Source organism: Corapipo altera, unplaced genomic scaffold, assembly GCF_003945725.1.
Source record: "Corapipo altera isolate COAL_440 unplaced genomic scaffold, ASM394572v1 0, whole genome shotgun sequence".
Taxonomy (NCBI): domain Eukaryota; kingdom Metazoa; phylum Chordata; class Aves; order Passeriformes; family Pipridae; genus Corapipo; species Corapipo altera.
In genome coordinates, this window is record NW_020884872.1 from 16819235 (window position 1) to 16960079 (window position 140845).

At 39.9% G+C, this 140845-nt stretch overlaps 3 protein-coding genes across 4 annotated transcripts; 2 read left to right on the forward strand and 1 right to left on the reverse strand.

Moving 5' to 3' along the window:
* Positions 1-3174: 3174 nt before the first annotated feature.
* CLTRN (collectrin, amino acid transport regulator) lies at positions 3175-25470 on the forward strand. Its single transcript, XM_027639041.1, has 6 exons — positions 3175-3322; positions 3679-3737; positions 9467-9552; positions 16026-16142; positions 19254-19448; positions 23491-25470. Exons 1-6 carry the CDS (start codon positions 3256-3258, stop codon positions 23645-23647), a joined length of 681 nt encoding a protein of 226 aa, XP_027494842.1. The 5' UTR covers positions 3175-3255; the 3' UTR covers positions 23648-25470.
* Positions 25471-26228: 758 nt separating this feature from the next.
* Positions 26229-59438, forward strand: ACE2 (angiotensin I converting enzyme 2). Of its 2 annotated transcripts, XM_027639027.1 has the most exons (20): positions 26229-26259; positions 34364-34694; positions 37528-37686; positions 39571-39664; positions 40277-40420; positions 41753-41865; positions 42389-42497; positions 43186-43283; positions 44733-44902; positions 45951-46177; positions 46957-47101; positions 48684-48782; positions 49442-49564; positions 49920-50092; positions 51007-51065; positions 55341-55441; positions 56450-56566; positions 57818-58012; positions 58668-58793; positions 59180-59438. In XM_027639027.1, the coding sequence occupies exons 2-19, from the start codon at positions 34506-34508 to the stop codon at positions 58786-58788; spliced, it is 2436 nt and encodes an 811-aa protein (XP_027494828.1). In that variant the 5' UTR covers positions 26229-26259; positions 34364-34505; the 3' UTR covers positions 58789-58793; positions 59180-59438. The 2 variants fall into 2 exon arrangements, with proteins under 2 accessions (XP_027494828.1, XP_027494818.1); XM_027639017.1 differs by having other exon boundaries at positions 58668-59438.
* Positions 59439-62251: 2813 nt separating this feature from the next.
* On the reverse strand, positions 62252-88505 carry BMX (BMX non-receptor tyrosine kinase). The gene is given in 17 exon segments (XM_027643824.1): positions 62252-62328; positions 63330-63482; positions 65340-65450; positions 66320-66383; positions 68105-68170; positions 68173-68326; positions 69191-69353; positions 70083-70144; positions 70569-70680; positions 70683-70702; positions 73706-73855; positions 77210-77433; positions 85420-85561; positions 86165-86265; positions 87240-87307; positions 87474-87533; positions 88499-88505. Coding segments are annotated over 17 exon segments (1734 nt in total).
* Positions 88506-140845: the final 52340 nt, after the last annotated feature.

A 140845-nucleotide genomic window follows, 5' to 3' on the forward strand; every position in this document is an offset into this window, starting at 1 on the left:
CTGCACAGTGCTCTGCACAACTGGGTCTGCAGTTCTCCAGGTACATTTCCATGAGTGACACACATTGACTCCTGCCTCATAAGAGTTGAACACAACTATTTAAGACTAAAGATTAACTTCCTCAGAGTTTAAAACTGTTAATTTGTCAAATTTGAAAACTGAGGTTAAGTGTGGCCATAGCTGTTAATTAACTTATAGGATAGCTATCAATATTTTACTTGCCTGGGATTTTCCATTTCAAAGACATTGAAAGGAGCAGAAAAAGTACTTTGCTAATCACATGGAGAAGATGGAAGGGGTCTGTTTGTTTGCTTTACCGAGTTACATGTTTCTTGAAATTTCAGTCCTCTCCTGATTTGTTTGGTAGTTAGGTATATATACTACTAAATATATATGTACAGATCATAGATGAACTTCTGGAGGCCACAAGTGCTGAAAAAAATTATAGACATACTCTTATTTTCAACCAGGCAGACAAATACATTTAGCACAACAAGGGAAATAGTTCTTTGCACTAGTTCAGTGATGTTTCTGGAATGCAAATTGTGCATGAAATTCTTCATGGCTATGACCTGTAGCTCAACAGTAGTTAGGAGAAACAAAGGTACTATAAAAGAGGAACTACTTAAAAATCTAGTACCTCACAAAGTAGAGAGTTGAAAACATACATTGCATATGTGCATGTAGGTTATTTGTTCAAGCAAACTGATGCCTGATTGATTAATCAGTGGCAAACGAATGCAAACATGCTTTAACAGTGCTCCATATCTGGCCAAAATGGGAGCAGAGAGGCTGGGCAGAAGGTTATCCATGCAGGTACATTTATTACAGAGATGCAAAATGTCTGTCTTTTTAGATTATGCAGATATACTCCATTTGTAGCCTGAAAAGTTACAGTGCTTTTTAAGACAGTACTTAAAAATACCATTTCCACTTGAAGAAAAGTTATTTTCTTACTAATACCTTACATGTCCACCTGTCTTATTTAAAAAACATGCTGGCTTTCAAAACCAAGTTACAGGTATGCAGCAATCAGTTGCTTATGTGCAGTGCTCTGCATATACAGCTGGATAAGCACAGGGCCCTTCAGCTGGATGCATTTGGCACACATCCAAGTTGCTGTGCACATATATATCAACTGCATGATGTGCACCCTGTGAGCTCTGAGCTGGGGTGTTTATCACACTGCTGCTTCCCCTGGCCTCCTCCCCTCTCTGCTGGAAAAATCATTTGTCTTGCTTCTTGCCAGCAAGATAAATTGGGGAAAATCAGCCATCCAGGCTGGAAGTCAGCAGCCCTGATCAGGGAATCCAGTCATGTCCTCTGAGTTGTTCCTGCTGGGCGTTGTGTGCCTTCGATGTACTTCGACACCGACTCCATGTGATTCTGAGGGAAAGAACTGATTTGTGGTGTTTTACAGGGGGGAAAAGAGTGTATTGACACTCAGTTCCATTTGCCTTCTAGCAGCAGGGAAAGAATACTTAGCATTTCTCCTCTCTTCCCAAGTTCTTCAGTGTTTTCCCCAAAAGTACAAAAAAGTTTTCATGCTCATTATTGAAGCAATGCAAATGAATTTACCATGAAACTGATTGCATTCACATTCTTTTAAGTTTTTTTAAGTTACAAATGTTACAGGATAGTCTTTCATACATCTGTACAGTGCTCTCCTTTTGATTTGTGTACATACAGCATGTTAATTTAAGGTGTCATTAGAAATTAATGCATCACTTTTTTGTTTTCATAGGCATAGACCGAACATCTAAGTAGATAATATATCCAATAGTTTTGTACTCAGAACTGGTTGCCTAGTGAGACTGAAGAGGTGCCTGGGAATCAGCTTGGTGTAATGACTTTTAAAGATGGGATATCAAGACCTTTAACAGTGGCTTCTAAGAATAAGATTAAATTACTGAAACAGTTAAGTTCTCTGTTACCTGAAAGTCCAGCTATTCTAACGTAGTAAATACTGGTTATTGTTTTCCATAAATTCAGTCCAACAGTAAAGTCAAATTTTCTCACTGTTTGTCATTCATGTGGAGGTCTTTGGGTTTGCAGTCTCCAGACACACTTCTAAGTGCTAAAGGACCAACTGAAAGTAATTCTGAAGCAATCTTCAATTTAGGAACTAACCATTAATCAAATGGCTAAAGGGGGAGTACAGCAGCAGAGTGGAATAAAATAATCCTGTCTGGCTGCCTAGATTGCAAAGACTGTTCAAGTACCTGCAATGCATTTCAGTTTCTGCATTGTTTCTCCTCCACATTTGTTTATTTGTCTTGGTAAACATTTGATTAATAGTGTGGAGTGCATCATTAAAATATTTCTGTGCGTGTGTTTATATGTATACACAGCATATCATGTCTACAAAACAAGAACATGTCCCTATTCAACATATTTCTCATGTCCTTTTATTGCACCTTTTCTTATTCTCGTTCCTACTGTAACAAGCCTGTGACGTATTTCTCCATACGTATAACAGTTCTTTTCATGCAAAGCTATGCCTCAGATGCGGGGTGTTTTTGAGTAGAACAAGGTATTTGCTTTGCTTGGCTCAGACCAGCTCCTGAGCCAGGATGCAGGAGTGGGACCAGGTGGGAATGGGGGGACACAGCACTGTGCCCACCACGGTGGCCCTTCAGAAGTGCTGTGAGTTCAAAGGCAAGTGAGGGGCAAATCCAGAGCCCCGTTTTTTGGGTCTGGGGGTTCTGCATTCACACGCCTTTCTTTTGGAGGAGTGAAAAGGGTGCCCAGTCTTCCTTTATCCTCAAGGACCCTCTGTGGGGCCAGACAGTTTCCCATGAAAGGCAGGTGGCAGCTTCCTTTGGGATCTGGTGGCAGGCAACTTTCCAATTCAGCTGCTGTGGGTCACAGTTCCTGGCTGCTCTGGTGTGACATCCCACAAACATCTTGTGTGTCTCTCTGACATTGCAGCTGTGGGAAAAAAAAAGGTTGGCCTGGAGCACCCTGTGACATTCTGTATTTTTCTAAAAAGAAAGAAGGAAATTTAAAAACTTATGTCTTTTTTTTTTTTTTTTTTTTTTTTTTTTGTTACAGAGAAGCGTAGTAAATAACTAGCAGAAGACAGTTGTTTCTAGTGACTGTTTTTAGCTAAGATAACGGGGGTTAATTATTAAACCTTTTACTTGGTCGCTCACTTGTGCTCCTGATGCTTTAATCCTGGGTCACAGAAAGTTTAAGAGTGCTTTACAGGGGAGACTCGACTTCTTTTTGCCTCAACCTTTCCATGCTGACGGGATGTTACGGGCTTTGCTGCTTATACTCTCTGTAGTTGCTATTGCTCATGCTGAGCTCTGCAAACCAGGTAAGATTTGGAGCTGATTCCCATCATTCCCTAAGTAAAGTAGCTATCAGGTTATGACTACAAAGCTTCTCAGATTTTTATTTTAACTGTAGTCTTCAATTTGAGCATTGAAATACTGAGCATTCACTTCTTTTAGGAGTTTGCAAATTAAGTGTGGAAGTTGATCTCACTTAAAGAGGTCATGGTAAATCTCTGTAGGGCTTTTTTTGTGCTAGTAACTTCTGTTCTCTTATACAGGTGATCTGTTAAGACACATTTAGAAGCTGCCATTCGTGAAATAATTAGGGAAGTAAATTATTTAAAATCCTATTTTTGCTGACTATCAATATATGTTTGCTTTTTTCTCTTTGTGTCAGATGCACAGAATGCTTTCAAAGTACGGATTAGCATCAAAACAGCTTTGGGAGACAATGCAGTAAGTAAAGCATCTTCACATATTCTTCCTAACTGAATAGCTGCCAAAATAGAAGTAATACATACTGTAAAATTTCTGGAGGCAACACAAGCAAATTGTTTTACAGCGTTAATTGTAATAGCTTGCTGAAATCATGATCCAGGGATCCATTTCTTGACATTTGACTAGCCCATTCCTTAAAATGTCATCCTTTAAGAGAAGTATAAAGCTCGCCTGTTCATAAAGATAATTTTCTGTCAAAGATTTTTTTTTCCTCTGGAAAAGCAGCAGGGATGTTACACTTTATGCATGAGAGGTGCTGCATAAATGTAAGTCTGTATTTTGGGAAAAGCACTTCTGCTCAAGAGTGCTACTTGTAAAGTCAAGCATGTCTGGGAAGAGAAGCAGGAAAAGATTTTTAGGTCTTTATGAAATGGGACTTTATATCAGGCTCTCAGACAAGCATTAACTGTAGAGATCATTCAAGCATGTCTCATCAATTCCCTACTAATGGAGGGCTTTGGATAGTGGCCTTTCTTCCCTGCCTGTGGTGCACAGGCTTGTCTCATGAGGACTGAACTGCTTTGGCTTAATTCAGGTCTTTGGGCTTAATGCAGAAGTACTGGTGTGAGCACTAGGAGATATATGTAAGAGATTGAGACATTAGTTAGCAGAATGGTCCTTCCTGATCTAAGGCACTGTTTAATATGTCAGATCCCAGTACTTTGCTGGTAGTTTTGAATACTTAGGGCAAATCTACAGCATGTTAACAGGCTCAGCATAAAATTACATATGAAATGTCTTGGACAGTCATCTCCACTGGAAGTGTGGTGTCTGATTATGTTATGAGCCCTGGGAAACAAAAAGCAGTAGGTTACATGTTATAAGAGATTGGTGATATGAGAAACTCCCTATGACTATAGAAGCTGTTTTAAAATTACCCTGAAGTATCAGGTAATTTAAAGTAACATTAGCAGGGACCTAAATTTCACTGATAACTTTATAAACCAGACAAATAGCAAAGATTTTTTCAAGATACCTGCTAAATTAAATGTCTGGAAATTTGTATTGAAATCAGTTCTCTTAGTTGGGAGAGTTCAATTAAACAGTAATACGAGACTGGTTTGTTTAAAAAATTATTAAAAATAGTATAATACTATGGCTGAAAATATGTCAAAAATTATTCAAGCTCCTTTTAAAGATAACTGCTAATATTTTAATCTTGGTTCAACATAGTAGCAAAGAATGAAAATTGCAGTTCCGAGTAATGCCCTTTTTTAGTGCTTTTTACTTCACTAGCTCTAGTAAAATAAGGGGAGTTTGTTTGATCATTTGTCATTTTTAAATTTTTTTTTCAAAAAGGGTATGAAACAAATCATTACCTTTAAAGGCCCTTTATATTGCAAGAAAAAAGCAATAACCAAGGAGTCTATTTTTTTTTGTGGAGAGTCATTTATTCATATAACAGAGTTTCACAAAGTCTGTGAAAGTGCTAAGAATGGGACAATCAAGAACAGCATTTTAGAACACCAACTAGTTGAAAGTCGTATGATGCCATACAAGATCACCCACAAATAATGAACAGTTTATTAAATGCACAGGTAGTAGCAGTTCCTTTTCATAACCATTGCAAACGTCTCTGCAAATGACTGAAAGTGAAAACTGAAACCACTATGAAACTGAAATTCATTGTGGAATTTGGGACACCTTACTTTTTTTTAATGTTATTTATTTATTTTAGCAAAGAAAAGTGTAATACTGTCACAGTAGGACATGCCCAGCTTCATTCATTTCCAAGTTACTTCAAGCTACACGATAACAGAAAGCCCTGATACCATGAGAATTTTGCTCCAGGACTGGCAGGATAGCTCCAATTTACATTCAGAGGCATAGGAGATCAGTTAGTGCAGCTTTTCACATGGTTTAGTGCACTCCATCCGCTTTGTGTGAGGCTGATGAAAACAGGACACAATTTTTTAATTTGTTCACAAGGTAGGCTGTGCTTTGAGGCAGGGAGTTCCATTTAGTGTATTTATTTAGGTCTTATCACAATGGAGCTGGAAAGAGCAGCTCAAATGCAGTAAGTGTTCAGTTATTATAATTTTATTTGCAAATGATGGGTGTACTTGACAGAGCATTGTTTGCTGATCGGTGAGAGGAAACATGGTGCCTCTAGGCCTAAATGGAAAGTGATTTATGAGTCCCTCTGAGGATGGTTTTAACTTTATGAGTGGCTTCTGGATTAGCCACTAGTGACTAGTTGCTTCCTACTCATGGAGTCAGCAGAGGGGTGGAGAATTAAGTCAAAAGGAACAGAGGCAACTAAGGAGTGAGAAGAAGTGATGTGCACTGAGAAGTCTGTGTACCTTGGTGTCGCCACTCATTTTAACTGTAAGTGTTGAAGAGCTGGCACCTCAGGGGCCACAGCCAGGTGAAGTAGAAGGTGCACTTCCCTCTTGGCTCATGTATTCAGGCTGTTTCTAGCGTAGGGGATGAAGAGGAGAAAGGCTGACATACACCTTGTGTCTTGCTACCAGATGGGACCTAGAAGTGTGTTCATGTGTCTGTGTGTCCGTAGCCACACTGCAGTCTGAATGGCTGTCTAGTTAAAACACAGAACCATTCAGGAGGGAAGGGATCTTAAAGGGTCCCTAGTCCTCTGTTGCTCAAAGCCAGGTCAGCACTGAAATCAGATCAGGTTGCTCAGAGCAATCTTGTAATATTATAATCTCATTCTACTCAAATTTTGTCTTCCTCAAAGCACTACTATAGCATTTCACCCCATCAACAACCTACACTCATTGTCTTTCACCCATTACCTCATCATCTTCTTCTTTCAGTAACAGGCATTTAAGACTGGCTTTCACAGTCAGCTATGTCTAACTCTGCTCCTTCTTAATGTATAAAGGATGGCAAGTGCAACTGAGCCAAGGTCTTTGCATTTGTTTCTTTGTAGAGCAATGAAGATGGTAAACATTAATAGTTCTGGTACCATCATGTAATGTTTCATTGATAACAGTTATGTTTATAGCATATGGTGGCTTCGTGATATTTAATATTTCCTGTATATCAGCAGAAAGTGTGCAGCAGTAGCTGCATTGCATAGGAACATCCTCAGTCGTCAGCTGCAGTCCAGGCCTTTGCACTTGGAGGATATAAAGCCCCTTATTAGAACGAATCAGGTGTAGTGGAAGGTGTCCCTGGCCATGGCAGGGGAATTGGAACTGGATGATCTTTGGGGTCCCTTCCAACACAAATAATTCTAGATTTCTTTGCACCTCTCTGACTGGAGAAAGCTACTGATTAGAAACTTGTTTCTGGCGATTCATGCCCACTTATCCTGAGTTCATACAGTTTGTTAGCTTAAGGTGCTCTTGCCTTACTTTTCCTCCTCATTATTTTGCCTCCTCTGTCCATGTTCCTTCTTGCAGTCATGTATAGAAGTTCTTGTTCGTATGGAGCCCACAGCCACCTCCATCTCCTTTACTTCCTGTGTAGTTTCCATTTACTTGGGGCTTCTTGCCCCTCTGCCCAGAAGGTTGTCTGCAGCATCTTCTCCTCGCTCAGGCAGATCCCCAGTTTCTTCTGAGCTTTCTCTGCCAGTCTCCTCCCCCCATTTCTTGCAGCTTTCTGTTTATTCTGTCTTTTTTTCAAGTGCTTACTCTTTCAGCTAGGGCTTGAATTCCTCACTGCAAATTATTTTCCCTGTTCTGAGATACCCTGTTTGTTACTCTGACTTGAAGAAGTCCTAGGCAAACACATTATTCATGAAAACGGAATACTAGATTGTGACAAATTGTGCATGTATGTATGCATTGCATAAACAGAAACATAAACATATCAAGTACATGTACTTGGTAGTGCTGCATTGCATTTGTGTCCATGTAAGCATGAAATGGAGTGTGCTTCATCATTATCCATTTTCAAGACAACTGATTAAATTATCTCTACAGCTGTTTGAATCCACTGGGTAACAAATGATTTTTTTTTGTCCTTTTGGACTTGTTCTCAAAGACTGCAGATGGCATGTAGGGATTCAGTCAATAGTGCCACATGCAGAAAAAAAGATCTTCCCTTTTAGTGCTGCAAATTGTGCTTCATGGTTTAAATACAGATGTCTTTAAAATGATGATAAATAGTTGTACGGCTCCCATCTGTATTAATTCCTCTATTAAATGATCTCTTTTTCTTTTAGTAATAGTTGCTCTCATTACTGTCACGTTTTCATCAGAGCAGTGGGATCAAAGTACAGGCTTTTATAATTTTTTTTCCAAAGAGTTTCTGGGTTTTTTTTCAGCTGAAATTCCCAGGCTGGCATGCATTATCACAGTATGATCACAACTCCATTCACAAGGCAAGTGGGGTGAGTCAGAACCCAGGTTCTCAGCACTGCAGCTGGATTTTAGTGCTGCTCAAGCTTTCTCTTTTCTCAGCTTTGTTGTCCCTGTCTTACCACATCTCAGAGAGCCCATTTCACAACTCATCCTTTGTCTAAGGATGATAAACATGATCAGTATGACTTTCTGCCATTTAAATGATGGCCCTGCCTAGGTTCCCAGTCCACAGTTTGACAGTGTAAAATGAGGGCTGCTGATACCTGAAAGTTGGATTCCCTTTTTTTCTGTGGAGAGATTGCAGCTCCATGCATCCAAAATCAGAATTTAAAAACCAGAATTAAGATTTGGCAATGCCGTTTACTGCTTTTTAAAGTAAATTGTTGTTTTTTGAAAATGTAATAAAGGACCATAAAAAAAGTAGGTTCATGATGTCAACAGAGTTAAATATCCACACCATTTTGTTTTGGTTTGGATGATTACAGATCAGACTTTTTAATGCTGAAAATTAAAGATTAGATTTGTGTTCTGATTGACTGAGGAAAGCTGTTTCTAACCTCCATTAATATAATTCCAAGGAACTAATAATCTTTGTAATCTGCTGAAAGGTGAAAGGGGGAGTTCAATCAGTATCCCTCAGTCATGGCTCCTGTTATAAAAATGTAATAGATGCAGTTCTTACAGGTCATTAGAATTGCATATGTGAGTGAAAGCCCAGGGGAACCCAGTGAAGCTGTCTCAAAAAACTTAAATTATGGAAGCATGATTTTTCATCAAGACAACAGAGACCAGTTTTTGGAACCTGTATTTTTCTTATTGAAGTAGTAAGGATGCTATTTTCTTTCTTTTGTCTCATACACAATGTAGCAATTTGTAGTGTAGTTGAGTTGTCTTGTTACAGGGACCGTGTGCAGCAATCTCATTGTAAATCCTGATGTCTTGATGTCCAACTCCCAGAGACTACTTTCAACACTAGGTTTTTTTTAATTTATTCTTAGGCAGAGCTAAATAGTCCTTGATTTAAGCCTTCTACTTTAACTGAGTTTATCCAGCAAAAGAGGCTAGGCCATGGGTGCAGCTGTGTGGGGAGAATTCTAGTAATATACCTAGTCTTTGGTACAAGAAACTTTACATCTCCGGTTTGGTCAGCTTTCAGAAACATTTGATTAATTCAGTTTTTGGAAACATTCTTTACAGTTTATATTATTTATATTACAGTTCATGTCGTGCCTTTTTTTTTTCTGCTAGAAAAAGTCTTTTGTGCATACTAAATAATGGGCATTTATTTTCTTAGCACAACCAGAGAATTTATTAACTTTCTTGATCGATACAGCATTTGAAGTTCAATGACTCTTTTGCCTCTCTGTACTGCCAGCACTGGTGCTGAAACTAATTATTTTCCATCTTGCTTTACAGTATGCCTGGGATGCTAATGAAGAGTACCTCTTCAAAGCAATGGTGGCTTTTGCAATGAGAAGGTATTCCAGCAAGAGCACAACTCAGTAAGCATCTATTCAGATTTGCCTTTTGCATATGAACAATGCTGCATGTAGTGACTGTTCTCTGCTGTGCTGAACTGTAGAAATCATTATAGAGATTCTAAAAGCAGACTGTTCCAGTATATTTCTTTGACACCCCGATATATGTTAAACATCACACTGTCTCTGTCTTAAGCAATGTTCAATCTTTGAACCAGTATCCCAGCTGATGTGAAATGACACAGCTGTGGATCTCAGTGGGATGGTGCCTATTCACTTAAAGAAGAACCTGTCAGTAAGATTTGACACCTTCTGGAGACCGTACGTAGAGGAGGCGAAGGGACATGTTGGAAGGTGAAGAGAGACAGTGCAGATCTTTGACTAAGCAGCTTTGGTGCACACTATCTTAGAGCTCAGCTTCAGTAGGATGCTGAAGATGAGCTGACTTAGAGACGCAGAAGGTGGACAGCTCTGCCAGTGCTGTGCTCTGCTGGGTGTTTCTATCCCCAGGATCACAGTGGTTGAGTTACCTGGCATCAAGAAGTTTCAGATGTTGCAGTTCAGATATAAATCAGCCTTTAATCGATTTTGGGATTAAATCTACCCTAAAGTATTGAATATTCTTCTCAGGCTGCTGATCCTTGCTACTCTATGAAATTAGATACCAGATTAGACAGGCCATTTAGCTAGGTGTATTTTCAGTGTGTTCTTATCTTTCTTAAATGAAAAACCTTGTAAGTGCATTTCCATTAGTGTTTTTCATCGTTTTTCAGTCTGAAACAAAAGACTTGGGGTTCTGGTAGGCTAATGAGGATAAGGTTCTCAATTTACTTAAAAATAAAACTCCTTCAGGCTGTCATTGCATCAGATGAAACATGCTGCACATTTGCAAAGATATTAGTTAACTTTAGTCACATGATGATTATTGTGGCTGCTGCACTTCTGTTAAATTGAAGGGGATTTCCCCCTCCATGTAACAGGAATGTTTGATTCCTTGCTGTTTCATTTTAATTCCTCAGAAGTGGTCTCCTTTGAGCAAGAGAGCCATTACACCAAACTTAACAAAAACAGCCAAGTGTGCTACTAAACCAATTAAAATGACACTTTAAAAAATTAGTTCAAGATACAAGCTAATTACAAATTATTCTGTCGGGCTTTTTTCTCAGGTTTTCAAATTAGCAGCATTTTCATCCAGCATCTGATCCATAAAGATTTGCTTTTGTATACTTATTTTAGTCCTGGGTCCTTTTTTTAAATTATTCCCTTCTTTCAAAGTCATGGTACTTTCATCAAGCAAAAAACCTGTGTCAGAAGCCAGTGATCTTATTCTTCTTCAAGCACCATGGTTTTCTGCAGACTCAAATAATACTAGAAAGATTGGTGCAGGAATGGGAAAAAAATCAAGCCGGTATGAAAGGAGTTAAATTTTTAATGGCAGTTATCTGTACCCACTCTGGAAAATCATAGAATACTCACTTAATTCAATTTTCTACCCAGACAGTTTTTCCTATGGACAAATATGATGAGTCAGTGTTACTCCAGTTTGGAGGTGGTCTGGCACACATAAATAATTTCCTGCTACTAAGTTGTTCGGAAAAGAAGTCAGTATAATATTTGGAAACAGCCAGCTTTGGGCATCTTTAGCTCTTTTTAGGATGGCATTGACTTCCTCATGGGGTATAACTTGTTGAGGTGCACCTTGGAGGTATAACTGATAACTCCTCTAGGACTTAGAGATGCCTTTACAGTCAGCAGTATAGACAGCATGTCAACTGAAGGGCAGTTGTGCAGCTCTGAGATCTGGTACAACTTCTAGGCAACAGACTGAGGAGTATCCTATTCACAGATCTTTCCCAAATCCCAAGGGACCTCAGAGCCCCGGTTCAGGGACAGAGAGGCCAGATGAACCTCCCAATACACCTCAAATAATCTGCCTGTTACATGGGAGCAGGAAGGCTGTGAAAGCCTCCATCCTGTTAGATGTGTTGGAAATAACACACCCCTTTCCCCACCCGTGTGGCTGACAGCTGGAAGGCAGGAGTGCAGTCCCTCTCCATCCCCTCTGCAGTGGGTGTGGAGGTGTGGGGGCACTCAGGATACAGCAGCATGCTGTGCACAGGAATGGCGCTCTGGCATAGCTGGTGAGGATAGCAGCAGAGACTTGCTGTGTGGTGAAGAGGGAGGCAGAAGCAGGAGCTTGTGGCAAATAAATTACATTACACTGCTGGCAAATAAATTGCATTTCACTGCAGGAGCTTTTGCAGGCAAATGCCAGCATATTTTCTTCAGGAGCTGTAAAAGACCAGTGACCAATTATTCTGTCATAAAAGAACAAATTGCCTGTGACTACCTTCTGGTAGCATTTAAACTTACCCAAATTTTGCATCTGGTTAATTCTTCAATTAATTTTGAAAAATTCACCATTATTTTACATAACTAAATACTGGTTCTGCCAGGATATACATTATGCACATGGCCATAATCAGGATGTGACAAACTTCCTCTTTAATATCCCCTTAATTTCTAACACACTCACAGCCCTCAAGTAACTCACAGCCACAACTATATCCCACATGAGACCAACTGCCATTAACTTCAGCAAGCTGGATCAGGCCCCAAAATAATTTGTCTGGTGGATCAGGATAACCATTGTTGCAGTCTGTCCCATAGTTTTTGATATTCAAAGGTATTTGATATTTTGTGAGGCTTCTGAAGCTGGATAAAAGCCAACTGATGATGACAAACATTTGAATGTGTTGCCACAAACAGCAGTTGATGCTGTTGTTGCCCTTGTGTAACCACTGAGTGACCCAATGCAGAATGGGCAGAATGGCATGTTACACCTCGAGTTCTCTAAAGTTAATTTCTAAACTGAAATTTAATAAATCACAGAGCAGTGTTTAATGTTTGAAAGGCTTGTCAAATTTTCAAGTTTGTGTGAAACAGAAGAAAGACACAATCCATCAAATAACTCAGTAACTATTAATACAGATCAAATAAATACTTCTTTTTCAGTGGAGAATTAAACCCCCTTTATTTCCTTTTACGTACGGGCTTTCAATTGATTCTTAATACATATAGTCATGAACTACATCAGCCAACCTTTGATCTCTCAGTGTTAAAAAATTATTGTCTGGAGTCTCTGTTTGTCTAATCTGTGACTCATTTGAAATAATATGCATCTCTTTTGGGTGTGAGACTAGTTAATCTTTAGAGCAGAAAGAATGTAATCGCATTTGCTTTCATTCAAGTAACAGAATCTACTTTTGGTACATCTTCCTCTCATTTATAGGTTAAAAAACCCAAAGTGACCAGCAAAAAATTCATCAACATTATCCATCTTCCTAAAACCATCTATTTTTGATACTAAAAATATTGTGACCGTTTATAACAACAAAATAAGCTTCTAGAGTTAAAGCTGTTACATCAAGGTGATCCTGTGGCTACTGCTCATGAAAGGGAAGAAAATAACATTCGTTTCCAGAAGTAGCTACACAGCCCTGGGTTGGAAGAGCTGTGATGCTTTTGGGAGAGCTGGAGATAGGCACTCAAGCCATGGGACTGTGGTTCTTTCATGAGCTAATGGCCACTGTAGGCACCTGGCTCCCTTTGGCTCTTTAGTAGCTCTTTTTTACCCCTAAACATTCCTTTAAATCTCCATAAGGAACAATGGTGGTGTTTTAGTGCAAGGAACTGCCAGGATTTCCTGTACTCTACTCACTGGTGTTCACTCGTGCATATTAAAGGAAATGCAGTTTTGTACTTTTGCCATGGTGCCATAAGACCAAACCAGGATCTTGTCATTTTGATGATAACAGTCTCCTGTAATCTCCATGTAAAAAGTCTATCAACTGCTAAAGAAAAAAAAGATGTCTACATATATGTTTACAAATACAGTTAATTAGTACATGAAGAAGCCATGTTTCTCAGATCTGTACAGTGTGACTGCACAGTTGCAATGCTTCTGTATGTTGTGAATCAGACCTGCAAGGAAATACTGCAGGAGAAAAAAAAAGGTGCACCTGCTGCACAGACGTTGCTTGTTGAACCAGTCTGTTTTGCTGTTTACGTAATCCCCTTTGAATTTCTTGTGAGCTGTATTATTCTTTTTGGGGCCTGGAAGGATTTACAGCGTTCAGATTCTGCTGATGAAAAAGTGGCGGCAGTGAAGCCGAGTTTTGGATGCTTGTAATGGAGCAAGGATTTTAGACACAACAAGGAGCAGAAAGGCAGCAAAATTTACGTATCCTAGTCCAATCCCTGCTGCCCAATTGATTCAGTGGTGTTTGTTCTAGAAAGAGAGAGATGCTACCCCTCTGGTGACTGACTGCCCTGTCTCATTCTGAAAGCCTTGGCACTGAGGAAAGACCCCAGGCTGAAGAGTCTCTGAAAGAGAGTGAGAAAGCCAGGGCATTGTGCCAATCCTTCTCTACCAAATTTATCTTTCTCTTTGGAGATCAAACTTTCCAAGAACATCTGTAGGGCAACACACTCCCAAATTTTCCACCTGGCCCAGTATTTGATTGCGCCACAGTAACTGCAGATTTAGGAACTATGGCATAAAGTTTTGGGTCCTACTGTTATAAATTCCCCTGATTGTAAATTTCCTCTGTAGATACAGTTTTAGATATTCTGTGAAGTCAACAAAAGTTTGCCAGCCACCAGCCAAAAGTAAGCGCTTTTCCCTTCCCCTCCTGTATATTTTGTGCTTTGCTTTTGTTTTGTGAAGAATAAATCTGCTTTTATCTTATGACTGTTGCCAGCAAAGTCACGTGAACATCTTTTCAAATTCCAGAGGATGGCTTTCCTCTTTTATCCGTAAAAGTTCTTTGTATTTGCCAAATTGATATAGTTCCAGAGAGGTAAAAGTGAATATTTCAGCTCTGCAAAATCACTGCTTTCCATTTTATTGAAAATCTCTCTGGAATGTGCACTTGCAGCTCAGAAGGCCAACCATATCCTGGGCTGCATCAAAAGAGGTGCAACCAGCAGGTTGAGGGAGGGAATTCTGCACCTCTGCTCTGCTCTGGTGACATCCCACTTTGACTACTGCATCCAGCTGTGGGGTCCTGAACACAGGAGAGACATCGACCTGTTCGAGTGAGTTCAGAGTAGGGCCAACAAGATGATTAGTGGGATGGAGCACCTCTCCTATGAGGAAAAGCTGAGAGAATTAGTTTTGTTCAGCCTGGAGAAGAGAAAGCCCTGGGGTGACCTTGTAGCACCTTCCAGTACCTGAAGGGAGCCTACAAGAAAGAGATTGAGGGACTTTTTACTAAGGTCTGTAGTGACAGTTATAAACTGCAAAGGGGTAGATTTAGATTAGATATTACAAATTTTTTACAATGAGGATGGTGAGATACAGCATCATGTAGTCCAAGAGAAATCGTGCATGCCCTGTCCCTGGAAGTGTTCACGGCCGGGCTGGATGGAGCTTTGAGCAACCTGGTTTAGTGAAGGGTTTCCCTGTGCTCACAGGGGGGCTGGAACTAGATGACCTCCAAGATCCCTTCCAGCCCAAGCCACATCCCTCCCTCACGCCCGCTCCCCGTTCCCGCGGTGGCCGGCGCTGGCCGGCAGGTGGCGCTGCCCAGCAGGGCGCGGGGGCGGGCGGGGTCAGTGGCGGCCCTCAGGCACGGCCGTGACCCTGGCGCGTCCGAGCCTTCGCTTCCGGAGCTTAAATACTCGTGGCGATGTCGTTCCAGGAGGATTTTCTGATAGTTCCACCACTTACGAGTGTTAGCGTCAGAAACCCCGTTTGTAAGAATCTGAGGAAAGGCGTTTCGCACACCGTTTACGTCATATGCCATGAGAAGCTCTGTGCCTATGCCCTTCCACTAATAACTTCACATAGAGCTGAGCAATCTTCCTTTAAAATATATAATACACATATTTTTTTGCAACATAAGATAAAAAGCATAGGCCAGTAGAATGACTAAATTTAGCTTGTTCCCTCCACTCTGGCTGGCTCTGTGAACAAAGATGTTGAAAAACCCAGCATCAATTCCACTGATCTTCCTTCCAACAAATGTACCTTGTAGAACTGCACTCACTTGACAATCATGTAGGGAATTTCCAATGCCTGGTTGCTCAGGTATTTGCTGTCAAACCCAAAATTTTTAGTTCACCAATGCATTTGCCTCATTGTATGGTCTTTGTCACAGCCCTGGTGATTAATATTCAACTATGTATTTTTCCATTTGATTACGCTAAATGTATGTCCAAGACCATACAAGTTTGTAAGAGATTCAAAAATCTATTTGAAGACTCGTTTGGTCTTAATAAGCTTAATTTTTTTTTGTCATATTGGGAAATGGGAAATGCTGTGAGTGATATTTCTTTCTTGAGCATTAACGGTTAACTCTTTTAAAAATGAGATTTCCAAGGGGGCTTAGATGAGAGCAATATTTTAAGAAAATCTAAAATGTTTCAAGAATTCCTTTCATGCATCTTTAATGTTTTTTTGTTGTGGTTTTTTTTTTTTTAAATACCTGCAGAATTTCCAATGTGCTGCTCTGCAATGTGACAGACCGGGTGTCATTTTGGTTTGTGGTCACAGATTCTTCCAAAAATGTGACAACTGTTCCTGGAAGTGTGGTAGAGGCAGCCATCAGGTACAGTCACTGCTTCTGCAACCTTTTCTTCCTTGCTTACTGAGGATGCTTTCTCTCTCTAGGCCTTGTATGAATGAGCACACTTCTTCTTTAAGGATGAATTAATCCAAGTAGTTAAAACACCAAGGGGTCCATACTCTTTCATGAATGTGAGATCAGAGGATTTTTAACAGTCCCACAGAAAGCAGAGCATGTGAGCCTTGGGATTATAACTTTGGAAAGAGTGTCTGTTAATGCTGGAGACTCAGAAGAAATTTAGTCCCTTTTCAGAGCCCTACCTGTGATTTGCCCTTTGGTGTGTGGCATATACAGTGCTCTCATCCAACTGCTACATTTCCCAGCAGGAGAGCCTTCTCCCTCAGATGATGGAATTACACACTTTCTGGGTGGAATTAATGCAATTTAACTTTCACTGCATGCTACATGCACATCTATACCTGGACTAATGACCGTAGGCTCCCTTTCAGTGCTTCTCACTAACAGTTCAACTGATTTAATTTAGAAGTTGAGCTTTCACATGAGAAGAGCTCGTGTGAACTCCTAGCAGAGCTGGCTGTGTCCCAGCCTGGCTTAAACAATCTTATGCTCACATTCTTTTCATACCAGCTGGTTCTGGAATGCCAGTCAATATCATAGCTGAGCATTGCTTGCACAAAGTACTGTGTGGTACAAATTGGTTTGATTTCTACTAAAAATCACCCTCTATAGCAAATAGAATGTGGAACTGATGAGGGAAAAAGAAAAAGTAGGTAGTCTGACTTCAGTTGTCCACCAAACTTTCACAAGGGGTTTATAGGGATGAGTCCCACAAGCAGCATAACTCATGTATGTTTCTCAAGCACAGGGTGGAAAATGGACCTCTTTGTTTTAAGGCATTCTGTACTCTGTCTTGAAAATTCATGTTATCTCTATGGAGGTGTAAGGCCTAATTCCTGATGAATGAGTATGCCTTCTTTTGGAAAGATTAACTTAAGCTTATGAGCAGATTAAACTATTTCCTACAGAGACACCAAACAATAGCTTCATAGCATTAGTGGAGAAAGCAGATTATTTATTCACTGAAGCTCTCTGTAAGAGTGCTGGAATGCAGGGTTTTTGCATTTCTGTTATTCTTTGATACATTCAGTAGCATAAGCTGATTTATTTTAGTCTTTTATGTGCCCTGTTTGGCACAGAAATTGGATGCTATTATTGTTTGTTTTTTTTAACTGTTCTCTGTCACTCGATAAACAATATGCTATTTATGAAGAGTTTTAATTCCTATCTAATTTAGAAACAAGAAATAAAATGGTCTATAAAACTAAAATACTTTTTGTTCAATTGCTTCTGATTGCAGGCTTCCACACTAAACCTTTACTCTAATTCTTCATACTATGGTAGCTCGTAACAACACTAGCCATGGACCAGAATTTTTTTGTATGATATTCTCTACAAAGTAAGAATAAAGAGGAAGGTAAACCATTTCAGAGCTCTTTATGAGAGTCAAGATCTTACATAAGTATAAACAAGATATAGTGATGCATATACAAACATGAAATGCACTTGTAGTTGCCTGCATGTGTATATAATTCTGAAACTCCAGCCATTAGATGAGGGTGAACAATGCTTATTTCATCTGTTCACAATGACCCTTTCATATCAGTAAGGATGGAAATCTTTTCTAAATGACACACAGCTTACCGTATAATGAGTCTTATAACATGCCGTGGCTTTCAGTCCTCTCCAGGAATGCTGGCTTTCCATTAAGGCTAAGAACTTCCTGTCTAAGGGACAGCCAAACATTATGATTTCCAAGAAAAGAACTTTGAAAAATCTCACCTGTATTTCCCATACATTTTTTCTTAGGAAATACTTTCTGTATGGTAAATAAATTTAATTTTATACAAAAAAGAGCTGCCTTAATTCATACAACTGCAATCAAAAAGAATTTCTCAAGAGCAATACATGTAACACATTTTCTCAAAAATCTTTAATATTTCGAAACAGCTAATGGAAGATACTGCTAAAGTATCTTAAGACTGCTTAGATTCAGATCCAAAAATACTTGCAAATGATTACAGGTAGTGAAAATGGGTGAAGATATCCCATTACAGGGTAGCAATTGTACTACTTGTGAAAAAGTGTATTTCTCAGACTTAACGTTTCTCATAATGAAAAAAATGTGCAAAATACTGGATCCTGCAGAGAAGAAGGACATGTTGACAATAGGAGTGGATTCTTTTGGACCAAGCTGTATCTTGTCCCTCATGGATCTAAGAAAATCTACAGCAGCAGGGGCAGATGTACTGGCCCATAACATGCAGGATGGTTCAGTTTGGGAGACCAAGGGGCGCTATAAGTAAACCCCCTGAGCACTGCAGGTATATCTGCTTCTCCCATTCTAATCTTGAATGCTGCATGAGCAAGACAAGGGAGACAACCTTACCAATTGCAGCCTGCTATGTCTTCAGCACATGGTCCAAAACAGAAATAAATAATAATTCTGTACTTCAGATATCATCAGTATTTCCCAGTTTTTCAGATAAATACATATGACAATCTGGTGTTCAAAATGTTGGAAGTGGGTGGGTGTTTATGGATTACTGACAAGGTCTATGTTAAAGTGAAGGTCTGTGTAATCCTACCAACATCACAGAATCATAAAATCATAGAATCACAGAATCAGTTAGGTTGGAAAAGATCTCCAAGATCATCAGGTTCAACCTTTGACTGATCACCACCTTATCAACTAGACCATGGAACTAAGTGCCATGTCCGGTCATTTTTTAAACACCTCCAGGGACGATGACTCCACCACCTCCCTGGGCAGCCCGTTCCAGTGCTTAACCACCCTTTCAGTGAAGAAATTCTTCCTGTTATTCACCCTGAACCTCCCCTGGTACAGCTTGAGGCTGTGTGCTCTTGTCCTATTGCTAGTTGCCTGGTAGAAGTGGCCAACCCCCACTAAAGGTAGACAACATCCACAGCCTTTAACTCATCATGCTGGACCAAATTCAGTCCTGCCAGACTTGCAGCACATTAATGAAAAATTCTTTTATTTTCTTCTGTGTTTTTGACTTATCCAATATCTTTATAAAGAGTTGTGATAGTCTTTTTTTTTTTTAAATGAAGGATGAACCGGAACAGAATCAACAGTGCCTTTCTACTGAGTGACAAAACACTGCAGTTCCTGAAGATAACCTCAACCTTATCACCTCCCGTTGAACCCTCGACGCCTGTCTGGCTTATTGTATTTGGTGTTGTTCTTTGTCTCATTGTGGCTGGGATTGTTTTCCTCATTGTTTCAGGGATTCAGAAACACAAGAAGTAAGCAGCTTAGCCTTTCTTCTATTTTAATGGAATATTGGCTAGTTAGGTTAGCTGAGCTGGTTTTGTGTTTCAGAGCAGCCTCAGAGAAATTGTAGCTGTGCCCCCTTCCCTTCCTAGGTAAAGACAACACAGTCCTTTTCTGAGGAAAGGGGTTAAAATTTTTAACTGTGAAGTATAGATGCCTTAGTAATGCTGGGATGTAATGAGGAAATGGGGAGTGTCAGAATATGATCCTGGAGGCCACCTAACTAGAGATGAGCTTTACAAAGACATTCGATGTGATTCTTCCAAAGGTCTGTTGTGCCACAGGGGAGCCTCCTCTCACAGTCTACCCATGTAGTTACCAGGAGGGAGAGGGCTGGCAGTGACTGAGCTCCTTCCAGGGCAGTAGTGCCAAAAGCTGGCAGGGCTAAAAAAATTTTTGCTGCTGCAGCTTGAGAAGACCCAGTAGAGAACACAATAATGATTAATGTATGGCCAAAGAGGGCCTGCTCAACGGAACAGTCAGTGGGTCTCACCTACCATTCATGACCTGATGAATCCGAAGCACCCAGCCCTTCACAGGTTCATGGGCAGATCTCCCCATGAGTTTAGGTATTTGCTGTCTGGGTAGGAGAGAAGGAATCTCTTTTCCTCTCAGTTTCTGCCCTGTGGTGGCACTGGTGAAAAAGAGAAGGCTATTCATGCTTCCTTAGTGTGAGCATGTTGGAGCAACGCAGAGTAGGTGGAGTTTTGATCCTGCCATCTCTGTTGGCTCTGAGTGGGGAATAAGGAATAGAAATTTCTCAGCTGAGTTGAGAAGTTCAACTTCTGCCATGCTTTTGGCTGCCACAGAGGTTAGGTTAACACAAAATATGGTCTTCAGCAATAGATTCATACAGGAACAGCAGAAGAACTGAAAAGGTAAATTTCTGATGACAACTAGATAATGTTAAAATCATTGACTGTAAGATAGATTGCATCCTCAAATATATCAGAACAAAGGATTAATATACGAAAAGTTGTGTGTTGCAGAGACTTTTGCTTTCTGCCTCCTTATTACCTTGAAGAACGTTAAAAGACCTCAGAAAAACAACACTTATTGTGAAGGTTAAGCGCTTCTCATAGACAACCTTCAGTAGTGTAGCCAGAATCCCTTCAGTTATGTATTGCATTCACAGGAGTTGCATGAATTTCCAAAATCTCCTTCCATTTTCAAAAAGCCCCCAAATTCAAAAAAGAATAGATGAAAGATGCTGTTGGGGAAAGAGTCTGGGCAGGGACTTGGAGTATATGGATAGTTTTAGCCCTGTCACAACCACGTTGTATGGACTGAGTTATTTCATGCCTTGAACATAGGAAACCTCTTCTGAAAAAACAGAGAATAATGAACCTGAAGCCTATACCTGCCCTCTGTGTCATATCATGGCTCTGTGTGTCCTTATAGTGCCTGACTTAAAGGGATTCTTTGAACATTTCAAATAAGTGTAATATAAATAAACTATGCTAAATAGCTATGATTTTTCTAGCTAAAATAATAATTTATGCTTCATATCATGCTGAAAGACAAAGTTTCCTCCCTGTGTTTTCAAAATAACTCAGCAGAATTTGAGCACTTCCCCTCAGTGCAGTGTAAATTACGTGGCACACCACCAGGCTTGTTGCTGCCTGCCTGATGTCACTTGGCACCCTTTCTGTCTCATGCTCTTGTCCTTTTAGTTGTTATGCTTCTTTTCACTTCTTCCTCTGTTTCCCTGCTCTACCTGTATATATAACCTTTCCTCAGAGCAGATTTGTCTGTGGCTGAACTCTAACTCTCCTTTCACATCAATAACATCTGCAAGCAGGGGCGGTGGAATGAGAGAGAGGGTGAGCACGTATTTCTTCCATCTACTGTTGCAAAGACTGCAGTGGTAAAAAAGGATGGTCTGGGCTATCTGGTTTCCTGAGAAAAAGAGCCAGACAGGGAGAAGAGAATTTCAGAAGTGCTGATCTCTTTTTCAGACACCGAAGTAAGTGACCAGGTTGTCCAAGACTTGAGCATGTCCGGTAATTCTTGGAAACCCAACCAGAGCTTACATAATGGGAACTCTGTTGCCTAGTGAGCTGTGTTGGACAGCTGGCCCCAAGGATGGCAGTGACTTCTCATAAATCTGGCATTTTGTCTTTAAAGGCCTTTAAAGAAGCAGTTAAATACCTCAGTTCAGATAAGCTCAAAAGTAGGTGCTTCAGGCTGTTTATGCTCAGGGTGGCAGGGAAGCATGATTGGCCTGTAAAGGATATTGAGTTAAACTCACGTGTCATTTCTTGAACTTAATTAGGTCTTCACTGTGCATCACTGCCAACATGTAAAATTGCATGTGCAGCTGCCTGCAGATTGAAGAGCTCCACGTGACTGTAGCCCTTGTCTCTCCAGTGGGCTGGATCAGACACACTGTCTCCCAGCCTTGTGTTTGTTCTCCTGTCATTGCAGCAATAGGACACCTCCCTCTCCAGTAATAGAATTGCCACATGCCCAGGGCAGGACCATCCTCTGCTTTCTATCCTGAACTAGCCTGAAGTCTACACCTACCCCCACAAAATCCCATCTGCAGCAGAGGCCATAAACATTTGCCTTGGGAAGAGTGAAAAAAAGAGTAAGCAAACAGTCTTTCCCTCTATTAGTCTTCCAGCATCTAACTTGCAGCTGCGGGCCTTCCTGAGCTGGATTTGGTCTTCATGTATTGAGTTACCTACAATGTTTTCTCTTCCCTTATCCTCTTGCTGAGTCTCCTCTTGGATACATAGAAATTTTTTGCTTCTCTTAATTCCTCTGGCAATGAGTTCCACACATCTTCTACTCCTCTCATTTCTTTTGAACCTGCTTTTTAGGAACTTTTATGTTCTGTCCCCACAGTTTTGTATTCAAGAACATTCCTTTTATCAGTGTAAGAGCAGATACAGCAGCCAGAGGTCAGAGGTTTCCGCTACTACACCCCAGGTTTATTTTAGCAAATCTGTAATGCCAAGAATCTTCCAAAGGGCAATAAAATTTTATTATTGTTAATATCGCTGTTATTAGCAGTTACACTGAGTCAGATTTTTATGATTGTCCTGAGTCAGATTGTTACGGTACATGCTGTGGGATAGGAAGAAGCAGTGCAGCTGACCTTTGAGTTTCTTATCCTCTGAAACCGCTGATGCCGCAGGCTGAAAAGTACATCAGGTTTTTCAACTATGAACTAGTAGTTCTCAAGGTCAAAATAAATCTGGAATTAAAGGAATGTTGTGACATACTGACTGATATTTCTCTATTACATCTTCTTATGGTTGTATTTTTATATTTTCTGGTTTAGATTTTTTTTTTTAATTTAGATAATTTTATTCAGCAACTATTTTAATATGTTTTCTGGGAGAAGTGAAGCCTGAAAAAGTGAAAGGTGTGCAACTGTTTGATCTAGAAAATAAAAGTATAAAATACTGGGTAGGAATGTGGATGTTAATGAAGTTTGAAGAAAAAAAAAATTTGCAGCATTAAGAGTGCCTAACTTCTGGAGAAGATAATCCTGGAGTGTGAGGGCACCCAAGCCTACACATTTGGAGACTATAGTTAGTCTGAAGCTGATCTGTTTCTAAAATGTATGCTTTAATTTGTACACATCATGAGGTGAGATCTATGACATATATTACAGGGTCAGATTAGATGTTTAGTCCATTCCTTCCTGATGTAAAATAAAAACAGGTTTAGGGATTTTTTTGATTTTTGTTTTGCACCAGCTTTTCCTTCTGCACACTCCAGTCACTTTACAGAATAAGAAAGTGAAATAATATTTAAAACATACTTAAAACATTTTTACTTTGGGTTTTCTCTTTCCCAGTCCTGAGGTCAAACCACTAAACCAGGGCTTCCAATCTGGGCTTCCCATCTTCCATGGTGTATTTACAACAGCAAAGATGTACACAAGGTTATGCCTTTAAGCTACAACAAACTTCTGACTAAACATGCAGTTTTCTGTCTGTGGAATCGTGATGAGTGATGCGGGTCAACAGAATAAGATGATTTTTTCTTTCTTGTTTTTAGAAAGAATAAAGAGTCAACAGAGAGAGAAAATTTAGAAGAGAAAGTTGAAGTGACAGTAACATTAGAAAATGGGCTGCCTTGTGAAGTGCTGGATTTAAAAGCAGGCCACATTAATGGTGTCTTTCCAGCAGATGATGAACGGTTCACATCCTTATGAAATGCTGCGATTGCTATCTGGTCGTTTTCTGAGAGACTCCTGTGCCTACCTTATCTCGTCTCTACTCCTGAATGTCAAACGTGAAGACAAGAAAAACATCCTTTCACTTAATTTCCCTGGAGAGAACCTTGTGCTGATAATACATACACTTGAACCTCCATTACAAAGCTTTTGTTCATGAACAACGCAAATGAGAAGGCCTCAGATAATATCCAGAAAAGATTTCCAGAAGATGTGTGACAGAACAGGGTTGAAACCTGCCATGTGTCAGGCATTTAATTTTTAATGATTATTTAAGTATGTCCGTTGCTTTTTGTCCCTGATGTAAATGTGAAACTGCATTATTCCTGAATGTCGCTGGGGAGATCATCTATCATTGTCAATTCTTGATGGGTTTTCTTTCAAGCCCTATGCAAAAGTTTCTCTGTAAAATTACTTTTGTTTGCTGATATGTAGTGTGCCTTTGGATGGAACAATGATCAGTGCATGAAAGTTTTCATTTATTGAGAAACAAAAGAGTGAGCTTTCACAGCCTCTGTAAGACCAGGTCAAAAAGCATGTGGGACATATGTAGCTTTGAGGCTAAGAAATATCTGATACTAGAAGTCTTTTTCACTTAACAAAGTCACAGAATATATGACCTGGAAATAAAAACTTCCAAAACTCTAAAATTTGTAGAAATTAAAAGTTGCGACAAAGAGCAGATTTTCCAAAGGTGCAGTCTGTGTTTAGCAGCCCAGCTCTCATTAAATCACAGAATCAAAGAATGGCCTGCATTGGAAGGGACCTTAAAGATCATCTAATTCCAACCCCCCTGCCATGGACAGGGACACCTTCCACTAGACCAGGTTGCTCAGAGCTCTGTCCAGTCTAGCCTTGAATGCTTTCAGGGGTAGGACAATCACAACTTCTCTGGAAACCTGTTCCAGTACCTCACCACCTTCACAGTAAAGATTTTTTTCCTAATATCTAATCTAAACCTACTTTCAGTTTTTCTCCCTTGTCCTGTCACTATGTGCCCTTGTAGACAGTCTTTCACAACTCTTTGAAAAAACCTTCCTTACATTTTTTTAACAATAAAACTAGAGTAGATTTCCAAGGCGTGGCCAACATGGGGTCAGATGAACCCTCATGTGACTGCAGGATAGCTTTTGTAGGGATTCAATATGTGAAACACCAGTTCCTGGGTTTGGTGCACCTGACCCAGATGACAACATGTAGGCAGTGCTAAGTCAGCAAAGACCAGTCAGACCTGTGTTTCCTATCTGGCTGGGAGTAGAGGACATCATATAGTGCCAGACTCTGCACTACATGGGTGGATTACTTTGAAGTCAGCTGTGCATACAAACAGTGCTATCTGTGCCCTGAGCCCATTCCCATTTACATTGGTGAAAACATTCTGCCTGTTTTCAGAAGAACTGGGCCTTAGAAAAGGGGAGCTGTGTATGTGGGTAACTGTACACAGAGAGTGGAAGTGTGTTGAAGGAAAATACAATATTTGCAGCTACCAAACAGCTACCCACATCACTGAAGGCAGTAGTTGATCATTAAGCATCCTGTTTTCAGTGTCATGTTTAGGGTCAATATTAGAAAACTCATTTACTTATTAGGATTATTCCACTAGACTCCTCACCAACAGGAATAGGCTTAAATAGAGTAAAAGCTGCTAAAGGACCATCCTAAAGGACATCCTGAAGGGTACTGGTTTGTTTCCCAGCATACAATCCTTCAGCATTTTGTCTGTACAGAGCACCTTTGGCTATCCACTTGACTCAGCACTGGCTCTTGGAACACTGAGCAGAAGGGGAGGAATGGGAAGGAGAAGCAGTGGAGTAAAGGGAGAAAGCTGAGCAGGGAAAGCTTGAGGCTAAGGGAGGCAGGGAAAAGGAAAGCTAAATGCAAAATAAAACTATGGAACCCACTGATCATTTGCCTCACATGGTTTCATCTGTCACAGTTATCTTTGATGTCCTGCTGGTAAGTCCCTCTGGACAAGGACTGCATCTTCTCTGGATCTGAGAGGTGTGCTGCTCCATTCTGGAAAAGGATTAATAAAGTTAGTTATGAGTGATAATATCTCAGTGCTTCAAAATTACCATTCACAACATTTAAGTATTTCTCACAGGAATTTCAAAGATGAAGCTTGCCAGTGTTGAAGGGAAGATACAGAGTACAGTGTTGCTATTGCTTCCTCAGTCATTGCTCCAAGGTCTCCCACTCAGGCAGTTTTATTGAGGTAATTCAGATCCCATCATTTCTAAACCTTCACACTTTTCACATCCTTTCTATGACAGATAGCCACATCTCAGTGCAACCACAATGGATCGTTGTAACTGCAGCACCTCTGCAAGAACCTGTGAAAGATTTCAGTGAGAACAGCTTAGTGATGCAAGAGTAACCTCGAGCTACCCAGTAAGATTTACTGTTATCCTGTATTGTACTATATGATATAGAAATAAAATTCACTTGAGATGAAAAAGGGCCAAGCTTATCTGAGCATACTTCTCAAGGCCTGAATGAAGGTCCTGTTCAGCCCATGGCACTGGCTAGCAACTTGAAAATAGATTGAAAGCCTCTGAGCAAAACATTATGCAATGTGGGCTGACTCTGAGGTAAGTATTTAATCACTGTCTTCCTCCCAGCTCACCTCATAGCTGCATAATTACTTTACAGCAGTTTGGCGTAATTTTCTGCTAATGATGATGTGGGATTCACCCAGAGCATACATCTTGCTTACTCTCTGCTGACAGAAAATGGCTTGAGAGAAGCAAATGATACATGAACGGGCAGATACTACACTTAGCAACACTTTGAAGTCAGTGTTGGTATTAGCTCTTTCACTGAAATAGATACCACGAATGAGGTTAATCAAGGGCATAGTGCTGTACGGAAGAAATAAATCTCTAGTCTGTGCAGCAGGATCATATTAGAAAAAAAGAGCACTTTTATTTGGTAAAGCCTGTCTCTGGAGCCTGCAAATGGTACGATGACAATGTATATCCCTGGAGGATGTGGCCAAGATATTTTTTATGTACTTTCACCTTTTTTTTCCTCTAAACCACCTACCATGCAACACCTGATAACAAACAGGAGAGTGAGTAATAAGCAATATAGACTATAAGGGGAATTGCTTCCTAAAAAATGAGTTGCTTCTGCTTTAAGTTACGTTTGTGCTGTGCCAATGAATTTTGAAAATGGTACATGGTGTGCTCGAGACTGAACTGTTTCGTTTACAAGAGCTGTGTTTGAGAAAAGAGAGGAGAAAGGAAAATTCAATGAAATGAAGCAATAAACCCAGAGAAGTTCTGATTTAAGAAAATCTGCAACGTTTATCACTAGCTCCACATCCCCAGCAAGCTGACATTTCAGAAGGGACGTTACTGTTCTGTTCAGTTTACTTGAGAGGGAGCACTGATGTCTAAGCTAGAATGAGCACAAATCATGCATAAGTAAGTTGTTTATGCTGTCAGTTATTAGCTACACATTTAGAGTGCTGAAGAACACTGGGAACTCTGCAGTGCCCTCTTTAAATTAGGGACGACATTAGTGGTGCCACAACCATTTGCTGTGCACAACCTTCAGAGTTGTACCAACCACAGACTGGTATTGTAAATGAAATTAGTAGTCCTTGTTTATCAATATTTATTTAGGGAATATTGCAAACTGTGGGCAGATGCTGAAGTCCTTACTCATGCTATTCTGTCACTTGCTTTAAGGAAAGCTATTCACTCTGTCCTGCAAACTAATGCTTACTCTGTGTGGAAAAAAACTACACTGAAGCTTGTTCTGTCACAGCAGCATTTGCCTCTTCTCTTCCAGGACAGTGCACAAAGTCTCGACAGAGTCTGTCTGTGGTATTTACCCCTAAGCATCTCCCTGTCAGCCTACCTTGAAGCCTGGTACTCACAACTGCACCCAGTATTCTCCTGGGGCTCTGCTGGTGCTGAAGAGCCTGGAGGGGTGACCTCATGGGCCTTGTGCAGACTGTATACACCCATTTCCCTGTCTGGGTACAACGTTTGCTTCTGTCACATTGGTCTTCATGGATAACCCTTTCCTGGCTGTGCCTTCATAAAGGGCCACCTTTGTTCTACATTTTGAGGAAAGCCAGTCTGTTGTTTCTGCTGTTGTTCACAAAAGAGAAGGGTGAAGTGGGCACAAGGAGCCTCAGGGCAGGATTCAACTCTTGTTGCTTCATCACTGTGAGAATGAAATAATTCCCAAATTAACACAAATCACAGTTTTAGCACAAGAGCTTCTGGTTTGATATTTTTTTTCAAGAACTGGGCATCAGTTTTGACAGAGCAAGGAATGTTATCACATCTTGACAGAAGGGTTTTTCATGTGTAAGCTCCCACATGTGGGAAAACAAAAGCAATTACTTTCAAGCTAAGGGCAGAAGCACAACAAAGACAAGGAATAACTCAGTGAAAAGTAGGAGTCTGTGATTCTATATACTCTTAAACTGACCAAATTTCTGAGGCTCAGATACCCTCAGAAATTTGGTCAGTTCATCAGTGTAATGACCTGTGACTCATGAAATGAGCTGTTTTAAATATGTCTAGTTTTTATGGAAAATGCAGTGACCAGCTGTCCACAATGAGTAATCTGTGCTTGACTTTCTACAAGTAGATCCTTTTGGCCTCTCATGGTTTTTTTTCCTTTTAATGTGGCATGCAAGAAGGGATGTGTGCAACAAAATGACACCACAGCTTCCTACACTAACAGACAATTGCTAATGAAAAATTTGCAGTTAGATACGCCTAATTTCATGGACTGAACTTGCTAGTTTTCAAATCACATAAAGCTAAAGTACATTGACAGTGATGAGTGGTACACACTTGCCAGCAGAAATATGTCAATATGTTCAGTTTTATGAATACATTAAGCACTGTGAATGCACTTAGCATAATAGACTTGCATTTTAACTGGATATTTTGTGGCTGGATTGATGTTTGCATCAGTTCAGAGGAATTCCACCTTTATAGCACAAATTCGACTTTGTTCTGAGTAAAGTCAGCAGGTTCAGTAGGAACTGAATTTGACCTAAGATCAAAAGGTAAAGTTTGATTTTGCTAGTCTGTCCTCTTCCTTCCTACTGTGTTTCCCTTTCCCTTAGAGGTCGCAATTTGAAGGTATCAAAGCATCTTACCAGCTACAGTAATGGCTAAATGGAAAACATTTAATTTCAGAGAAACTGCAAGAGTGAGCCGGCATTATCTCTCCATCAGCTTCTGCCTCTCTCCTATAATTTAAATTCTAATTGCTACAAATTACAGTATGTAGCTTTTATCAGTTGTGGACCAACAGGAATTTTAGACCTTGGACTAATATTCTTTATGACATTGTATCTAAACAACTTTGCAGGTGCTGATGTGCGAACACATGGTCACTGTAAATGAACTGAGACTGCTCACTCCCACCTTAGTAAAACTGAAATGAGAAATGTGGGTTGCCTGGATGAAAAGCCATGTTTCACAGGATCAATACCCTTCCCTTCACTAGTGGGGCAAGGTGGCTTTTTGTAATAGACAAGGTGTAAGGAATACAGAACACCATGCCCCTGAGTTGTTGCCTCTCCTCTGCCTTCTCAACATGGTCTTGATTTTGACTGTAGCCTTCAAAAATAACACTTCATGATATCCTAATTTAACCTGCCAGTTTGTACACCCATCACCTTCCTGAAAATCATTCAGCTTCAAAGCTTTCTCCTAAACCTTGCAAAACCACTTTGGTTTCCTAATGCTTCAGGCAGCTGACAGCATCTTTACACAGCTCCTGATGTTGTCTTCAGATGAGAGGCTTGCCCTTGCCTGCAGGGCACTTTCTCCCTTGATGATGCTGAGCACTGTGACTTGGAAAACAGCCACCAGCCTGTTCGCAACCTTTGAGTGCAAAGTTGTTGTGTGGAAGTGACAGCTTTTCTGTCTGAAAAACAGGGAGTGGATCAGCCTGCCTTGGAACAGGAGGTTATGGAGAGGTACGGATTTGTTGTCAAAGGCACTGGCCCCAGCCTCGGACCAGTGGGATACAAACCCCTCCCTGCTCCAGGACGTCACTGGGATATGGCTGTGTGGTTGAACCAGCTGCAGGAGGTGGGTGCCAGCCAAGTGGAAACCTCCCTTCCCTTCTCCCCTCTGAGGTGGATGTCCTGAGTGGGGCAGCAGGAGTAGAGTCTCTGTGCTCTGCACTTGCCGCCTTGATCTCCATTCATGCTGGGCAACAGAGAATTAATCTGACCAGCCACTCATCTGCCCTTTGTTGTTCCTGCAAAGGAAGAGCCAGCTGAGCCCAAACTGCTGATGCTCTAGCTGAGACTGTCTGCTGGTACATGCCTTTTCCATGGGAGCTCATCCCTGGTGGCTCAGATGTCGAGCAGGACAGGCTGTGCCTGTCTGTAGAGTAGAGATATCCACCCTCCTTGCTTCCACACAGCTCCACTCCCTACCTAGAGATCGGACACAAGGATCTCATGAAAGTCTCCTCTCGTAGGAGTGTTCCCAGCAGGAAAGCCCCTGATGCATGGGCTGAGGGCAGCTGGTGAGCCAGGGAGCCAGCTCCCCAGTCCCAGCACTGGCAGGAGGGCTTTCATCCGAGAAAAGGCGGATGTCACGCATGCAGAAGAGTTAATCATGTGGGAAAAAGGCTGTTCGGGGGATTAAAAGGACTATTTGCCCAGCCCCCAGTTTGAAGCACGAGAAAGAGTGAGAGGATCGGGGATTGCCCCCCAGTGATGCCCAGGTGCAGCTGGGGCAGCACGGCCCCTCTCCCAGCACTGCTGTAGGGAGATGTGTGGAGGGGCTGAAGCCGCCCCTGGGCTGTCCACTGCCTCCATAAAGCCACTTTACGGGAGTCCTCAGAGCAAGGATTTGCCAGGTATTTAACTGATGTACGCTGCTCTTTGGCAAGCGGCAGAGCAGTGGCAGAGAGCGGGGCAGCTGCAGCACTGTGCAGGCAGTGGGGTGGCTGTCCCACGGCAGCTCATCTTCCCTGGGGATGCTCCAGGCTGTGCAGCCACAGCCCTTCAGAGCCCCTCTTCACAAACTGGTCACTGAGTAATGCTTATGTCTGTCCTTTATGCGCTAGGCAGAATGACATAGTGTAGCAGAGAGCTTAAACAGTGCTGCCGTGTGGAAAAAAAATGGCCTGATAATGGTATTTTAAGTCATTTTAAGGGTGTGTGGTGCCCAATACACAACACAGAGGTTTCTTATTGAGGCATGTCCGAAATGCAATTCTCTGTTATTGCAGTCCTAGTTTCATAGCACAGCTTAGCCAACATGAGTGATGAGGCAGAAAACTGCTCGAACAGAGGCAGGGTATGCATGAACGTTGGTGGGCAGCAATCTAAGCAGATGTCAGACAACTCGGACCCTGGGGACGGGACTGGGAGTATCAGGTAGGAGCTGGGAGCCACGACTCACGCTGCAGCCCAGGGGGTGGAGGGGAGGACTGGCACACTGGAGGAGAAGGAACCTGTATTAGCACATCAGGTTACATGCAGCCTTTGTTCTGTAACGGCGGCAAGCTGAGTTGCTTTGCTCCAAGGAAAGCAGGCTGGTTGCCACCTCATTTGATAACATATTTGGTTGAGATCAGGTTTAAACTCCCAGTTGCTCTTCTTCTATCACCCAAATCCATTGGCTTCTGCCTTGCTGCCCTGGCTGGAGGTTTGAATTTCCTGAAAAGGCTCAAGATACTTTCCTTTCTCAGCTGTTTACTCTTTCCTTTTTGCTGTGGCACAAATTGTCTCCATGCTCTCACCAGCTTTCTGGACCAGCATGAAGGTCCACCCCAAGAAATACTCCCAGCTCATCCAAGAATGGATGGCCACCACCATCTTGAGCAACATAAATCACTGTCAGCTGAGCCCGGCCACCCTGCAGAAAGCCTGCCATGGTAGTAAGGCTGACACACTCACTCCAGAGGGTGGTTGGGCACCAGAACAGGCTACCCAGGGAAGTGGTCACAGCACCAAGCCTGACAGAGTTCAAGAAGCATTTGAACAATGCTCTCAGGCACATGGTGTGACTCTTGGGGTGTCCTGTGCAGGGCCAGGAGTTGGACTTGGATGATCCTTGTGGGTCCCTTCCAAGTCGGGATATTCTAGGATTCTATGATCCTATGTATCCAGTGGTCTCCCATATGTTTGCCTAATGGGAACAAATCCATCCATGAAAGTTTGATATTTGTGGAGTCCAGTGACTCCTCACTGTTGTAACACTATTTTTCAAAACAACTTTGTGCTAATCTCACATCTTGATTTTTTTCTCTTGTGTAAAGGCAATGGCAAGAAAGGTGGAATGTAATTGATTATTATTATTATGTATTATTCCTCAGATATAATATCAAGGTTTGCATTTAGATATGCAATAGAAAAGAACTTAGAAATAGGTCTAAAAATTTGCAGCACAATTCAACATGACTCTGCCTGTTACGTTTTCAGCTCACCACATCGTTTGCACACACACTCAAATGCAGGTGCAGATGCACTCCCTATATGAAATGAGGTGACACTCTTCTCTCCCCTTCAGGTATTCCACAAGTATCCCACTGTTTAGGGTCCCCTGGGTCCTGCAGACATCCCTTGGTGGTTTCAGAGCTGTGCATGGGCATGTGACAGTGGCAAACTGGACAAGGAGCAGAGGTGACTCCTGCATCATGGCAGGGAGGTGACAACTATCAGAGCTGCCCCTGAGGAAGGCACCAGAGCACTGTGAAGGGGGGATAAATAGCACCTGCATGTAAAAAGGCGTTTTGTCTTCAGCCAGCCCTGTTTCAGTACCCTAAAAAGTACTGGTTCAATGATTGTGCAGTTAACTTGACACCATAGAAGAGAAAATAAAAGAAAATAAAAGAATTGAAGAGCTATCATAATCCCTGTTCTCTACTGAAAAAGAAATCATATCAAGGTAATAATAGACATAACTCTCTGCTCTGACATACAACAGCTAAAACAACAACACAAGAAGAACCTTTCAACATTTCGCCAGGTAACAGTCTCACTGGCAAATTGAGAAATGATGAGCAAGACAAGAATCACAGAAGGCATGTAATTACTTAAGTACAGGCTTCATGGTTCTCATTCAAGAAGGTGGGTCATTTTAAGTGAGACCTCTCCTAGACCTTAGTGTTTCCCATATGATCTGGATGTAGGAGAAAACCTATGTGTTAACAGGTTTGCAGGCATTCTGAAGCTGGAGGTCCTTTGAAGGATCACAGTTCCAAACAGTCATAAAATTTTGAAAAGTGGTCTGAAATCAGTGTGATGGAACTTCAGCCCAGACAAATTCAAAATGCAGTAATTAATGCCACCCTAGAACCAGATGTACAGAGACAAAAAAGGGAATGGCTGGGCAAGTAGCACTACCAGAAAGGTTTCAACTAGAATATGAGTTGATGGTGGCTAATCTCACCAGAAAGAAGGTGCGTATCACTGAGGAATAGTGTGGAAGATGCTCCAGTGATTGCACTACTGGTCACTGATAAGGTTTCAGTTATGTTCAGATGTGGACACCATTGCTGAGGAAGCACAAAATGTGGCAAGTCTGGATGGTACCAAGAAGAGTAACAAACAATTTAGGGAACATGATCTCTAGGAGAGGGTTGAGTGAATGTTGTTAATTTTCCCTTGAAGAAAAAGATTGTTAGAGGATTGGACATGGATGACAGAGATCACTTGTCCACAGGACATGGATCCCAGAAGATACTGAAGCAAGGTGCTTCCTCAAGGTCCGTGTTTTCTGGCTGTGCTTGCTGGGGATGTCTGTGGCTGGTGGCCCTGCTGAGGCTGTCCTGTGTTCAGCCCATCGTAGGTGTGAGGGCTGGAGCTCCTTTCCCAGGGTTTGGCAATGAAGGGGCTGATTGCTGTTGCTCCCACGTAGGCAGACTCATAGTGGTTTTGGAGAAGCTCTGCTCTGGTTGGAAAACAACCCCACGGATGTGGCTACAGAGTTGCATCTCAAAATCTCCTGCACAAGATGCAAAACAGAACTAACCAAGTGATCCTGAGCAGAAATAGGCTAATTTAAAAAGTACTAAGGTGCTGTCTGATCAATAAGCTCAACCCAACCTGCATTTCCAGAGCTAATTCATGCATTGATTTTCCCACTGATTTTCAGTAACCACAAGGTTCTTGGCTAGATTAGCAAAGGTATTTAGATCTTAAGATGGAGTCATTTTAGTAGTCTTAGTCACCTTAGTACTTAAATCCAGTTGATTTATAGTTCAGATTAGGTCTCTATGCAAGACGTGATCCCGTGAAGTGAGCACATTTAAATTTCTGGGTTTATATGCCTTGACTGCTTTGAAAATGAGGTCTGTTCTCCAAATCACCTGGGCTTTGAAAAGCCTTTTAAAACCTGGGCCTAAACATGCAACTAGTTACCCTATCTCAGGCTAACTGGGGTTTCTTCCTGCATGGGGATTAAGGTTCTTGGCTTAGTGTTTCAGTGAAGTTTCTAAATATTTTTACAGCTCATCACCAACCTGTTAAAGGATTCAAAGATTCTGAGCTACCAAAGACAACGGGTAGGCTATAGATAAAGTGATCAGCTGTATCATTGACAGCACAGTTGGGAAACATTAACCAAAAGTAAAAGCCTTTTATAAGAAGGCCATAAAATAGGCAGGAGTAATTACGTTTTTCCAAAGTTAATAATTGACTTTTGTTTATTTGACTTTTTATAAAAAACTTTTTCCTTTCTCTCCTGTAAGGAATAAAACCTATAAAAGGTCCAGCAAATTGGATTCAGCCTTTCTTCTTCACGCTGGCCATGCTTGAAGGCTGATGAGACAAAGGCTGACAGAGAAGCTTACCGGAGGAAACCTACTTCATTGAGAGGTTCTCAGCCTGGACATGAATATGTTGGTCCACTTCTGGCTTCTCTGTGGTCTGATCACTGCTGTGACCCCTCAGAATGTCAACCAGCAAGCCCAGAATTTTCTAGAACAGTTTAACAGGATGGCAGAAAATATCAGCTACGAGAGCTCCATTGCCTCATGGAACTACAACACCAACATCACTGAGGAGAATGCCAAGAAAATGGTAAGTGCTCCATCCCGTGGGTTTTACTGTTGTCTTAGGAATCTGACAGCTACTTTCTGGTTTATTCTGGTGTTCCACCAAGCTTGGCTGAAATTATAGTGTTACTTGATATCTGTGGTTTAGTTTGAGGAGGTAGAGTGGCTTGCTTTAACATAGCAATGCCCCACTGGATGTACCTGGGCCACTATCAGCCTCTACAGCCTTGGGTTGGTACCTGGACTGCCTTTGCACTGCACAGGGATGGTCGGAGCCTGGGCTTGTCCCTAGCCATCACTTGGAGTCACCCCAGTGAGTGGAGGGAAAAGGCAAGGATGCATGTTCGTTCCCAAAATCTGTGTTGAATGGAGAGAGATGTGACTGAATTTACACTGGGCTTTTTAGTGGCACAGCCAACGCTCTCTCTTCTCTAGTCCTGAAATTGGTTTGCTTCTCAGTGAATATGCAAACATTTTCTGAATGTAGGTATTCTATTAAATGTTTGCTGATGGGTTTATATAGTGGTCCACACCAGTTATCCAGTGGGGGACTTTTCCCCCTGCCTCCATCACTCTTCTCATAGTCAGGGCTGTTGCTATGCTGCCTGGAGGTATTAAACTGGGAAAAATGAATCGAGATCATCGACTACAAATTGCCAGCAGTGGAGTTTGTAGTACAGTGGTCTAGTATATTGTTTTGAAAGTCAATTTCTATCTGCAGGAAGGACCATGGCATTTATACCTATACTGTCTTGCAAAACAGTTCTTGCTTTTCAACACCAGCCTCTGGTTTTCCCAGACAACAGGAGCTCTAGGCAAGAACAGGGCTTTTTGAGAGCAGGCATCTATGGCCTGGCTGGTTACTGATATTGCCATGCCTCAGCCCAGCATGTTGTGAGCTCAGAGCCTCTCAAAAAGCACAAAAACACCTTGAATTTTGTAGCTGTGTGTATTTTAAAGTTAACTCAAGCTTTAGAGAAAAGAATTTAGGGCATAAAAATGAAGCTGAACACTGTACATCTATTTTTGCGTAATGGCTTGTCTTCCACTTTGTGGTCATATAGCTTAATTGAAACATGGTTTAATTATCATATTTCTTAATTAAAGCAAGGAGATTGGTTGCTGGAAGAAATTCAAATAACTAATCATTGTCAATCTGGAATGCTTTCCAAGGCACCAGGTGCTTAAACTGTAACGTTTCCATACACATAAAATGAAAGCCTCATATAGTATTTCCAGCATTAATGAGATGATGATAAAATACATGAGAAGATACCAGCAATAAGAACCAATTAGTCCATTGCTCAGAGAGAATGTTTTCTCTTGTTTGATTTCTTCAGCAGCACTGGTGAGAAACCCACTGATTCCTCTTCTACTTTTCTGCTGGAAGAGAGTTAATGAATACTGTCTCTTCTGGCTCCTTTCCATCCATTTTCCTTGTAGATCGTGTCACAAACCCTATAACTATTCCTCTGAGTTACCAACCAGTTCCTCTAATTGTGGAAATATCAGACAACAAGTTAACTTCTTTCCTCTGGCTTTTGTAGCCAAAGAGCCCCCCCTTCTGCCCCGCCACTCCTAAGGCACCTCTTGGTCCCTGTTTAGGAGAAGGAGCTCAGGAACACATTTTCATAGTGATGCTCTTCCTCTGGGTGCTTATCAAGCTCTTGCCCACTTAGCTTTGCATGCTCCCATGAAAGGGAGAGTTTGGAAAACCTCCCAGTGGTGGGTGCTGTCCTGCAGAGGGGCTGCATGGGCAGGGGAGACCCAGGGACAGGACTGCCAAGGGCTTACATCTGCCACTGCTTCTCTCTGCTGGAGCCTAGAGCAGGTACAGTGGGTACTGCACACACGGCACGCCTGGGGTTGGACAGCCCGGGCACAGCCCTGGCAAAAGCCTTGGCCTTGCTGTATGTTTGTACAGGGGTGAAAGGTGACTGAAAGAGCTCTTCAGCCACAGTATGACATTTGTGTTTCCTAATTCCTCAGCAGGGAGGGACGGGTGTTACAGGTGCCCTCTCCACAACCTGGAAGCATCGGTAATAAGCACAATCAATTAAACTGTCTGAAGGACCCAGGTCAATCAGTACTGTTCTTGTTGCCATTTGGAATGGGTGCTGATGTGCTAAACTGTGTACAAATACACTAGAAAAAGGTGAATAAGACATTCCCAAATCCAAATAATGCTCTTATGGTGCTACTTTGTGCACTGAAATGTGGGAGTTTCACATGTATCTGCATAATTGCAGCAGTGGTAAAAGCAGTCTCATAAAATATTGAGGTTTTGCATGCCCAATTTAGGCAATTGCCTAGAGCCTCCTATGCCCAAGTATAAAATAAAAGAAAAATTTATTTACCAATATTTCAGAAGAAAGTGATATTTGGATAATGAAAAGACTCAGTATCAATATCTTCTGCTGTTGCTGTTGGCTGCTTCTCTGCCACTGCTACTGCAGCAAAAATGGGAAGCGACATCTGTGTTACCGACCTGTTTGTGACCTTTCTTGTTTCCTCACAGGTGGGCAAAGAAAAGCACTAAAGGAAGAATAGGTGGTGATTTAGAGTAGCAGGGAACACAGAAAAGTGATGCTGGATCAATTATAACAAGCAAGGTGTGAGGAGACAGTCATGCTTTTTGTTATTTCCAAAGAAAAATGGTTATCTGGATGCGTGAGTAAAACAAGGTCAAAAAGCTCTCCAGCCATTTCGCTGTGCAGTGCAAGTGCTCAATCTGCAATCCAGAAGTATTCTCTACAAATGAAGTTCTCTACAGAAGTAATATTTTTGCCCACTGAGTACATTGGGCTGCTGCACTCTTTGGGAGGGAATAATTCAGTGTTTGTTTGAACCCCTTGCAGAACGAGGCAAGTGCCAAGTGGTCTGCATTTTACGACGAGGCCTCTAGGAACGCCAGCAGCTTCCCAGTAGACAGCATTGAGGATAACCTCATCAAGCTCCAGATCCAGATTCTCCAGGACAGAGGATCATCTGTGCTGTCACCAGAAAAATATAACAGAGTAAGTTGCTGAATGTACCTCATTTTTGTTGGGTGAGTTGAGCTGCCTCCCACAACACCCTCAAGTGAGAGCATGGTGCTGTTGCCACTCTGCTTGTCTTGCGATGATGCTGTGTGTGATAGGGAAGTGTACCTGTTCTAGATGTTTGTAGGAATACAGGACTAGGAAGCTGATTGCCATTCAAGTCAGCAGTTTTGCCATGGAATGAATTTCAAGCACACGCACACACGCGCGTGCCTCAGAGTTGTCCTTGCACAAATGACAGGATTAGTCATAAGAGATAAAAAGGACCTATGGTAAGTGCTTGGTGAAGTCCAGACCTAGGGCAGTGAGCAGAAAGAGATGGGTGAAAGGACATCCATTAAGTCAAAAAAGTCCATGTGGTGCATTATCAAACTGTGAAAAAGAGAGGATGTTTTGTTGCAGTGGGCACCTTGGGATGCCTGAAACTGGGGAGGGTTGGTGACCTCCTTCCACAGAAAGCCACTGAAGGCCAACAAGATTTAGCAAGATTCATAATGAGATTTGACATTTGCACTGGCAAGTTCATGTAAGAGGTAGGTGTATGGATAATGACTATATGTGAAATTGGAGTGAGCAGCTGTGCAGACTCAAAAGGGATTTATAGCCAATCATAACCAAACACTTGAGAGTCAAATTAGTTTCATTTTGCTGGAGATCGAGTTGAAAGATAGCATTGAGTCATGGGAACCTACAGTCCAGGATCCTACAATCCTAATTATTGAAGGATCCCGAGATTTTTCTGCTAAGTGCTAGCAGTGCTAACCACCATAGAAGAAAAACAGCAGATTGGCTGGATCTCTTGTATCTCCAAATGAGATGTGTTTCTCGAAAGACACATTACGTTGGCGGGAATGCTTACAGTTCATACAAACTTATATTTATTTTGGAGCACAACAGTGCACTAGTGGTAATGCTGTCTCAGTTGAGGAGGTATTTTCTTCAGTACCCTCCCTGTTCAGATATTTAGAGTTTCCTAGATAATGGCCTTTGAGGCTGAAGTTGTTGATTCTCTCTTGAAAAGTGACTTTTTGTAGAATCTGATGGGATTCCATAGAAATATTTAGGTATTCTTCACGGATACAAAAATTTCCCTGGGCACCATTTTAATGCTGACAGAGATAAGATAATCACTAACTACCCCTCCCACTGACAGCTGTTTATAGTTCTGATTTAGAGCTCTAAATGAGAAATTGCATAGTTCTAAAGGAAAAGCTAAACATGGTACATATATTTCTTGAGGCATGAAAACATGAAAACATTAAAATAAACCCAAAAAACCAAAGCTACGTAGCATAGGTTCTGAGATGATTTCAGATGAGTTTTGGCCTTCAGCTGAGCCAAGACATGAGCCATAACTTCTCTGTGATGATGTATAAGCAGATTTATGCAATCAGTGTGATGTGATGTGATGTTAAAACCACAAGCAACAGTCAGCCTGGCAGCATCTGCAGAAGGGGCCCTTTTTGGTGACATTCAAAGCCATGATCTCCCTAGGAAGTTTATGTGGGTTCATGCTTATGGAAGCACATTGCTAAACTTTTATTGTTTTATTGCTGCTGTGTATTGATAGCTTTCCTGTGGCAGTCAGTGCTCATTAAATCCAGCGATCTGTTTGACTGGATATTCAGAACCTGTAGGTTACATCGTATATTTGGGAGATTATCTGTCTTCTCCAGCTAGGTCTGGTTCACTAATGCATTTAGGCAAATTCTTTCATTAAAATCTACTGAGCTTAAACATATGCTTCAATGCTAAGCTGGTGGGTGAAGTGTTGAATCAAGCTCTTAAGGAATTAGCATAATTGGCTGTTATTTTGAACAGAGTGGGTTTCTAACAGACTGTCTTGCATCTAACTTGCAGCTGGGCACTGTGCTAAGTACAATGAGTACCATCTACAGCACTGGGACCGTCTGTAAAATCAATGATCCATCTGAGTGTTTGGTGCTGGAACCAGGTATGGTACTAACCACTGCCCCTACTGTGTCCTTTACCCTGAGGGTGCACAAAGAGAAAGACCAAGGGTGGCTCCTGACTGCAAGAGGACAGGCAGTAATTGCAATAGATATATCCTGCTATCTAAAGCTTAGTCATAATTTAATTGCACCTTGCAGTACAGGGAACTCCAGTGGGCCTGCTGCCCATGAGACATACTGTCTCCTCCTCGTAGTAGACAAAATTTGGAGAGGGCTGCTCAGTTTGTTTGGCAGCCTGCCTGTCACCTGGGGTTTGCGTACATCACAGAAAATTTAATTTCTTTCCCCTGCTGTCAAAGTCTTGTTGGAATCAATGCTGTGTTGAGGCCAGTCCCAAGAACTCTACCAACTCAAGGGAGGGCAACGCAGAGAGAGCATTTAAGACACTCATGATCTGCTCCATGCTTCTTAAAAAGAAGGGAAAAACCTTAAATGAGAGAAGGATACAATAAAATAATGGGATATTTCAGTATATCAAACACAAAGTGCTTTCTTCTCAGTTCATGAAATTTCTTTCACTTGAGTTCATTTGCCTGCTGTGAAAGAAAAATTCTGCTTTTTTAAGGCCCAGTACTTATTTTTCATTCTGACAGGTCTGGATGCTATTATGGCTGACAACACTGATTATCATGAGAGACTGTGGGCCTGGGAAGGCTGGAGAGCTGATGTCGGCAGGATGATGAGACCATTATATGAAGAGTATGTTGAGCTTGAAAATGAGGTTGCAAAGCTTAATAGTAAGTAATTTTTTTTTTTTAAATAATTTCTCTTTTCCATAAACTAGCAAACATACTGTAGTCTCACACAATTTGCCCAGGAATTCAAAACTCATACATAATTTGCACATAATTTGCTCTTGGTATGCACATCCCAAAGTAGGACGCAATGCTGACAGATGCCATTGACCAGATCAGAGGTTTCTTACCAGCCTGGAACACCAGGCACCTTTTTGTTGGTACCCTTCTTTGTGACACTTTTTCCAAAGGCCATAATGTATCAGTGCCCTTCATTACATACTGTCTTACCCAGAACTGCACTGCTTGTAACTTATGGCTAAGCACACTTAATTTGAACAACTTCTGAGTGCTGTTGAGTTTTGGGAACACCTCCTCTTTCCTATGGGCCTTGACCTTCTTTCTGGAGCCACAATCATTGGTAGCATTTATAAGTGTTATTCCCGAGCTGGAATGATCAGATTTGGTAGGCCTGGGCCAGCATATGCAGCTGGGTGTTTAAAAAGGATTTTGGACTAAGTGTGCTTCCAGTCTGAGATCTACACACAAATCATAGGAAACTGTCTTTTCAAGGAACAATGGCAGGTGGCCTCTAATTTTCTTTTGGGGTCTTCTAAGATAGCTTCTGAAGTGGCTACATCATCTGTCTTTTGGACAAACTGCAGCTGTATCACCTGCTTTCCTACACTCCTTGTGTTGCAAAACTTGTCAAGCTGGAGCTAGAGACAAGGGATAAGAAAATATAGTCCAAATAGTTAGACAGGGAAAAACCTCAAATATTAAGGAACAGTCATTATTACTTTCATCCACACCACTAAAGAAGAAACTTCAGCAATGAGCCACTTCTACTCCAGGCTTGATGGAGCTCTGTGGACTGGAAGATTTAGTGGAACTGGGAGCTCAATTTCAGTTGTGGTGTCTCCATCTGTCCTGGTGAATTAGTTGCTGGAAGAGGGGGCCCATATTTAATGTTCACCAGCCTATACCTTTGGTGAGAATGAACCCCTTGATATCCAGCCTGAGCAGAGGCTGCTGTCCCTCAGGAGCTTCAGTCAGGAGTGATGATTTCCTTTGACCTCCATCTCCAGATGGAATGACCCTAATTAGCAGGTAACCATGACTGCAATTTCTGAATTTCCTGGAAACCTCCCATACCTGCATGTTCATGGGACAGAGCCTCAGGGAGCTCTCTACTTCCTGCTAGACCCAAACTATCTTGCACTTTACCTTTTTGCTTTGGGGGAAGGCTGCAGGTCGCCATGGGATCAGAAGGGAGCTGCAGACCTAAGCAATGCCACATGTGGTGTCCTGATGTGATGCATCCATGCTTTACAGATTATTCTGACTATGGAGATTACTGGAGAGCAAATTATGAAGCAAAGTTTCCACAAGATTATGAATACAGCCGTGACCAGCTGATAGAAGATGTGGAGAAAACATTTGAGCAGGTAGAGGCAGAAGAAGCTTTCACCTGAGTAGTGTTTTGAAATGATGGGCTCAGATGTTGATGTTATGAAAAAAGATGAGACCACCTCTAAACTGGCTGGATGCAGTCTACCTGGGTTTAACAGATGCTGGGAGACATACATGAGATTTTTATCTCTGCAGCCATTCTAGGACCAGCTTGGTCCCCTTGGGCTGCATTGTCCCCAAAGGCTGAGAGAGGGAGCTCTGTAAGTCTGTGTCTCTCATCCAGGTAGGGCCCATGGCAGGAGGTATGTTTCCTGTGGGGTAGATGGCATCCTTGATACTCTGCATTTAAAGTTAGCTCCCTTCCTCATACCTGAACGTAACTTCTGGGGCTAGGATCTGGACTCAGTGCTTGAGCCCTGAGGCAGGGGGCAAAGCTCAGCTGCAGGTTTGGGGTGCACTTATCTGCCAGAGGCATCTTCAAGGCTTTCTGTTTAGGAGTGATGAGTGGCATAGAGCAAAGTGAAAATAATTAGTTTCCTTCTCCTTCTCTGCCCCCAGATAAAACCTCTGTACCAGCAGCTGCATGCGTACGTGAGACACCACCTGGAGCGAGTGTACGGCCCCAAGCTCATCAGCTCCACAGGATGCCTCCCTGCTCACTTGCTGGGTATGTCAACATGTCCATGTCACGCAAGCCTGACTTTATACACAGGACAGTCACCTTCAAGGCATGAGGGAAGAGAGTAATTTGATTGTTTAATCACGATAGTAGCAAAAAGGTTACAGATAAGAGGAGAGGAGAAATGGAGAAATTCCTGGCAGAGATGACACGAGTGCTTAGCAGCAGAGGCAGGAAGAGAAGGCAAGTTGTCTTCATCCTCACCAGAGCTGGCAACACACAGCTCAGAACTCTAGCATTGGGCTGGGGCATTTCCCTCCCCTTTGCAGCACTGGTCATCCTTAGAAATGAGAGTTTCGGAGAGAGTTGTTTTTCCTTTCAAATCTTAAATTCCCGCATTTCATGACTTTGCTTTCAAAGCATGCAGCATCAAGCTGCTGTAATTGTTGTGTACTTGAACATAGCATGGAAATCACACAGACTAACAACGTGGATGTTCAGTTCTGAAACTATTGCACAAGAATATCTGACATTGGGTAATAAAAGCATCTTTGATGTGAGTTTGACCTATGCATGACTTACCAGAACTGCTCCCCTCCACATCTGGATCAGACCAGTTTAGATATATAGAAATCCCTATTTATGACACTGCACAATTTATAGAGCTGTCTGGCACTTTTGGACAATACATAATAAATAATTGAAAGTATTTCTATGTTTCTCTCTTTTTATGAAGGTGATATGTGGGGTAGGTTTTGGACAAATTTGTATGCCTTGACTGTTCCCTATCCAGCCAAACCAAACATTGATGTAACTGATGCAATGGTTCAAAAGGTAAGACATGCCTTTATGCAATATGCATTGTGTAACAAATCTAGACAGTATAAAAATTATGCACCACTTGTCAGCTGCTCTCTAGAAAACCGTGGCTTCCCTCAGGCAGACACACTGCCAACAAAATATTGCTTTCTGCATCCTTTTTTTGCTTTTCACTGTACCTTTCCCCTTAGCTGTTCTCTTTTTTCCTTTACCCAAGGCTCCAAGTCTATTTTCCTCTGAGACATCTATCCATTAAGAGATATATTTTGAACATATAAATATTTCAGAACTCCTGGAGTTGGCTGGTATCAAATATGACCTTTGCCAGTCATTACCATAATAAAATAGTTTGTACATCACAGTTTGTTTCATTTTTGTCAGTCTTGTTTATTTGCATACATCTAGGAAACTGCAATGCTGCATGTTATCTTTTGCTAACTGCATAGCACCATAAGGTCTGTGTTTGAGATCTGTAGTGCTAAAAGCTGCAACGGCACCTTTACCAGACCAAGAATAGGGGTGAAGATAACTCTCTGCAGTCTTGCCTAAGCTTCACTTCTTTTACAAAATAAACAATGATAGGTGGAATTTGATTTTTGAAATGTTCTTATTCACCTGGAATCTAACCTTGTGTCATAGGGAGCACTCCACGCAGATGTTATGCTGATAAGAGAAAAGAAACAGCTGAAGGTGATTCGTTAGCAGTTTGCACAAGTCTGCATCATTCTCATCTCTATTTTATACTGCTGATCCCCCGTCAAAAATCTGTATCTGTTGAAGTATCACCACAAGGAGGGAAGCATTCCTTGCAGAGCCTTGGGGCAAAGGCTGAGCTCATCCTTGTTGGTTGATGTCCCCAGTTAAGAATTCTCATCCATCTGAGCTGTTTGCCACCTAGATCTCTGTGAAAGCTAAAGTCCAGTAAATGCAGAGCTTCTGATATGTAGGATAATAAAACTGCTGAACGGCAAAAATATCTTGGGCATTACCACACAGTCACAATCTGATAAGCAACTCCCGCAGACACATTTGCCAGGTTTTATAGTTCTGGCTGAAATCTGTCATGCTCGTCTTCTGGGAATGTAGCTCCACTCCCTCAAATGAGTTGTCCCAAGTTGACTGAAGTGGCTGAAGGGTCAGATCCCAGATCTGGCATGCTACTGGCAGGAACGTCTTTCTTATCTTACCTTATCTTTTATTGAGACCTTCTCTGGTCAGGGTCATGTGCTATCAGCTGAACCTCTGAGTGCAGAAACCTATTTTGTTTGCAGGGAAAACACTTAATTCCAGTTCCAAGCATAATTTCCAGAAGTGCCAAAGGCAGACACTACTATCGTACTCTCAGTAAACCAGGTGCTGATCTGAAGTTCCTGGGAGATAAAGTCAGCTGCCCTGCATTAAGGAGGCCATTGGGAACAGGCTCCATGCAGAAGCAGTGGGTATTGGTGGCATTGTCTCTTTCAGGGATGGAATGCAAATAAAATATTCCAAGCTGCTGAGGCCTTCTTCACCTCCGTTGGCCTTTATAACATGACTGAGGGCTTCTGGACAAACTCTATGCTCACAGAGCCGACTGATGGCAGGAAGGTTGTCTGCCACCCAACAGCATGGGATCTGGGGCTAAACGATTACAGGTACTGAAATTGCTATGACCCCCTTTTATACCATCTCCTAGAATAAACATATTTTCACTAAAGGTGCAACATCCTGGTTTAAGTTATAATTTTTCCTACTTTATTTTTTTCTGGTTGATAAGAGGGGAAAGGAAGACAAGATCCTGTAGGACTCTTAACTTTTCTGTGTAACTTTGTCCATGAAGGTCCAAGAACTACTCTCAAATTTTAGCTGAGAAGTTACTATTATTTATATGATCTAGAGAAATAATGGCTATATTCTAGGGCTTAAGGAATAAGCAGAAAAGCAGGTGCTTGTGGATACCAGTGAGATTTGTGGACAACTGCATATTCTGCAGCAATGGCACCGGGTCCCTGGATAACAAGAGAAAATCTCCTGAGGGCCCACTGTCTTTAGCAGAGAGATCCAGTTTCATGAAAATCCATAAATCTCTTCCATGTTTGGGAAAGGAGAAGGACAACGAGTCCCCCCACAATGAAGTTTTTTGGCAGGAATTCTGTCCTCTCTTGCAGTCCCCACAGTTACCCAGGGAAAGAGCCTGGTCCCCAGCAAAACCTTAGTGAAAGCCATCAGCCTCACACAAAGCCTTAGCACTCTGGGGAAGGTGAAAAGAAACCCTATTTGGAAGAAATTCTTTTATTAAAAGGTACCTACAAGAGGACAAAGTAGCAGGATTCACCAACACACAGGGTTTTTCACACAACTATCTTCCTAAGATTGGTGGTGCTTACTCATTCCCACACACACAGTGAGTTTATTGCTAGGTTTCAGGAAGCAGCTGCTTTCTCACAAAACAGCGATTTTCTCTTACTCTCTGCACAATTTCAAGGTGACTGAAGGTGTTTTGCCGAGTTCCCCTCAAAGTCTCACTCTTGCAGGAGGAACTGCACTGCATAGCAGGATGTAGCAGCCCAGGTTTTGTGAGGGGCAAGGGGCATTAGCAAGCTCTGGAGGGGCTTTACCCTGTGGCTGTGGCAGACAGGGCTCAGGCAACCACTGCCTAGGCCACTGTCTCTCTAACCACAAGCACTTTGTTCTGGTGTGCAGGATCAAGATGTGTGCCAAAGTGACCATGGACGACTTCCTGACCGCACACCACGAGATGGGCCACATTGAGTACGACATGGCGTACTCTGCGCAGCCCTACCTGCTGAGAAGCGGCGCTAACGAGGGCTTCCATGAAGCTGTAGGGGAAATTATGTCACTTTCTGCAGCCACTCCTGAGCACTTGAAATCTCTTGATCTCCTAGAGCCAACCTTCCAAGAGGATGAAGGTAAATAAATGCATAAATATTATGTATTTAAGTGAAAGCACTTGCAGGCCTTATTATACCTGCGAACTCAGCAATCAGCTGAGAAGCTTCTGAAAATCTTACTACACTAATTTGCCAAAAATACTATTTTTTCCTCAAATCACATTGTAGAGCAAGGATCACGGCTTTACAATGATGCTACATAATTCAGAAACAAATAGCTAGCACTTCATTATCTTCGGTACTGAATTCGTCCTTAAATCTTCATAGTTCATTAGGATGAGTCTCCAAAACACTTTTCAATTTTTGTTGCATGAATCTGTACATATCTCTATCAAGGTATGTATTTAACAGTTCGAATGAAACTGCAACCTTGAGATTTACATCTCCCATTTGAGTGAATATTGAGTGATAACATATGTCAGCCCTTGTTATAACGCAGTTTGTCTGGCTTCCCTGCCTTAGAATGATGATGTACACTTTTGACATTTTTAGATGTCTTCAACTCAAAATTCCCCAGAGCCTGAGAAGGCTCTCAGTGAAGGATAATGAAATGCAAATGCCAAAGGCCAAGGTTATTTAGGAGGTTGGGCGAAAGAAAGAGGGATAAAACTGCATACAATACCTAAGGATTTTACCTTATGTTTTTTTCAGTTGTATTCTTCCTTCCATGTTTTCTTTAGTGAAAATCTGTGATTCAAACAAGATGTAAGCATTAGCTGTAAAAGGAAGCAACTTTAGCCATCAAATCAGATACTAATTGTTACCATAACCATTACCTTAACTGCTTCTCTCTTCAGAAACTGAAATCAACTTTCTGCTCAAGCAAGCACTAACAATTGTTGGAACAATGCCTTTTACTTACATGCTTGAGAAGTGGAGGTGGATGGTGTTTAGGGGTGACATTACAAAGGAGGAATGGACAAAACGGTGGTGGGAGATGAAGTAAGTTTGTGAAACCAAGGGGATTTTTTTTCAAATGAACCTGCAAAACCAACCCTTCATAGTTACTCAACATATTGAGGAGTTTGTGCCCCCATAGGGCAGGATCTGTTTTTCTGGGTGTTTCTACAAATCTCTGTAGAGTGCCAGCTAGAAACACCCAGTGTGGTTCACACAATATCTCACAAGCCACATATCCCCATTATGACTGTGTACAGCCCCAAGCCGTTTACCTTGCCTCTCAAAATGCTTTCCTTACCATTTTTAATGTCAGTTTTCTGGTAAAGACAACACACGGGATGTTCCAGATCAACACTGCTGTCCCCCTGATTCACGCCCCAAGACATTTTTGTAGCTTAAGTACTTAAGTACAGCCCTTCCCTAAGTCTCATTGGTCATGTGTTCTGGTGTGCTCCCCACATCTTCAAGGACAAGTGGAAAGTGAAGTTCATCACACTTGCCAGCCTGAGAAGCATGCAGATCTCAATCTACCAACTATCTGTGCACACTTCTTTGCTTTGTGTTTCCTCCCCACTGTCTAGTAGTTTTGGAGACAAATTGTCTGAAAGGTTCCAGACTGATTCTTTCCTTTCTTATATATTAAGATCCCAGCTTTATCTGTCAAGAAAATACAGTTCCCTTGGCAAATAACATCCAAAAGTGCATTATCAGATTACACCCACCAGTCAATCTATTTTCACCACCTTGGAGCTCAAGATTTAAAAGTAGTTTGATTCAGACTACATTTTGGAATTTCCCAGGTTGGTTACAATATGGGGACAGAAAAAGATGAAGAAACCAAACAAGCCCCACACTGAAAATGGAGCTTGCCCTCTAACATGAACATGAACACTAAGCCTCTGTCAGCAAACAGAATCTATAATAAAACTTGATATATGCAAGCTTCCTGACCTACTGTAAAAATCAATCAGCTTCAATGTATTCAAAAGTAGCAGAGATGTCAGATAAACAGAGAATGACAAATTGTTCAGGGAAGCTTATCACATCTGTTGCAGTGGCACTGCAAAGCGCTGCTGGAACAAGAACTTGAAATATGAGCTTACGGAACATATTTCCGTGAAAGCTTATTACCATTTTCAGTACTTAGAGCATGGGTTTGTTTCTGTAGTGCTGCTCAGGAAACACACTCTCAGGAGAGGAAAATAAAGAGAAACCTCCTCTACAGCCCAGTGGCACAGGAGGCCATCCACCTTTTGGGTCGCTCGGTCTCTGCATGCACTTACCCAGAGCAAAAACACAGGTCTCAACTTGGGATGGCCCAGGGCATGAGGTGTGTGTGTGAAGCTCATCTTGTAGATTCTTTTATACCACTAATTTCTCCCTGCACACCCTGCTATTATACAAATAATTTCCTTGCACTCTTAGTTTCAAAGAAGCTTCCTCTCTGTGGTCTCCAGCTGTGGAGCAAAACTTACTTGGCGTTATGGGAAGCTATATGGAATTCTTCTGTTTGGAAATGAGAGAGGTGCCCATATGTATCAGACAAAACAGAAGAAAAGCTGAGTTAGATTATTTTTCTTTATTGTCTCTTAACAAAAACCCTGTGTTTTTCCTTCATCCCCAGGAGACAAATAGTTGGTGTTGTGGAACCAGTCCCTCATGATGAAACCTATTGCGACCCTGCAGCACTGTTCCATGTGGCCAATGATTACTCCTTCATAAGGTAGTGCAATGTTTAATTCATTACTTAAATTTTGGCTACAGAACAAGCCCCAGCTACCTGAAACATCTACTGAAAAGTCTTGAGACCGAATCTTATTTTGTTTAAAGTCCAAACTGAAGGTCACTGATTTCAATGGAAGTGTTTCTGTGGACATCAAGGGCTGCTCCACAATAATCTCTGAGCAGTGAGGAGGCTGCTGAGCTTCTTGCAGTGCAGAGAAGCTTCATGCTGCCATCAAACCAGCAGAAGCATTTCTGTATGAGGTATTTACCTCTTGGGGAGTCACAGTGCTTTGTGTCACTTGGGCCACGCACATGCAGCCCTGAAGCAACTAACCCTGAACATCCCTCTGTGTCCCATTCATTACATTTTAGAAGGTTCAGCCAGAGTGGAGAGCTGGGCTTAAAAACCTTACTCTGTCCTGTTTTTTGTGGCAACAAACAGATCTGAGACTCTTCTGCTGCATTTGATCATGGCATTTTGTTAGATTTGAGCAAGCTTAGCCTGTAATATCCGCTGGCCTCTCTCCCTGCAGTGCAGCCCCCCATGCAGTAGTGATGGATGACACAGCAGAGCATTTCAAAGGCCAAGGGCCTGTGGGCTTCCTTGCCAGACAACTAACAAAACCTGTGCCTCCCTTTTCCTTGCCCTTCCTTTAGGTATTACACCCGGACCATCTACCAGTTCCAGTTTCAGGAGGCACTTTGCAAGGCAGCTAACCATACTGGCCCTCTTCACAAATGTGATATAACCAACTCCACTGCAGCTGGTGAGAAGCTGAGGTAATGAAGCAAATTTCTCACACGTGTAAATCAGAGTAAAACAAAGCCTAAGTCATCCTCAAAAGCTTCTGGAGTTAATGAGGTTGCATCAAGAATGAACCTTGCTTGGAAATTTAGCGTGTATCTGCTCAGTTCATTTGGACAAGTTGACTAGATTTATGTACACTGATGTTCTAAACATTGAAGGTTTAATTATCTGTTAATGGAAATAAAATATTTTTATTAATAGGAATAATAGGAGAAAAGAGGGAATTCAGAAGCAAATAAGAAAACGTTTATAGTGATCACAGAGTATTTTGCTATTCTAGATGGAATGTGGCAATAACATATATTACCTCTCATTTCACATACACAGACAATTGCTGTCATTAGGCAGATCCAAGCCCTGGACTGAAGCACTGGAAAGTGTAACAGGAGAGAAATACATGAATGCAACACCTTTGCTCCACTACTTTGAACCTTTATATGAATGGCTGAAAAAAAACAATTCTGGAAGATTCATTGGTTGGAAAACAGACTGGGCTCCATGTACGTATGGCTTGTGAGTAATTTAAGGACTCCTGTTAGTCCTCACAACTCTTGATTAGCAAAGTCCCTCTGTCTTGTAGCTGTTAAAGGCTCTTCTCCATACGGAAGAGGGTTATGGGAAATACAAACCAAGCAGTAAGTTTTACTCACAGGAAAATGTACTGGCTTCCTCATGGCCAGAGCTGGAGAAGTCAGCACGAGGTTTGTCAGAGCCCCACCTAGTTTTCAGAAATTGATGTGGTTTGGGGTTTTTTTTTGTCATAGAGGCAGCTCTCAGACTGTGGGATGGCTGTACAAAAGGAAGAAAGATCAGGGGCTTGGACTTGTGTGGCACTTGCCTGAAAGCAGCGGGCCTGTTCGGTAGGGCTGGCAACCACTGGTCCTGGGAGCCAGCAGACCCTGTACTGGGGGCATAGGGACTAACCAGTGCAAAAAAATTAGTACTGTGTTTTTTTACTGTCATGTGTTAGTCAAAGAGGGGAGCTCAAGGGGAGGAAAAGGAGAAAAATGCATTTTTCAGCCTTTTGTAGAGACAATAATTGTTGAACCACCCAGGTTATATATGTGTAATCACTATCTGTACTTGAGAGTACCATAATTCTTACAGTGCTGTGCTAGTCTCTAATGCTGGGATTCACCTAACCAGACATCAACATCTGCATCTAAGCTGTTCCTCCCCAGTGGTGGGAAATAGGAATTTTTCTTCTGTCTACTGCAAAGCCAGGCTTGGGGACTGAACAGCTCACATGCATGTCTGCAGTAGTGGTAACTGAAAGGAAACAAGATCAATCCCACCAAGCTCTCTAGGAGAAGCAGGGGAGCCCATAAGGAAACTTTAGCCACCCCAGTGTTTCCCAGGGACAGACTTTCTGTTAATGTAGCTCTAACAAGGCCCTTGTTTCTTTTTAAACCAGATTCCAGTGATGCCATCAAAGTGCGCATCAGCCTGAAGTCAGCGCTGGGGGACCAGGCGGTGAGTGTGTTTGGGCTGTGGCACCCTTCCCATTGCTCAGGCAACAGCGATGGTGTACTAATGGCTCTTGGAAAATAAGGCAGGATATAGCTGATCTTTGTGTCTGAAGAGTGGCATCATCTCAGGTGAAAGCTTATCACATACAAGATGTCATGTGTGAGTTTGTGGTAAAGACTCCCCCTAGAATCAGTGAAGAGACTTTCTCCAGAAAGTGATCCCACCCATTTTAAGAGAGACATCTCAGCTAGATGAGTTACTCCATGGAGATACCAATCACAGTTATTCACCTGCTACAGGACAGGCCTGGAGGGCTAACAAAGGGAAACCTGTAAGCCTGAAAAGGGCTGTGTTTTTCCCAGCTATGTTGATTTGTCTAATAAGGGCTCTACCTAATTTCTTCTAATATTAATTATGGTGGCTATAGTGTCTGACTTCAAAAGTTATTACAGCCGCTACTTCACATTTAATGTGGGGCTAAAGCAGAGGGGTTGATTCCAACACTCTATTCTTAAATGCTCTTGACTTCAAACTAAAACACTGCTGTCAGCATTTCTTTGTAGATTTTTCCTTGCCTGTTTGCTATAATCTTTCTGGGCCCTGATATATTCGACTGCCTCCCTGCCCTCCAACCCTTATGCAGAGACAGCTTTGTTATTGAGAGGGGGAGAGTGCAGTGCAGCTGCTTCTGTTTCAGATGAGAAGAAGGGCTTTCATTCCCAAGAGCTTGTCTGCTTTCCCCAATTATACCAGCTGGTCCAATAAAATGTATTACAGCAACCAAAAAAACTCATCAAAGCCAAAGATGGCTTTTACAATTTTAACAGAGCATTGGCTTAGCCCATCTGCTTAACCCAGGCTGAAAATTTGCTCCTTATTCTATCTGTTCCTCTATATGCTAATCTCAGGGAGGCAGTGTAGAAGGCTTAAGTGGAGACACTTCATTCCTCTTAAGAGCCATTTTCACTTTGCAGAACATTAGTAATTTTCCAAGAATGAGTATGTCATCCAGCAGGTCATTTAGACCTGTGTGTTGGAACCTATTGCACTAGCTAGGACACAATAACATGGTCTCATTTTTCATATGAATTGGCGCTCTTGCTTCTATCACTCTCTCATATGTAAGCCCTACTGGAGTTTTATTGCTTCCTAGACTGCTGAGTTGAGTTAGATACAATTCAAAACTGATATCAACAGCATGAAAAGGTTCCATATTAAAAGACATTTATTAGTCATTATGGTTAATGTTTAGCTTAATACCATTTTTATGCCTGCCTTTTGCCATCACAGTCTTTTGTTGTGCAATTGAGCAGCTGTAAAACAATCTCATACAGATTACTTAATTTGAATTCTTGTATGGATAGTAGGTTCTTAAGCTCTGAAAAGCAAGCCATACATTTTCCTCTCAGAACCTGTCTGCATCACCAACTTGCAAAAAACCTTTTCCATTCCGTTTCTTTCTGCCTCCCCATGATTTTCCCTTATGCTGGGCCCCTGGGGACATGACTGAATGCTGGTATGTCAGCAGCAGGTAGTGGTACATGCATGAACTGGCACAGAGAAAAGGCAGGGGGAATCTCGGTTAGGAATCTCAGCCCAGCTACACAGAGCAGTATGTTTTGGTTGCTTTACGTGGCTCACAGTGCACAGAATCTGTGAACCCAGTGCAATCGTTTGTCTAAGATGAATTTCGAGTTGCTTTGCACTGTTAGGGCAGTAGAAAGCATTCTGAGTATGCCAGTAAACCTATTTGTATTTCTGCTCTGGAGAGAGCAGAAAGGGAACGATTCCCCCCTTGAGCAGAGGCAGAGCCGTGCTGGGGCCGCCACGGGGGCAGCTGCAGCTCATGCAGACGGTTCTGTGCCTCTCAGCTACAGATCTCAACCCTGGCTGCTACCAGCAGGGGAGTTTCAATAGCCCAAAGTTCTGGCAAATTAAGCATCCAGACTCATGGATGGGCTTAATGCCAGCTGTACCAGAGCGTGCGCTGCCGCAATTACCCTGCTAATTGTTTCCAGGCCGATGAGATTAGAGCTGCATCACTGGATCACCAGTGTAGCTGATGAGGCTGAAACACCTACGCCTTTGCTTCAGCTGGGGCTTTATGGAAGTGTCCTCCTAAAGGAACCTGCTACAGGATCCCCACTGAATCTCTTGGGTTATGTATTATTTAAAATAAAAGTTTCCAGGAGGATCAGTCCACCAACCATCAGTCCTGAAAACAGGACTCCTCTTCAAGCATTAATTCAAAATTCCCCACTGGATCAATGCCATACATGTGATTACATTGTAAAAGGCTGGCACACAAGACAGCATTAGGGAATGGAAAGCTGTCAGCCTGCAGGCATTTAGATGTATTTTACAATGAAAAATCCTTTTTAAATCAGAGGCCGGAGTTACACGGTCTTTCAAGTCACACATGGGATATTGGAGGGAACACAGTAGGAAAGAGCAGAGGCACTTGGCAGAGTTTCTTTCTCTCTGAAAGCAAAGCAGCTTCTGTAACAAACAGCGTAAGGTGTGTTTCTGAGATGCCTAGGGAAGGAGTGTGGGTAGTTTTTACTCAAACACAGATCAGAAGCCAGCCAGGTACTTCCCATCCACACAGCCCATAATGTCTGGGCATAAATAGAAATTTGAGAAACCCCCACAATAGCATCATAGGCTGTTATGGTGAACAGTGCCAGCTGCCGGAGACAGCAGAGGTAACAAGAAGTGCTTCAGTGCAGGGCTGTGAAAGCAGGAGAAAGCCAGGGGCATTTGCCTGGCAAAGGTGACTCACAGCCTCAGCCCTTGCTGGTGGGAACAGCCAGGGCTGGCACAGCCCCTACCCTCCAAATGCCACGGGGACTGCTCTGATTGCAGTGGCTTTGGGTCACCTGCACATTTCTTTCTTGGGGCGTGATCCTGCATGGACTGACAACACCAGGCTCTTTCTGCTCTTTCCTCCCCTGTATTTGCAGAATCACAGAATAGTTTCGGTTGTGAAGAACCTTTAAAGATCATCTAGTCCAGACCCGCTGCCATAAGCAGGGATATCTTCCACTAGATCAGGTTGCTCAGAGCCTCACCCAGACTGACCTTGAATGTTTCCAGGGACTGAGCATCCACCACCTCTCTGGGCAACCTGTCCCACTGCTTCACCACCCTCACAGTAAAGAATTTCATCCAGTAACTAAATCAATTCTCTTTTAGTCTAAAAATCTTACTCCTTGTCCTATTGCAACAGACCCTGCTAAAACATTTATCTCTGCTATTTTTTATGTTTATACATATTTCTCTCTCTTCATTTTATATCAGTATCAAGAGGAGGACAGGATTGAAAAATGTAGCTGATTTTTATAAAGCCTGTTACAACAGAGCTGCCTTCTACTACACCTTCCTGAATGATACTTAAGAAAGTCGGGAGCTGTGTAAAACTATCACTGACAGCATTTATAGGCATTCCTGCCCAGGTACCATAAACACAATCAAATCTAGGCCTTAGGGGGATAAAAAAAATTGCCACAAGTTCAGTTGGGAATTTCCCCTTTGTGTACATTCACTGTTGCACAGCAGACCAGGCTGAATTATCAGCTCCTATGGTGGTTTTTGCCCCCTGTACAGCTCTTAGTTCCTGCTTCAGAGAAGCGGTTTTTGACTTCCACTGCAAATAACTTTGGACTCATAAGGTAGGCCAGGAGAAGCCTGCACACAGGCAGTACATTTTTTATATCACCTATCTATTCTGCAGGGAAAAACAAGAAATTGGTGCCTACTGCAGAAATACAGATGCAATGAATTTTTTTACCAGAACAAACCCCAAACAAAAATCCCAGCTCATCAAGCAAATAAATGAGCCACCTTCGCATGACACCTCCACCCCAAAGATTCTCCTCCTTAAAAGAACAGAATAAAAGAATCTAAATTATGAAATCGTTAGACTTCAAAGAGAATTCACAATATTTGGTAGGAATAGTGTTGCTCCTGATGCCTTGTAAGGCAGGGAGATGTGCTGGCACTGCAGCATCTTCAGCAGCCCCATGTAAACTTACCAGAAATTGCAGAGGGACACCATGATGTCTGGCAGCAGGGATGCCTGCTTGGTTATTCTCCTGCAGAGAGCCAAGATTAGCAGAGCTAAAGTGTTTGGGTAGGTTTCTGATGTGCTATAATGGTACAAATAAATAATACTGAAGTGCATGCCAAGCCTTACAATTGCTATTTCTTTTTAGAATGATTTCTTAGTGTCAGATAACTTGCTGTCTCTGATGAATTTCTCTTGTTCTGTTTCTGCAGTATGAATGGGATGACAGCGAGCTCTTCCTGTTCAAGTCATCCATCGCCTATGCCATGAGAAAATACTATGCAGAGATGATGAAAGAGGAAGTTAACTTCCAGTGAGTGGCTTGCTTAATTATGCCAGCTATGTCTACATTGCTTCTGGTTCACTAAACAGCATGGACTGGTGGAATTAATTGTGCCTTCTGTCAAATGTAAGGTGATAGCAAACAATGTCAAACACCAGCTGGTTACAAAAGGCAAGATGCCAGCTTGGGTACATGGTGTCTTTTTGCTGAAGAGTCTGAAGTTTAGGAGTAATGTGCTAAAGTTAGATAAGAAGGCTTTGACTCCCATGGCGTATCAGCAGTGCAGGTGAGCCTTGAGAATTTGAGCCCAACACCTGCATGGGAATATCAGGGAAGGTACATTGATTGGAAATAAAAATCTCTAGCATTGTATGTGTTTGATACTGGATATCCAAGAGGTTTTGGGCCAAGAAAAAATAAACTTGTTGATTAAAAAATACTAGAATTTGGTGCAGAGTTACTAATCTTATCTAGATTCAGTTACAAACACGAAATCTTTCACATGAAATTGATTTTGGTATGAAAACCAGTCCTTTTTATTAAGTATCTTCAAAAATTTCCAGAAACTATCTACTTAAACTATTAGATATTATTCTATAGAACATCAGTCATGTAATATCTAGATACTACTTTAGAGAACATCAGTCATGTTATATCTAGAATCTACTCCCAGAAGAAAATAAGGAAGAACACTTTTTTTTTTTTTCCACTTGGTACTTCATGTATCACCTCATTCGTGAGACCAACCCCAAACGCTTTCTGTTCTGCAGGTGATTATGTGCTGAGGGAAATTACACCAAGGATTGTCTTAGGTATGGAGTAGATGTTCTCCATCTAAAGTTACAAATTAGCACGTAGAAAAAGAAATTCTGTCAGGAAAATTGATTTCATTTCCCAGTTGATTTCACTAGAAAGTATTCCCTCAGCATAAACTAAGCCCCTGGTACTGCCAATCAAACACAACTGTTCACTTGCCTGAATTTAAAGCTAATGTATCTTAACAATGAAAGTAACCTTTCTCTTCTGTTTCTCCTTCAGGATTACAGACATTCATGTTGGGGAACAAACACAAAGGATCTCTTTCTATCTGACTGTCAGCATGCCAGGTAATATCAGTGATATTGTGCCCAAAGCTGACGTGGAAAATGCCATCAGGTGAGATTTTCCTCTCTGGGAAAAAAAAAGCAACAAAACAACCAGATGAGAGGGTGGAAGGGGAAGCACTGAGAAGGAGACAGAAGGGATGACAAGAAAGTCAATTATGTAGTTAAAATAGAAATAGTGGGATGAGAGAAACTAGGATGAGAACTGTTATGATAGAAAGAAAACAGTCCATCTATCCGATGTGTCTTGGACAACAGCCAATGTAAAATGCTTCAGGGGGCATGTAAAATTGCCATAACACATCTCATTGCATCACACCTTGCCGGAAAATATCATTGCTCAAACTTTAACAGGAACTATGTTATATTCTGAAATACAGAATACAGTAGTGGTGTGTGCATGCACACGTGTTTTCTTCCTCTCAATAATGAAAATTCAGTGAGGGAATTATTGTTAGCAAGGACTCCAGAATAATGGTGTACTAGAAGGACAGCCAGATGTATTTGATTACACAGAAGAGGTCAGAGCAGGAGCTAGTTCCCACTTACAGGTCAATGAACAGCTCTTTTATAGCACAGTGTGACACCACTGTAAGTCATTGCTATAAAAATGATAAGTAAAACTGCAACTCTGCAGATGAACATGAATAATGTACAGTGGGAAATGAAGAGGGCACAAATCTAAAAGCAGCAGCAACATGAAATGGAGTTGAGAAAGCAGTGAGATAAGTTGGTGAGCCAAGGAAGAAGAATATGCCTGTGAAAGTCACTGTCCAGTTAGCACTCAATAGCAGATGTGGAAGTTCGGGGAAAAACAGGGCACAGAAGATACACCAAGGAAAGGGTGTTTAGGGCAGTGAAAAACACAAGAATCAAAACTGCAGAAGAGTGTAGGGGGGAAACAGGTAAAAAAATGTCAAAGCTGTGGTTTTATGTCACACATCTAAGACACTTTTGGATAGTGAAAAAACTTAGGGTAAAGAGAATAAAGAGCAAAATGCAAATAGAGAGGGAGACCACAAGGCTGTTTGCCTCATTTTGATAAATGTTAAGACTGAGTTTGAGTCCATACAGTGTCTGATCATGTCAGTGAAGCTGCAATAGGTTAAAGGTTTAAGTTACTGTAGTTGTCACTCACCACCCCATGCCAGAAGCAATATAGATTTAGCAGTACCTCCTGTGCAGCCTTTTCAGCTGAGCAGTTCAGAGGATGCTTGGCACACTAGAGATTTAGAAAACAACTGAAAACTTTCTTTTCTTCCAATAAGTGTGTGAAACTCTTTGAATTTGCATTTGATGGCAGGATGTCTCGGGGACGAATCAACCAGGCTTTCAGGTTGGATGATAACACGCTGGAGTTTGTGGGCATACTTCCAACCCTGGCTGCACCTTATGAACCACCAGTCACCATCTGGTTAATTGTATTTGGGGTGGTCATTGGTCTGATTGTCATTGGAGTTATTGCCTTGATCATCACTGGCCAAAGAGATCGCAAAAAGTGAGTAATATATTTTGATACTATGATTATGACGATTGGGAGATGTCCCGATAATTGAATTGTCGGGATTCTTACAAATTGGGCTGCCAAGTCTAACTGAAACAAGCTAAAGAATGAAAGCTTATTATCCCTCTCCCATCAACAGGGATAGCTAAAGGTTCATCTCCCTGCCTTTCACTGCACGACAGCTTTGGCAGCTCAGTGCAATTTCCCCATCATGAGCAGTTTAACCAAGGCAGCTGGATGCTGTGGCCACAGGGAGCTGCAGGGTGGCCAGGCTTCTGCCAACCCTGCTGCAAGGTGGATGGGATGTCCTGCTGGGAACACAGTGCCTTCTCTAACAGCAGAGTTGTCCGCATTCATCAGCACCTCCAGTTTTCTATAATCTTATTGCAGGCTGTCCAGTAATGCCATTTTCCTTAAATATTGTTGCATTAACAGGAATAAAGCTTGATTGGTTTTCTATGTCTCTCCATTAATAGGGTTTCCAAGAACACAGTAGTTTTGCTAGTTCCTCTTTAAAGCCAACACAATTCCTTTTATATAAATATTCCCAGTTAAACACAGTATTATTGACATTGGGGGTTGATTGTGGGTATTCAGAAGGACTTGAACAGAACAGAGACCTCTACTATAAAATGAATTTTCCTTACAGGAGAGCAAGAGAAAGTAGAGTTGAAGCAGGATCAAACCCTGAAGCAGTGAACCCTTATGCTGAAGAGGGAAAAAGCAACTTGGGCTTTGAGCCATCTGAAGAGACACAAACATCATTTTGAAAGATGTGGGTACACTAAGGGTTTCTGGTTTTTTTCATTTCACTTTTAACAATAGTGCCTAGCAAAGGACCAAAACACTGTGGCATGTCTTCAAACATAATTTCTTCTGGTTGACCATTAATCTACTGATTCATGGCCAGTAGCAACTAAATCTGCTGTTTATGTGGTAACTAGAAAACATGCAAAAGTTGAAGATATATATGTCTTATGGCTTTTCTATGAATTATGTACATAACATTACACACTCTTCGTGCTGCTTTTCATAAGTGTGCCAACTTCTCTTTGTTTCCTCTGTAATGAGATATGAAAGCTTGGAAGTATATAGTGTATACAGATCAATACACACATAAAAAACCTCATATACTCCTGAGGAACATCTTGATCTTTCCAGATGGAGACCTCAAAAGTGGATCTGATAGACAGTGAAGAAAAGAAAACCACCTGACCACTAGAAGAACTTTAGTGATGAAGAACTCAATTTGATATGAAGTAACTGCAATTTTTTGCATCTTCAAGAAATCCGTATCAATGTAAAATGGATACTGGATGAAGACTAACAAGTACTGGAACTTTATTAGGAATTTGTAACATAAATTATTTTTCTAACTCTTTCCTTGATAAGTATTGCAGAGACGAAATAGCCCATGCTCCGTCAGAAAAAAAAAGTTAAAATATCGCTGCGTTATGTTGTCATTAAAAATGGAATAAAATTCCTTAATACTATATGATCAAAGTTTGGTTTTTTTTTTCTATATCTTAGTCATTGCCTGCACTGCTACAAATACTGCATTACAAATGCTGCATACAACAAATACAACTGTGCTATTACATACAAGGGGCAGTAGATTCAGGTTTGGGATGTTGTGATTGCACATGAAAAATAAAACCTGTTCACAAGGAGGACAGTGCAGCACTAGAACAGGTTGCCTCTTCTATACTCTAGGAGAGGCTGTGGGATCTCCACATTTAGAAATGTTTAGAGATCAGGTAGAAAAATGTATGGCTGATGGAGCAGTGAGGATAATCCCAACGCAAGGAAGAAATTTGGCTAGATGACCTCCAGAGGACACTTTCACTCAGATTTTTCATGATTGTAAGTCTAAGTCTAAGGTCCCATGCCATAGCTGCCACCTTGCCTGTATGTTTTTTCTGGACACACCAGGGTCACTGAAAGTCACAAAGATGTGATACTCAGTCCTGGATTGTGACAAAGAGCCAGTAGCAAACATGAACCTGCACGAAAAATGTCCAGCAAATGCAGGGACTCTTAAAATCATGGGCCTCCAAAATGATCAGAATCTGCAGAAAGCAGTCAAACATATATCTAAAAACATACAGCTGGACTATACAGGACCACAAAACACTATCATAATGCTCTGCATTCATTTCCTGTTTGAGACAAGACCCTTAAATGAAGCAGTTCAAAATGGTAGGCAGATGATACTGATTAACTGCAAACTAGACAGGAATGCAAAGGAATGAAAATACTTTTTCTTTTAAGTTGCCTACCTATACCACATATTCTATTGCCTTGATAACCCCAAACCTTAGTGCTTTAGCTGAACTTTTGGGATAACTAATTCAAGTCTATGTGGTCTTCCTTCCTACTTACTGTGCAGTAACACAAAAAGGGAATGGCAAAGCCTGAAATAATCAAATAATGCAATTAGTCATGCCAGCCATCTTCAGATCGGTTGTTAAGATTAACTTTTCCATTATGACAAAGCCTTCATTTCAATCCAATTAATTTTAAAAGTTGTATTATGAATCAAAAAACACCATTCAGAATTGTCAACATATAAAGCCACTAAAAAAATACAGCGGGATGTTGGAAGAACATAAATAAAAAGACAACATTTATATGAAAAAGGTCAGCTACATGCATTAGCCCCACCCACAGCTCACACCCTCTGTGCTAGGGGGTCCCTCTGTCTCCTACTTTCTCTGTGTCTGCACTCCTTCCTGACCCTTTCTCTGGGTCAGCACTCCCTGACCCAGCCCAGTCCTCAGGCAGCATCATACCATGCCCTATCTCTCCCTCCTGCATAGCCTCCTGTGGCCCCCAGGCCTGCATAGATTCCCACAGTCATTTGCGTGACCCCAAATGCTGCTTTGCCTCAAACACACACACAGCTCCCCACGTAGACAAGGATGTGCTCTCTGAGCCATCTTCCAGTGCTGGGACCAGGCAGTGCCAGCAAGCACAGTTAGCTCTAGCTGGCCAGAGACCTTCATTTCTTTCTCCCCTTTCCCCCTATGTCTGCCCCCTGGATTTCTTACTCCTTAGGTTCAGGTGAGCTTGAACCAGAGCTGCAGAGGGGTCTCTGCTAGGGCTGGTCCAGCTCCACCAGGCAAAGGGCAAGCAGGCACCACTTGGACTCTTAGAGACACCGCATGCTGAACTAGCTCAAATATAAGGAGAGAGAAAAGGATTATTTTTTTCAGAGCTTACTTTATTTTAAACCTTATTTTATACATATTAGATCAGCGTTTTACAACTCTTTGTGTCTAAATGCCTCTGCCATAATTATGTAGCTTCAGATGTATCTGGTATCTCTAGATTTGCTGAAGTTAGCACTAATTTTTGTAGTGCTATGCACATTTGAAAGTTAGGTGTTCTTATTTAAATGCTAACATGAGGAGCCGAATTTCAGATCCTCAGTAGTAAAATATTTGGCTAAGCAATTATATTAATAGCATTTTCAGTTATCTTCAAATTTTTGCTCTTCAGGTTTTATAGCGATCAGCAAATTTACCATTTACTATTGCAATGACTATTTTTCTCTTTTACCTGTAGCAGAAAGCAATAACACACTAGTAGATGACACATACGTTGCTAAATTGCAAATATCCTTGATACGTAGCTCAGAATGAATTACAAATCAAATGTACACCCTGAGGGCCAAAACTAAAGTCAATAATACTGTGAGAAAACAGATATAATATTTCACCAGTGGTAATTTCTAAGTAATTGAAAGTGAGACTATATCTATTTATGTCGTTGTCACTTGCAGCAGTTCTAAGTTTGACTTCAGGTGTCAACTTCAAGTGATTATGAAGAAAAAACACATTCAGATGAGTTATGATAATCAGAAAACCTAACAAGCATGTATTTCCCTGTTTACATTAACAGTTAAGGCCAAATAATGACAGCTTGGAAGCACTGAAGGAGTGCACATAATTGGTATGTATATATCTCAGTGCCTGAGAAGTCTTTTGAAAAAATGCTGACAAAATCAATTATATTCTTCCACAGTATCCTTCCAAATTCTGCCACCCACAGAGTGTCATGAAAGCTTTCTCCATATGCTTCTTGGTCAACTCCCTGATTAAATGAGAAGAACACTAATATATAGCATAATAGGCTTGGCTAATGTCAGGCAGATTTCAGATGTAGCTCTCGTACAGAAGGCAGCTGATATGGAACCAGTATGCACAGTCATCTGTTTCTGAATCTTCTTTTTCAACCTCTGTTGCCTTCTCTCAATGCCTCAAAAAATGGTAAGAGCTGATAAAAGGTAGGGCACTTTTCTGGTAGTTAAATGAAGTGAAGATGATGGATATAGTTGTTTCATTTTAAAATAATTCAAGTACTGTAATTTGCATTGGTTTCTCTTGATTTTAGCATGCAAAAATTTGTAGACAGTGATGCTGCTATGAATTTCTGCATGCTAAAATAAAATTAAAGTTACTTTTTATATATATCTTATGTTGTGATAATTTAATCTGCTTTACTTGCTCTAACATGCCCTCAAATATAAGTCACTTTTCTCATTTTCCTGACAATTATATTAAAAAACCCAATAAAACATCATGGTCATTTCATGGTATCATCAATAATGTGTAAAACAGTTCTTTGTTGCTGGTGAGAAACAAGACATGGTCTACAGACAGGTGATTAAAATTTACATGAAGAGGAACAATAAATCAGGATCATTTTTGGCACAAAAGATGCAGATCTCTCAAAATAAAATGAGCATGATCAGCATTTGACTCACAGCTTCTAGACTCATGGGTGGGGTAACACATTTCTTCTCCTTCTAAGGGCAGTTATTTTACACCTTACCTATCTAAAAAGGTGGAGGTCTCTTCTACATCTGCTGTTTAAGATCTCTGTATAGGAAGGCAAATATCTTTTATTCTGTGGTGGCTAAGAGAGAAAGGACAAATGACCATGGAGATGTACCAGTAATGGTCCTGTAATCATGGAAGAAATTTGGACAGTTAGTTTAGCTCAGTCACAATTTTTAATCCATTAAAATTAGATTAGAAGAATCTCATCCTGTTTATTTTGTTGATGTTGAAGGGTATTATGATTAAATACACGCTTCTGAAATGAAGGAAGTCAATCTTCCTTTATGACCTGTTTCCTGTATTGACAATTTCCTGAGCTAGATACGATATAGAATGTTTTACATACAAGCAGTGGCTTTTATAAATGATATTTTTCCCTGTGAAAATCAGTTCAGCTGTCAGCAGGGACTCCTAGTGGTTCCTATTATTTTGCTTTCTCCAGTTTGTATGAGCATATATACATACCTCATTCCAGCAGTTGTCCATTATCTAGTAGATGGTGTTTGAAACCTGTTGTGATCTATAAAATCTGTATCCATGAGAAACTTTCTCAATCACTGGCATACTATATTAAAGCTCATAGGGCTGCTTTCCCAAAGTGAACACCTCCCACATTAAGACATGAAACAAAAGTCAAGAAATGCAAGGTAAGTCCCTTTTCACAGAACAAGATACACAGGCAAGATACAACTGATCAGACTCAGAGAATATTGTCCAAAGAAAAATATGATTCTATACACAAATGTAAAACAACTCCTACTGCAGAGGAAGATGAAGTTAGGTTATAAAGTTAGCTATAAAATATATTTAATGTGGACAATGATGGACTGAATTTTTTTACAGAATATGTGCAAACATCTTCTTATATATGTCTGTGTGCGCACAGAGAGGGAAGGAAAAACAAAATGACAACTATAGGTATCCATGTTTTTATAAAATAATAAGAAAAAGTTTACTGTGTTTTCTGAGTGGAACATATACTCCTTTGGTATCAGAAAGATTTCCAAATACTTTAAAGTCTCAGCTGCACATACCTTTAAAAACTGGTTATACTGAAGCAATAGAAACACTGGATAATACCATAATCATCAATTCATAATTAAAGCTTTTCAAGAAACAATTTTGGTTGTAACTGAACATATGTGAGACTCATGCCTACCCTAAAGTAAAAAAAAATTGGTGAAATATTTATTTCAAAATTATATATAATGCTAGCTGTATTTTTTTTTTCTTAGAAATTTTTGGGATCTTTGACTTCCCTCCAGCTTGAAGGCTGGAGCATTGTAGTGTCACAGTGAGATCAGAATAAAATGGAACCTGAATCCCAGCTTTCCTTGATGAGAACATTAAAAAACCCCAAGATTCTTTCTTCTTTGACATCTGCTTTTGGGATATGGATACATCAGTTCACTTTTTAAAGACTGATTAATTAATAACAACCAAACATGAACTGACAGATCCCACTCTCCCCTTGCTTCCACTGCATCAATGGATAGTGTTAAAATGAGAAAAAAATCTTCTATGGAAAAAATAACATTTCTCATTGAAGTTAATGCCAATATTGAAGTTAATGACAGTAAAGCCTGGGGCCAGAATTTAATCGATAAGAGCGAAAAGAAAACATTATCACCAGAAAATCCAACTTCTGATATAATTGTATATATTATAAACAACTTGTAAAGGGCATGAAGGAACTCTTTCTCTGCCAGAGTCATTAATACTGGGAGACTAGCTGAGGTTAAAGATAAGAAGCAGCCCAGCATTTGGAAACACTTTTATCTGCTTTATTCACCATTGTTCAATGTCAAGAACAGTGGGTTGCCAATCTTTCATCAACTTGACAGCTGCCAAAATTTTCCTGCTGGAGGAGCAGACCCAGATAAGTGGAATTCAAGCCTGTTCACAAAAGGTTCCCTTTCCTTTGACACCTTTTGCAGACTTTAAGAAACACTGAACAGACCCCAGGGATTTGTAAATCATAGCTTGAAACCACTGAAGTAGAAGTTCAAATGTTCAAAATTCCTGGTTAGAAAGTGATCTGCAAACAAATATACTTTTTGCTGAGATACAGAGTCCTAGCTCACACAGACTGTCTTCCACAGATGGCTTATGCACAGAGTCCACTCTGACCTCTGGGACAAACAGAAAAGCCCTTTTGACTTGGGCAGCACTGATTTATGGTCTAAAGACACCAAAGATTACCCTTGATCTCCATTGCCAAAATTTACTTTAAACACATATGTAGCAAATGGAGAGTGGGCAGAATTTTTATTTGCCTTAAAGAAAAATCTAAGGGCTAAAAAATTCCAAATAGGATAGGGCTTGTTTGCATAAAAATATTAAACAAGAACACAAGCTGTAACTGCTTTTTACAATCTTTCAGTGAGCTAAATGTCTAGCATTTCTGCTTAATAAGCTGATGAAATCCAAATGTAATGCCATATATACATACAAATTCATGTGTCAAATTCCATACATACCAAAGGCCCATACATCTGACTTGGTGTAATGAAAAACTTTGGATGCTGACCACTTCACTGGAAACTTGGTTCCTAGAGAATTTATATGCAGATCATCCAGAACATATCCACAATGCAAGAACCAAACTTGGTTGTGACTGAGTTACAGTGAAAAACTTTACTGCTTCTTTCTTGTATATCACAATGTTCCTAAGGAAAGCCTAGGTAGAATCTTAAATTTCCAAAGAATACCTCATAGAGGTATAAGCTATAATCTAGAACAGATCATTGCTACGAACTTACTAGAGAAATAACTCAGAATCATAGAAACACCTGTTGTCAGGCCATCTAGCCTGGCCTCCTGGCCTCCTGCTCAAATAGCATGAGAGCAGGTCAGCCATGACTCTGTGTTGCTAAGTCTTAAAAGCCTCCAAAGATTACCATCTTGTAGTCTCCCTGACCAGCAAATTTCATTGTTCCATCACTTTCCTGGAAAAACAACTTCTCTTACTATCCAGCTTGAAGTTCCTGAGCTGCAGCCTGTGGCCTATATCTGCTGTTATTTCACCAGGTAGCTTTTAGATACCCTCTTATCTTCCTCTTCTCCAGGCTAAGCAGCTTGCTCCCCTCAGCCTCTTCTCAGAGGACGTGCTCTGTAGGCTACCCACCCTTGCCATTGAGGCAGCTATTAATCAGTTTATCTGATTAAGCTATTTGGTCCCCAAATTAGGTGAAAACCTCATACACAAAATAAACTTTGAGATTTCTTTACAAACATGACTTGCGAAACCTCTCAGCTGCGATTTGCCTTTAAACCTTAACTTTTTGAGACAGCAGAGTGACCCCATTCTTCTTCTAAAATTACTTACAGTCATTAATGGAAAGGAGACACAAAGAACTGTATCACACTCTTCGGCTTAACTTTCCTATCAGCCAGCTGATCAATGCCAGTAAACTAATATCAGAGCTTCACTGGGCTCCCAGTTCTTTCACTTACCGAGTTATCTTAAAGTCAGATACTTTCACAGTAAGTTTGCTGTCAACCAAACAGTTCCTAGCAGCCTTTATTGGAGAAATGAGAAGAGATGAATGGAAAGAACGTAAAGAGGAGCAAATAACATCAGGTATTTGGTGTCTGCTAATAATGTCTGCCCTCTAGCATTTCAGTGAATAATGACATCTTTGATTGACACAATTAAGTTTGAAATGGTAAGGGAACAGTAAGTGGCTCTCTTGTTCCACTTTTTGACTATTGATTGAAAAACATTCTGTACCATTATCACAGCTTTACAAATAAGGACTTGGAGGGATGAGGAAACAGAGCTGAGAAATCCACATTCACCTAGAAAAACAGCAACAGAACCAGGAACTAAATTCTGTCTTTCAAATGGCTTCCTATCCTGGGCCCTTTTCAGTCGTCTCAGAATTTACCAAGGCATCAAAAAATGGAAAACATTGATTGGATTATTTGCAATGCACTAAAAACAGAGTGGAGCAATGAAAGGGGACTGTAACAGCTTGATTTATGAAAAGTTCAATAGAAGCCTAGTTGTGTAAATGGTCACTTGAGAACATTTATCTAAGGCTGTATTCTCTGCATGCATGCTCATTAACTTCTGTGATACTGTTTGCATCTACAGTTTTCAATCTGAAATCAAGCTCCAGTTTTATTTCTGTTTTCCCATGGTTTCCCATATTTTCAGGAAACTGACTTTATATTTAAAACTTGAATTCTGCTACTTAAGTTATCTGATATTCCTGATTTCTGAATTGAGCTGTGAAAATTGATGAGGTATGGATTTAACAACTGTGTTTACAAGTAACGACAATTCTTTGAAAGCATCAACAAGACAGCTAAAATGCAACTAAACTTCCATTTCCCCATTGGAAAATGAAACAAGTCTGTAACATAAATAGTCAAAAATCTTCCAACATATTTTTATCTGGAATTAGAAGGCAAAATATTGCTACTGACTCTGAAGCACAATGCACCAGGAATTTGGTTAGGTTCACTGTTAATAGGCCAATAAAATAACAGTTTATTTCCCCAAAGAATGGCAGCATTCTTAAAAGGTAAGTTTTGCATAAACTTTAGGTACAAGTCCATGAAAGGACTGATCCCCTAATCAAAAGCAACTTGAAATACTTGCTTGAAAACTGGCAGATAAACGTATTTTAAAGAGCTGGGCAGTTGCAGACTTTCAAATTCTGTTCCTGCTTGTAATGCACCAAATTCCAGTTTATCCTAGTAGTGTTCACACTCATTTTATTCTAGCAGAAATAATTCCCAACTGGATAAATCCCTAACTCATCAGAAACAATGTAAGTGACCCAAATCTTTAACATTGCATTTCTTTCTCCTGAAGGACTACAGCATCATTGGACAGAACCCTTTATTTCAGTGGGCAAATTTTCCAGTTGGATGTCTGTGCTGTGTACACATTAATCCTTGAGCCCAGAGCCCATAAATGCAGGCAGCACAGTATGCAGTGCTCTAGAACCTGTCAGCTCTGCCCTGAAGCAGAGCACATTAGAGTGTATAATAGCCTGAGTTGGAAGGGACCCACATGGGCAGTGCTGTTTACATGTGACTTTAGTGCTGCTTCTCCAGAGCTGCCTTGTATTGAGCCACCTTTGTGTCTCTGTTCAGCACACCACAATGCTTTTTGGGGTGAGTGCCAACAGAGCCAGTGCATCTGTGGTTGATACAGAGGCGTAGAACTGACTAATGTCAGGTCATGCCCCTGCCTTCCCTGTTCTGCTTCTCCTGTGGGATAGATTACAAATTGTCCATGTATGAACTGACAGATCTCCAGAAATGCCATAGCATCACAAACATCATAAACATACTTTCAAAAAAGCTAAAGGGTAGGAAGGGTTCCTTTCCATGACTCCTTAGGTGGCTGATCGAATAGTCATTAGCCATGTATTCAGTCACTAAATAGGCAGAATATAATTTTGAGAGTACATTGTACAGTCTAAAGTGTTTGGGATTATTAATTTTCCTGAAATAAAGAAAAAATCAATTAATAAATAGATATTATTGTACATTTCTCTAAGCTTTGTTCTTCAAATATCAATACAATGTATTGAAAGAAATTATTGAAACTGGATACAGTCCCAGCTCAGCCTTCAAATACTCCATTTCAAGAAGGACTGAGTGTCCTTCTTCTTATTATTTTGAAACTTGGTATTGATGACAACCAAAAGACGACTCAGTATTGATGAAAAGACAGTGTTGTAGCCAAAACCCAAAATAGGATTTAGCAGCACAAAAGTGTGGCCTTACAAAATTTTCACATTCAGAATCCAGATCCTATCAACTAGTTAATTGTCAGGAATGTAGCGCCTCCTTTCAGGATACAAGATATCCAAAATATTCTTGAATTCATATGCTTCGACTATCATCTTGTGGGACTTCACTGGAAATTCTAACATCTTTAACTCTTTGGAGTCAGAGACTTAAACTTCAAGTCCCATGTTTTTGTTTTTGGTGTTTCCCGGTTATTTGTCGGTCTCTCATTCCTACCTGTGGGATCTCATTCCTGCCTGTGGGATTGCAGGAACAGCTTTCTAACTGTTTATGTATAAATGCTAATGAAGCATAGTTTTAAGTGGCATATGTGAAAGCTCTGAAATTACGGAAGAGATGTTAATTGAAAACTTTGTAGATGACCCTATTGATCCTTGAAAGTTCCTTTGATAATACTTCAAATATCCTTTGTGACTCCTTTTAGCCTGTTTCTAATGTACTCACCATTACTTAATGCTATTTATAAGAAGAACTCTTTCCTGTGTGTGTTATACATTACTGATTAATGTTTGGAGAGATCATTATTTCCAAATGATTAAGCAATGCCATAGCTTACATCATGGCCTGAGCTTCTATGAGTTCATCTTCTGCTTCCTCTTTAATCCTCCTTATAGCCACTTCATATTTTTCCTTCCACTTTCCCTGAAGCACCACTCCAAACTGAGCACTCTCTAGCTCTCTCAACAGGACAATTTTTTCTCATTTCAACTCCCAAATTCCTAGTGGGAAAAAAAAATTCCTTTAGTGAAAAAACAACAAACAATGGACAAATGCAGGTGCAATATCCCTCCCAGGCAATGCTGTTTTCTCTGGAAATTTGCAGCACTGGAGTAACATACCTGTCTCTCAGCTTTGTGTTTGAGTTATGGAAATTTCCTATGAGTGTTGTTTGCTACTGCTTAAATTTAAGCCTTACGTCTATAGATTTGAACAAGATTTATGCATGAAATCACAATGCATTTTCATACAGGATATCAGAGAACAAATATTACTGTGCCAGATGATGTGGCAAAGGGAAAGAATGGCCATGGCTCAGATGGGCTGGGGAAGGAACCTTTCAAGGACTTGCACAGTTGATATAAGACATGGCATAAGATGCCTTAAAAAGGGCACAACATAAAAGTTGCTACAAAATGCCTTTGTGTTCACTTTGCCCTGAATGTGGACAAAATGCACTTGTAGGAAGGGATACACTATTTCATAGAACCATAAAATCTCAATGCTACACTCTATAAGAGAAAACTACAGAAGGAACTATTGACTGAAAGACCAATTTTACCAAATTCTCCTGTTGCCTCTTGCATGGACAAGCAGAAATGGCCACCAAAGATTCTGTAACCTCCTGACTGTAACCTGCAAGACTGAAAGCAGTGAGGGTCATTGTTCTCTGGTTATTCTTTTCTTGGTGGCCAAGACACCAGTTTCTAAAAGGAAAATTATCTTTATACAATTTCCTGATGAAGCTGTCGTTGGGACCTTATTTACTTTTGTAGATACTGCATGCTGGAACCTTGTCACATATTTATAAAGAAAAACTGTTAAAGGTCACAGTATTACATGGGTTTTCTGAAATAAAAGAAAATAAAGGGAAACAAATACCTCCCTCTCCCTACCATATTACAACCATCCAGGTAATGACAGATAGTCAATATTCAATATTCAGCAGCTGCTGCATCATGACACCAGATTGAAAATTTTCTGTGCTTAAGGGCTGTTTCAGCAGACGCATTGCAAGATGGGGTAGTTCAATACCAAAAAACCATTGTACAGCGAAGTTAAGCAACTACATTGATTGTGAATATGTTAGATCAAGTTACACCCAAACTCTCCCAAAAGATGGCTCAGTATTTGGAACGTTCAGTATTGGAAGAGATTCACCATAATGCTGAGAAGGCCAGATGCCTAAGCCAAAACCAATCAAGTAGAAAGAGTACATAGGATAACTGGTGAAGTTGTGCTGATGGTAGTGTATAAGTTCGGGAATTGATTCAAAGCAATAATTTTCAGCAAGGTAATACTTGTGCTCATGGGTTTTATACACATGTAATATTTGACTGTTCCTTCTTTACTTATTAAAAACATCACAACATGCAGTGTATGTCAAGACCTTGCAAAGTGCCTTCCAGTCCAAGTGTTAATAGATTAGTTGTCATGAGCTGCAACACTTCAACTGGCCAAATAACAAAATATGTAGTAGATGTCTCCAGGAAAATTGTTACATTTGCCTCAGCCTACTTTCCTCTCCTTAGCACCCCCTGGCTATGCAGTACAGGCTCAACCCATTGGAGACTTCTGTGATACACTTTAATGTAGTCTGATGGTTAGGACTTGTCCCCCAACAGTTACATCTCAAACAAAAGACTTTCATATTCTGCCCCTGCAATAGTTCTTACATCCAATTTGGAACATCTTCCCTTCCCCTACTCCTTCCCATTCCCACTCCTATTCCCTTTTCCCTTCTCTTCCTTCTCTCTCACACTTGAATCTCTGCTGTTCCCCTGGATTATGTGCCTGTTACATGGCATTGTTCAGATGAGAAGATTCTGGACCTCCGTTCCCCCATTCAGGGAGCCACTGTCATCTATGAATTCAAAGAACCAATACGACCTGAATGTGCCCGAGGTTCATTTTTTAACACAGTGTAGAGATTGTTGTTGACCTGTCACAGCAAGCAGCATATCCATAGCATGGTCATAGAAATGTTACACTTTCTTGGGATATTCACTCAGGAACCTTGCTGAATACAGATGTAACACACATTCCTGCTTTGTAATACTTTTGGCGAAACTTCAAATGATAAAAGCACCTTCTTTTCCCCAGTTAAATAATAAAAAAAAAAAAAAATAAAAAAAGAATGAATAATTTCCAAGAAGCAGCAAGGTTGGGATTAATTTCAGTGAACTTTAGCCTTTTACACTGTAATGTCCAGAAAGGAGACATGACTCATCTGAACTCCCTTAAGGACTTCATTAGAACAAGATGAATAATGCATGAGAAATCTTTCTTTCCAGTAAAAAGAGGGTTTAGGTAACAGGTTGTGGTATCCCACTATAAATATTTAAAATTAGGTGAGTTCTACTCCAGCCCAGACATGAAGCCAGTCATCTGCAATTCTGTTTTGGTGCGTAGATACAGATTTATAACTGGGGAGATTGAGAGTTGTTAACCCCATCTCCTTCCTCATGTCCCTTCCAGAGGCTCTGTGTGTCATAAGACCCTAACACTGACACACACATATCCTGAAAAAGAGTTCTACCCACCACACTCAGTTCCTTTACATGAAGAATTAGGCTGATGTATTTTTTATTGCCGAAGTATTTCTGCATTATTGAGCAAATAAAAAGATTTTCACTGCATTCTATTATAGTTGCACTATTTTTAGTCTTTATGTGGTACTACAGTCTTAACTTTTACTCTCCAATTTTACATCTGGTAATGATTACCATACTAGGCTGGAAGTTCTGACTCTCAGAGTTCATTAAACAGCTACACCTCTATATTGCAGGGAGTAAAAGAAGACATCTGGAGGTTCACCACTGTGAAGTTTGAAGGAAATTTCACGTCCCTTAAGTTAACTGGACTAAGTGTTATCCAGCACACTTGGGGACTGAAACACAACTGCCTTTCTCCAGAGTTCAGCCACACCTGACTTCCATTCCTGAACCTATGGTGCAGGTCCAAGGGAAAGGACACTGAGTCAAGGCTCCCAAAGGATCATTTTCCATCAAAGTTGTTAGTGGCTGGGTACTGATAACGCTGAGTGTGAGAAAGTAGCAAGCCACAGGAGGAAAATGTTTACACAGCACATCCAAGAGGAAAAAATGTGTGAGGCTGTGTCTCCTCCAGGAAAGTATATGGACAAGTATTTCTGCAGTCATCTACTTGTACCCCTGACTGTGGTGCTATCCATCCTGGCTCCTAGTCAGCTGCATCCAGTCAAGACTCAGTGAGCATAACACTGATTTTGCTCAGGGTTGTGTTCCTGTCTGGGTGAGCTGTAAAACCACCACTGAGGATTCCTCTACAGTCACCTGCAGAAAAAGCTGCACTGGAGCAAACAACACAGGACTAACAAAAGGGAAAAAATAGAGCTTTGAGGGGAAATGCACTCAGTGTGGCTTTGTTCCAAGCCTATTTTAGAGGTGAGTCGTTTGCTCCTTTATGTGGAACATGCATTTTTTGAGATCTATTTATCCATACCAAGTTAGGACCAGGATTTCTAGCACTTTATAATACTACAGCTATTTGAAGAGCATCAGCATCCTCTAGCTACACTGTATAGCAAAGACAACAGACACAGAAACATTTCTGTGGTTGTTCATATACAAACAATAAAGGATGTGTAGGACCTTCAGACAGAGCAGCTACTCAGACTGGGCACAGAGATATCAGCATACCAACTATAAAGAGAAATATTGGGTTTGTTATTCACAGGCTGGTTTCTGAATAAGATTCAGCAGACATATGAAAAATCCCAGCATTGTAAAAACCGCTTTTTAAAGTCAGAGGATAGACTTGTCCTGTATATGTAATTATAGGCCATGAGATAACAGGGAAACCACTAGTTCCCATCTGCTTTTTCTTGTCCAGTGGCTCTCGTTGCCCCAAAATAGCTGGGTCTACTCTGTAACACTGATTTTTTACAATAACTCCTTAGAGGAGGATCCCACTGCCCTAAAGTTCTGCCAGGAGCTCTATCAGAAGTAGTTTGCTCTGTCTCATGCAGACCATGACGCAGTTGTCTGCCCAAAAGCTGGGAGGTACATAATTCTCCTCTAAATTTGAACCTTCTGTTTTCATAATATTTAAGTAAACTGAGAGTTCCCTGATGGATGAAACAAGCCAAACATGCTCTGTCAGATCAGTTCAGGGAGTACCAATTAAGTCTGCTTCAAAAGAGTTCCCTTTTATGAAGCATAATTTTAGCATACAAGAGACTGATTTGACTAAATGAATTTTTTTTTCTCTGAAAGTAAATATATTTATACCTCCAGAAGTCTGTGGGAGGTGATATTACTGATGAAAATACCTATATGTATTATAATTATTATGACAGCCATATGTGGTATACCATTGCTGCAGGTACAGTGGACATGTAGGGTGGAAAGAAAATCTCTGCCCAAAGAATCTTTTGGTTCTCAAGAAGACCTGTTCTACATGCTCATGCTTAGCAATACTCTGCTCTTCTGCCAATGTCTGTTTGCTGACACTGGAGTTTTCCCTGCAAAGACAAAACAATATGATAAAACTGTGAAAACCCAGTGGCCTTTCAATACTTAAGGGGCTTATAAGACAGATGGAGACAGACTTTGTACAAGGCCTATTGTAACAGGACAAGGAGTAATGGTTTTAAACTGAGAGTTGGTAGATTTTGACTGGACACAAGGAAGATATTTTTCATGGGGAGATTCATGAGACACTGGAACAGGTTGCGCAGAGAAGTTTTGGATCCCCCGTGCCTGGAAGTATTCAGTCATGTTAGATGGGGCTTTGAGCAACCTGATCTAGTGAAAAATGTCCCTAGATGATCTTTAAGGTCCCATCCAACACAAACCATTATAAGATTTGATGATTCTACCAAAAATTCCTTCCTTGGGTTAAAAGTCATGCTACATGTATTTTTTGAGTAGTTATGCTGTGGTCTAAGATGAGTATTTCAAAAATTTGAGACATATGTAATTGTCTGGATTTTTTTATCACTTGGTAAATACTTAAACAATCTTTCTCCTCCACTGTGCAATGTGTTAGAAAGCCAGATATTCTCTGTGCATGCTGTAACAGGCAATGAAAACACATATGCCTTTAGTGACCTTATGCAGAGATTGCATCTACATTTTCAAAATGTACATGGAAACTTTCCAAAACTGCACAACCCTAGACTTTACAAATAAATGTTCTTAGCATGACAGACAACAGGAGTCCATATGGCAGAAAAAGAAACCTCTAAAATAACCTCTTGTACAGAAATAATGATGATTCTTATTTTTGGTTCCTTTCACAGGATACTATAAAAGTAGAGATTTTTTAAGGAAATCTCTGAATCTTGTCCAGTATGGTTTATTATGAGACAATATGTTATATTTCTGTGAATTTTTCATTCAAATAGCTTGGCATAGATTTAATGCTTACAATGTCATGTCATCTTACTAAAAAGGGAAATACGGATCTGATGTCTCACTTTGACAGACCTGGACTCCCTGTATCCTGTACCAGACTACTCACAGACATACAAAGGCCCAGGAGTGCTAAGAAGGGTGATTTAAGGCTGAAATAAGAGTACAAAAATTGAAATACCAGCATCACTGAAGTCAGTGACAAAACTCTTGACTTGATTTAAATGAAACCAGTATGTTTTTCACATGAATGTATGAGACAAGAAGACAAATTGTATCTGATTTTATACATTTCAGGAAACCTTATGCTTAGTACTCAGAATGTTATTGAAAAAGAAAAATAATCCAGAAAAACTGCCTAATCTTTGCTAGGCTAGTGTGGAAAACATTTAAGCAGTGGATGGCTGCGTATTGATTAACCTGGGCTTATCATCATTCAGAAACAGCTTTCTCAAGTAAGTGCTCAGTACAAATCCTTTATTCCCACAAAATAAATAGTTCACAGTTTAGCTATTGTACATGACTGCATCTTAAATTTGGTCACTTAGGAAAAGGGATTAAACAGAAAGTCACTTTTCAGAATGCCACTAACAGAAATGCTCATGGTTAAAACATTCCTGCTTTTACTTACCACGCAGAAAAACACAGAAGCAATTTGTTTGAGAAAATTACACTTCAGTGGAGTACTCTTTCTGCTAGTTATTGAAATGGTTTCTTCCTCCGTGGTTGGTTTCAGTTATGGAAGGTTGGAGCAGCTGTTCAACAATATCATTACATTCCATCTCAGTCGCTGCAATGAAGGATGCCAGAGACTAATGGATACCAGCAAAGTGTCCAAGATCAAACACAGAGTCAATAGGCAAGCTCAGCACTCTTCCTGACACAATGCCAGATGAAACTGAGAAGCTAAACTAAGTGAACACGGACAGCTGAGCTACCACTTACAGCAGCTGGCAGCATGGTATGATGGATTAAGTTATGGGGGCCAACAGACATCTGTAGTTGTAAGGTGGTGGGCTGTATGTTGTGCCTATCAGAAAAATAAATGAGAGAAATAAATTGTATATTTGAGTATGGATGGACAAAGAAAGGAATCTTTAACATAGATCTCCGTAGCAGAAGAAGAAAACTGAGAGTGCATTAAAACAGGTGAAACATGACTCCTGATATTTGTTCCTGTTACATTCAAGAAAGGAAGATCTTTGTTCTTTTTTTCAAGCAGAATTAAAAGCTTTTGTTAAGATGTATATGTAACTTGTCCTTACAGAAGCAATACTGCAAAAGTCTCAGTTTCTCAACTCAAAGGGAAAAACCCGTAAATGTCCCTCCTTTTTCTGGATTCCCTCTGCTTCTTTATTCATGATAGAGCCCTCTGCTCAGGCTCTATAAGAAGAGCTGCCTGTATTGTATGTTTTTACATAATCATAAGTGAGGGCATTCAGGTCCATATCTCAGCTGACCAATTCACTATTTTCTTCAAGTTGCTGGGGTTGTGTGCTGCTTTCTTCATCCAGAACAGTGTGTGATCTCCTTAGTTATAAATTGCAAACACTTTACGTCAAGTTAAGGTTGCCATACTTGTTGGTTTTCTTACAGTTGTAACAGTAGATAAGCAATTTCAGTCTGTTCTAAAGTAATTTGGGCATCCCTATCTCAGAAATTTTTCCCTTCCACACTTCTATCAAGTACATAAAATCAAACTCATCTAGTATTAATCATGAGACAGACAAGGAATGTTATCTCTTCCAGAGAACTCCTGTTTGTTGCACTGCCTTCACCTCCAGTACCTCCTAAAGCCATTTCTCATTTAATGACTTGGGAAGAGGTGCTTTTTTTCTGTTCCAGCTGGATATTAATGAAAAATATCTTCGGTTGCTTAAGAAGATTTCTCTGCTTGTAAAACTCAAAAAGAATAATTAAACCCTATGCAGGATGGGGCTGCCCTGTCTTTGTGCAAAAGTATTACTAAAGCTGAGGAGAGACTGAAGTGATAAGGGATTTGCACTGCAGCACTTCACACTGGTCTCCCACGGTGTCACTGCTATTGCAACTGTGATAGTGGTGGTCTAAAGAAGGTTTGTGCATATACGAGAGACAACATTTGTTAGGAGAGATTTTATCTTTTTGTCACTTAAACTAAATACTGGAAAAAAATGGATAGCTTCTGTGTACACAAGCCCTTCTTCAGGCACATACAAAAATTAAGGCCACTGAATACTATCTTAGCTATTATACTAGGCAGTGACTGCTGTAAATTTTATTCAACCTGCCAGCCAAGGATGGTAATGAAAATGGAGTTGTACAGAGACAACGAGGCTTTTAGAGTAATGTTTAAAAGTTAGCAAGGTAATTCTAACATAGATCCTGAAAGATGCCAGGACTGCCTGCAGTCTTGTCTTCAAAGATGAGATATGTGGAAGACCACGGTCATGGAACAAAAGCATTCTGCAGGGCATACTTACCCTTCCCAATCCATTATTTTCCACCAGTCAGAATATTTTTCTTGTGATACACAGTATTTATTGCTTCTGACAAGCTGGATAGCTGAATTACCTTCAGGTTTGTATTTGCCTTGGGCCACAGCCACATTCAGGACTGACTTCTCTGGTGATAGTCTCTGGGGCAGGCTTCCATGATTCCGTTTTTGAAGACAGAGGAAATAAATGATAAGGAGATGTAGAACAGGCTACAGTAAGAAATAACACATGGCATTTATGTGATCAGTTATATCTTGAACATTTATAATGATATTAGGCAAATTAATCAAATCTCAGAAGCTCAAGGCACAGACAGGCAGTTTTTCCTCATCCATTTAGAAGGACAGCCTAGACACTGTTGTCCACATTTGAGAGACAGGTGAGAACAGAGCCAAGTTCTGTGATAATGACACCAGCAGCAATTAACTCTGAGTGGAAGCTGACACTGCTGTAATAGGAAGCTGTCATTACCAGAATTACATGATAGACCTGACTTATATCAAAATCCTGACACCTCTCTGAAGCTGATACTACTTAATGAACAGTTGCAATTCCTGTGCTTTGGACACCACTTGACTAAGTTATTTTTTACTGTAACTAATGTCCTGTTGTATCAAAAGATCCCATCACAGTATTTTAAAAATAACTTTGAGGTTCTTTTTAATGGCTTTCGATCGATAGTTACCATCAAGTACAACAAACATTAGTCAACTGTTACTACTAATCACTGAAAGCAAAGTAAAAGCTATGCTAATTCTAAATTATTCCTTTTTCCTAACATAATTTTTTGATGTCTCTCAGCTAAGCATGTTGGATATATGTAATCTCACTCCTTGGTGCCTCACTTTCCCTGTGGAGAGCTGAACATGTGTAGGTATGCAACCATGGGATTCATCTCACCAAGTTTTAACCCATGTCTTCACGTGAAATATGTCATCCTACAGAAGTGTCTACCTCTCATCATGGGTTGTTGAGGATGTCTGCAAAATTACTTGGATGAGAAGCCTGGCATTAAAATTAGGTGACAACAATCAGATCATGGACAGAAGAGTATCTAAAATTAAGGCACTGGAATGTGTTTAGAAACCAGGGGAATGTCATAACTGAGAAAATCTGGACATCACAATTCTTTAATTAAGAGGAGAGAAAGATACACTTGAAACACTGACAACTAAGGATGAGGAAAAATAAGAATGACTTATAAGAAAAGGCTGCAAATGGCACCTATTTATTTACGTATTACTGAAAACCACTGTAATTCAATGTCAGTAAATAATGGCAAGTGTCCTGAAGCAGGCTATGATTCCTTTAAATCAAGTCCAAGTGACCATGTCATTGTATGTTTACTTGTTTTCTATTTATTGGCATTCCTTAATTTAAACAAGAAGAAAACACAGAAGCACCTTATTAAGTCCACTGAGCCAGAAGACATACATGATCTCTTCTGCACACACAAAACACGTCAATCTGAGCTCCATTCTTTAAAGAGGTATCAGTCACAGAAGAATCCTCTTCATTTGACGAGAAGTAGTTCTGTTATACTTTTTTGTGGTTTCTATTGGCTGTATCTGATTTTAGTGGAGAGAATCTTATAGTTTGATGGCCTGAGTTAGGCAGGATTCAAGTTTTAGACTATCCATTTGCTTTGTGGAAGAATGACAGAACTATAGTTGCCTGCAGATTTCAGAAAGATGGGGAAAAAATATAGTACAGAGATTAAACTCTTCTCTCTTCAGAGCATCCAGTGATGTTAGAGCAAACTGATATGCAGCAATCATGCTTATGAGCTGGTGTGTACCTCTGACATTCGGTCTTGGTAATTTTGGAGATTAAATTGCTCCTTCATTTCCTGTAATTTTTTTTATTTTGGTCTTTTTTTTGTTTGGTTTTTTGTTTGTTGGTTTGGTTTTTTGTTTGTTTTGTTTCATTTTGTTTGAGTTTTTGTTTGCCTTGGTTTTTTGTTTTTCTGATTTTTTTGTGTGAAGTGATCAGAGTGTCATCCTCTGATGGAGCTGTCATCTTGTTGGATGAACAGAAGAAACTGCAAAGCACTGGCCAAAATAAATGAATTACTATCATGGAAATTAATTTTGCTTTGTCCAACCTGCCAGGGAAAATAACCAGTCCAAGATGAGCACATCAGGTTTGTGTTTCACTGCTGGATGTATATTTGACTGTTGCAGTATTCTAGACAGACTTCATCTGTAATCTGGTGGAGATTATTATCCTGATTTGTGTCCATACATACAGCTTTCCATGTCCAACACTGGCTGAAAGCCCTAGAACACTTCCTAAGAGTAACTGAGTGGATCTTATTATTTCCATTATAGTGGTAGTGGTATTTTTGTGGGTTTTGTATTGATGATCGTGCCACTGTCATCTAAAGAGAGCCACAGGGGATGGTCTGAGGTTCAGCTGTGATGTCCACATGAGGAACACTTATTATCTGCAAAACTGTACCCCTATCATATGGCTGGAAGCATGTGCTAAATCACTTCAACTCCCATAAAGCTTGTCCAATACATACTAATGAGAGAATATGTGTGTGCACTCAGTGATCTTCCATCTGATCTACTGCAGTGTTGGTCTGACCTACAGGAACCATTTTCCAGTGCAAAGACAGTGGATGTCAGGCACCAGCAGAGGTGAAAGTATTTCTCAGGCAGAAAGCTCCTGCTTCCTGCTGTTATCAAAGCCAAGAGGAAGTTCCCTCTGCTTCCCATGAAGTGACCTTTTGTGCCCAATATTCCTTTTAATGGCATCACGCTTCAGGAGCCAGCTCCTCTGTGGGAGACTAGAGGTATAATGGTGAACTGATGAAAGAAATAGAGGTATCAAAGGTGCAGGACATGAGTGTGCAAAAGTAATGCCTCATGCAAAAGTAATACCTCGAGTCAGCTGGGAAGAATGAAGGGAGAAAGCCTTGCAGAGGCTGGAGAGGTGAGTGACATGAACTGAGGTGGGCAGAAAGAAGGCTGGGGGCATGGTGATACCTCTGATGATCAAAATGAGTACATGAAAGGAAAAGTAAAAATGTGCTGAGAGCTTATAGAAGCAGTTCTGTGACTAAATATGGACTATTCCTCACCGTGAGAAGTCAGTATTGGCCTTCTTAACCTGATTGTATCATATGGCTTGGGAAAATGAAGTCAAGTTGTTCTACCCAGATGTGGTAATCATTATATCTTCATTTACTGAACCTCTTTTAGAAGTACCCATCGGAAAACTGTTGTGCCCTGCTTTTTAAATTTCCCTTTCAAAATATCTTCTCTGAACTGAAGCAGATAATAAAAAGAAATCATAAAGGCTTAACTGAACCCAGAATGTTCAGCAGCAGATTTGCATGACTGGTGATCTCTCTGTATAGACAAAGCATCTCCTGATGGAACCCAGGCATAACAGACCATGATATTCAAAACAAGTTACGCTGCTGCGTGTTCACAATGCTATTGCTTTCAAATCTGAACATCAGAAAAAAAAGTCAAAGTCTTCTTTGTTCCTAGCTTCTTTCCAAGGCTTATTATTTTTTCTTAAAGCTCCATTGCATAGCTCTTGTGATTTGTATCTTCTGTCTCTTGTCAACCTATGTGTTTCTTAAAGCCCTGGCTGTTCATATTAACTGCATAAATAGAATTCTAGCTTTTCTTTCTTTTAAGTTACTTTCTGATTAACAGAGAGAAACTAGGAAATAGATCCAGATCTAAAGATAAGGAACAGAAGACAAATTAAAAAAAAGGAGGAAATATGGATTTTAAAATCTCATCATTTGAAACACAATTTGGTTTAATTTTTTAGGGGCTGTGTAACGATGTGTGCACACACAGTCAGACCATACTGCTAGTCCTTTTTTTAAGAGATAAAAATATCATAAAAACTTACATCACTTTGGTGTCTTCTCTTGTCGTTGTTGTTACCTCCTTCCCACCTACAAATGCCAATAATTAAGTTGGGCAGTAAAACTAAGGTCAGATGGTGCATTTGTCCAGGAGGAGATAGATGAGCAAATAAACATAGAAGCAGATCTTCCAGTTTACTTTTATTCTTAACCCTGACAACTCTTGACCTTCTTTATCAAGCAACTGCTGTGCTAGAGGACTCAGGCTGAATTGGGCACAAGTAGTACTTTTTGTAATCCTGATGTCCTTTTTGTCTCTTTAGGTCTGTGAAAGCCTGCCTTTCTCAGATGGACAGTAAGGCTCAGTGGGTGCTGATGGGACACGACACTCTTGGTTTTCTATCTGATATAAAGATATAAGCAAGAGCACATAAAGAGCTCAGAAACACTTTCCAATTCATTAACTTAGAGGCTGCCTCTGGAAAGCTGGGCTAAACTGACATTCCTAAATAGATATCTGCACTCTTGACCCAACCTCAGAGCAGCATGACTTGGGACTTGCCTGAGAAAAATGCAGTTCATCACCATTTCTCACCCAGGCAGAGCAGGTGCATCTGTTCATATTGTCAGTTACCATGTTTTCTCAAGCACTGTTTTCACTGGGGAGGGTGGAGGAGGGAAGATCTAGGATCTCTTGGAATGGGGACCTCCTACACATTAGATAGCTAATTTTATTGGTATTCTCTGATCCCACTGGACATGTCTTTTATTTTATAGACGCTTCTACAATGGCTGACACAAAGAGAGCTTGAAGGACTGGAGGCAGTGGTTTCACAGACCCAGTTGTACAACACAGAATCCCATCTAGAAGAGAGGAAGAGTTAAAGGAAAAAAGCAGGAATTTAAGTAATGCCTTACCTCTTGAGGCTGTCTTCCTTGCAGATTTACACAGTGGCAGCAACAGCACCATGACAGCTGACATTTCACCTCCCTGAGGTATCAACATACTTTAATCTGTATTTTCCAATCTTATTTTAATTTAAGCACCATCTCAATATCTTTACAAACCCCATCAATATTGTTTTCATTTATGCAAAAATAATCCATGGAAATTTGCATGTGCCTTTAGCTCTGTGATTTTCCCAGTTTATTTAGAATCATGGAACATTTTAGGGTGGAAAAGACCTCTGAGATCATCAAATCCAACTGCTAACCCAGCACTGCCAAGTACACCATTAAACCATGTTCCTGAGCACCACATCTACATACCTTTCAAATACCTCCAGGGATGGTGACTCCATCACTTCCCTGGGCATCCTGTTCCACAGCTTGACAAATGTTTCCATGAAGAAATTTTTCCTAACATCCATCTCCTTTTGCAACTCGAGGTAATTTCCTCTCACTGTGTTGCTTGTTACCTGGGAGAAGAGACTCACCCCCACTTGCCTACAAGCTCCTTTCAGGTAGTTGTAGAGAGTAATGAGGTCTCCCCTGAGCCTCCACTTCTCCAGGCTAAACAACCCCAGCTCCCTCAGCTGCTCCTCATCAGACTTGTGCTCCAGCCCCTTCACCAGCTCCACTGCCCTTCTCTGAACATGCTCCAGCACCTCAATGTCCTTCCTGCATTGAGAGGCCTGGAACTGGACACAGGACTCGAGGTGCAGCCTCACCCGTGCCCAGTACAGGGAGACAATCTCTTCCCTCGTCCTGCTGGCCACACTATTGCTGATACAGGCTGGGATGCCATTGGCCTTCTTGGCCACCTGGGAACACTGCTGGCTCATGTTCAGCCAGCTTCTACTTTGTTGTAGTTTTTCTCATTGGCACTTTTAGTCTATGAATCAAGAAATTATTAAGAAATACTTCTTTCAGTTACCCAGTGGTCACAAGTTCAAGGCTGTTTGGATCCATCCCGACAGAAACAGTCTCCCTGTGCTCTATGCATCTCTGTTAGCAACATCAGGAACTCATTTAGGAACAAATTTAGAGTAGATGCAGCACATCATCATGCATGTTGTTATCTGACACAAACAAAGAGTTCAATATACAAAAATTCTCTTTTTAGATCTTCTCCCAACTAAGCCATCCATGACTAGTAATGAGGTATTTTCTTTGTTCTTGCAACTGGCTGGGGGTTTCATGGCTCTTTTGCTGCCGTGACAAGTGGTTTTGAAACTTACACGAAGGTGTTCAAATTAGTGTTGCAAATCAGTTGATAATTCTGTACATTATTAAGTGTTCCATAATGATGAAACCTGTGGTAGTAGCAGATAAGCTTTTATGATTAATTTTAATTTTCAAAAGCAAATGCCTGATACAGGCAGTCTCACAATTCTAAATTAGGTTCCCAGTTCCTCACATCTACATTTTTTGATTAATTTTGGGTTCATACTTTTTAATTTTTGACTGTAAATTACTACGACCAAGCTTTAAAAAAATCAAGCCTTAAAAGGTTGAAGCCCAAACACTCATAAACTGCTGTTCCCTCTACCAAACACGGTCTTTCACTGTCAAGTATGTACACAGATATGAGAGAATTCCCTTCTGAAAAAGTTGCACCTAGAAGGGTACTATTGTACAAATTTTCCTGTCTCAGTCTTTACAGATAAAAACTAAAATCCTGGAATAATTGCAACTAAATTCTACAGAAAATATTTCAGGAAAACATGTTATAATAAATTATGCAAAAGAAATAACATTGTTTAGAGAAAATATTTAATATAAGACTGAGCTTGTAAAACTGTATTGTTTTACACTCATCCATATATTCTCTTGTGCTGAATTTCTATTGTTGCTACCCACTCGGCTTATGGAACATAATCACTAGAATGGTCTTACAACAAAAGACTAGAATTCAGCTAGAGATACTAAGAATAAAGACAAAAATAATTTCATCTAGTTTATTTTGTAGGTAAAAACATCACTAACTTTTTGATCAAATACAGCCGATATAATTTAGTGTATTATTTCCCCCAGTTATACTGTAAGCTACATTGTATAGCAGCTATGATGTTAAAAGAAGCTTAGCACATACATGGAAAGGTGTGAGTAGAAATATAAATAATATAAATATGTACTTTCTTAACCAAAGTGTCCTAAAGAAAAGCTGCAGAAACAAAGGATGGCATCAAATATTTCCGGATATTCCCATCATCTATGTACAAGAGACCTTATAGTCCACATGTAAACTCTTTCTTTCCACTACAGTTTTTCCATGTTCATCCTCCAGCTTCTGGCTTGTGTTACATCAAGCTTGTGTTACTCCTCACCAAGTCCAGGAGCCTGTCTCTGACAGCATCCACTAACAAATACTGAGGCAAAGTATATGCTCAGGGCAGCTGTACAGTATCAGAGAATCTGATCCAAAAGTGATGCAGTTATACCTAATGCCCTTTGAGAGGTATATTTCTTCTGTGAATTCATTCAGTTGCCTTTTTAAACAAATAATTAGTATCTATAACATCCTTCAGTAAGTAGTCCTACAGCTTAAGTACCCAATATGAATAGTCAGCTTGCTTTGCTATCTTCCTATCTTCCTTTGATGCCTACCTAATAATTACTAACATCTGCTTTGCTTTTTAGATCTTGTTTAGTACTGGGCTGACTCTGTGTATGTGGCTGTGTTAGGTTAGGGTTTTATTTCCCTTATGTACATAATTTTCAGTCATCTGCACTGAACTCTGAATTGCTTTTATTATTGCTTTTGTTTGTTAGCCCAAAGAGCTCTTGTTATTAAATGTTTGCTCTCACTGGTAAGTACACATATCTGATCAATTTGCTTCCTGTCTCCTTATTTAGTTAAATGATGGAGCCCTGTGAGCTTTTCTCTTTACATGTTATCCACCCATCTATTAGTCATTGTCAAGTCTCTCCTTTGACCTCTGTTCAGCTTACAACATCTTTCTTCAATTACAGTCACCAGAACTAGACACAATATTCTCCTGGTGATCACAACAGTGTCAAAACAGGTTGAGTGCTTTTACTCAATACGTCCCTCTTCCATGTCCAAGGATGCCATTAGCTCCTTTGGCCACAGCTTCACAGTGGAAATTTGTGTTCAGCTATCATGATCCTAAAGGCTCTTTTAGAGATACTGTTTTTTGAATCTCCCATCCTAAAACTATAGCATACACTTTTCCCCACTTAATTGAATTACGTGCTCCTGACATAAATACACTGATTTAACATACCTGTGGCATTCAGTGACGCAACATAGGGTGAGGGAGAAGGGAAAGGAAGATTGGAATGACACCTCAGATCAACCAGGCCGATAAATGTTACATACTTGTCATGAGGTTGCCCTTGGGAAGTCAATTCTTGCAGGGTCATGAATTAATGCGTTATTTAGCAATGCTGTTACTCTAGCAGCCTGCTGCTTGCTGTGGCAAGGTTTGTCCGTGGCACTACAGGAGGGGATCTTTGGCCACTTCTCACATCTGCATGTCCCACTGCCCATAGAATTGGGATTGATGGAGGCTCTAGGAGGAATCTGAGCAGGACAACTGAAAGAGATGAAAGGGAGCAAATTTAAAGTTGCGTTTTTCTCATGGCATTTAATTCTTGAACAAGTACAGTGCTTTGTGCAGCTGCATATTCTGATATAAAGCACAGCCTTGGATTTCCTGACTGTGGCACATTTGAATGGTAATCAGGCAGTCATGGGGCACAGTCTGCTCTTGGTGTTGTGGCCTAAAAAGAGAAGTAGAATGAGACAGTGAGAATTAAAATAAGAATTTTACATGCTTAATTATGCTTTAAAATAAGTGATAATCATACATATGTATTCCAGATAATATTAAACCAAATATCTGGTAGATTTTTGAATATAAAAGAAACAAGACTTGATCTAAATTCCATCACAGTCAATTAAAAATATTCCAGCAAAATCACAGCTTCTGTAATAGGGACTGGTTTGGTATTTGCCGTAAATATCACAGAATCACAGAATCATTTAGGTTGGAAAAGACCTTTAGGATCATTGTGACCAACCTTAAAGTATCAGTAGCACTCAGCAACATTAGGTTAGGACAAGAACACAAAGTGTAACCTTAGGATGACTGACATATTTCTCAAGAAATGTAAATGAAACAAATTTCATGGTTAACCTGAAAAGTCTTGGAGGAGGTGGTGTTGATTCCTCAAGATTCAGTGTCTCAACACATTGAATTTTCTCAATCTCAGTTGATCCCCTCTTGCTTCCTTTTCTCTAAGAGAGAAAAACACAGCAGACTGTAAACTAATGCTAACACAATATAAAGTATTCTAGTTTGATGATTTTGTACAGTTTTATATTTCAAACTCTATATTCAGGCTTGTTAAATTTTGAAAGAAAGGTAGTAAAAACCTCCTTGGTCTACTACTTGCATCTAGTATATGGAACAAATTCCTTTCTAAATCAGCTACAAAAATAACAGGGCACAGCCCTACATCTGAGAAAGCATCTGCTGCAGCTGCAGGAGTATAGGGCAGAAGGGGAGACTAAGAGGAGAAGAGGGAGGAGTTAAGAAGAGAACACCTTAAGTGCAAACCAAAAGCCTGGCTGTGACATTCATAATTTTTTATGGTAATGGAGCTTATTCTCACTGAGCTTCCCTGCAGTTTTGGAATGGGATGTAACTGACAGGATGAGTCCTAAAGTATGAAAAGGAGCAAAAAAATTAAAGTTGCCTGAAACATATATTTGCATTCCCAACAGGAAATCTTTTGAAAAGCCACCCTTTTGTGATATACAGTCACTCTTTAGGAAACAAGGATAGTTTAACCATCTGCTTCGTGCAGCTGAGGGATGAGATTCTGAACTAATTATGCCTCATACAAGTAACTTCTGACGCCAGTTATTTACATCAGTTCAGAACGAAGCCTCAACGAGGAAAACATCCCTATTCAAGACAGTGTGTAAACATATGTCAATGTTAATTACTTGCCTAAATTCTCTTTGGAAGGATGCAAACAGATGCTCAATAGCAAGCACAACTGTGAGGGTTGTTCTGAATATAAACACTCGTAAGCCTGTGGGTAAGTGTTTTCTTGAACTGAAACTAGAATTTTATATCCTATAATTCTACTCAAAACAAAGTACACATATTATTCTAATACATAATATCCAATCAAGTTTCACAGAAGAAAACTGGAGTGGCACTGTACAATCTTAAACAGTTTACTTAAAAAATTATTTCTTACCCTTTTGTCATGTTCGTAAGAAATGTTTGTCTTTGACAGAACAAACAACCCTTTCTTGTAATTTAATGACCACATCACTTCACAGAATCGCAGAATATTCTGTGTTGGAAGGCACCCACAAGAATCATCCAGTCCAGCTCTTAAGTAAATGGCCCATACAGGGTTGGATCCCACAACCTTGGCATTATTAGCATCATGTTCTAACAAACTCAGCTCATCTCAGGGTCTTGATCTGGGTTATTTTTTATTTCTGTTGTGACTTCTTTAAAAGCGGTTCTTCTAGAATTTTTTTTCCTCCATCATACTTCCCTAAAATAACATCACAATTACTTTTATTACTGCTATTAATTAATATAACAACACCAACTACAGAGACGGTAAGATTAATATATTTTCATTGTCCTCTATAAGTTTTAAAAAAATTTATAGTAATACATGTATATAAAGGATGTGTTTAATACTGTTTAAACAAGTAAGGTTGTTTAGCTTATTCACTTGGTAGAAACAATCATAGCATACAAAAATTAAGGTACAGATATACTGTAGTTCTAAACAAGGCATGTCTGTTGCTTTATCACCTGAGGATCTCTCCTTTTAAAGCCATGCACTCTTTCTGGCAAAGAGCACAGACTGCTTTATCCACAAATGTATTACATCTGCAGCATGACACAAAAGTCATTACAGCAGCTAAGAAAATAACAACAAAAAAAGAAAACCCTTCTATTTACAGACCAGGAAAACATATCTAGTGCTGACTATGTGTTCCCTGCACTGAAATTTCTCATTTCTTTCTTTCAAATGAAACAAATGCACGTTTACGAAACTGTGATATGTAGAAAGGATTAAAAATTAAAAATGTTCTTGCAGGATGTATATATACACATATATTTACATCTAAATATTTTTTCCTAGTCTTGGTAATCATAGAGTAGAAAATGCCAAGAAGGATGAAATCCATCATATCTCTACAAGTCTAATATGGCTTCAGGTTACCTTACTCAAGTGTGAAGGAAGTAGGTCATGTCCTCTGCTCTGTATTTCTGGGGCTCCACAAGGAAGCAGTGTGCTAAGTACCCCCCTTTGTTATGTTCCTGTTCACTACTGAGAGTCCAGCAGAAAGAGAAAATTTGCATGAGGCTCATCACACTCACTTGATCTATCCACTGAATCCTACCTGAACCCACAAAGTAGCAAGTATCTTGTAGAAACACCGTGAAGAAGAAAAAGGGGGATGGGAGGTGGGGGGGCTTTGCTCATACTCTGCATGGGTATCTGGCTATGCTGTCTTTGCAAATAAAATATCAGATTTGATAGAAAATATAAAAATATAAAGAACTTGTCATTCCCACAGCAGAGCAGTAAGAACTCCTGTGTTTTTTAAGAGCATATGTGGTTTTGTTTCCTTACACTATGAAACATCCAATCTTTAGCTCCAACCCACTTAAGTTCAGGGGACTCATTGGAGTACTGGAGGCCAGGAAAAAGGATAAGTGAGATGGAATTTCAGCTACTTTATTTTAAAGCATTGTTTGCAGGTCTTTTTTCTGGGGTTGCCACTGTGTGATCTTCACAAAATTTCTTAGCCTACTGCTGCTTGAATCAATCAGAGCAATTGCCTGAACTACCAGGATTGATAACATTGCTCATGTAAGATTAGATGTCTAATCCACATCAGCTCTAACACTGTGACCACTGAGAGCTCAGAGAGGACCAGCTGAAGCCACATGGAATGACTACAATCTACTCTTAGTGGGCCTTAGAAAAAAGGCCAAGTACTTCCATTTCTACTCGTGGAAACACTAATGAAATGATCTCTGGATTTGACAAAGTTGTGCTAAGAAATGAATAGCGACAAAAAAAGTATGTAATTTCATTTAAATATTAGAACCTTATGTTCTTTAAACTGTACATTGCAACACTTATTAATAAACACTATTAAAAATGCAGGGATATAAAATATATAAAATATAAGTTATGAAATAATTAGTAAGTGCCTACAAGTTTTATTAAATATATTTACAAAATAAAATTATAACTAGAGTTAAATATAAAAGTTAAATTTTTTTTTCTTGATATGGGAAAAGACACATACTCTTTGTTCTAATGTGTCTGAAAACAATATTCTGTTAAATTTAGGTACTCAGTGTCTTTGGATATGTTCTTGCATAGTAAATTACATACTTGATCACCTTGTGATCTAATAGCATGCCCTCTGCCTCTGTCTGTGGACCTGTGGCAAGCACGCAACCTAATTCTAGGATGCAACAGAAGGTTAAAAGCACAGGCTAAAAGAAACACCTAAAAGACTCAAAAAAGCCTATAAAAGTATTACATCCCTTGGTTCTCTGAAACAGAATACTGAGTATTCAGTCTTTGAGGGAGCAGTTGCTTATATTGCAGCATATATAAGCCACTTCATTACTGGAGTGCTCTGGCTGAAGTTTAAAAAAATGTTATCCAGATTTTGACTTCTCATTACAATTCAAGAGAGAAAAAAATCCAACCTCTAAAAAAAATCTTGACAGTGAAACTAAACTACTTCCTGGCCAAATCCACTGCACAATGCTCTTCTTCTTTCACCTGCGGAAAAGAAATAACAACAGCTGAAATTATACCAAATGAAATGTTCAACTCTTTTTATTTGTTTGGTTTTGGGGTTTTTTTCCATTTTTAAATGAGGTTACATCTCCAGGAATAAAATACGTCTGTGTTGCACTGCCTTTTCCCTGTGCAGGCTGCCCTTCCTCTGTGTGCAGGCTCACTTTGCTGAGTCAGTCCGTGCTTGCACTGACCACCCGGCTGTGCTGAGGGGATGGATGATCCTTCAGGGCAGAAAGTGCAGAGAGTGGCCTGTGCCGTGTACAAATTTCTGCCTACCTAGAGAATTGCAACCTCCCTTTTTACTGGATGTAGCTCAGTTCCTTCAACTGTGAAATCTAATTTCTCCCTGGAAGAAAATAAAATGCCATGTGGAATTAGCTGCAAACATTTGTTCCATATGATTTGAAGAGACATGAAAGATCTAAGGATCTTTGATTATTTTTCCACGCTTGAAACTGTGCTTGTACCGAGGATTGTTGCATTTTCTTTGCTTTCTGTAACACAGAGACAAATAAAAAAGGTTTTTTACTCCAACAGATCTTAGAAACAGGACTTGGAAACTTCCCCATGTTTCAGAAAGAGGGCTGTTGTGAGACAGTTCTATTGAGTTCATAGAATCATAGAATATCCTGAGTTGGAAGTGATACACAACAATCATCAAGTCCAACTCCTGGGAACAAGCAAATGGGGCTAGGACATGCTGGAGGCTAGAGGTACTATCTCTAGCATTCTCTAGCTGCTGCTTCTGTTTCCTTCTCTAGTTTGGATGTGGTGGTCACAATAAGCATTTTCTAATGGCAGGCTGTAATGCAGGGTACTCTGACTCCTTCCCTCCCGGTAACCTTTTTCTTCAGGAGACTGAGCAGATGGAAAACTAGGATGGAAAAGGAGAGCAGTTATGACAAGAGAAGCTTGGAGAAGAACCTGGCTAATTTATGGTGTCTGGGGAAATAGCCATGTCAAAAGCATGGTTCTTCACTCAGCTCAAAATGCTGGCAAGGTGGAGCTCCTGACTCTGAAAGACACAGAAACATGTCCTTCACCCAGATGAAGTAAACAAACTCGTTGGGAAGTTCTTGTCATTGTGGCTTGGCTCTATATCCTCAACAACATGAGGCAGCAAGGGTAGTCTGGGGAGGGTGTGTGTGTGGATGTGGAAGGACCAAGGCAAGATGGTGGGGTGTGGTGGGCTGGGGCAGAGCAGGGATAGTGACAGCCCTGGTGAAGAAGTCTGGACAGCAGAGTGCAATGTAGGGTGGGGGAGATGGGAGAGAAGACGAGCTAGTTACAGGAGCAGCTGTCTACAGCAGGCAGGGGCTGTGGGTGGGGGTAAAGGCAGGGCCTTGGGCATCTGGTGGGAAAGTAACAGAGTCCTGGGTTATGCAACTGGCTGGGCAGAAGTAGGGGTCGAAGCAGGCAGGAGAGGCACCAGGCAAAGGGCACTTGTCAGTCAGGACAAGCTGTTGCAAAACTAGAATACTCTCATTCTGCTATGTGGGCATCCTTGAGGAAAAAGATTCCACAATCTCCCTCCACCCCTGCCCCTCAGGCAGGCCTACTGGTGTCAGGACACTTCAGCAAGCTGTGTTGGCATTCCCTGTACTAAATATGGCCAAAGACCACTTAATTTCATAGAAATACACTCTATTTTTACTATACCTTTTATCATTAATGCCTTTTACAGGCATTCTTCCATGCAAGTTCAGAGATATGTTTTTCCTTCATTTCAGGTGAACTACTTCAGCTCAGTGAGCTGTTCATTCAGAGCTCTGAAGCAACATAGAATTTGGAATAATACAAATTTTCTTTCCAGTTTCAAATAAAGTAGATGTAGAGGGCAAGAGCTACTAATTGTATAACTTTCAAGTCATGGATAGACATGCAAAAACAGTCATCTCTACTTACTTACAAATTCTATTAGCCTTCCTGGTGAGCCATAAAATTTAAGTTTGAATGTTTTGATAAACTGACCTTTTTACAATCCACCACACTCGAAATACAATTTAGTTAATTAAACAAGTTGCAAAGCACTATCTTGGTGTTTATAATTTATGATTAAGGTGATTCTAACTCAGTGCATAAAAAGCTATCTGAAATTAGACAAGCAATCTATTTTAATATGACAAAATGTAAAGATAAAAAGTTCAAATGCATTTCCATCAAACCATAGTATTTAAATATCGATATTTATAATACATCCTTTTGCTATTCATTTTAACAAGTCATATTTAGGCTAAGGGATGGAACAGTTTCCTGACCCTGCTGTAATGGAAACCAGTGAAGGAGACAACTGCAGTACACATGGAAAATGTAATAATTCTAATCTTTTCTGTCTTCTAATTTTAGAACCTAATTTTAAATGGTGCTTTAAATTATCCTGCATTTCAGCCCTTGCTTTTCAGTCAAAAGGGCATTGTGTATCTTTCCTCACATTACAAGACGTGCAAAATTATACTTACTATTTTGTATGTTAAATGGCAGTCTAATTTCATTCCATACAGCAAATTTGTGTTCCCCCACTTCCCCTGAAGCTCTCTCATTCCATCAATCTTTTTTCTGTGCCATTAAAAAACTGCTGAAGGACAGAACTTTATGTATACAGGATAAAAACCCAAAACTACTTTTTTGGGGCATGTCACAATAATTAATTGTTTATAGAGGGGTTATTAGTGGAATCTAGCCTCAAACCCCTTAAAGTATGATCACTGAAGTGTGTTTAAACATGCATTTCATTTACTATGGGTTAGGATTAGCCATTTGTTTTCGATGTACCAGCTGACTTCTATGTGAAGTGGGATATTATTCCATAGGGTGACAAACTGCAATCCTACTTGTTCATGTCGGGATGCAGTTGCCCACAGATGAACCTATGCTTTGAGTAAGAGGTTGAATTCAATGACTCCTAAAAGTGTCTTTCAAAACTAGACTATTCTGTGCCTTTTTTGATTGTTGCCAACATTATGCAAAGAGTATATCTTGTAGGAATAGGTGAAAGTCTGTTTTCTTATTTGAAGCTCTCATCAGCCCTGCACATGGTGGCATAAAGCTGCAACTGAGGTCCAGACCTCTCCTACAGACGTTTTAGGAAGCAAGTCCACGTTACTGTCATTTGAGCACTACTTTACTGTTTCTGTGACCTGAGCTCCCTCTGAAAGAAGTATGGACTTAATATATCTAACTTGCATAATCTGTTACCCTGATAATGTGTCTTTAGATCACTGAGGTTTCATAGTATTTTTTAAGCAGTCACTTACCTAGACAAGTAAAGTTAACATTATAAATTATATACATTTGTAATATATATATCAGGTAATAAATAATTTCTTCATATTATTGCCAAGCAATCAAAGTATCTGTCAGGTATCAAACGACCATAAGATTAAAAACAAAGACAGATTTAAGGCTTATTTTTTTTATCACCTTCAAATCTCTGTATTTTTTACACAAACTTGAAAGCTAGTTTTAACATAATGAGAACTGATTATTTCCACATACTTACCTGCTGGCTGGCAGTGACACAGCTCTGTGGCCAAGGCCCTGGAGTTCCTGGTGGACAGCAATGAATGTGACTTGAGGGGAGGGGAGGGAAGGAGAGGGGAGGGATGGAGAGGGGAGGGGAGGTTTGGGGGAAACTAGTTCCATTCTTCATATATGAAATTAATCAGATATTAAATATTAAAAGTTATTCCCAGGGAAGGTGGAGGCAATCTTCAAAAAGATGCAGAACGACAGGGCAAGAGGCAACAGAGAAGTTGCTTCAGAAATTCTGTCAGTATATAAGGAAAAAATACTTTACTGCCTGAAGAATTGTTAATGAAGTTCTCCAGTGTCATGCTGGAATCTGCTTTGCTGGAAACAGCCAGGATACGTGCAGAGCTATTCTTTCCCGCAGGAGTTGGGACTCGGGAGGTGCCTCCCAGCCAGACTGTGTTTCTCAGGAGAGCCAGAAGGTGGCACGGCTCAACAGCAGGAACAGTCCGCAGGCGGCACGAAGGGGTGTTATGTACTGGAATAAATGCTGAAAAAACATGTTAATTTAGGGAAAAGAGGCTCAGTAAGAACCAATTCTAGTTCAGAGAGGGTTACTCAGCATAATTTATGAAAAGAGTTTATGTTTTGGACAATTTTGTATTAAGGGTGTGTTCTGTGCCCGTGTGCCCAAGCCAGGTAACACCACACTGTTCTGGTAGCCCTTCCTGGCACAGAGTTACCCTGCAGCTTAGTGGTGTTCCCCGGCTTTCCTCTTCTGACAGGAAGGCTATTTGACCAGTTAAGGAGCACCTTAACAGCACCTGTAAGTGCTTTATAGGTAGGCAGTTTCAGGATATCGTGTAATGCATATACTGAACGAATGAAAAACATGACCCTCCAACACAACAGGGACACTAAAGGCTGCTCCTCAGACAGTTGCATCACTGGTGACCAACAGAACCAGAGGAGTACTGTACTCTGACAGAAGCCATGAATATATCAAAACCAGTGTAACAAAATAGACTATTTCTGTTGATGTAAAAGAATTCCGGTTGAGTAATATTTGCTTTAGTAAACAGAAGTGGATGAAAAAAAGTGAGGGATCACAATGTACCATGTTCAGGTACATCCTGAATGTTGGAGCTGGAAGGTTTTCCCAAGATCTTGTCAGCTTGTGTGTATGCATTACCTTAATCTCAGGAGGAGCTCAAGGAAATGAGCAGACATGTAATGTAAACGGTTTTTATAAGCTGATGACTACTTGCACCTTTGGGATTACTGTCAGTTTAAAAATCTTAGCTGAGTGCTTGGAGTAAAAGCTGATTAATCTTTTTAGTGTTGGATTTACAGTATTGAAATGCCATTGCTCCAAATTACAGGACAAAGAGGCAGGTCCAAACGGAACAGTTTGAAGATTCTTAATATGATGAAGTAGAATATATTTGTATGAATGTTTAAGGGGAACAATCTGAGCTGTCAGAAGTGGTATTTGATGGATTAATGGTGGCAGTGGGGTAAATTTGATGAAATTTGTTTAAAAAAAATTCAGAAAAAAATTTCAAAGGAGTTAGTGTTTACCCTGGAAGCCCACAGGGGTCAGAATATTAATTTTGAAGAGCAGGAGGAAAAAGAGCACCTTTCCTTAAGATACTTCTTAGCCATGTTTGGGAGAGAATTTGAAACATGGTCCTGTGGAGCTTGTTTTGCTGTAGGCTGCAGAGAATTCAGGGTGGTTTCTTCTGGTCTTTGAAACTGCTTCTCTGAAATATGTACCGGATTAAGAGATGAAACCAAAACCTCTCCAAAGAATTTGTTTATTACCATTACATTGCCAGTCTTTCTCACTGGCCAGTAGTTGTCTGGGTACTGGAACTGGTGGAAAAGAATGAATGTAATGGGTCTCCCCGTTTGCTTGGAGTAGGCAACAAAGCTTTAGTTCAAACTTTTACTCACAGTGAGGCAGAGAAAGTGAGTGAGATGCACTCCTCTGCAAAGGTGCCAAGACTGTGCTATGGGAGGTCATCAGAGAGATTTTGGGGCTATTTCTATGTCCTTATGAGTTTAGCCTTATATATTATATAAAATGCCCACAATGACTAGCTGACAAGGACTGTGTCTGGGTTTTTTAATGTTACTTTTGCCAAAATCACTATTTTTAAAGTTTTGCATTAACAGAAATGGATTTTTGTTTTTGTTTAGCCACAGAACCAGAGATCTTGCATCTTGGAAATGCCATAACTGCATTCATGTGGTGCTTCTCAGCAAAGGTAATTAGCCTACAAATAGTGAGGTTCTGATATAGTTACACTGCTGCTTGTTCTGCAGCTCATTTATTGTGTGACAGTTTGAGGGTCTCTGTGCCATACTCCACTGCACAGTGTAAGGGTGCCCTCAGTCATCCTAATGTCTTCCTTATGTCTTGCTCATGCTTTCACTTTGATAAAAAATTACTGCTCCTGTTCCTCTTAATGTTTAGCGCTTACTGAGTTTAGCAGACAAGGTGGGGCTTCAAAATTCAGTCAGTTAAATAAATTGGTGGAAATTTACGGCAGCAGAGGTTGTCTGGTGGCCAGAAATGAAGGTGAAATGGAGAAGAACAGAACATTTCAGTCTAGCTTCATCATGGGAGTAGAGTCGGGTCACTTAACAGCCATGTGCTGAAGTAGGAAGCTCTTTGCCCTGGGGGTGTTGGAATTTCAAAAGGTTTGTTTGTCATCAGCTTGATAATGTCAGAGCTCTGACACCAAGATCCAGCCATAGCAAAGGGTCATGCAGAGTAACATATGGTTATTTTCAGTCTAAATTGCCTTAAATGTAAAACCAATGCCATTAAATAAGGCTCAGAGTGAGGACAGAAAAGGGAGAGGAGGGGAAATACTATATATCCTCAGGCATGTGATTCAGAGCACAGGAAACACACTCACTGTGCATACATATACTCTTTCTGTGGTATATGTGTCCATCCTTCCACCTTCCCATAAGGATGGCAATACATGTGCACAGCAGCAGCCCTTTCTAGAGGAAGAAAAAAGTGTCAATCTGTCCTTTAACTTATCCATGTTTTCTTGAACTTTAAACTGTGTGAAATGACAAAGTAATTGAAAGGCCTTGGATGTGCTCTCTGTTTACTGAAATGATCTTTGGATCTGCGCTTCGTACAGACAGGATACTGGTGTAATCTGTATAAATGAAGGATATAAATGAAGGAATGTTGATGTCTGAGTAAAAATGCTTAAAGAGCTCAGAGTTAGGCTCAGGGTTCCTCAGTGCTAAGCAGTGTATAACCACAGAGGTAGGCCAACAGAGCTCTTACTCCTAAAACCACACAAGGAACTCCATTATTGCTCCATTATTGCTCTGCAAAGTGCAGTCTTATTCCTGGAGTGCTGGTTTTGCTCCATTCCTTTATGAAACACAAGTTGAAAAGTTTAAAAGCTTAGATTTGAATTCATGGTATTCATGTTTTTCCAGACTTTCTGTGCATGTTAACGATCAAATTTTGTCATTCTTGTTGACTCTCCCTGGACTACATCAATGTCCTTTCTCTGAAAGGCTGCCAAATATTTCACAGAGGATTAAAAATGTTTTAAAAGAATAAGATTTAATTCTCCCTTCTTGTTTATTTGTAGTAATTTGTTCTCGTTGATGGTTTCATGAGTCTTCCTCACAGCCAGGCCATCCCTATGTATTTGTGTAATATAAGGGGTTCAGCTTTCACGATGTATGCAGCAAATTTAGGAAGCAATTCTGCAGTTAGATTCAAATTCTAAATTGGGTTCATTAGGTATAAACCCATATAAAGATAAGGCAAGAAAATGTGCTGAATCTCATACAAACGAAAACTACATAGTGCTGCACATTGTTGTTGATGAGGTTTGAAAGATAGTGCAACATCCCACTAGCTGGCTTATTTGAATTTGAATTGTGTTTGAGAGTTGAAAGTAAGTTGCATAATGGCTTTGTTGAACCAAAATATTTGCATTTATAAATCCATCCTCTGAAAGAATTCCTGCCATATTCTTTATTGCACATGTTCCAACCATAATGCTGAAATACATGGAATTAGTACTTAGAACAAAAATTACTTTTATGACCTATTCTGAGTCAAATCTGAGCCTTATGACTCAGACCAGTGAAACTATGAAAGATATATTGAGCAAGGGGCCAGTCACTAATGTATCAGGCCATGCATTCTTTGTATCCAAGACAACCTTAGTTATTCAGATATGTCTGCTTTATTTGAAGGGCTGCAGGAAGGTTAAATGTTAAATCTCAAGATTCTGAGATAATAATAATAATAAAAAAAATGTAGGAAGGGTTTCTTGGGTTTATTTTTAACTACCAGAAAATATAGTGGAATTGTGTGATCTCTTCCCACCATAAGAATAACTTATTGATGATTGTTCAAATCACAGTTTTTATGCAAAAAAATACTAAATGTCTGATACCTCTGCATTTGAAGTTTACACATTTCACTTGAAAGGAAAGTTTTAGGGGATGAAAACAAGATTCTATGGAGAGAGCAGCTTTTGCTATTGACTGAGCTCAACAATTCCTGATGTGTATGTCTCCTGAAAACACTTAGAGCATCGGTGGAGAGAGGGAGTAACCTTGGTTGTAGCTGCTAAGGACTTTGATAACACTTCCTAGAATCTGAAAGGTTTCATGTTTTTCAGGAAATGGTGGTTTAAAATGAGCATTTTCTTAGCAAATCAGGCTCCCAATTGAAGCCAGGGGACCTTGAGGAAGATGCCAAGTGCCACTCTTCTCCTGTAGCTGTCCCATCTCCAAAGATCCAAATTCTGAGTTAAATCTCTCTGTAGAAGTGCTGTTTCTAGAGGGAATATCTGTCTGAGACCTTGGCAACATATAAGTAAAATTTACTTATGTTCAAAATCCTGACCAAGGCATTGAATTTCAGCTGGCTAGAAATGCTGAGCTGGTTCTCAGCTTTCCATCTCTTGGAGCAATGTTGTGCCCAAACCTTTTGCAGCTTTACACAGCTGAGAAGTAGTTCTGTGCCAGAAGAACTTCAGCCAGCTGTGCAGAGGCTGATATGCCTCCATACCTGATGCTATGCAACACTAGCTAGAGCCTTGCATATGGGAGTAGCTCACTGCTGGTCATGGACACTGTTAGGAAGCCACGGATTACCTCTTTCTATTCAGCCTCCAATTACCAAATAACTGGCTTCTGGTTAGCCACGGGAAACTGAACACACGGGAAAACAAAAACAAGTCTGGCCAAAACAACTGGATGAATTTCACGAACATTCAGAAGAAAAACACCTTTTCTAATAGCCTTTTTCTGCATGAGCGTCATTTACAAAAAAGGAAGCTGAGGTAAAGGAGAAAATTATCTATCCAAGGTCACTCAAAATGCTTTCTCCTTGGCAGAGGCTGTTGGTTAGTGGCTCACCTTCTGCTGTACTGTTTTGACTCACCAGAACCACAGAAGTGTCATCATTTTTTGCCAGGTTGTTTCTGTGCATTGCGTAAGTTACACTGGCTCATGGAGAACTCTGACGAACAACATAAAAGCTGGCACAAACAAGGCAGCACAGAGAGTGCAGCTGGCAAAAGCAAGCTCTTATGGTAGCTCACCGTGTCATGAAACTGCTTCCAACATAGTGCTGGTGGCAGGGCAGGGCAAAGGAGAGCAGGTGTTCTCAAACTTCATTAATCTGTTTATTCTGTGTGGGAGTGAAAAAAGCCAATGACCCCTCTTTTAATTCTGTAATATTATGCTTTGTTGTGGGCATGTGTGTGCTAATAGAGAGAAAAGAACCCCTTTTGAGTTATTTTCACATTATATAAAGATGGACAAGTTAATTATTTTTGGGAGTAACCATGGAAAAATTGAGGGAAAGCAACCCTGTGTCCTAGTCAAGTGCACATGGGAGTGTTGCAGGTATAGAACCTTGTGCTCTTGAGTCAGTCCACAAAGACATGAATCCAACCCATTAACACATTTCTAATTTCATGCAGCTTTTTTGCTTCTAGATGTGTTGAGTCATCAGGGTTCACATTATCAAACTTGTCTCTCTTTCAACAAATGCTTTTGTTTGTTTGTTTAATGTAAGTGATTTTTTCTTTATACCAGAGCAGAAGGGCTACCAGAAAACAGTTACTATTGTGAAATTAACACTACTATGGCAAATGCAGCTCCTGCTGAGAGGGAGCAGATGTGCTCGGCCAAGGCCTGGGGAGTAGTTCTGGAGAGTCAGGAGCTTGGCTGAAGCCAGCTGAGCTCTCAGGAGGGTGCTCTGCAGTGTGTTTTCTTTGGACACAGGAAGTTCTTGCCCTTTCTCATGTCCTGGCTGCTCTTTCCCATTCAAGCAACGCTCTCAGTTGTACTAATGTAACTCTGGTCTTTGCCATAAACTTATTGCTATGTGCAAAAAAGAAGTGCATTTTCATGATGAGGGCTGGGAATTGTGATGCAGTGTTAGGAATAAGAATATGAGAAGGGAGGAGATGGTATCACATGCACCTCTTTCACCTACTCAAAACCCCATCTTGAGGTGGTGATGCCTTCCTGCTGTTACACGTCAGAGTAGACTCCTCTAATCCTGCTGGCTCCTACTCTTTCCCTCCACGTCCTAGCCTTGCTTTCTAAAAGCAAATAGAATCAAAGCAGTATTAGCATCAGACACATTGGTTGGATTCTTTTACATGAAAATAAATTTTATGGAATTAGTCTCTCTTGATTTATACCCTGAGCCTTATGTTGTTTCAGTGCAGCAGTATGTGTTTGTAGGAGGATGGTCACAGGGGCAGCGACCTTCAGTTGGAAATATTGTAGTGTGCCTTCATCCTTAGCCTTGGGACAACAGCTTTCTTTTTTTTTTTTTAATTTTTCAATTCCTCTGAGGAGGATCTGATTTCAAATTATGTTAAAAGACTTAGGGTTTCTTTTTTTTTTTCCTTTACACTGCCCCAAACAACTATGTTCCATTGGCAAAAACACTCTTAATTTTTTAGTTACCATTGAAGTGGTTTTTATTCCTCCTTCTCTACCTTTTTTAATCTGGCAGAATCTCTTAGACAGAAACTATGGATCTGGTTAGGTCTACAAATGGTAGTGTGGGCAAAGCATTCTGAGTTGCTGGGACACTTATGTGTCTCGTTTGGCTATTATGTAACAGAATTTGTGTGTAAAACTTTATTCAACTATTTAATGAATAGCAGCCTCTCTTTGGAGCTTAAACCGATTCATTGCAGTAAATGCTTTGATTAAAACCAAGCACTGTTTCAGGGTGAAGAATTGGCTCTATCTGATGATCACTATATGGCACTTGCTTTAAATGTGGAAGATGCTTTGCTAACAAGAGTAAGTGGTGACTAATTCATCTTTAAATTGTTCTAGTTGTGCATTGCATTTTAAATTGCTTGACCACAACCAGCAGTAACCCTTCTTGCAGAGTTAACAACTGTGGAGGAACAATGAGTGCTTGATGTTATCCTTGTAAAGTTCTGAGTGTCTCTGCAAAGGAGAGGTAATATTTGCCTCTCTCTGTTGCTTCTCTTCTCCACTGTTTTATCTCAACAGTATTTGATTTCAGCATGAAATCCAGAGTGACCTGCACAGAAGCATGAGAATCCTCTTTTTCTGGGCTTCTGGTAGCATTCACGCTTGGATGAGCAGCATCTGCCAGTGGCAGCTCTCTGAAACTCACCTTCAAGAGGTGATCCAAGGGTAACTCATTGCCTGTTCCCACAGTTCAGACACCTGGCAGCTCTTTCTTTTGAATTTATGCTCGTTGTCTCTAGATCGATAGTTAGGTTTAGTTAAAAATCAAGCTAGGTCTTTAAAAAAAATCTGCTCAAAATTGTTGCAACAAAGTCTAAAGCAGCTTTAACTTTTCTGAACCTTTTTGTTATATAGCAGAAGGAAAGGGTGAAACAAAATCTGTACAGAAGTGTTTGTCACAGATCTATCCATACAACTTTTCTCTTGTATATGTCCATTCAAGTGCCTGACACAACACCAATTTTGTAGTAATGTAACACTGCTGACTTCTTCTAACTGGAAAGTTTCACGCATAAAACTAAGTGCGTTAATAGTAAATAAGAATAAGTAAAAGAATAGCTCTCCTTGTGCCTTGGGAGAAATAATAAAATGCTGGGTTTAGCTGATGACTGACAATTAAATCATTCAAACATCAAAGGAAGCATATATTAACTACATGTCTTAGAAATTTAAGGGCAAATACTTTTTTTTACAGAGTGGACAAGACAAGGCATCCAAAATTCAGGTGAAAAGTAGTGGAAAATCATTGAGGAAATGCTGTTGTTAGATCACTAAATTGGCATTAAATGAAGATGCAATATTACAGATTACAATTCATAATGAAAATCATTGTTTTAACTGGGAGATGATAAACACAAATTTTTTGTTATGAAACACTGCTTCTAAGTTTTACTGTATAATTCAAGGGAAAGTAGTGGGGTGTACTGAAAACCACAGAAGGTTTAGAGGGAAACTTGTACGTAAAATAATGAATATCCTGCAAAATGGCATTTCACTTGATGAATGGTATAGCAACAACACCATAAATCTCAAAATTCTAACTTTAGAGAGCTAAAAATGTTAGCAATACCCCTGTAGCTGAGTTATACATTGAAGTAACTTTTTATATATCTAGGATAAAGGTTGGAAAAAATTCAAGTTGAAGCTCTTTGATAAAAAGGGAAGAGGGTTTTACTGTAACCTCATATATGAATTGATAAGAATATTAATGTGGGTATGGAGATGGATTAACTGTCCTTAAAATTTGACTTTCAGCAACCTTTTTATGCAAATGTTCTCATAGCTGTACAAAATAGCTGTACAGTCATAGCTGTACAAAATAGTGCTGCATACAAAGAAATCTGTGTCTCCAAAACAATACAGGTGTTTTTGTTGAGGTTGCCATAATTTTGCAGACACCTGCAAAAACTGCTTTTTAATGTTTTGAAAGTACTTTTCTCCATCTTCATAAATTAAAAAAAAATTGTTCTGGACCAAATTGACTCAAAGCATAAGTAAGCAGTGAGCATATCACTATTCTTCTCTATGATGTGTATCTGTGAATTTAGTTCAGTGATAAGAGACATCCCTAATTTACATGTAATTTCCTTATTCCTGCCCTCCATCTCCTCAATTTTATTTCCTCATTCAGAATAACTGCAGAATTCCCATCACTTTCAGTGGAGTCAGAATGGCAGGATGGATGTCATTTATTTTAGTAATTTAAAGACACTTTCAACGTATTAAACCCCCCCCCCCAAACATTAAAATAACAAAACAACCAAACAAAGAAAAACAAAAAATAAAACTTCATGTGATGGGCCTGGATGGGTGAGATGCAGTGTGAGAGAGATGGGGCAATGCAAATGTGTCGACAGACTGAGGAGATGAAGGAGATGGTGTGTGAGGGGGCATGAGAAGGCCCATGAAATAGATAGTACAGGTGAGACTAGAGGTGACAGGAGAGGTTGGCTTAAATACCCACCTGCCTAGTGGGGAGGTTTTTGGTATGATAGATGGAGCTTCCCTCATATGGAGAGTAAGGGGCTGTTAACTGCTGTGTCCTTTTTGTAGTGACTATTGAAGTGTTTACTTACATACTGAAGATAGGATGTTTCCTGAAAAAATAAACTGACACAGTAGGCAATGTCTATATTTATTTATTTATTTATTTATTTATTTATTTTAGAGCAGCATGATTTCTGGAGGCTTGACTTGTGGTTTATAGATGCTTAGGATGGGCTGCACTGAGGCTTTCACTTGGAGCAGGAGGACAGAGGCTTTTTGATAATCATTGTCTGTGTCAGTTCCTGCATGGGACATTATATCTGGTTTCATTGGCCCTGTATTCTAGATGCCCACATATACTGCTTTATATTTGACTTCTGATCTCCTCCCCTCCCATCTAATTATACTAATGGACTTTCTCAATTCTTGGCTTTATTGTCCCAGATCTGTAACTGGTTCCACCTTAGTTTTACTCAAACTACAACTTCTTTTTGTGAAGCTGAGCCAGAGAGGAGACAGCACAGCACTGTTTTGTAGCTTCAGATGTTGGGGCTCATCTGAGGTGAGCAAAAGCAGGTGGAGAAATGTGTGACCCTCTGCCCAGCTGGCAACTGAAACCAACCGAGGCCCAGAAATGCCTGGCCAGTGGAAGGTATTCTGTGCCTCAGCAGTTACAGTCCAGCTAACCAGGGAGTTCAGCAGCTGGTTCACTCAGATTTAATTTGCAGTTCTTTGAAAACCTCAGAGTGAGTATTATGTGCTTGTGGGAACAGCCAGATCTGCACACTCCTCTGCAGATGTCTTGGCAGTGCTTTCTTCAATATGTGGTTGCAGGAAAAATTGACCATGGCTTGTTGTGGTGCTTCTCCTTCTGCTTTCCTCATTGAGGACAGTCTTAGGAAAATGTGGGTTTTTTTGTATTATCATTGTACCAAAACCTGTGGTATGCAGGTTTAAGTCCTAGCTAATTTCTTCTGCTCTTTCTCCTGTCCTAGAAACAAAACAAAACAAAACAACAAAAAAAAGAGGAAAGTTTAAAGATAAAAGAATGAAGAAGGTAGAAAAGGTGGAAAGGTTTAAAAAAAGAAAAGAAATGAGGAAATGAGAGGAATAAAGAAAGGAAAAATAAAAAGTGTAATTTTTCACATTAGGTATAGAAACTAGACAAATTGACTTCCACTGTTTGCTGCAAAGAAATAGACTATTTCTTTTATACTCTACCCCTTTTATTAGAGTGTGTATTTTTATTCTTACTGTAAAGTATTTGAGTTTGTGGTTATTTTGAATATAACTAGCACTCATTGAGTTAATCTGTATCCCTTGTTCCTCAAAGTAACTTAACCATTAGAGGTTTTATGGCTTATGAAAATTTGTGTGCGACTAAACTGAAGCTAAGCTATTTACAGGTAATGGAATCTTGACAGAAAGGAGTACTTGATATTTGAGAGTCCCATCTCCCTTCTTATGTGAATTGATGAAGACATTGCAGCCTAAAAACTGCATGTCTTTGTTACCACATCTCCCTGGTATGCTGCAACCAGTTGTTGAACTCAGCCAAAGTATTGTACTCTGCCCTCACAAATGCAGCATGTTTACATTCCAAATGAATTCTCAACATGCCATGCCTTACTGAGAATCTTTAAATTTGAGCTGCTTAAATTTTCACCAGCAGTAAGTTTTCTTGATCTGCTAACGCTGATTAACATTTCAGTGGTATTTTTCCACGCACCCTTCCAACACAGAAAAACCAACAGATAATAGATATGAAGTTATTGTATACCTGATTTACCTTGAAATCAAGTGAAACCCTCAGCTATATTTGTCCCACAAAATGCAATTCTAGTTATTTTTCTCCATTCATGCTTCCTCCAACATGCTCTCTACAATTGAAGCATAGAATGTGTATGATGCCTTTAACAATGTGAGTTTTCTACCTATGTCACCACATTGTACTTTATCTTTCAGTATTTTGCTGTGGGTCTCTCCTATCTTGCAAGATGCTTTGCAGCATTGCTCTGCTTCTGTGGTCCTGTCTTCTAAAATTCAGTGACTGACTGATGACCCCAAAGCTAGACACAGCAGGTGAAGTCCCACAAGAGTGGAGTAGAGGGGGAGAATCACCTCCTTCAACCTGGTGGCCACGTTGGGATGTAGCCCAGGATGCAGTTGGCTTTCTGGGCTGTGAGTGCACACTGTTGCACCATGTCACATAAAAGTGCCTGAGGTTGTTTGTTCCCAGGTGCAGGACTTTGCACTTCCCCTTGTTGAATTTGAGGTTCCTGTTGGCCCATTTCTCTCACCTGTTCATACCCCTTTGGAGGGTGGAAGAACCATCTGGTGTCAAACACTTCATGTTTGTTTACATGTTTTTTCTTTCCTTAAGATGTATAAAGGCTGTTTATAGACAATCATAGAATCACAGAATCAACCGGATTGGAAAAGACCTCCGAGATCATCAAGTCCAACCCCTGATCCAACACCGCTGTGGTTACTAGACCATGGCACTAAGTGCCACATCCAGTCTCATCTTAAAAACCTTCAGGGACAGAGAATCCACCACCTCCCTGGGTAGCCCGTTCCAATGTCTGATTACTCTCTCTGTAAAAAATTTTTCCTAATACTCAACCTAAACCTCCTCTGGCACAGCTTCAGACCATGCCCTCTTGTCCTACAATGTAAAGATTCATACTAGCATCCAGATTAGAAGATCTTCAGTGTATTTAAAATGTATACATTAAATATATTTCAGAAGTATAAATTCCCTTTCACTGAGCCTCAGGAAAATTTTTTTCTTAATATATACTTGTACCTCATAGTAATGAAGTTATGGGCATCAGAAAGACATCAACCTTATATATTTCTTTTTAAAACTAGGAAAGAAAACCACCACATTATTTTCCAAATGTCTGGTCAAATAGGAAATTGTCTTGGAAAAATTTCAGTGGTATACTAGGGTAGTATGAAGTGGAAAAATTTAAATACTGGCAAAGAGAAAAAAACTTTTAAGTTTACCTGCTTATGTAATTTCCTGTCCTAGTAACTTTCTTGTGGCAAAGCGTGTCTTGTGTCAAAAGAATGGATGTATGATTAAAAGTGCTCGTTTTGTGTTTTACTTGCTGTTTCTGAGTGATTAAAACAAAGAATTCAATCTTTCCTATCTTTTGGGCAAGAGGTTTTGAATGTGAATGAGTCAAGATGCTTATTTTCACTCATAATTTTGGGATTAGAATGCAATGTGTTAGTAGGGATTGATTACACACAGATCTAGACAGAAAAGTCACTGTCTTCAGATACAAGGTCTAAGTAAGAAAGAATGCCTTTGTGATCTACAGAAATGTATTGTGCCAAAGAAAAATAAGGTTTTGTCTTTGCTGTGAACCAGAAGAATGTTTTCATCACAGAAAGCTGGGATGGAAAAACAAAGCTTTCAGGGCAGCTTCCCCGTGCCCTCACTCCTGTTCACCTGAGCCCACTCTCCTACTCCCAGCTTCAGCCCCAACCTTGGCCTTTGCATTCATCCCCTTCTTTTAGCCTGACAGCTCTGTAGCAAGAGTGTGTGTGTCTCTGTCAGGTTTATGTGTCTGTTTGGCAGTCTCCAACCCAAGGGGAGTTCAGCCTAGGTGCCCATTCAGGCAGTGGCTTTAGAGGAGAGAGCCTGCAGAATTAAAAAGAAGATCTGTGCAAAATAAACAGCATGTGTAAGGAAATGTGCCTATCACATTACACCTTCTAATAAACCCTTTTGCTTTCCCCCTTCCCACTGCATGAAGATGGAACTGTCTGTGATGACTTTTAAGTGCCCTAAATAATTGCCTATATCTTGCTCTTCTGCCTCCAGTTCAGAGAGGATGGATAAGAGTATTTGTCAGACAAGTTATATCTCCAGGCTATAACTTTTTTCAGTCAGAAAGCTTGTTGGTTTTGTATGTTTCCTGTAAAGCTGGAGATATTAGTTGAACATCTGGACATCAAGTAATTGGTAGGAAAAGAATATTCTCTCTCTATTTTATAGATGTTCTTCAGACCAGATAAACTATCTGTCCAGGTGCTTCTCCTTTTTCACCGCCTTTACAAAAATTTAGTTAGCAAAACCTTTTATGTAAAAAAAAAGGCCTGATGTAGCTTCTTAGAGGCTGCCATTAGACTGGAGGTAAATAATGCAGTGTTGAAAGAAAATAAACTGTATAGAGAGAAATAAACTATATATTAAAGTAATAGGGCATCATGACCATCTTATCCAGCGAGTCTGGCTGCATCTACTAGCACATCTGGGCACATCTACTCAGTGTTTTCTGACTGATGTGGGCTTCACTGTCCACAGCATGTGTGAGCTGGTTCAGGTCTGCAGCAGGCTAACTATGCTATGCAGATTGGTGCTATGGTCAGGCTCAGGTCATCTATTTTTCAGTGGGTATACATGGCTTTATCCCTAACACATCTGCTCCATAGCTGGCTTACATTTGACTCACTTTCAGCGGGAACAGAATTCACTGATAACTGTCTGGATAAATGCACCCAGAAAATCTGAGAAGCAGTACAAAGTGTACAGAGGGACCACTTCCTTACTGAGGAAGTGGGTGGTAATGGGTTCCATCTGTAATTTCAGATAGATAAATGAAGAGAAGAAAAAGCATCAGTTGTTTCAGGAATGTTTAGCTTTTTTTGGCTGTTCTAATTTGTTTCTGATAGGCTGATATGAACTAGTATACTGGGGACTGTGGATAGGAAGGGATCCAATTTTTCTGTTGCAAACTGTAGCTTGGGCAGGATATTTCTTCCTCTCTAAGTAGTCTATGAAGGATAATAAGAGTGTACACAGACAAAAAAATGCACAATTTTTTTTCACTTGACATCAAGAGTATTATGGATGATAGAAGGGAATTCTGTGGGGTAGCTTTAAAGGAAGAACTAGGAATCCCAGTAGAGGTATTCATGTTATGAATGAGGTGTTACTTGGGTCATCTTTCACAAGGTGTTGTTGTATTTTTCTATTTATTCTGTAGACCTCTTTCCATTACTAGTGGATGCTGTCCCAATACACCCCTCCATTGTTTCATACCAAGTCAACAACATGTAAGTGCCATGACTAAAACCAGAAACTCTAAATTGTAGAACATTGCTTCATAGACTTAGATCATGCCTTTCAATTAATTTGCTTAGGAAAAGTACTCATAAGACACAAATCATTTTGCAAGCAGAAGCAGATAGAAATTCCTACCTGTACAAAAGAACTGCTAGATATGAAGGTCCTTATCTTTCAGTTGGCAATATGTCCTGGTTTGCACAAGATTGCACCAATTTTTTTTCTTGTATCCCAAAGAGAATAATTACCTGATGGCAGCTTATTTAGACATATTAGTGTTAATGAAAATAGACCTATCTTTGCTGCAAATCTGATGCTACAACAAATATTAATTTGAAGTAAGGTTATGCCACCAAAACAGCAGAAGCCAGCACTGCTCTTAAGAGATGCAGGAGTACTTCTAAGGAAAAGAGCTTGAGCATTTCTCTGAACATGTAGTAAAATAAAAAGTAAGGCCTTGATACATTCTGATTTTAGCTCCTTACTATCTCTATTTAGCAATGTCTATACTCATCACAGCCTTTCCCAGTTAAGATAAAGACGCATCTCCAAGCTGCTGTGCAGCCTTGATAACACCAAGTACCACCTCATTCTTTATTGTCTAGGTAAAGTGGATGGAGTTACAAGGCTCTTAACTTTAAAAACTCAGTCGAGTATATAACGAGTCTCAGGCTTGCAAATATACAGGTCATATGAAATACTGTGACTGAATTTCTTGTAAAACTGGTGCCTTTAGAAATAAGCAAGCTGGCTAGAGAAAGTATTTGATTTCATCTGTGTTGATGGTGGATGATTAGGGAGGACTCCTTTAACCACAGAAGGGTCAGCCACAGAGAGAAATTCAGAAACAACCAGGATTTTAGGAATAGACTGTCCCCCAAGAAGTTCTTCCAATCTGTGTCTGTACTTCTGCAAAAAAAAGTTTTTGCCATTGCTGGTTTCAGTCTTAAAAAACAAACTTTTCCTTGACCTCTCCTCTCTTAAGGAGAAAGAACAACTAGCCAGACTTAAAATTATAGGTAACTAAATATCTTCTAGTACAGATGTAGCGAATACATAATGAGCACCTCATTAGTTGTGGGAATAGAGAGATGGTAGCGAAAAGGACAAATAGCAGGATCAGGGTCTTTTGCTACATCCAGAATGCTGGACAGATGAGTACTTTCTGGTCAAAACCTCTTCTGACAGAAAAGAAGAGAAATTCCAACTGCTGGTCATGTCTCTGAATGATCTATGTTTAGGGCAGTAGCTTTGGACACAAAACCCTATTGTGTTTAAAATGCAAAACAATTGATTAAGATTTGTAATTATATTGTTACTTTTTTTTTGTAAAGGGAATGTGCAGGTAAAATTTTTAGTTGCTGTTTAGTACCACAGATAACTCCCACATCACATTGAATGCCTCATTCCATTTCAACAGAAGAGAGTTAGTGAAAAGTGAAAAGTTAGGTAGGATATTGTTTATGTATAGAGGGATAACAAATTATATACAGAACCCTTAGAAGTGAGCAAATAGTGGGAACTATTTTTTTTTCCAGATAGACTATCATATTTCACTAGATCTGGGAGCACTTGGTTTTCTGATGTTAAGACACAAAAAGGTGTGATTTGGTGCAGATCTGAATTTTGCAAATTAAAGATTGATGAAAGCTACTGGGTTTTTTTGACCAAAAATGTATTTAGGCTTTGGAACTCATACCATAGGAGGTTGTTGATGCTGACGATGTAACAAGATTCATAAACCATTTGACAGAATTACAGAGTTAATAAGAAATTTCAGAGTTGTGGTGATTATTTGTTTTAAAAAAAATGGAAATATCAGAATGCTATTAAACCACATCCTTCAGAGTTTTAGACAGTCTCTGATGGAAAACAGAAAGACACTTAATCTGTCTGATGTGGGATTTCTTACGTTTCCTCTGAAGTGCTTAATGATTGTTGCTGCTTGAAAAAATGATACTGGGCAATTGAATAGATGCTGGACTGATTGCTTTAATAATTCCTTTTCCCTAAGTCTCTACACATAGTATCATTTTCACATACATTTATTTTAAAAAATCCCTGAAACAGTTCAAGGTAGAAGATTTGAGTCTTTTTTCTTTTCTGTGCATTTACATATGAATATGCAATGCCTAGCATCTCATGTTCCTCTTAGCATTCTGTTCTTTGCCAGACCACTGTCACAGTAAACTAAAAAGCAGAGCTCATCTTGTATGCAAAGATTAGAGCAGTGCAAAATCCAGATGTCTTTCTGAATTGCTTCAGCCTCTCATTTCTTCTGTCTCCACTTCTAACAAATTCCTGAGAAATAACTGATTGTATGCATTCAGCTATTTCATAGATCCCCAAATGCTATATGAAGCAGTTTCTCAGTAATGAAAATAGTGATGAGAACAATTTAATGTGGAGTGTAAAAGACTTTAATGATTGATTTTATCTCTAAGACTGAAGATTTCTGACAGAAGCCTCAGGTGCAAGCTTACTCCTCAGATGGTTCTGTGCATTTTTATGGCTTTGAAAATCCTTTAAAATACAGTCTCAAAGTCCACAAAGCTGAAAGAGGCTATACTTCTGTGGAATCTCACAACCTGTCTCTGCCTTTGTTTCAGCTGTCTGTCGGGTAGTTAACAGCATCATACAGAGATAATTTTTCAATGGAACCTGGAGAAACCATCATCTCCTTGGCTCGTCTCCCTCTCCCAGCCCTTCAGTGCCTCAGCAGTGTCCCAGGAAGCACGTCAGATGTGTGTGTGGATCTCTCTGCAAGTGGAATTCCAAACTGCATCTTGGGTACCATGCTGTAATATGAAGGGCTCCCTACTTTGCAGTTCTTATTACCTGTTTATGCCATTCAGCACCACTGCTACTGTGTCTCCTTATTATTTAAGTATCAGTTTTTCAGATTACTTCCTTTCCCCCAAATATATATTTCTCCTAGACATGGTTTCACCAACCTCTCTCTCTCTGCTTTTGATCAAAGACTTTGCAGGATTTCTCCCTTCTGACTGGGGGTTGACATTCCTTCTGGTTTAGTAACATCCAAAAATGACATTTAGGTGGTATCTGCTTACTTTTCCTGATAGTAAATGCATACCTTAAATAAAACCAGATTTACATTGATCCCTAAATCTTCCATTAGCTGTGTCCCCTGACCTGTGTACTTAGCTATTTGTCATTACCTTTCACTTACGTACATGGAGTTTTTCAGTCCACATGACTGTTTCATACTAGTTAACTCACATTACTTTTTCAAGTGAGATTTTTTAAGGGATATTGCTGTAATGGTGGTACTTGCTGCATTCTTTTCCTCCACTAATCTTGTATTTCTGACTGAAAGCAGTCATGAAGAAACACTGAATGTAGTGCTGAAAGACAGAGGGTGCAGCTGAGTCCAAGATGTGCATCCTCAGGAATTTACAGACTAATTTGCAGAAGAAATACTGTTCATAGATGAGACTTCCACTCACATGCCTACAGAAGTGTTTTGCTTCTGCTGTTTGTCTAAATACACTTTGTCTGTGTGAACTACTGCAAAAATGCCAGAATAGCAAGTAGAGTCAGGGGAGATTTATGGTTCCCCTTGCCAGATGGAGCAAGTACATGTTTACACAAAGGAAAAGAAAAGGATGTAACTGAATTTTCAAAGATCACAGACGGATGTTGAATAGGAAGATTTTGACCTTGATGGTCTATGATTTTTTTTTTTTGCAACAATAGAGAATGGAATTATTTCACCTGATTTTGAAAGTCTCAGCTATCGCTGAAGAAGATAAGGATCTTATTTTTTTTTTAATTTAGATTTCCATTTTAGCTCAATTTGAATCAATCCTGTTGACCTCAGGAAGTAGTTTAGATGCAGATGTCTGCATTTTATATGACTTCTTTTGATCAAATGAAACTGTTTCCTGATGTTATTAGAGAGGAGGAGCTGTGTTATCCGTGTGTAATGCCGGAAGAGAGAGGAGAGGCAGGCTCTCATTTTTTATACATACCATTCTACAGGTCACTTTCCACATTGCAAACAGCTGTCGTAGATGTTGCTTCAATGTGCTAAGCAAATGCCTCTTCAGGTGCTGGTGAGTGCTGCATGGCCTGGAGGGGCTATTGCTGCTGCTGTCATCTCCTTCTTCACATACAAGTGTGCGATAGGGCTGGAAACCTGTTTTCCTACACACTTTCACAGACCCTGGACACAGAACTGGAGAACTGAAGCTGCTGTTGCCACCACTATGAACATGCTCAGAAATATTTCTCACGACAGTGGACAAATGAACAGGTGAAGCTTGGGAACTTCTGTTCTTCATGGATTTGTTGGATGTCACTAAAAATAAGTTTAAAGAAGGCCTTATCATCAAGGTGAACATTGCCTTCTCCAGCTCCAGCTCTAGGGTGTAGACTACTTGATTTTCATTTAAAGCCAAACTTTTGATTCTGTTTTGTACATCCAAAACAAAATCTTACTGTTTTCTCACTGTGCCAGTATTTTGGGGGCCACAGAGACTGAAGCTTATAAACAATCCCTCAAATCAAGATAAGAGTCAACTATTTGTTACCAATTAAAGAAGCCAGATTTTCACTACAAGTGCCATGGGAGATTTTCTTTGCCAGAAGATAATTGTTGCTTTGACTCAAGTGCACATGGCCTTTTGCATTTTTCATAGTTGTTAAGGCCACTGCAATTTAGACTGTTGTCTCAGTGAAAGGATTGAATTCATTTTTATTAACTAATCAGCACCAATTAATAACTCCTTAAAATTGAACATCCCATTACCACTGACATAAGCACATTTCAGGCACTCTTGGTGCGTGATATAAGGTAGTTGTATGTAGCTCCTTCATTTTTATGCCTCTTTATCTGTTTTGCAGAGATATATGGCTCTGTGGTTCTATTATCTTTATTAAGATTAACCTTTATGGGGGAGAGAGAAAGTGAATTCATATGGCAATAACATTTCTATATCTACTACTAACATGGCAAACAGATGCCTTTCAGTTTTTCATGGGTTCTCTTATGAAGGACAGTTGAGCACAAAATTCTCATTGTTCTGCAGTTGTGATGCTTCTCCTAATCTATGGGGAAGGGACTATGGGAAAAGTTGGGTGTGGGAGCAGCCCAGTCCTCTTGATCTTTGTGATCAAGTTGGAAGCATATTTCCAGTTAGCAGTGGCTGGATGATGCTGGTACCTTTCCTGGTGAGACTTCTCTTTACTCCCCCTGAGCATTGCTAACAGAGCCAGTGGAAATCCAAAACCCTAAGTAGCAAAGAAAGCACAAGTTCTGTGAGACAGTTCCTTCGGGGGTAAAAGTAGTGAAGAAGTAACAGTGGGCAAGGCTGCAAAGAAGACATTAGCTTGGCTGCATTACCTTCACCTTTATCTTTGCTTTTAGAGTTCTTTTTATTTTCTCAGGGTACTGATAAGGTGCATTATGTCTCAATCTTTCATCAGGGGACAGTGCCTTTGCGCAGCTGCAGTATGTTGAACACTTAGGAGTTGTCTCCTGTACTGTCTATTAGATAATTTGTTTTGACTTTGAGGAAAAGCACTTTGGCTGCCTACCTCTCAGATGGTCATGGTCTGTGCAACTTCATCTACAGCACTTTATTATAATATAGAGAATAAGACCATGATTTTTCAGCAAGCACTTTTATGTGTGACCCTTCTCTGTCTTGCTCCACAATCCCCTAGATGCTGACAAGTGGGGTACAGATAAGGGCAGTAGTCTGAACTATCAGATCTAGATTTAAAGGTTAAAGAAAACCTTTAGTGGTAGGCAGCTGTGGCTACATACATAACTACATTCCCAGTAACCATTTTATTACCTATACTGGTGCGGAGCAGAGAAAAATTTGTAGATATATTTTAAAAAAAAACAACCTCAGACTTGCATCTACTTATATTGCTCAGATTTCATGTTCCTGCTCCCTTTCCAAGGCCAGATGCTTGTTCTCAAGGGTGTCTTTGAACCAATGCAAGAAAAACAGCAGCTGCCCAGCCTACAAGTAGAGCATGAATTGTGGGATGGCCTTGATCACCTTTGACAAATGGCCACTGAAGGGTGGGTATTTATACCGAGGCTCAGTAGTTTGTTTGTTGAGTGATCTTGCTATTAGTATTAAGAAATAAATGAGAGCAAACAAACATTTGGGCAGGATATGCATTTTTATGAGGTTAACTCATCCTTGGGGAAAGAAGGAAGGCTCTGATCAAAGCATAGCCTTACTGCAGAAATCTGACTGCAGGGGTAGTTTCATTTGTTGAGGATTCAGTCTCTCTCAGCTGGCAGCAGCACTGAATGATTTAAGAGATCTGCCCAACAGAGAGACAACAGACAGGAAGGGGTTACCACTGCCATGAAGTTTAATAGTTCTGGATTAAACTGGTTCATTTTCAAAACAGGAGATATACTACAGTGTTGACATTTACTCTCCTCTGGCAGGAGTGTAGTGGGTCCATGTGATAGGGATGGGTTTCTTTCCTTGCTTTTTTTCCGTCAGCTTTTTTCCCCCTCCCTAACTAAAAAGGGAGGAAACCTTCTGCTTTTCTTTTACCATTTGTCTTTCAAATATCTTCAGCCAGTAATGGGAAAAAAATATGGAAAACCTCAGAAAATAGGGTGAAAATGAGGGAGATACACCAGTTATTAGGTCTGTTGTGAGGTAGTGTCTACCCAACCAGATAATGGGCAGAAAGGTTGGGTATAGAAACTAATCTCCTGATTTGCTGTCCACAGTGTTCTCTTCAGAACTACTGTCTTACTGCACTATCATTGGATCTTGCTGTTTTGTAAAATATCCTCACATAGGCTGTCCTAAAGGGATACTCAGTTACACACCAACAGTACACACAAATAATTATTTTACATTATTGTTAATAAAACCAACTAAGAAAATATTATTTTTTTCTCATACTATCATTTCTAATGATAGAAATTACTTTATCTGAAAAATTCTGGAGTGAAGTTCTGGCCCTTCTGAAGTCAGTAGATATTTTGCTGTCAACAGATGAAGAGAGTGTTCTGTGCATACTGCCTCCCTCAGGCATGTGATGTTCAGATACAGCTTGATCGTGTTGTGTCTAACTTGTTCAAGAATGGAAACCAAGTCATGATTCCTAGTTATGAAAATTAAGTTTCTGGTGTTGCTCTGGCCTGCACACAGAGGAGTACCTGATTTGCACTGAACTCTGTAAGACATCTGTACCCTGTAATTGGCAGGGACTTGTCTGCTAAAAAAGGGATGAGGTAATCAAGTAGTGAGAAAACTGATTGCTCACCAGAACAGGCCTGGCAGGGCACAAACAGAAGAAAAGGATATAAGTCACTAGAACAAGTCATTAAAGGAAAGCTTATGTGGTACATCTGGTCATGATGTCATCGCTATATAGGGCATTCAGAAGTCTGCTCTGAGGCCGTTAGAAATTATTTTTATATTAGCACACCAACGTAGAGTGTGTGCATTACAAGAAATCCTTTCCTCTCCACCTGTCCCATTTTTCCCTAAGAATATTTTCCAGGACTTTCTCTTATGTGCTGAGGGGCAGCTCCCTGTGTGCATTAATGAGGAAACCTGGATTCCACTGTTCTCCCCCAACTGGTGAGTTCAACCCAATGCTCTGTTAATACACCATTGTGCTGTAATAGTGCACTGTGGCCACCACTACGTTTTTTTTCAGGATGTCTGTGAAGACAGACATCTTGTCAGAAGCTGAATTAAGATGTGAAGATTACACTTAGTGACTACCCAGCCTGCTTGCCAGCCCCAGATGTTCGTGTACACTTTCAATATTTTTCCTCATTAACTGATGGATTAGTTTAAGAGCTTACAGTAGTTGTATCCAGACTTACTAATTTACACATGTCCATGTTACTACAGAATCCTTCACTCCTTCTTTAAAACCACTTGTTTTCAGGCACTTCTAGAATGATTCCTTTTGGAGGAACTTCTTTCTTGTGTTTTTATGAATCTGGTATTTTTGGGGATATTCACTACCTTTAGTTTAGTTTTTTTTCTAAATGCATTGGTTTATTTTGAATTGCATGTCTCCTCTATGAAGACCTCAGCAAACATATTACAAATATAATCTACTGCAGTAAGACAATGCAGGAAAAAGGAGGATATTATTAAAAAATCCTCTTCTCTTTTCTAAGAAGACAGCTTTGACCAAGTCAAACAAGCCCTTTCCAAACTTCTAGCATGTCTGCACATCTGGTGGGAACACATTTTAGCATATTCAGGACACCAAGCTCAGGGAAAATACAATTCATAGTGTGCGCGTAAGATGACTTTGCTGACAGCTCCTCAACAGCATACCTGAATATTATAATAACTTTTAGCTCTCACAGTATTATGTAGCAGATCTCTCAAAATGGATAAGCTTGGTTGCAGCATCGACCTTATAAGCTGCAGGGGGAAAGCCTCATAGCACCAGCATCAAGTAAGCAATCAGCAATGTCTGATTTGCAGAAAAACTCACGAGTTCTTCACTAGCTTTCTCTTTTCAAGTTAATATTTAATATGCCCTTTGTGTAAAATGCCTTGCAAAAATACTATCTGAAGTTGACAAAGATATGATGAGACTGGTCTTACTATCTTTTCCAGAAAAGGATTGGCTGACTAATAAGCAGGAATATTTGTATTTGTTGTTAAAACTAGTAAAACTAATACAGCTCTAGGTATATTCACTGTTCTTTTGAAGACAGTTCTCCTTAATCCTACTATCCTTTAGTCAGCTTGCACTAGTGACATTAACAGGTTATTTTTCCACAATTAATTTACTAATAACATCACAAATTGTTCCCTTTTCAGGTTATAGATGTTTATACATCTGTTCATGTACATGTAAAAATCAGAAACAATATTTTCAAAGATGGATTAATCTAACTTTAACTTTGGAGATTTTATGATAAGTAAGTCTCAAGTTAATTGTGCATTCACCAGTTTTACTGCACGCTTCTGTCAATAGCTAAGAGTAGTTATATGTATATACAGCACATGATTCTATGACTATAGTTCTACAGGAAACTGCATATAAACCATAGTAAACCACATATAAACTGACAGAGGATATATAAACTATAGGATAGTATATTATATATAGTAAAGTGCATATAAGCTATAGCAAACTACAGTGTTTGGAGATTACTTGGAAGAAACGTGTGTGTGTGGGCACCATAAAATGAAATGGTTGCACTTTCCACACTTGAAATTTTTGTCTTGGTCCTCCTAATACTGGTCAAGTAACCTAATCTCAACAGTCACATACTTTCTGGACATCTTAGCAGGGAAACTATTAGTTGATTTGGCATGGAGACTAACCTTTCACCCCTCAGGGTGGTCCCTTCAGGACATAAGAGAAGGCACATAAGTGGATTAGTGTGTGGAGGCTTACGCTGCTGACAGTGATTTCTACGAGCATCACATTCTTACTGTTCTATCAGCAGTACAGCCCTGCATAAGTTAAACTATCCATCTATTTCACTCCTGTTTTTGTTCTGTCCTGTTGCCTATTAAAATTAAGGGTTTCTTCTGCCTTTATATCCTTAGTGAATAGTAACATCACGTGAATATAACTAATGAAGAGCAGTACCCTAATGGTGTTTTAAGCACTAATGGCCAATGACTTGACTATTTCCTGGCAGTTAATGGCCATCTGGAGGAGATCTGGTCATTAACTGCCAGGAAATTATTGACTTGGAGGTTGCTATTGCTCTTAAAAATGAAGTCAATTTTTTTCTTTCTCACTCTCCTTACCATCATGCTTGCATTCCTTAAATACTGTCTTCAATGAGGATTTTTTTTCTTGACTGCAGAAGTTTTTTAAGCTGTCCAAACTGTTTTCTGCACTTCAGAGAATCCCACAAATGGGATCCCTGCCTGAAACAGTCTATAATGTAAATTTACTATTTTGCATTTGTATCTACATAGGAATAATCTTGAACTGCTGTGAAATTATGTTTAGCTGAAGGGAGTTCTATGTGTTAAAAGAGGTTTTGATCTTCCAGATGCAACTGATAGATACCTGATAGACACCAAGACAGATCTGGGCAGAAAGAATATCTGTTGCAAGACAGAAACCAGAAAGCAACAGGAGAATGATAACAAAAAATACTCTTCTTAAGACAAAGAGTTGTCTTAAGAAAAGTAAAAATTAACATCACTAAAACTAAGAGTGGCCTTGGCCATTTTTGCCTTCACCTCATACTACTTTCCGTATTTGTTGTATGTTTGGATACAATCCAGTGCACCATTTAAAAATTTATTTTTGTTTATTATAGTAGTCTTTTAGTGAAATCTGCATTTCTGAGTCTCTCCATAAGAACTAGCTTTTCCAGGTTGTCTACAGCAAGCCTGAGTTTGTGCTGAGCCCACTGCCTATCATCACCCTTACTCCCCCATTTGTCTGTGCTGACTTTTGTCCTACAGATCATACTTAAGTTCTCTGGGACTTGAATTCTTTTGTTTTGTATTTGTACAGGTCATGGCAGAGCAGCATGAGGTTGATGCCTGAGGGACCTAGATGGTAAACTACTGCAAAACTGCTTGAGTAAAGTTAGGCCTGAGACTCAAAGGATTTAAGGAGAGAGCAGACAGGAATTAGAAAGAGAGGATGGTTATAGAATGGCACCTTGGGGTTATGGTTCATTGATGCTGAGGGAAGGAGAAGAGGAGAAAGGGAAAGACTGAACGGATGAGACGTACAACAGAAAAACAAAGGTAGGTGAAGGAAGGTGTCAGGTAAAATAAAGTTGGTGCTGCAATATATGAATCAAAACAAATCAACAGATAATTATCAACGTATAGTTTACTAACAAACAGCAATTATTCTAGGAGGTGCATTGTATAGTTTACTAACAAACAGCAATTATTCTAGGAGGTGCATTGACTAAATCTGAGTGAGTCCTATAGAAGCAGATGTTTACAGAGTGGGTATGTCCAATATATGGTATTTTAAGAAGTAAAATTTGAGAAAATTTTGACTGATCTCCATGCAAAGCACAGCTTATAGTGTTCCTGGAATTATCAATAACTGATTCTTCCAAACCAAACCATTATATGATTCTATGATTGTAATACATATTCTGCATGCAAACTATTTGGTTTCTTTATTCTGTTAGGAAACTACTACTAGAATAATAATAAAAAATATCCAAGGAGGAAGACTAATTCATTTTTTATAATATCTTAAGACATGGTGTTTCATACCTTTGTTGCAAATTATACTTGGGTCAGGAAATTAAACACAATACTCTGTAGAAAATTTAAAAATGGAGTAAGCTTGAAGAAAAACATTAAATAAAAATACCTTTAAAATATAATTGTAAAATAGTTATGGATACATTTGAAACCACATGTTGAAAAACTTATGACTGCTCTGTTATGCAGACCCCATTCTGTTTCAGTCTCTCCTTTATTTCCCTTTTTTATATTTTAGTTCAGTTTGGCAATAAAATGGACATATTAAAAAAGGTTCATAAATCATTTCTAATTTGCAAAAGGGGAATTTGGTGTGGACATACATACTCTTGCCTTTCATACTTGTGCAAGAAACTCCAGTGTCTCCCTGTTGGAGCAGCTGTGATTTCAATAGGCTGTGTAGCTTATGTGTGGCAATGCTTTTTTTTTCTTATAATTAAAAACACATTTACAAATAAAACCCAGGAAAGGAAGGAAAGAATGTTAGAGGTGATAAAATTAAACTTTTGAATGGAAACTCTTTGAAGGGCACACAATATAGGAAATTCTTCATTTCAGAAAGGGAATTTATAACTTTAGTTCAGTTCTGATTTGCATGTTTTCTGTACTCAGAGTGCATTTGGTTACAATGTGAGACTGCTTGCTAAGGGCCAGTTCTTCAAATGGTTAGGTCCTTAATTAAGGAACTCTCTAGTGGTGGTGACAGAGATTGTGTTGGTAAAATTACAGGAAGGTAAAGAACATCAAAGAGCTTCAATTTTTAACATTATTTAACATTTGCTTAGGAGGTAGACAGCTCACCATCTGCCTGGACCCAGCGTGATCTGTGGCCTCTTCTGTTCTTCAGCAGACTCTCCAGTTTTGAAGAGTGCTCCAAGACCAAGACAGACTGGAGAATTTGTCAGCATGGAAAGTCCATCTATCATCTTCATTCCAAAATAAATATTCTGAGAAGTCTGCATAAATTACAGGAGAAGGAAACAAACCTCTTTGTATGAAAGGGGACCTATAAGACCGCAGCCTAATCTGGTATTTTCACTCTTAAAAATATAAATCTGTCTTTTCTTGGTCTGTGCATAAAATTAAGTCTTAGGGTGTGTAATAAAATGTGGTAACTACAGGCCAGTCAATCCCACCTTAGTTCCTGGCAAGATCATAGAGCAGATTCTCGTGGAAGCTGTGATAAGACACATGGAAAAGGAGGTGACTGGTGACAGCCAACATGGCTAATGGCAAATCATGCCTGACAAATTTGGTGGCCTACTATGCAAAAGCTACAGAAGTGGATACAGGGAAGAGCAACTGACATGATCTACCTGGAGCATTTGGGACTGTCCCACATGACATCCTTATCTCAAAACTGGAGACATGGATTTAATGGGTGGACCACTCAGTGGATAAGGAATTGGCTGGATGGCCGCATCCAACAAGAGTTGAGGTCAATGGCTTGATGTTCAAATGAAAAGTGCTGAAAAAAGGTGTTCCTTAGGGACTGGCACTATTCAACATCTCTGCTGGAGAAATGGACAGTGGGATTGGCCATTGTATGAACTGGAACAGGTTACCCAGAGATGTGCTGGAGTCTCCGTCCTTGGAGATACTCAAAACCTGGCTGGATGTGGCCTTGAGTACTGCTGTAGCTGCCCCTGTTTAGGCAGTCTTCAGAGATCCCTTCCAACCTCAAAGACTCTGTGTTCTATTCTGTCCTGTAAAGCAGATGTTCAGTCTCATTCCTCTTCAGTTTTATTCATGGTTTCTTTGATGTTTTCCATTGTGAAACTTCCACTTAAATGTGTGTAGACTATGCTCAGATGTAAAATGCCCAGTAAAACTAAGATGGTATTTATGTGCCCAAATTTTAGAAGTCCTTATCAGAGCATCTGTTGCAGAGCTGGTTTCCACAGATGCTCCTCACAATATGTTGAGAGCTTTTTAGGATTATTAGGTGTATTTTTGTTGTTTAAGACGAATAAGCTTTGAAGTGTCTCTTTCTCTCCATCAGCTGGAAAGGCAGCCAAAGGTGACTATTTCAGATCATTCAAGCTATTGGAATGATTTGTATTGTTTCATTGAGTTTTTTTATCCAGAGCGTTTTTCCAAAGTTTCAACTATAATTTATCCTTGTCATCAGCATCTGAACTTCATGGACTGAAAAAGCCAGGTGAGTGTAATACAATATGCCATTTTGTTATTTCAGTGATGTACTAGCCCTGTATTATTTTTCAGTAATATCTTTTGAGGCTTTGACACCCAGAACCTTTCTGAAATCTCTGGGTTTTGTGGGCACCTTTTTTTTTTTTTTCTGTGGAAAAAGTAGACAGGCATTAAACAATTGTGTACATATTCTGAAATATAACAAACCCTACCTAAGAGCACTGGAATGCACTGCATACATTTATTGTATGACTGCAGTATTGGATTAAGTTTCACAGAGCATTACCACTGTTAATTTTAAACTCTATTTTCTTCACTTTCATGCAATGTGTATTAATAAAGAATGTGCTGCAGGCAAGGTCTACAAGCAGTTATCTATAATAAGTACGCTGTTATTTTGTTTTTGTGATTTCAGTAAAATTATCGCTCCAGTATTTTGATGAAATATTTGATGAAAAAGACAATTCAAAGCAACTGTGGGATGATCAATCACATAACTTAGCTCTGGAATTTCTCACTGCCTGGTTAAAGCATCTAGGTTGTCCTGTCCAGGCAGAACACACATGCTGAAAGATGATTTTTTTTTTAATATGTCCTGTAACTGCTGTGCAGCCTGGCACCCACAGAGCTCCAGCTGGTTTGCTTATGGACATAAGTAGCTGAAGTCAGTCAGCAGAGACCTGGAAAAGTCATGTCTATAACCATGACATATGTATTTGAATAGTCTCTGTGAGCACAGAGGAAGACCGTAGCCCTGCTTTACTGTTGTCCAGGCATTTCTGGTGAGTTCGAAATCTGTTTTTCATTGTTGCTGTGTATGGACAGAATACCATCTTGTGAAGCCTCCTGCAGTCTATGAGGAGTCCTATGAGGAAAATATATTGCAGAATAGCATGGGGACGAAATATCAATGCTTTGGGGGCTCCCTGAAAAGCTGCTTGAGCTTTGAACAGTTTTTAGCCTTTTTCTATAACTCTTAAGAAGAAATTTGATTCTCTCTTAAGATAGTTCAACTTGTCTCAAGGATTTGTTCTTGCTTTTCCTTTGCATATTAGATACAATAGGCCTTCAGAAAAGAACATGAGCTCAGCAGCAACCTTTCCAGGAATAATCCCTAAATTGTTAACTTTGAAAAGAAGAAAGCTCTACCAGAATTAGAAAGTGATCAAATGCAGCAGCATCAGCATTCCACTGAGGAAAAGGTGATAGAGAAATGTCTGTCAGCACTTAAACCTAGGCAGTCTTCTGCTGACCTCCCAACCCTGTTCATTACAGCCAAGTGGCCAAATAATGGGACGCTCCCTCCCAGTAACTACCTGAGCTTCCTTCATTCAGCTGCAGAGATGAAGGCAGCAGAGCCTTGGGGTTGTTATACAATACTGCAGGAAGTTCCAAAGAATTCTCATTGCTTTTCTTTTGGGGAGGGCTGATGTATACTTTGGAAAACATCAATGTCTAACTTAAACATGCTTACACTGTCTTTTTTTTTGGTGGAGGGAGGGAAATAAAAGGCTTTTCTTATGTACATCTGGAAATGTCTCTTAACTAGAAGTATTTCCAAATAAGGGTAAGCCAAGTAAACACCCACTGGAAAAATTATTTTACTTTGTTGCTTTTCCTAGTGGATATTTTAATTGGTTTATTTATTCAAGTTCTAGTCATATCACTTGCATGGATAAGATTTCATAATTGCTATTGATTCCTATAAAGAATTTTTTTTTTGTTATAAAACTGTGTCATAGAACACTTTGAGCAGTATTTGCCAGTGAATATCAGTCCAAGGATGGTGATTCTTCTTGTTTTCCAGTAATCTCTAAAGACAAGCCTACTATTTTCAGTGAAGTGTAATATTGGTTAAAATTTTAATTTTTCTAAGTTTTCCTTAATTTGCTTCGCTGTCTGAATGGTGATAGCAACAAGTCATTTCCCCATACACACTATTACTTTGTCACTTGTTTCAAATTCCCTGTTTTCTTCTGCAGAGTTCATAGGCACATAAATACTTAGAGAATACAGAGAAAAATTTGTAGTGCAGGAGCTGTCAGAAAGAAGATGCAACTTCTGCCCATGATGGGGGGAATTCCTTCATAATGGGCCTTAAATACTTCTACTAAGTGTACCTGAGGAAGTGTATTGAATATTAACCTCAAAATACTCTCCTTGGCCAGATTTCCCAGTTGTTTTGCTGTTTTTTCCTTTTTGCTACCTTGCCTTTTACAAATATTTTTTTCTCTGTTTCCAGATTATGTTTATACAGCTGCCATTATTACTTCAGCCAGAATGTTACAAAATGTAGAAATCTTCCTCAGCTACTACTCTATTTACCAAGATATTCCCGCTAACTTCCAAAGAACAAAGGAAACTGGTTTAGAATAGTGGTCCTAGACATCTTATAAACTAGACCCTAGCTCCTAAGTATGTAAACAACATTTTCCTTCCCTACTTGCTTCATCCTTAGCCACATGCTACCCGGGCTTCAAGCTGGACAAAGAAGTCAAGCGCACACCACTTTCTTACAGGTAAAAAGACTACTAGTTTTGTGGGAGGAAGAAAGTAGTAGAAGAGGAATGTACTGAACTGGGTGTGATACATAACATGATAAAGTATTTCACCTTTATAGGGTGAAAAACATGTTAATTTTGCAATGTTCTACGTTCTCAGTGTTTGGTAACATATTGAAAAAGGCATTTACTTGTTCCCAAATTCTGCATTCAGGACAGAGCAACACAGTGTTTGATGGGATCTGGGCTTCTGTTTTATGGGAATAGAATATCTCTACTGATCTAAAACACTCAAGAGCAGTCCAAAGGAACTGGGAGACGTAATCTCAACCTTGTAAGTGTGACTTTGAGGTGTTGGAGTGGAGCATGGGAGGACACTTGTAATAATCTAAAGGTGACCTATTTGAAAAGAACTTGTTTCCTTGAAAGGGCAACCATGGATTAACTCTGGAGCTGACTTGTAAGAGCTTCATTGCTTTCTGCATAACGAAAGTTCAAAGCACACCAGCAAGAGGACTGAACTTCTTTCTCTCATTTATTAATGGACTGGATGAGAGAAGAAACTTTGTCTTCTTCATAGAAAAGTATGCACTTTTATTTCTAGGAATAACATTTGGGTTCTCTAATGATTCAAAACACCTTCAAGTAAGAGTGTGGTCTTTTGATGCCTTTGGTGAATGAAAAGTACTTTATTCATGCTGATTAATCAGTTTAGCAGTTCCATTTAGTGTGAATTAAAAAAAAAAAAAGGAGTGAAGTTGTCAGTTATACAGACTGGTAAATGAGGAGGCATTCCAAATGCCACATTGTATTAATGTGAGAACAGATGAGTGAGTAGATATTTGGGAGAAAGAATTAAACACAGACAGCTCAAACAGTACCATTTTTCATGTGTGTTGTTTCACTGTTCCTTCATTATTTGGCTTCTGTAGATTTGTTAATTGTCAGACTGCAACTGGAAGATTAACTACAGATGCTAATGGTAATCAGATGTTTTCGTGTATAAATCTGCTACAGACAGACTTTGAAAGGGAAAGAGTAGGATTGAAGTGTGTATTTACTTCATTCTGAATTATCTAATAATATATGCAAACAATATCTTGTCTACATTACTTTCAGGTAGTAAGGGAAGACTTTACTATGTGAAATGTATATTTGGTCTCAGTCAGTTCACAGAAGGACATTGGTCACAAATATGCAAGTGATAATCCAAACTTACTGCAAATGGGAGGGATGGAGGCTCCATTTAGAGCCCTCTACTGAGGAAGACAGCAGTATGGGCTCCACTCTTATTGTCCTTGTGAGAGTGGGTGTTACAGGTGCCCTAGAACCAAAAGGAAAATGTCACTCAGAATCTGCATTTCATCAGCATCAGAGAATTACATGGGACTGAATGGAAACAATAAATAAAGGGCAACACACATCCATTAGAGACGAGATTTCATGGAACTAGTTGTTTTTAAATTGCCTGGATGATTCCTTTAAACTTGCACATCTAAGAGTTAAATAGCTGGTCAGTGATTTTGTCTCATAAAAAACAGATGTTTCGGCACAGTGCTAGAGCAGCGGAAGGCAGTCTGGGTTTTGAAAGCAGTACATTCTGCATGGCTTGGAGAGAACCCAAGGCCACATCCTGCAGCCCGCACCCATCTGATAAGCCCTCCTCTTGGGAGCAGTTCCCCACACAGCCTGCACCAGTCGCTGCAGTCAAGGGTTGCCCTCAGGATTTGCAGAATCTTAGAGTTTCATATTTCTTTCACATTTGTAACACATTTCTTCCTGCTAGCTTCATAAAAGGGAATTCATTACTATCTATGGCAGTGGGTGTGATTTGCATCAGAAATCAATCTCATTTGCAGTACAAAATATAGTTGTTAGCTGCTTTCACATAAAAAAGGGCAGATGAGGAATAAGATAATGCCAGTCTTTACAAGCATGTAACACCTCTAAAGAACTCGTCTTTACGGGTATAGGTTACAAATTACTTACATATTAGAAGAACAATAAAGATGAGAAGCTGGGCCTAGTGAATCACCCCAAATTACAGATTAATGCATCAGGCAGGTGTGTATGAATAGGCCTGCAGTTGAGTGGTCAGGACTGTATTCAATTGCTGTAATCAGCATGCTAGATCTTGGCTTTGAATTGCTAGAAGAATGACTGGAGATGGTCACGGCATGTGAAGTAATAGGAACCTAGTGAGCAAATATTTTAAACTGGCAAAGAGTGGGAGTAACACAGTGATCCATGAACGACCTCACAGTCATGAATGAGTTAGAAGATGGCGGATCTGATGTAGCAGACCACTTTAATCACAAATACACTTACTTATATCTTCTTGCATGATGACAGCTCCATGCACATTTGTAAATAGAGCTTGAGTTTCTAACCCAGCCCCCTGTGAATGCACGAATTCAGTAAGTGGAAGTAGCTGAGTAGTACTACAATTACCATAAAACAGGTCACTTTTAGCCTGTTGTATTTGAGGTAAGTTCAGTATAATGGGGATTTTGAATTTAATAACATTTAGATACACCTCATCTTTTAAAATAGTCACTCTGTGTTGCTTCCATCCCTGCACATTACCGTATCTACAAGAGATAAATGCTTTAAAAATGCTGAGTAAAATTTGGTGGAGAGTCTTACCTTAGCAAAACCTGAAACAGGTTTGATTTGGTTGACAATTTCTTCTGAGACTCTTTTGCATATTCTAGCTAAAACTATTGTCTGAAATGTCTTAAAAAGAATTGGCATCTCGATGTTCTTTTTATTGCAGCTTCACAGCAAGGTGATTGCTTTTTGCTACCTTTGGTCTAGTTTTTCACCAGGTGTTTTATCACTACTTTTCGTGTGTTTGTTAGTTTGATGGTGGACGTGATGTATTGAAGGGAAGGATTTTGCATTCCATTTGCCATAAGCACTCTTTGGTGAACAATGTAATGTAAAACTCAGTTCCAGGACTTGAGTGACTTTAAAGATAATTTCTTTAAATATTTAAAAGCACTGAACACGCTCTCATAAATTTTAAAAATTATGGTGACTGGACTTACTTACCTCTTTGCAGCCAAAATACAATAGTTTGCAGATAACTTAAAATGATTTAAAATTGCAGATAACAAAAACATAAATAGAAGCCAAACCAGATAGGGCTGATTTACTGTCATTGTTCAACTGGAGAGAAAAGCAAAATCATTAAGCAATACCATGCAAAACAAATAGGTCAAGTCCTTTCAGTTTTCACTATCAACAGTGCTGTTCATCTGATAGGGAAGCTGGAAGATATTTCTTTAACCTGAAGTACCTTTCTAAGAATAAATCCTCTGGGAGGAGGTGGTACTGTTCTGTAGGGTAATACCCTGACTTAACACTCTTCAGTCACTCTGGAGAATGGGATCAGCCAACTATATTGAGCCAAAACCAACAGTCTGCAGTTTGACTTCAAGTGCAGATTGTGTGGCATGTAAAGTCAATTTGTAAGGTAAGCATGAAAGAAGTTAGACCTACTGTAAATAGATGTCCACAAATGAGGGATTGGGCGAGGGATTTATAGTCTGTAGTGCCATTTAGGAATCAGGCTTTGATTTAGGAGTTAACTGCAGATGGAGATAAGTTATTTTGAAAGGTTAATTGAAAGGTTTCCTTATGTATTCCCAACCTTAAAAGTATGTGAGATGGGAAAAAGAAATCACTGAGATATATCCTTCATTTTTATCAATGATTGACTGCAGGCATAAAAAATGGATGAAGGGGGGGAAATAGGGATTTGGAAGGTATAGAATAAAAGAGATGACATTTTTGAGAATTTCAGAACTCAACTACACCTCTCTCCCTACTGTCAGAGGTGATCACCAAGAACAAATGATTCCTTACACATAACAAGAGAAAGGAATGTAGAAAATGTGGTCAAGTGTAATTTAGTAGGATTTCCATCAGCTGATTTACTGTAAATATATTCCTGATACTAGCAGCTCCCAAAATGGAAATGCAGTATTTGTTGACGTATTAAGTAGTTGATGAATGTGTTTGCATTATTAACATATGAATGATTATTACTATGTTATTAACTGAGAATTTGACACACCAAAAATCCTTTAAGTGCAAAGTTATAATTTGATAGCAATATTAACTCACCTGCATTGAAGAGCAAAGCATAGAAAAATGTGCAAAGGGCACATTTGATTAACATTTGAAAAGAAGCTACTTCTAAGGCCTTCTAACATTAAAAAAAAAAAAGAAGTTGTGGAGTATTGGAATATTCAGAATAACATCTCCAGTGAGACTACTATACATCTCAGATAGTAAACCATATCTTCTATTGAATGTAATTATTTCTCCTATCAGTAGTGCAGCATTGTTCAATATAGAACAAAAGCTGTTTCCTTACTTTCAAGGAATCCCCACTGCTGCCTGCATGGTTAAGATGTGTGACTGTGAAAAAAATGTGTTATTAATAATGGAGGGAAGCTTCCAAAAATGAAAGCAATATGTTATGCCAAAACAAAGAGATCGAATAAAATAGGGAGTAAACTGATGTAAAAGGAAATCCTTTGCTAGAGGTGAATGATAGAGGATAGCAACTAAGGCATAAAGGGGGTTATTAGAAGTTATTTTAAAAATTGACAGAATATCTAAAAGCCTAAGGGACCTGCAGAAAATTTTGGAAGACCTTATTTCATCTTGAGGACAGAAAGACATGAATATTTCAATTTTCATGAAGCAACAACCCCAGATGGGATACTTTTTGAATTCCGCAAGTGGTAAGTCATTGGCTCGTGGCATAATAATCTCAAATGTTTCTAGGAAATTGACATTTTCCAGGCAGTATATGAGAAGCAGAGGAAAAATGCATCTGGAAAATGCTCTGATTCTATTACATGGCTGAATGACAGCTGAAGGAGTTGTCTGCAACTGTGAAGACAGAATCCATCCACACCTGAGCTAGTCACCCTGGACTCACTGTAGGGTCAGTGGAGGCAAACAGGCTCACTAGAACACAGTCCTCATTTCAGAGCAAGTGCATGCACTTGGTCTGATATATGTGTATACTTATTTGCAAAAGTCTAAAGTTAGAGTAAATTAATCCAATCATAGGTATCAATCATTCCCTTAAATACTGAGTGATTTGGCTCAGTGCAAGGCATTTCAGTGGTTAAGTTAGGCTTCAGATTTTCAATGCACAAGACTGCTAGGCTCCCACAGCCAAAGCTGGAAAGACTGCACTGACATTTACCCTGATGTGATTGTTCAGAGCACATGTGAACATTTGTGCATGGTTATATATGCACAAAACCAAGAAGCAGCACATAACAGAGCTGCAGTTCTCTGGTAGGGCTGACACACACACACAAATGAATGCCTACCACTGCTTTTGAAGGAGATGCTATGTTTTCCTATGGTAGTCAGTCATTGTCCAAAATTACCTTGCTCACTCCAAGCGAGCTGTAAAGCAACATTAAGAATACTCCGAGTCCGTCACGCTGCCTTGTTTGTGTCTGTGAGGTTGGAAGTGAGGAGAAAAGATACCCTTCTGTATCTGTTCTTACTATCTGTCTCTCAGATGGCAACAGTACCTAAAGCTTACAGACTTTAACCACAGACCCATCTGTGCCCGAACAGCTCACTGAACGTTTGTGAAACCCCTCAGCCTTGTTCAGTGTGATCTTTCCTAGTTTCGCAAAACTCTGTACATTAAACTTCAGGTTTGTGTCTCACTGTATTCCAGCTCTGATACCTTTATTCACACCAAGCCTGGCAGTGTGTATCTTGGTAAATCTGTATTCAACTCTTCTTGAAGCTTCTGTTCAGCTCTGCAAAAAAGGCACTCTGGTGCACTCCAAGATGACAAGATTTGCGGCGAACGGCAAGATGACAAGATTTGCAAGTATGTGAGATGCTGCACTTAATAAAAACAACAGAAGTCTGTGGCTGAGCAGAACAACGTGCTGGTGTTTTGACAGCTTACTGCTTTCATTTCCTCTTCAGTGTCTGAGTACTGTTGACACTGCTGTGCTCTAAAGAAAAATGCCCACAGAAGAGGTTTATATTACGAGATTATTATTTACATGCTCAATGTCATTTATCAGATCTGTTTTCCCACCTGCTGGAAATGATTTAGGACCCAATGCTCTCCACTCTTTTATCTCAGTGGGGCTGCATGCCAGCACACTGTTAGGGGAGCACAGGGGCCACCCATGGAGAGCAACCTGGGGGAAAAAGCTGTGACCCTGACAGTACATGTTCCAGCAGGAACATGTTCCATGACCTAGATGTTGTATTGCAGCATCTGACTGCTTAGCCCTCCTGTAATCTCTATATAGTAAATGGGTGAATAGGATGATCAAAACACAGGAACACAGCTTTCCCATATTCATATCTGCAGTCCTAATTCTCTTGCTAAAATGTTTAGGGCAATCTTTAAGTTTGCTCAATACTTCCAACCAAAAGACAAAGCAGTAATCAGAACTTCACTATTTGTGCTACAGTTTAATTGATGTGGTCTGTATGTCTCAGGATGGTGAGAATTATTGCTTAATCCTTAGTACTAGAAGAAGGGAAGCAGACTCAATGGAGATTAAATGTGGTAGCCAATAAAAGTCATACCCTATGAAAATATTACAATTAGAAATGAAAGACAGTCTTTCCAGATAGCTTTTCTTGAGCTTTTACAAATGTTTAGACAGCCTAATCTAACGACATATTTAGAATAGCTATTTTCAGTGAGACCCTTATGAACTGTGCTGTTAGTTAGCATTCTTGGCCCAGGTTAGCAATTGAAAACATTTCTTATCTGATTTGGCTGTATTTATAAGTGAAAGACATGTAAAATGTATTTTGTCTTTTGAAACTTATTTTGATTTACAAAAAATAACTGTTCGTAATGTATCAGAAAAATGGCCTGTGAACATTTACATAATTGTCTTTGATGCTACTCTGCAACTCTTTTGTAAGCATTTTATGTATAAATAACAATGTATTTTACATATATAATCTAGGTTTATATAGCTATTTTTCTCCATTGTTATAAACAGACTTCAGTGATGTCTGGGACTATAGACAAAGCTCTGCCATTTAACCATGAAATCAGAAACTGACAGTCCATCCCTCTGAAAAGTGAGGAAGGTAAAATGATCTCATATAAAGTCAGAAGTTCAATATTTTGGCAAACTGGTACTAGTGATGTGTAACGTAGAATTTTTAGAAAGGATATGAGAAAACAAATTCTCCAGTGAGTATATATATCCTTTATTAAAAGGACACTATTGATATATCCAAATTACAGATTACTTAATAAAAAATTCTATATGTTGCTCAAAAAATGGTATTTAAGGCTTAAATGGAGACAGAGTGACAGAGAAGACCTTGTGGGACAGCCATGTGCAGACAATGAAATGTAAGTCACAAGATTATTTGAATGGCACTATCCGCTTTTTGAAGAGGACTCCTCTCCTTTGTATCATCTTTTGAATTTAAAATATGTACTAGCCATTTCTTACACATAGTCCATGCAGCAACAAAAGATTTTGGGCCATCCTTTATATAAATCCTCTATATGTTTTGAAAAAGTCTGGCTGCAGACATCTAGTTTGAAAGAAGAGGGAAAAGCGCCTTCTTTTTTGGTAGAAACACTGAGAAAGTGTGACTCTCAATGTATTCAAGAAAAAAAATTCTTGTAGGGATTTTGAACTGATTTTAAGAGAAACATAAATATTTCTGAGCAAAAAAATTTTCAGAAGTGTTTATAAAGAACATACAGATCAGTTCCCATAATTTATTTTCTTATTTAAATGTCTGTTTTATTCAAAGATCCTGATGATGCCAAACAGAAACTTGAACTTCATCACAGTGTATTGACTGACAGTGACTGCTCAGTTTGAGAACAAGGTACCTCTGCCCTAAATGATTACAGTCTGAAGAACACCTATTGACAGTATTTAAGATGAGATTTGTTGACATTGTTACCATAAGCCATAACTGTGGGTTCATCACCATTGTGACACCTCCTTGCAGCCTTCAAAGTATAAATTTACAAACATACTCTCAGAATTTTAGATCAAAAAGCTCCTAAATATTTCATGATGCTTGTGTTTTTTATTAATTGGTCAATTTTTTCTTGATTTTCGTGATACATACCAATCCTTCAACCTCTGTGTTAGTTGTGAAGTTGGAGCTATAAAGGGGACCTTTCCGTTGACATCAGCAGGATCAGTTTCACCTGGACTGATCATTCTTTTAAAATTTCTTTTGCAATTTAAAAAATTCAACTAGACCAGAAAAAAGTTCCTTTTCCTAAAAATCGGACAAAAGGACAACAATAGGCCAGTAGAAACACTTAGCATGCTAACTATTCTCCAGATGAGTTTGTCTCGTGTATTGCCTACTTTTCCAGCCATGGGGATCATCTGTGAGATTGTATTGAGGAGATAGTGTCTCTTTGGGGAAGCAGACATGCTCAGTCACTGTGATTCTTCATGAATCTACATCCTGGTAGGATCTTCTAGTCCTCTGTCTCATCTGAGTTTTTGCTGTGTTCTGCTTCCTCTAACGCTGAGTGCTCTTTATTGTAGCAATAATAATGATGGGTGGGGTGTTATGCATGCCAGAGAAATTTTCTGCCTGTGAAGTCCAGCTTGGCAGAAAGATTCCTGAGTAATTATCTATTGAAATGTATTTACTGTATTTGCTCTTGTCCCTCAGTAGCAAAAGGCCATAGAAGATTCAGAACATTCCTAATTCCATACATTTTCTAAGCTTGGGTAGTCCCTTGGACTATTCATATAGTGCTGGATAAGAGAAGAACAGGCCTTCTCCCTGAGGTCAAGATACTTTTGACCAGATTGCTTCTGTTGAGCAGGTTGTGAATCTGGGCTATGTGGCATTTGGCCAGACATCTCTTCGCTCCATGTGATGGTCCTGTGGCTTTAAGTTGTAATTATCCCTTTCTTATGAATTTTTAAACATTATTATCCTTAATTACTTAAATATTAGATCGTAATTATGTATGTACCAGGCCTTAAGGCACGGCAGGAAGACACTTTTGCATGTTTGAAGATGCAAAGCTTGCTTGAAGACTATCATAAAACTCTGTGTGAGGGTAATCAGGGAATCCCCTTGCTACAGCCTTTGAGAGAGATCTGTGGAATGATCTATTGCCAGGGCCATATTTAGGTGTTGCTTTGGAGTGAGATAACTAGAGTGGTCCAAAACAGGACCATGGAGCAAGGTAACTGTGAGAGAAGTAACTGTGGAGAAGCAGTGATCCAATACTTACAACTCTGTTACTGTCTCTTTTATATTTAACAATCTAGAGGTGTCCTTAGTTTCCGGGCAATTATGAAAAAAATTATTAAAATCTGCTTATTGGATTAAAATGTGATTTTCAGTGTCTTTTATGGAGCCTGAAAAGAATTTGTATCTCCAGCTCTTTAAAATCTTGTACCTGTCAGACAAGGACTGATCTTTTTACTGAAGAATTCTGTCAAAGTGAAACATTAGAACAGCAAGAGTTGAAGATTCAGGCACAAAGCATGTTTTGCAGGTTTTTTTCAGTGTTTTAAAACTTGTTAAAATTTTTATATTAACTACTACTGTTTTCTAACTTGTTACAGCACTGCTCCACTCCCAGAGGGCTTTTAGCAAACTAAGGTTTAATTTCCTTTGGACTCATGTATACTTGTTTTCTTTGTGGGTTGTTTGTTGTTGTTTGTTTTTTTTTAATTTTTATTTCTTGCTTTAATAAATAACTCCTATTTCGGTATCTAAATAGTGTTCACTTCTTATATTGGATTTTTTTTCTATAAAATTTCTCCAATGCATTTAAAGAATAATGTATAATTGGTATGAACTTAATAGTATCTCATTATTTTACTTGGTTGTTGTCTTTCTCCTCTTGTTTTAAACAGCACAGATTGGTTTGCTGCTCTCTTACTGCCCTCCTGAACCTAGAGGATTTTGTTATGAATACCCTGGTCAAAAGGTAGTGCTAGAGGCTTAAGTTCATGGTATATCCATCAAATACCAACAACAGAGTAATTCCCAGATGGATAAGGAGGTCTCTCCGAGCTGTTGTGATGCTATAGAATAATCTGGTTAAAACCTCATGGTTTATAAGGCCAAGCAAACTCTTCTATCCAACACCATTATGAGTGGTGGGTGATCCATCAGGCTTTCTGTGTTATCTGAACACAGTTGTAGAATCCACACTTCGGAGCAGATGTGGGGAACAGCAGGCAGCAGTCTCATCCATAAAAAAATAAGTTTGCATTGGATGTGAGACCAGCAGGCTCAGAGATGAATGAATACCAGGGCACTCTTTGAGCTGCTTCAGGATTCCTCCCATCCTTTGAGAAGCCTTGATGGCACCTGGTCTTGTGAACCCTGACATCAGCAATGGATGGGCATTAGAGATAAATAGATCATTTCACACAGGTGACTGATCAGATGATGACAGATCTGAAGTGTTGCTTTGATCTTGCATGCAGGCAGTCAGAGCTGGAGCAGCAATAACAACTTGGGGATGAAATCTCTGTAGAAGAGTCAGTTAGCCAAGCCATCTTTTATTTTGTCTTCAGAAGGAAATATAGGGTGAGGTTGACAAACTCTGTTTATGCTTATACGTTATTGATAGCAACAGGATGTAATAAAAATAGGAAATGGGGGTTTTCTTGTGAAAACACAGAAATGCTTCTGTGATTTGTGTCAAAAAATCATCCTATTAGAGCTAGAGATGAACTTTACAATATACATACTTTACAGTATACATTTACTTCTCTAAACATTTGAGAGAGATCATTAATTCTCCCCTGCCAATGTCAGGGACCCGATTTATCCCTTTATTGGCCTAGTGTTTGTGAATGTTAAAGCAGTGAAACCAAATGTAAATAATAAACATTTCATCTTCAAACTTTAATTTGCACCAGATGGATTTTATTTTTGCATTATTGAGCTGTTGTTACTCTAAAATGACCTCAAATAGGTATAAGTTCTGAAATTAACTTTCGAGGCTTTGCTGTGATTGTAAACTACTGTGTGCACACTCTTGGGTTGTTCCCTGCAAGGATAATTATACCAAACCCTATATTTGTTCTCTGATCATCTGCTATATATGGATATATTGCTCCAAAGAATGTTGCTTCAGGGTGCTACAGAAGTAAGTAAGGAAATCACCTGTTGAAAATAAATGTATAAATCCTTCTATTACCATCCTCTTGCTGTCCTACCTCCTACAATGTGGTTTCAGCTTTTCTCACACTTGTAGCAAAATTTTCTCCCTCTGAACCTTTTAGCTTCTACTTCTCTGCCTGTCTTCTCTGATCTGTTAGTTGTCTTTATTTGTGAAAATGTCTGTATGGGGAGTGGGAGTCTCAGTTTGGGAGAAGTGCTGGGTGAAGGCAGTTGTTCCAAAGACTGCTGAAAGTTCCTCCAAAAAGCTGCTTTGTTTTCAGCAAAGACAGCAAGAGACAGGGAGGGTGAAATCTTTAAGCTATCTTGTGTTTCTGGCTTGGCCTTAGAGTTCCTTGATGTCTTTGAGGGGCAAGATGTTTTCACAGTATACTCTGGCCATACACATTGTGGCAAGAATCTGGGACTCAGGCAGAGAAATTTTTTTCCAGGGGGTTGTTTCTTTGTATTTCAAGGCCTCATCTCCCTGACAGGACAACAGAACTAGGAAGATCTGAGCCCTGGAACTCGGCCAGGCACTTGATCTTGAGGTATTCTGTATTGCTTTTAAGCAAGAACTTTTTAAAATCAGATTGGATATATTAAAATGTCCAGAAAAAGGCCAAAAGCTAATTCACAATTTAGGTAAATACATTTGACTGTGAGACTAGGTATTCATATTTTCCTGTTCTGATAGATTAAGTTATGCCTACAGTTCCACCAGTTGCTGATGTTGGCAAATTCTAGCCTGGTGTCCAAAGTGCAAAGATGAAACTAATTTTGCATTTTCTACTTCTGTCATGAAGTCTGCCTACCTCAAAGAAGTGTCATGATGACTTGGGTGAAACTCTTCAGGAGCACTTGAAGGTGATGCTATGGTAATGACTGCTGCAGAAAATATTCTTGCACAAATTCAGCTTTAACTGACCAGGCTTGTAACATATATTGATTTCTTGACCTTTGCGAGTGCAACAGTCATTAGAATAAATAAGTGTTTTCTCACGTAACAGATGTTATTTTCATCATTATAAGGCTGTGTCAGATCTCCCGGATGTCTTGTAGCTGCTCTTGTATCACCTTCCACCCTACAGTCACTTGGATTATGGACTCTACTGGATGAGAAGAAAATAGATGTTTGAAGTACAAGCTGTACTATTGCTGTTCCACATGGAACTTGCTCAAGACATTACCAGACACTGCAAGGTTAAGGAGGCTGATGTTACCTGCAGTCACATCTTTCTCTTAAGAAATTCTGGGCTTGATGTGCATAATGCAACAAGTGTCTATTCAGTTACACAAGTTAGTGCAAGTTGCACATACCCTTAAGTCCCAGGATAATTTAGCAACAGTGCCATATGTGCTGGAGAAAATGGGAACGTATTATTATTTTCTTCTTTACAAGAATCCATGGGTTCATCTGTTTTGCTCTCAACACATTCAGGATTCAGCAGTCTGGATACTCACTGTGCTTTGCAGTTATACTTTCCTTTCTTATTCTTCAGTAGCAGAGGATGAAGCCACAGAATGAATGTAGCCATTGAATGTTCACGTTGAATTCATCCTCTTGGTAACTGCTTCCTTCCTTGGCTTTGTGAACTGTGTCAGACACCTGACTTGAACATGTAGTGATCCTCAGACATACCTAAACACCAGCCAGTGTTCCACAGCCAGTCTGGAGGCAAGGGCCTGGCTACTGTCAATGAGATAGGTGTGAAGGATAGCATCTGGTCAGAGCTCCCCCTTGCCCTCCTCCCCTTTCTTCCTTTTCTCCTATCTCCTATCCTTCCTCTGCACTTCTTTCTTTTCCTTTCTTCTTCATAACTGTGAGACCTCTTTTATCCTTCTGTTCAGCTTGCCTCACTTCTCTGTAGAAAGAAGTGAGAACTTATAAAAGTCACAAGTGAAATAAAGGCTTGTAAATGCTATTACATGCCTCTGTAATTAAATTTTGATTATTGTTTCAGTTGTGCCCTCATTAATAGTTTTGTAAACACAGATGGATGTGAAGACAAGCAGACACAGAGCTCCCATTATTGTAGACAAGTATGAATTACAGGAATCCGGAGGGAGGTCTTGCTCTCTGGATCAGAGGCCCTGTAGGTTAGACTTCTAAGAAGTTGGACTTACACAAATAGACAAAATGGAAGCACAGAAGCAAAAGAAATACAAATTTCTTCATACTTGGGCTAGCTAAAGCTGTTGCTCAGCACAGTAGCCATCCCTAGAGTGATTTTCCATCTTTCCACGCATTAGACATTACAAATGCGAACCAGAGAAGGGTAACAAGGCAGCTGTGCTTTTCATGAGGTTGGGGTAGAGCCTATTCAAAAATAGAGCAATTCAAAGGTGTTTTCATCTCTCAGAAGTTCAACCAGCAATGTTTGTTTGTGATTTTTATCTGCCTTTTGCTGCACTCCTCTATTAACAGCAACGTCCCTCCTCCGAGCGGGGCCGCAGCATGGGCTGGCACAGAACTGAGCCGGTGGACGGACGCTGTGGTTCGTATCAGCTAAAGCTAAGAGTAAGCCTGCCCAAGGGTGTGCTTGCAGCTTGTATAGACATTCCCTAGTGAACTTTCAGCCAGCTAGATGAAGGTATGGATAGCAGTTTAGCCACGGCAGCCTGGAGCGCAGTAGAGGCACAGCAAACAGCGGCATTTACCCGCTACTCCGGCAGATTTTGCAGACTGCTCTGAGCTCTAGGTTTGCTGCAGCAAGTAGGCAATTAAGTGATCTAATTTAAGGGTAGTTAAAGTGTAACCTGAGGAGATGAAGCAGCGTTCTGGCTGGCGTGAGGGCTGGCTCTGGAGCTGGCTGGGTGGAGCTGCCCTCATTGTTCCTCCAGCCCAGCTACGGCAGTTTTCTTGTGCTCTGAATCTGAGATAGATGGGATTTTGCATATATTTTTTTCTAAATTTTATGAATCCAGTTTAGCTTTAGTGTGATATACAAGCATTTTGCTATTTGACAGAAATTTCTAATGCTAATAGCCATTATATTAAACATTGCTTTATTTAAAAAAATGTTTAATAATTACTTGATAATTAACTTTAAAATGTGTACTGAGTGACTTCAAATTGCCATATAACTGCAAGGTCATGAGTGTCTTATTAAATCTAAGTTAGATTCTTGTTTGCAATATTGGATAAACTGTCCCAATTTTTTTTTCTCGGTAGCTTTCAAGAACTACAAAAGTTCCTCTGTGTGTGGATTACTTACAGGGAATATACAGATCTGCTTATAGAATCATCTTACAAATACTTAATGACTTTGTTGGGAATAATGTTATTATCCGGAACATTGTGCCATGTTTAAACTTCCAGTGGTGTGGAGTTTTCAAGTGTGATGAAAAAATACTTTATTTGAAGTAAAGCCAATGAAATGCCTTTATTGATCTCTAATTTTAACTTTGCGGTCTGAGGCTGATCAATTTAACTGGAGTTTATTTAGGGCATATTGTCACAAACCTTCTGTGATCTGAGTAGTCCTATTGATTCATGGCTTAATCTTGTGTTAAAAGTATGAAACATCCTCCTTTCATGTTTTGTTACACTTTTCCAGATGAAGATGATTTTTGTTGGAGGTGTTCCCTTTTAGTTTTGTCTGGCAAATAGTGACACTAGTCTGGCCCTATCTGCAGGTGCAGTTTGTTTTCAGATTATGGAAGGCATTTACCTGAAAGAATTTCAGCTTGAAGAATATGAGTTTCAGCATTGTCAAGAAATTATGTTCCTTGGGTGTGTACACATCCAAGAAATGCATGAGTTAAATATGGTGCTGTTGTTTGAGTTGTAATCATCTGTACCGGCCTTTTTTCTCTTTTTGTGCTGTGAAGTCCAAGTATAGAACTTGAAATGCACCATGGTAAGTAGTTCTGGTAAATAAGCTGCACTTGGTATGCATATAATACTTTAAAAATTAGTGGAAAGTACAAAGAAATTCATACATCTACCAAGTTCTGGATCACTTCTCTTCCATCACAAAAACAGAGTATGGAAATCACTGATTCAGGGTTTCGGTGCAATGTATGTGAGACTGTTACTTTGGAAGAAAGACTCATGCTTCAAATATTATTGAATGAATTATACATAATGTTTGCAGGTAAGTAGACTTAAACATTTGAGACATCAATGTTGATCAATATTTGAAACAGACTTATCTAAACTGAATTTTTAAGCTCTTTTTCCAAAGAACTGAGTCATTACCACAGTGTTAATCTATTACCTGCTCACCCGAAGGTAACATAAACGTTTGAAATCTCAGTTCATTATGCAGTATTTAGCCTTGTTGACATCAATGGAAATGATTATTCCACTACAAAAGTAATGTAAATAGTCCTCTAAATTTTATTTAAGTACTCTTTTATACAGTGCTAGATTTTAAAAGAAATCCAAACCCAAGCCCTCCACAGAACTGAGCAGGTGGTTCTACAACAGCTAACTGAGATAAAAGAAGAAACTAGAATGTGTGTATTGTTAACTTGTGTTCATATGTTAAATGAAAACAGAGATGTCTGGCCAGACAGCGAGTCTGTTCACTGCTGTTGCAGGCAGTCTGCAATATAATCTCAACATACTTCTGAGTTTCAAGCTCCAGTGCAAAAGTATTTAAATTCTTCTTAAGCAGTAGGCAGGAAAAATCATAAGAAAGCTGTGTGAAGAGCAGGGCTGAGGTGATGTTGAAGGGAGCACTGATTCATATTGTGAGGTGGAGGAGAGAGAAGAGCTATAGGGGATGGGATGGGCACGGTGGTACGGATGGTGAAAATGCTGTTTCATTATCAGAGTTGCTCTGCTGTCCCATCACCCGGTTTCTCTTGCTTTGCCTTTGCTTTCACTAACAACTTTGAGGCAGATTTAGAGTCCTTTGCAGTTAACAAAAGTTTTTTTTCCTTCTCTGCTAGTCTTTATGTCTTAGTCCTAAGGGAAAGACTAGGTATTTTTTGTTTTCTGCCTGCAGCATCTAACTTGCTCTCATATAAATGAGTTTGATTCAATGCCTGAGGGTCAGTTTAGTCTTCCTGCCAAAAAGCCCACTGAAGCAAGAGGTGGGTGACCTTTTCTGATGAATGGTTAGTTTTAAGAAAGATGCAGGTTTGGTCTTTCCACATGTATTTATAATTCAGAGCTGAATTTGGTAAGTAACAGTGATGAACTAAAACACATACAAAATATTACTGAGATACTTCCCTCCAACATTTTCAAAACAAACAGCCTTGATTTTCTAGTGCTAGGTTGCTCAGAGTCCTGTAATTGTGGCTCCTTGGCATTTGGCACCAGCCCTGCCAGGGCAACAGAGCAGCTCATCCTTGAACTGTGCTGGAGACTGGCTGTGTAAGTGTCCCACTCACAGGCTTTTAAGGCATGAGGACACGTACTGCTTATTGACTTTTTTGTGAGTCGATTTCTGTGTTTCAAATGATCCCATAAATGAGAGGTAAGTATGGCCAGGCACTTCCTCTAGTTAGCTGCAGGTCGATAGAAAAGTTATTTCCATGCAGTCCTAAGACCATAGTGGTTATTTTCCGTTTGGTCCCTTATCCTAAAGCTGTGCAACTGAGGCTACGGCACATTAATTTCTTTTATCAGGCTTTCAGCTCCTGCAAGGAGATGGATATTAGTATTGCAAGGGAAACAGAGATATTAAATGAGGTCAAGGTGACTGTGCATTAGTATTAGATAACACATTAATTTAAAATTATGAATTAAATAGTTAAAGTATTTTAATGGTAAACTACCGTACAGACACAGGATGACTCCTGTAGCGTGGGGCCTTCAAAACTGTGTGAATATTGCTGGCAGCCTGGGCGCAGGAAAGGTCTGAGGGGGAGCAGCAGGTACACAGACAGAGCAGTTTTTCCACATCCGTTTCAAAGAGGTGAAATTCCTGCTGTCTTTGTACAAACCAGTGTGGGATGAGTGGGAGA

Bases quoted from the DNA above. Each gene is read 5' to 3' on its own strand.
- CLTRN (XM_027639041.1), top strand. From the start codon at position 3,256: ATGTTACGGGCTTTGCTGCTTATACTCTCTGTAGTTGCTATTGCTCAT. The intron at 3,323-3,678 runs GTAAGATTTGGA...TCTTTGTGTCAG, and splicing joins TGCTGAGCTCTGCAAACCAG to ATGCACAGAATGCTTTCAAA. The intron at 16,143-19,253 runs GTACAGTCACTG...TTTTAAATGAAG, and splicing joins GTGGTAGAGGCAGCCATCAG to GATGAACCGGAACAGAATCA.
- ACE2 (XM_027639017.1), top strand. From the start codon at position 34,506: ATGAATATGTTGGTCCACTTCTGGCTTCTCTGTGGTCTGATCACTGCT. The intron at 34,695-37,527 runs GTAAGTGCTCCA...AACCCCTTGCAG, and splicing joins AGGAGAATGCCAAGAAAATG to AACGAGGCAAGTGCCAAGTG. The intron at 49,565-49,919 runs GTAATGAAGCAA...TCACATACACAG, and splicing joins GCAGCTGGTGAGAAGCTGAG to ACAATTGCTGTCATTAGGCA.